General features: G+C 53.0%; 1 protein-coding gene and 1 long non-coding RNA gene across 3 annotated transcripts; one reads left to right on the top strand and one right to left on the bottom strand.

The window, feature by feature from the left end:
* Positions 1–55,883: 55,883 nt before the first annotated feature.
* On the top strand, positions 55,884–114,782 carry Runx3 (RUNX family transcription factor 3). 2 transcript variants are annotated; one of them, XM_087907033.1, is made up of 6 exons: positions 55,884–56,369; positions 89,529–89,788; positions 91,987–92,143; positions 99,641–99,745; positions 107,898–108,047; positions 112,255–114,782. In XM_087907033.1, the coding sequence occupies exons 1-6, from the start codon at positions 56,312–56,314 to the stop codon at positions 112,785–112,787; spliced, it is 1,263 nt and encodes a 420-aa protein (XP_087763159.1). In that variant the 5' UTR covers positions 55,884–56,311; the 3' UTR covers positions 112,788–114,782. The 2 variants fall into 2 exon arrangements, with proteins under 2 accessions (XP_087763159.1, XP_087763160.1); XM_087907034.1 differs by lacking the exon at positions 99,641–99,745.
* Positions 85,754–90,836, bottom strand: LOC148121667 (uncharacterized). Its single transcript, XR_015738059.1, has 2 exons — positions 90,368–90,836; positions 85,754–86,811 (listed from the first exon to the last, which is right to left on the bottom strand). It is a non-coding gene; the product is annotated as an uncharacterized LOC148121667 (long non-coding RNA).
* Positions 114,783–142,322: the final 27,540 nt, after the last annotated feature.

The raw sequence follows: 142,322 nt of genomic DNA, 5'->3' as shown, positions 1-142,322 counted from the left end.
AAGGAAGCTAAAACACAGCGTTAGCTCAGCCAAGACCACGAGTCAAGGGGATTGTGGGACGGTCTGAGGTTGTGCTGCCCAGGCTGGCTGAGGTTGGCATGGTGGGAGCGAACCTGTCTGTTCCCTCTGTCCAGTCCCCAGGGTCAGGCCTGGGAACTCCAGGGTTAGAGTAACTGTGGATTTATCCCGGCCTGGCCCACATGCGGACCCTCCCCTCTGGCCACAGAGAGCCCTGAGCATGCCCAGTCTGCTTTCCGGTGGTGGATGAGTCCTTATTTGATCATAGTCTCCCAGCTGCCCTTGCCACAGATCCCTGAACCAAACCCCATGCTGACTTGACTCCAGGGTGATCCTTGGTCCAACTCCAAACCTCAGGCCCAGCTGGATGCTGACCTTGGCCACAGGTAACCCCTGCTTCCTTGCCTGGGCAGTGGTCATTCTGTCACCGACGTTTGGTGACCACTCTCCCCTGCCGGTTGGCAAGAGGCACGAACTCTCTAAGAGGGAGAGTCCCTCCACTTCAAAGAGGACACATGAGATACCACCTCTGCAGTCCCACTATGGCTGGATGCATCAGCATTATGAGGTGTGTGTGTGTGCTCACATGTGCATGTGTGAGTGCGCGTGTGTGCCAGTGGTGACAGACCACAGAAGCTTCAGAATTCTCGGCTGCTCTTGAAACAGCCTGACTCAGGAGGCCAAAGCCTGGGGTTTGAATTAAACCCCGGCACTGACTCACAGTGAGGCCTTTCTGAGCTTTTGTTTCTCGCCTACGCAAGTTGAAAGGTCATCCCAGAGATGGGAGTCTGGGTGGGGTGTGAGCCACGGTGTTCTGTTGCTCTGTCATTTACATGACCCCCCCACCCATGACAGGCTAAGGGTTTCCCCTCCATGAAATGCTCTCGGCATCACCCAGTCACGGCCCCTGTCTTTTTCACTGACTATCTGCTCAGGGAACCGCTGGGCACAGTTAACAATTCCACCAGTCTTTAAAAATGGACTCTATTTCATTTCCTTATTCACCCTCCCACCCCCCACCCTCCCGCCAAAAGTCTCACCAATTGGCACACTGTAAATTGTGGTCATTTTGCTCATCATCAGAGGGGATGCTCCTGGAAGGAAATGGATCTTGTTTCTGAGAAGGTACAGCCACGCCCCCTTCCAGGAGCCTTCCAAGACCACCCCCCAGTCCATTGAGTGACACCATGCTCCTCAGAGCAAGACCCAGGCCACAGCAAGGTTCAGATGTCAGTGCCGACAATAGCAGAGTCTACTGACACTGCCAGTCATTGCCACTAGGGGGAGACCTGGCTATGTGCAGGTGTGAGGTATTGCCCAGGGTTAGTAACTTTTGCCACTGATTAGTCCAATTCCCTAGTTTATCCTGCTCTACCTTCCTGCTTTCTGTCTGGGTAAAGGAAAAAGCTGAGAAGACTTGAACTGTCAACTTGACTCTGCCACTTCCTGGCTGTGTGGTCTTGGGCAGGGACTTTGCCATCTCTGGTCCTGTTACCTCAGCAGGAAGAGAGCGTATCCGCCGTTGTGTTCCATCAGAGTCTGTTTGGATTTGTTTTGAGTCAATAACCGCCTTCACGCCCGCCACAAAGTGTTACCTCCACTTCCTCTTGATTCCTTCCTCTGGCTCCCAGGGAAAGCGCTTCGCCAGGTTTACACGCCGCCCTCTGTTGGCTGGAAGTAGAGCTACAGCGGCAGCCCCTGGCCTGGGTGGCTCAGGGGAAGAAGGGGCAGGAGTAGGGGAGGGGCTCCAGTAGTCACAATAAACCCGCTTCTGTTTATTGAGCTCCTGCTCTGTCTTAGGTGAAGACAGCTGACAGCGATTTCTCTGGGTGGCCACCACTTGAAGGTTGGGGGGCTGAACCCTTAGGTCTCCAATCTGTCAGCGCAGGGCAGTGGTCAGGAACAGGGACGTTGGTGCGAGGTTCATGGGTTCAGCTCTTTTCCTCGTCATTTGACACCTGGGCCTTTGGTTCCCCAAGGGCAATTCATGTAAAGAGAATACTGTGTCTTACTGCAGTTCAGGCCCGCATGTGAGGACATGGCCTGTTTGTTTATTCTCCAGTCGTTACAATTAGACTCTTCTGCCCCCTTCCTCCAAAAGCACGTGTGTTCATCTTGCAGCCTGCATTTTCCTTGCTGCAGCCACGCCAGGGTACTGAGGTTGGCTTTCAACACACACTGGGGCGAGCCTGTAGGTTGGGTTGGGGAAGGTTGGGGGGAACGCTGGGTTGGGGAAGGGAGTTCTTGTCCTGCAGTGACAACAGAGGCCAGGTGGCTGCATCCCTGGGCAAGGGAGTGGTGGTGCTGGCGGTGCTGGCGGTGCTGGCGGTGCTGGCGGTGCTGGCGGTGCTGGCGGTGTGGTATTGAGAGGGTGGTGATAGCAGCCTTGGTGGTGGAGGTTAAGGATGGCAGTGGCGATAGCGATCGTAGCAGACTGTGAGGGTGATGGGGAGGTGGTCAGAGTGGTGTGGGATGGGGTGGTGATGGTGTCTACAGTGGTAAGTGGTGCTGATGATGGTGAAGGTGACACTGGTGATGGCGGTGGTGGTGTTAAGTCGTGGTGGTGACAACACAGGCAGACCCAGCCTGACTGTCTCCTCCTCTGAGTGGGGCTGGGCCTTCAGCTCCAGCTGTCACCGGGCTCCTTTGAGCTTTCCAGAAAAAAGAACCGTATTGGAATGCCAAATGATCCTTCTTCTTCCTGCTTGCCAGAACCCCTCCATGCCTCAGTGTCCTCCCAGCAGACAGCTCCTATTATACTTTTTAGTTTTGCCTGTGAGAATTTGATAAAACCTGAGGTGTGGGCTCCCAGCTGTCCTCAGGCTCGTGGGCTCTGGGCCCGATGCAGACAGGCTGGTCTGTTACTCTCCTGTTGGCCCTGCAGTCAGGACTGCCGAGCCCACCCCTCCCCAAGTGTGGCACCCCAGAGACTCGGTGGAACCAGGCACAGAGATTGTGTCTCCCCCAAGGGAGGCAGGGACGGCAGGAGAGCTCCTCTTTCTGATGGCCAGTCTGGGGTTGAGAACTCTCTCCCACACCGGGAGGCCTAGGGCATGGCAGTAGACCCCAAACTGGCAAGATGGAGGCACTGACTCCCACACTGGAAGGCCCAGGCAAAGTAGTAGACTCTGCACCTACAAGTTGGAGGTCCTGGTTCAGTTCCACTAAGAGAGGCTTGGCACACCACATAGAACATTCCAGAGTGTCTCTGCACATATTGTTTTTGCTGGGTCCTGTGACGGCCCTGGATCTGAAGACCTGTTCCCTCACCATAGTGAAAGACCCAGAAAGGCTGGGGAAATGACCCAGAGGGTAAAGTGCTTGACATTCAAGCTCGAGACCCGAGTTCAATCCCCAGAACCCATGGAAAACTGGGTGTGGTTGTACACACTTGTAATCCCAGCTCTGGGGCCCAGGCGCGTGGTATCGCTAAGGGGACACAGCCTGCAGCTCCCCGGGGCTCGCCGGCCAATTGGCCTAGCCTAGCCTATTCATTCAGCTCCAGGCCAAGGAGAGACCCTGACTGAAAACAAAAACGAAATAAACAACTCCTCAGGAAGAACACGTGAGGCTGCCTCTGACCTTCACTTGGGTGTGCACACTTGTCTGCACCTGCACACACGTGTGTGTCTGAGTATGTGCGTGAGTATACAGAAAGAAAGGCCCAGAGCTGGTAGATGTGGCTGAAGTCCCCAATAGGCAGGAGCTGCAAGGGGCAAATCCTGCCTCCAGGTGGCCTCGCACCTGCCGAGCTTACACTTGGGGCTACCTCCTTCCCGTCCAGGCTGTGTCCCCTCTGTGAAAAGTCATGGGGACTTTCCAGCCCTGATCTTTCAGGATATTCTGTCCCCCGCAAGGTGGCAAATGAGGCTTTGCACCCCCACCGAACGCACCAGCAACAGGTCCAGTTGGGGAAGCAGGGCGGCTTGCGCTTTAACACCACGAAATGACAGAGCTGGGATGAGAACCCAGTTCCTAGACCCCCCAGCCACAATATGGGGGGCCTGCCTGGTGTGGGTTTCTAAGAATAAAGTCTCTCCCAGAGCGGGCAGGAAAAAGAGAGAGCAGGGACTTTCAGGCCTGCTATCTCCAAGGGTAAGCTCCAGCAGGCCTGGCTGGCCAGGGGTGGGAAGGGCTGACCACTTCCTGCTCAGGGCTGGCGGTCCCCCGTGAGGCGGTCATCAGAAGCCGACCACTTCCCGGTCTGAGCCGCCTTCCCCTTTCTAGCCAGGAGGGAGGGTGGAGGATGAGGTGGCCCTTTGCGTGCTGTGGCCTGGGTGATGTCTGGCCTCTTTTCACCCCCCCCCCCCATCACTGCATCCCTCTCCACAGCCACCAACGGTCGGAAGCTGTTCAGAGCTGCCCATCTGGTCCTCTGTCCCCGGCTAAGCCCCTCCCTCCAGAGGGGGGCTCCTTTTCTCAGGGGCTTGAGAGTGGCACCCTTTTCATTCCTGCTGGGGGTCTGCCCAAGGGACCCGGACGGAGGCATTATCCTGCCCAGAGAGGCTTCAGGCGGTCTAGTGTCTGCCTGGGGTTACATGCTTGCCCATAAGCAAGAGAACCACAGCTGAAGTTGAGTTGCGTCTTACCCTAAAATCTGAATCCTACACAGATAACATCTCTGGTGCCCCTCAAAGGGCATGTGTCCCAGACGAAGGGGCACAGACTGACCTGCCAGACCTGGAAAACATCAACAACAGGGATAGCATCTCTCCTCCCCTGACTCACCCCAGAACCAGCCCACACCACACACGGAGCAGGTTCTTGGGATACTTGTGCAAACATAAAGAGCAAATTGATTGCACACACGCAACCTTGTAAATGCTTGGGAGCACCTGTGGAGCATCAGAATCCTGACCAGCGTCTGCCTGAGAGGTCGGCCCATCTTTCTTGCCCAGGGTTGGAACTCATGATGGTTATTTATTTATCGTGGTGCTGGGGGATTGAAGCCAGGGCCTTGTACGTGTTATGTGTTCTACTGTGGAGTTATACCCTCAGGCCTCCTTTAACAGGGTCTCACTAAGCTGCCCAGGCTGACCTTGAACTCACTCTGGAGCCTAGGAAGGCCTTGAACTCATGATCCTCCCCTTTCAACCTCCCAAGTCGAAAGGGTCACAGACCCGTGGCATCAGACCTGACCGACTGACGGCGTTTAAACGCCTCCCTGAATTTTTCGGTCCATTCGCTGGAAAGCTGGAGATCTGAGGGGCCTCTCCACAGGAGGATGTGGGGTGCTGGGTAAAGAATGTGTCAGCTCACAGCCTGGGCTCCCAGGGAGCCTCTGTTCCACTGGGGGTGGCTTCAGAAACTGAGTACCAGGTAATCAGAGACCCGGCAGATGGTAGCCAGTGCCCTCAGATGGACTGCACCTCCCTTTCCAGGGCAAGGCAAACCCGGGAGGCTCCGTGCTGGTTGGCATCTCCTGGAGCTTCCAGGCTTCACTGAGCAAGTGAGGTTTGTGCCCAGATCCGTGGCTTCCAGACCAAAATGAGGCCGAGGGAAGAGTGGTCATGCCATCGAAAACGAAGCAAGAGCTGTGGAAGACCACAAAGGTGACATGGCAAAGGGAAAGGCCATGGAATAGGTGACAGGAAGGCAGACAGATGGCCGTCTGGGGGTAGCCCGGTGGTCGTAGTTGGCTCGTTCCACTTTCTATGGTTTCAGGTACCACTGTTCAAAGGTATTCACTGGAAGAATCTAGAAATCAGCAGTTCTTATGCTTTAACCCATGCTGCTCTGAGGCAGCTTTTAAGATCTCACGCAGATCTACTCCACCCTGCCCGCCTGAGCTGTCCCTTTGTCTGGTGTACTGGGCTTTGCACACTGCTCACCAGCCACCAAACGCCTGTCTTGTTACCAGAAAGTCTGTCACGGCCAGGACTTGGGTTTGAGAGAGCCTTATCATGCCCATTGATGTCCCCAGAGAACAGTGATTCTCTACCTTCCTAATGCTGCAGCACTTAACACAGTTCCTCATGTCGTGGCGACCCCAACCATAAAGTTGTTTTCATTGCTACTTTATAACTGTGATTCTGCTATGGTTATGAATCATAATGTAAATATCTGTGTTTTCTAATGACGACCCCATGTGAAAGGGTCATTAGACCCCGCCATTAAGGGGTTGTGACCCACAGGTTGAGAATCCACTGCTGTAGACTAAGCATGGCACGGTAAAGGGCAGAAAGCACAGAAGGCTGTGAACTCTAGTGCTGGGTGACAAGGGAGAAGCCTGTAGGAAAAACCATGAGCCTTATAGAGTTCAGGACATTCCTCTCTCGAGCATCCATGGGGACCACTGCAGCTAAAATCTACCCCTGTGTATTTACAATATACCTGGGGATATGAAAAAAAAAAAAACAAAGAAAGAGAACAAACTCTGAACGAGGGCTGGGCCCATGGCTTAGTCAGTGAAATATTTGCCGTGTGTGCATGAGGACCTGATTCTGATCCCTGGTCCACATCAAAGCCTGGGTGTGGGGGTGCTTGCTCATTGTCTCAGCACTGGGGAGGCAGAGACAGGAGGATCCCCTGTCAGTCAGGCTAAACCAGTCAACTTCAGGCGTGGTAAGAAATAAATAAATAAAAATAAGGCGGGGCTGGAGAGACGGTTCAGCGGTTAAGAGCACACACTGCTCTTCCAGAGGACCCGAGTTCAATGTCTAGAATCCGTGTGGGGCAGCTCACTGGAGCTCCATGGGCGTTTACATTCGCAGGTACATCCCCATGCACAGACACAGACACATAAGAACACATGCGTGTGTGTCTGTGTGCTTGTACACATACACACACCAAACACCTGAAGGCACCTGAACCAGGTCACCTCATAGGCCTGATTATGGCCACCACACTAAAATAACTCGACAGTACCATCAGTGCTGTTATTCAGGTACCTTTGACAGGAGAGAGAGAGAGAGAGAAAGAGAGAGAGAGAGAGAGAGAGAGAGAGAGAGAGAGAGAGGCAGGCACTTCCAGCAGAGTCCTGTCGCTGCCGAGACATCACTGGCTTTGCCTCAACCCATCACATGGTGAAAACTCCCGGGCTATTTTCAATACTGTCCAGTACACTTTTTATTTTGGATCAAACACTGACGTAGCATTTCCTAAGATTCCTTACTGTAAACATATTTTCTTTTCACTATCCTACCATTGGCCTTACCCTCACTGGTTAAGCGTTTTCTTCTATTAATAGTGCCTGTCTCCCAGGCAGATGCAGGGTAGGGAATAGGGTAAAGCGGACAAAGTGTTCGGCGCTGTGTATATAGCGCACCAGCCAGTGTAATTGTCATCAGGTTGGGTCCCTGTTTGGTAGAGAACGTGGGGGCGTGGAGGGGAGACTCAAGTTCTGAAAACAGCCGGCTCCAGAGGAGGGCCTCGGTTTGAGCTGTCTGAATGCCCACGCCCAGGACATTTCTATAGTTTACACGCCCCTCCCCCATCTCGGATTTTAGAACGACTGGGGACTGCAAGAGCAGTTAGGGGACAGGATAAGCTGTTTCCCACACCCCCCAGGACCACACCCGGGCCTCCCCTGGCCAGCTCCACTCTGGAGAGTCACAGGTACTCCCCTGAATCACCACACAAAGCATTGCGTTCATTGTCTCCATGGCATTTCTGGGTTCACCAACCCTGTGTGTTTTTATGCCTAGACTTTTGCTCATACCTGTAATCATTTGTTACTGTGTCTGTCCCCCTCAGTGATGAGGAGTCTCTGGGGAGCAGGCCTGATTCCTCTCAGACCCCCGAGCCCCAGCTGACACCAGGCGTAAAGAGAGCTGCGCGTGTATTTGGATTGAGTCAACTGAGCAAAGGAGGCGTCTATCAGGGAGAGCCTTTCCGTCCTTCTGATTTCGAAACTGGCCCAAAGTGTCTCCAGGCCTCCTAGACACCCGAGGCTCTGCTCCGGAGCCCTGTTTGCTCCTTTTACTCCACTTCTCCCGAGGACACCGAGGGGCTGTAGGAGGGCAGCCAGTCCTGAGAAACCTGGTCTGGGCTAGGTGAGCTCTTTACACATTGTGAACAGGGTGTGGCTCTGGGCTTTGTCTCCTCTGAGTCACCTCACTGAGGCTGACTCAGATAGAGAGACAGAAGGAGAGGCCTGCGTCCCTCTGTTTCCAGGGGTCCCTCTGTTGTTTTCAGGGTCCTGAGCCTCATTAGATGAATGGGGTGCAGAGGGAGGCCCTGGCTCAGGAAGTATTAAACCTGTGGTTCTCAGCCTTTCTAAGCCTGTGACCCTTTAACGCAGTTCCTCATATCGTGGTGACCCCCAACCATAAAATTATTTTCGTCATGCAGGAGGAGGAGACGGCGGAGTCTGGGCCCTGGAAGCAGCACCCATCGCCAGACCCTGTCTCGACAGCCTCTCCTGTCTGAGCCTTCTGATCAGCACCCCCAGCAAGGAGCTCAGACTCCAACCCCACAGTCAACTTGCAACCCAAGGTCCAAACGTCAAAGGTCACCGGGAATTGAGCAAAAAGCGTGATGACGAAGAGCCAGCGTCATGTGGCGCTTAGCGTGAGCTAGCATGGTAGACAGCTGACTGAGAAGGTCATGGCGACCTTCCAGCAGAGAGAATGCCACTGGATGGGCAATGACTTCTCTCTGCCATCATTAAGGCCACTGGGGCTCTACCCAGCAGTCCCCAGAGACCCAGCTGCCTCCGTGGCAAGAGACAGAAGGCTCAGAGAAAAGGGCACAGGAAATGGGGTGAGAAAGGACCTGTGTGCCCCGTGTTCCTGGATGTGGCCTGCCCACCATGGGTCACGCGCTTTCAGAATGCCCTCCAATCCACAGCCCTGAATGCTGGTGGCACCAAGTGATTGGGCGTGGGGGAGGTGGCAGAGGCTGGCGGAGTGTGACAATGGCTGGGCTGTGGGGCTCTGTGCTGAGCTCCGAGTGCAGGGCTTGTCTCAAATGGCCTTTGTCTCACACTGATCTTTGCCCTCTGGCAGGCAACGAAGACCATGGAACCGAGAGTCAGGTTGTCGGGGTAGCCCCCTCCCTCATCTCCCACCAGGAGAAGGCCTGGGCAGTGTCTGAGAGCCATCAATTGGCACAAGGTCTAGCAGAAACTGAAGAGGGAAATCGTGATTATTGGTATTATTGATGCAGGCATGAAGGTTCAGAGAGGTCAAGCTAGTTGCCCAAGATCACTCAGCAAACAAGTGGTAAAGCTAGAACTGGATCTTTATATCTATCTCTTTCGAAGCCCCACCTCTTCAGTCCACATGGCTCCCCCACAGCCTCTCTGGCGCCTCTTCTGGCCCTTCGTTAAACAAAGTGATTACTATCAGAGACCCCAGAGCTGGACGTGAACTTTGGTGACATTCATTTCAGAGGATGAGATAGAGGGGAAGTCAATGTCCTGGTCAGGACTGGACCCTCGGCAGAAGTCACTTGTGTCGAGCCCCTCCCTCCCCCCACAGCAGGGCCAGTCCCTTTGAGGCCCCCAGTCCCATTCTCACCCCTCACAGGAAGTGATGGCTACAACCCATTCCTAACCACAGGGGAAATTTTAGGTTCTGGGCCGGACTCGGATCCAGCCGGGGCCCCAGGTCAGACGTTCTGTCATGGGCAAGAGACACTTGCTTTCCACAGCTGTCTGGCACTGGGATTCCCCTCGGCTGGCTTGGATCTTCTGACCCTGTCAGGGTCCCCCAGACTCACTCGTGGGGACCGTCCTCATGTCACGAGTGAGCTTGATTAGAGCCGGGAGCTGCTGAGGGAGGCAGACTCAGGAGCGACTTCCTGCTCAAGCACCGCGTATCTCGGACAGGTCTCTCGCCCTTTCAGATGCTGCCTCTCATGGCTCCAGCATCCCTAGGAAAACGTCCTCTGGTATCTCGGGGAGGCTCCCCACATGTATCCCCGACCCCCCACAGCACCACACATGTTGAAAAAGATGCAAACACATCTACGGTGGGGTTTTCCTCCATAGAGCAGGTCCCTTGATCTCACTTCGGGCTCCAGGGAGGACGCTAGGCCATCTCCAAGGAAACAGCTTGGCTCCATCAACTGTCAAGTCTCGGGGATGAACTTCGATGGCTTGTTCGTCCGCAGAAATGTCTGGAGGAAAGGCTTTCTGCTCTGGCCTAACTCGGCTCCTACCTGAAACCTCCCAGCATTTCCTGGAGGCTGTTGGACGGAGGTGGCAAGCTGACCCAGGGACTCGGTTGTCACAGCAGGAAGCCATGCGGCTGGCAGATCTGCCACAGGCAGCTTGAACCAGTTCAGTTCTGTGTGGTGGCACTTGAAGGACCACAAGCGCTGTAGGGGCAGAACACTCAAATCTGTTGGAACCCGCACACTGCCACTGTGTGCCCCAGATGCTACACAGACTTAGAGCTTGGCCTTGCTGGCTTGGGGACTTGTGTGGCTTCCCCTCCCATTCCTCCCTTTTGGAAGGGAGTGTGTACTCATTGTATACTAGAAGTACGTAATTTAATTTTTTTTGTATTTAACTATTCTGCTTAGTGTTATTGTTTGGGGAGGGATACATGTCACTATAATATGAATTCTAATTGGTCTTAATAATAAAAACTTGGAGTCAGATATAGGGGTTAACGCTGAAGGTCAGAGAAGCAGAGGCCTGTCACTAGAGAGTTCTTACCTCTACCAATGCTCACACCAAAGGGGCCATCGTATCCTCAGACTGTATCCTCAGGCTGCCCTGCTTCTCAGACTGCACTGAGCTCCTGTCTCCTCCTGCCTTATATTCCTCTCTCTGCCCAGCCATATCACTCCTGTCTCCACCTTCCTGGTGCTGGAATTAAAGGCATCTGATTCCAAGTGCTGGGATCACCTTTGTGTGAGCTGTTTCTCTTATTCTAGATCAATTTTGTGTGAGCCAGAGTGGCCTTAAACTATTAGTCCCCTGAGTCTGTCCCCGAGTCCTGGGATTAAAGGTGTGTGCCACCACTGCCTGGCCTCTACTGGATTAGCTCTGCACTCTGATCTTCAGGCAAGCTTTATTTGTTAAAACACAAACAAAAATATCACTACATATCGTAGTGTGTGGGTGGTGGTCAGGTGACTTTATGGAGTTGGTCCTCTCCTTCAAACTTTACATGGGTTTGGGGAATCAAACTTAGGTTTCCAGGCAAGGGCAGTAGGCATCTTTACCTGTTGAGTCACCTTGCTGGCATATAACTTTTTTTGAAAAATTAGATATATTTATTTAATGTTATGTGCATGGGTGTTTTGCCTATAGATATATATGTATACCACATGTGTGCCTGGTGTCCACAGAGTTCAGAAGAGGATATCAGATTCCCTGGATCTTAACTGGAGTTACAGATGGCTGTGACCCACCATGTGGATGCTGGGAACTAAGCCCAGATCCTTTGCAAGAGTAACAAGTACTCTTAACCACTGAGCCATTTCTCCAGCCCCTATTAGTTGCTTCTTGATTTTGCAGGGGCTCACGGAGAAGTGTGCTTCTCAGAAGTGGTTTTAGACCTCGGTGGCCTTTCTGCCTCAGCCTCTCAGATGCTGGAGCGTATTGATCTGTGTGCCTCCAGCCTGTGGTCTTTTGAATGGTGTCGGGACTGCGAGCGACAGCCCTGAGGTGGTAGATGTTGGGCTGGGCGCGTTTTGCATTCTGAGAGCACCACAAGCCTCTGGGGTCAAGGGTGGGTTGTTTGCCTGTGCATGTGGAACGTCCCTCATGGAACATGTGGTGTTCTGCATCCACAGCTGGTGGTCCAGCCGTGACTGTCTGAGCTGGCAGCAACATTCCAGACACCTGCTGGCAATCTCTAGACACGCTGGTCCTCCCACAGAGACAGGTCAATGTCACTCTCCATCCGTCACTCAAAAGCCCAAGCTTCAGGAGGCCACCTCCACCCTGGAACCTCTCTCTGACTCTCCTGCCTCGCTGGGATGAGCACTGTCCTGCTCTGGTCCTGGTGACCTCTTGACCTCTTGAGCTCAGTATACCTTTCTCAGGGGACTCTGGCCATTGTCAATGACTGGCTGAACATAGCAGAGCCCAGGGTTCCCTCCCCACAATGCTCCCTGATGCTCTGGAGCTATAACATTTAGGGTCCAGAGAGCTATAACATTTAGGTTACCTGCTGTCCGGGGGAGCGGGTTCTCTGGGACTTTGCTGCAACCTTAGATCCTAACCAGTGTGCAGACCCAAGGTCCTGATTCCCTTGAAGGTGACCACAGGGATTTCTGTTTTGTGCCAATGAAGTTTCTATAAAATGTTTCTGGAGACTACTCTCTGATAGCAACCTGTTCAGCCTTGGGTACTTACTGTGGGCCTGATATTGTGTTTGCCCAGGGACGGGGCGTTGGGGGCCAGACTGGTTTCTACCCTGAAGACATTTCTGTCAGGACAGGGACACAGGCAGAAATGTGTGGCCCGCTGCCACCATAGCGGTATGTGCGCAGACAAGGGCAGGAACCCCCAAGAAGTGATTTCTTGAGGTGTCAAGATTAGGAGCAGGCAGGTGAGGAGGGGCAGAGACTGGGTGGAAGGAGTTTGTACGAGGCTCTGAGCTCAGAGCCATTCTTTCTCGCTCTTGGGGACCAATGTCGGCCACCATCACCAAACACTGAGGACAACCTAACAGCTGTGGTTGGTGGCACGGGGCCTTTAGACCACAAGTCCTGGGTTCGAGTCTTACTTTGATTGTTTGTTCCCACACCACCCCCTTTGCCTCAGTCTCGAAGATTGCTCCATGGAACCGTCAGGGGGTTTCAGTGGAACTCTTCATGGGCAGGAAGTTTGGGGGTGTTTTGTTTTGTTTTTTTGTGGTGCTGTGGATGGAACCCAAGGCTTATATACACTAACTAGGCAACTGGTCTACCGCTGAGCTTCCCCACAGCCCGTTAGTGGGATTTGTTCACGTGAAGAGTTTCACACAGAGTAAACACTCATTAAATCTCGCTTGCCTCTCTCACCCTGAAAGCATTTACTGAGCATCCCAGGCACTGGCAGCTGACCCACACCGCTGGACCCAATGCCGTGTCACTGGTGAGAAGACAGGGGACCAAGGGTTTAAACCAGAAAAGCAGAGATTGACTGAAGTCCTGGAGGGGTTGAGGGTGGCTTCCTGGAGGTGCCAGTAGCTGAGGAAGGTGATATCTGAGGATGCCTCCTCCGTAAGAGCCCGTGGTCCCAGCTTGGGCAGAACATTCAAGCCCTTGAGTACCAGGGGCTTTGGCTCCCAAGGAACAAAAGAGAACTCCCCAAGCCTGCCAGGAGTCCCAGCAGGGGAAGGCCCCGGAAGACTGGGTTCTCAGGCAGCAGAGCCTCCAGCAGGCATCAAACAAAAAGGCTTTTCTCACCATGAGTGAGTCACCAGCCTCGAGAGCAGCCCTTGCACTAGCTCGAGAAGACGAAACCACACATCTGAAGAAGTTTCCCACGGGCCACCACTGGCTTTAAATAGCTGCATCAAGCCTTGGAGGAGGTAGTGGGGAGGGGTGGAGGGCCAGGGCTTGTTGCCAGTCTGCCAGGATCCCCACTCCAGACTGGATCCTGACACATAACCCCAACTGAAGCTGTATGGACTGGTGCTCAACCTCCTGGGGACCCCACAGACATGCAGAAGCCTGGAGACAGCAGCTGGACACACAGACAGCTGGACAGATCTCCAGCCAGCAGCAGGAGTGGGGTGACGCCGGAAAGGGGGAAGTTGACCTCTCGGTGCACCCTAAGCAGCCTTCAGGCCTTGCTGGGCCTCCTGGCTGTCACCTGACCCCCCTGGTGCTCCGCTGCCCCCCTCACCCAGCCCATTCGTGACTGCTCCCGGGGCGGTTTCCGGAGGCAGGCTCAGAGCTGGGCTGCTGACGCACTTGCCGCCCCCCAGAAGGGTGTGAATGGAGCCCCCATCTCCCTTTCCCGTAAATGAGCTCACCCCAGATGCACAGGGTTCTAAGAAGTGGGAGATGAGCTCCCAGGTCCCTCATCCACAGTGCTGGGTGGAGTTTTTCTCCAGCTCCTCCCTCAATTCTGGCGGAGTGGGGGGGCAGGGGCCACCTCAGGCTGGCAAAGCCCTTCCCTGTGGGTGTGGACCCCGGCAGCTGGGGTCATTGCATCTCTGAGACCTGGGTCCGTCTCTCAGAGGACAAACAGACAGGCCCTCACATACATGGGGGAACAGCCTTGCGCCCTCCTCGGTCAGGGAGGTCACCTCCCTAAGTCCACAAAACCCTTAAAGATTGTCATCAGCTCACCAGTTCTAGGCTTTGGTGACCAGCTGAGTCAAGGCCTACGGTGAGCCACGGCTTGGCCAGTCATACAGCATGCCACTGTGTGATTCCACGTCCTGACCAGTCCAGAGATGTCAAACATTCACTCAACAAACACACTGAATCCCTCAGCAGATGACAGACTCTAGATTAATAAGACACCATCATACCCAAGAGATTAGTGTGTATGTGTGTATAAAAATATATAGCATATCAATATATTACATACATTAATATAGAAATCACATATTTAACATAATGTATACACCCATATTATAGTAAATATTTATAAACTTAATATATGATCACGTTCTATTATAATATATATTTAATATTATACTATTATGTTATATTATAATATATCATACATTAATTACATATAATTAATTATATAGTAATTATACTATTATGTTACTATATTATATTTAATATATAAAATTTTACATAATAGTCTATATAACATATTTATATGTTTATATTATATTAACATATAAATTAACATATAAATTATATGTTAATATAGGAATATATGTATAATGTTATGTATATTTCTCAGCTGAAACTAGGCTGAGGCCCAGGTTCTTGTACGGTTTGCCCTTCTGGCCTTCTAGATTTGGAGGAACAGTCTAAGTAGGAAGGGCCCAGGATCCTTTATCTTACAAGGTTTCTCAGGTCATCTGACAGCTCAGAGACTCCAGAATAGGCTCTGAGGAGGTGAGGTGGTAGCTAGTCAGCAGCTCAGGGACACTTGCTCTCCTGCTGGCCTCTGTCCCTCTGCTGGGCCTCCAGAGGTGGCGCACGGATGGGACTGATGAGGGATGGTGGATGTCCCAGGGGATGGGAGAGCAGTGGCCATCTGCTAGGCCCCCACTGAGCACTTGCAACACTGTGGCAACTCTCTGGTGCTCAGTACATTGAGTGGCGCACTGTGTAGCATCCCTGTGGTTTAGGCTGGGGGATCGGGGTCTGCACAGGCTACAGGACGTAAATAGGAAGCCTGATGATTGCAGGGGGGAGAGGAGGCATTCAAGTACTACAGCCTCCCAGGCTCCTTCTCTCTCTCTCTCTCTCTCTCTCTCTCTCTCTCTCTCTCTCTCTCTCTCTCTGTCTGTCTCTCTCTCTCTCAGCAGCACGGAGCTCAGAGGCTGGGCTGCCTGTGCACAGTGCAGTACCCAACTGAAGCAGGCTTTGGGGTCTCGCTGACAGATTGCCTGGTGCTTCAGGGTGCCAAACCCCTGACCTGGGCCTGGGTTGCACCCTCGGGCTCTGACTGGTGGCTATGGGGACACTGTCTTCGGAGATTTTGTGCAGACTTTTTATAAAGGGGCAGTGGATGCAGAGGGAGTGGCTGGCAGGAGGAATAGGGTGGGGGCTGGGCAGGGTCACAGTCAGCCAGTGGGAACAGCCCAGATTCTGGCATCTCCAGGGGAAGCACTTCCCTGGCCTGCTTGGGGGCCAAGAGGACAGCGGTTATTGTATAGGAGCAGAGAACCTGCTCCAGCCCCTGCAAGTGAACTGCTGTGCTCTAGTTTTGGGACGGTGAGCAGCATGCTCTGGCCTTCAAAAACCCATTCCTCAGATGCACAGGGACACCCAGACTCATAGTGGGGATGCCTGTGTGAGAAGGCACCATAATTTCAACAAGCACACTGTGACCTTCTCTCTGGGTTGGGAGCTTCAGGCTGGGGCCTGACAGTAAGTGTGTGTAGATCAACTGACGGGCTCAGGGTAAGCTATGATCCTGAGCTTGGGCTGGGAGGCCTCTGCATGTGTTCAGCATGCATGTCTGCATGTGTACATGCGTGTAGACATACATGCATATGCATACGTGTGAGGCTGTGTGGGTAGGCGTACGGACGCAGGTATGCGTGTGCAGGCGTGCGTGTGCAGGCATGGGTATGTGCCTGCATTCTGCATTTCCATGCCTTGCACTCTTGCTGTGGTCTGGCTGCTGTAGCAGTGTCTTTGGAGGGAGGCTCTCTGAGCCTGTTCTTTGCACAAGGCACTTACATGCACATATCAGCCAAGTGCAGGGACCTCTGTGTGCATGGGCCTGTGGAGAGGGCTGGGGGGCTGTGTGTGTGTGTGTGTGTGTGTGTGTGTGTGTGTGTGTGTGTGTGTGTGGGGGAAAGACCTGGGGAGAACCTTAGAGAGTCCCTTACGGGGACATCCAAGCCCCCTCCTTCCCGGGTGTGCCCCTCCATTCACTAAAACAGCCTGCCCCTTCCAAAATCCCACGCCTTCCACACCGGAGCTCCCCGGGTGCCAAGGAGCCATGACCTACACCCAGACTTCCCTGTCTTCTACCCCACCTTCTCAGCTTCCTCTCTCACATCATGCCTGGTGCCCCTCTTCCTTTCTGGGGCCCCTCTGCTCTGCACAGGTGTCAACAGTTGCTTTTGAAGTCTGTACCATGTCCCAGCACCTGACGCCCCACCTATCTTGTCGGCAGCAGACTTTTTAAAATTATTTTTGTATTTCTAATTGTGTGTTCATATATACAGGTATGTGTGCATGAGTGCAAATTCCCACAGAGGGCCAAAGAGTCATATCCCTCAAGAACTGGAGTTACAGGTGGGTGTGGGCCATCTGAGGTGGATGCTGGGAACTGAACTTGGGTCCTCTGGAAGAGCAACATACGCTTTTGACCACTGAGCCGTCTCCCCAGCTCCATCAGCAGGACTGGGCTCCTGCTCCCCTAACAGAGGGTCTTTAACTCAGCCTCATCAGTTGGAGACCTCTAAGCCTATGCCAGTTTGGCCTCCAGAAGTCCTAAGTGTCTCCATGGCCAGACATCCTCTGCCTGGTGACCCCACAGAGAGTAGACACTACTCCACATGTTTGTTACATTTTCCCCAGAACTTACTTCTGATTGGTGAGGGTATGTGCCGTGGGGACCGTGTGCCGTGGGGACCGTGTGCCGTGGGGACCGTGTGCAGTGGGGACTGTGTGCCGTGGGGACCGTGTGCAGTGGGGACTGTGTGCCATGGGGACCGTGTGCAGTGGAGATCATGTGCTGTGGGGACCGTGTGGCTTTCATTCCAGTTTCACCCTGGAAAAACAATGGTTTGGATTAAGAAAAAAAAAACAACAGTTGGTACAATGTCATGAGATGAATGGCGGGCGGAGGGGGGGGACCTTGTAAAAGCGGGCACCAACTTTCCACTCATATTCCAAAGCATTCTGGATGTCTCTCACCTCCTGCCATGGCATGGCTGCCCTCACCTCCTGCCTGGCATGGCTGCCCTCACCTCTTGCACCTCCTGCCATGGCATGGCTGTCCTCACCTCCTGCCTTGGCATAGCTGCCCTCACCTCCTGCCGTTGTATGGCTGTCCTCACCTCCTGCCGTGGCCTGGCTGCCTGCTCCTGCAGTCAGGAGACTGAGTCTGAGAGAGCTGGGACCTGCCCAAAGTTACCAGAGGTTCTAGAAGATTCTGTGAAGCATGTAAAGGAAGGGCAGAGGCTCCACAGCCTTCATTCAGCTTTCAGGGAACCGTGACCCCAGTTTCCCTGCGGAGAGAGGGGTAACAGGAAACAGTATTTTCAGTCACCCTAGAGCAGAGCCCAGGAAGTCTGTGGATGGTCCCCGAGGTTCATGCGGGGCCCTGGGACAAGAGCACCAACACACCATGGTCCTCATACCACAGACTGACAGCCCAAGGCTTGGTGTGGGAAACCACAAAGACCCCCGGCCTGGGAGTGCCATCTGGGTTGTCAGGCTGCTCCCACGGTGGGGGAGTCACTCTGAGCAGTTGGGGCCAAGGCAGCGGGAGCAGGAGCAATCCGGAAGCACACAGGTGGTGTTGAAAGGTGGGACAGTCCTGCCCCAGTGGAGCAGTGAACAGTACTAAGGTTCCCAGACTGGTCCAGGTCTGTCCACAGCCATGTCTCCTGAGGGTAAGGAGGGCTAGGTGATTTAAGTCTGTGGGGTGAACACCCTCTGCCTGCCTGCCCTCAGACTTTTCCACCTACATCGGCCTCCGTGTAGCTGTCCGTATCCAGAGTCAGGGATCCATGCGGTCAAGAATAAGGCTTGGGTTGTGGTCAGGGTCAAGGGGAAGGATTGAATGTAATGACTCAACCATAGAAAATGAAGAGCTTTCAATCTTCCAGATCAGTGCTGTTCTGTTGGTGCAGCAGTCTGGGTGGAGTGGGGGCCGCCTCCAGAGACGGAGGGAGTCTGCCTGACTCATGAACTCTCTTCAACACCTCCAGGTGTGTGGAGATATGTCAGCACCTGCCACCCTAGGTCCTGCACATAGGTCAACTCAGCAGGGCCATCACCAGCCTGGCTGATGGGAGACTCGAAACAAGACCAGCCGGCATGTCCCTGCCGCCCCATGCCGGTCATGAACAGAGGACTGTGGAAATGCTGGTTGGCCTGTGCCAATAGATTCGCGCAGGCAGACAAGCACCATTCTTGACTGTGTCTGCCCTGACCCTGTGGTCCTAAAACCATCACCGAAAACAAACAAACAAGCAAAAACCCCACCAACAATTGGACTGAAAGGGACCCCAGAAGTGATCTTCATTTTACAGGGAGCACTGGGGCCAAGGGTCATACTGGGCAGCGTCTCCAATGGGGGGACTCTAACCTGTCAAGCATGGTGATACCTGCCTCTCACAAGAACACTCGGAAGTGGGTAGCAGAAGAATTGGGGTTCCAGGCCAGCCTCAGCTACACAGTGAGTTTTAGGTTAGCATGGGCTAACTCCGGCTTGTCTTCAAAGCAGACGAACAGAAAACGAGAGCATTACAGGGACCCCTGTAGACTGTGTCCCCACCTGATCTTCTCAGCTAACCCAGTCAGGATCATTGGCACCCAGTCTGATGGGGATGGGGAGTTGTTACTGGGTGGGATTCAGGCCAGCTCACCCAACTTCACAGGGAAGATAGGATGACCCGAGCCAGCCAGGGTCAAGCAGACGGCCCCACCATGCCTCTCTCAGTCCAGCTCCGGCCAGATAGCCTCTGCCCCGAGGTCACTGCAGAATATCGGGGTCTCCTCAGTCTACAAGGACTCCAGCCCCCGCAGCTCAGGAGATGTGAGAGGAAGGCAAATCCACAGGCCCAGGTGAGGAAGTGCTACACCTGCCGCTGTTCCCCCGGTGGATTTCCCCTCAACCACCAAATACTGAAAAGCCAGCTAGGAGGGACCACGCTGGCGCTGGGCAGTGGGGGTGCGGTGGGGTGGGGTGGTGGGGATGTGGAGTCAGGATGGCAACATTTTTCTGGGTCAAATATTATTGGCTCCTTCAGTATTTACCTTGAAATGGGTCAGAGGTCAGATGCATGCCTACTGTAGGACCTTAAACAGTTGTCTTCTCTGAGTCGCTGCCGACACCCCATCTATAAAATGAGACATTTGGCTTTAGTAGCAAGTCCATCTACGGCTACCCTGGTGATCTCTCCAAATAAGTACTTAATATGCTACTTCCCTCAAATGTGCTAATCCTAGTCTCTCTTGTATGGGGTTATAAGAAGATGGTGGCCCAGGTCTGTGGACTCCTGACTCTGGCTGAGGAAGGATTCTGATGAGGAGTCTGTGGGGTGACAGAGTTGGTAACTGGTTGACCTCGGGGATGGCAGCCTAGGGCATCAGCTGGGTGACAGAGCTGGTAACTGGTTGACTTCGGGGATGGCAGCCTAGGGCATCAACTGGTACCGGGAAGCTGCAATTGGAGTGGCTTCCCTGCCAGGCAGGGGACATTGCCACAGCACCATGTACCGTGACTCCAGGAGCCAGTAGTGCCCCAAGGCAGCAATCTCCTGGGTCTGGGTGGATATCAGAGGCTGGGCCCCTCAGCAGGTGACTCCAGCAGACCTGTGGAATGGGGGGCAGGTGGGCAGAGGAGTTCCACACCGGACCACTGCTGTGACTCCGAATTCTGCGTTCCCAGAATCCCTCTGACCGTGTCCCTGTGACGGCCACAAGGCTGCAGAGGGTCCCCAGCTGACTCAGCCTCACTCTAATGGGACCACAGAGCCAGCTGACCAGGGCTCCCAGCCTTGTTCATCAAATGCCTGGAAGAGGACACTGCCTCTTTGTCTCAGTTTCCTTCTCCCCAAGCCGTGGTTCACAAGGCAGCATAAGGACTGCTGAGCCTGTTGTTCAGGTTCAGATCCCAGCTTTGCCGTTCAGAAGCTGTGCTACCTTCAGCAAAGTGCCCAGCCTTTCTGTGTGTTTCCGTTTCCTCAGTTCTGAAACGTGAGTACAACTCAAATGGCTTCCTTTAGAAGACATTCCTGTGATGAGGGCTGCTATGTAAGATGGCCTGGCCCCACGTCAGTCCCATAGAGGTATCCTAGACTCATAGTCACGTGACTTGCGTGGCTGGTAACAAGGATGGCAGAAGGAGACAGCAGGACGTGACTTTTGCCCTTGCTGGGCCTCAGCAGTGTTTTCTAGTTGGTGCTGACAGAATCTAGAAGCTCCCAGGAGACTTCTCCTGCCATGCTTGTGGGGGATTATCTTAATTGTGTTAATTGCTGTGGGAAAAGCCATCTTCACTGTGGGTGGGGCCGTTCTCTGATCATGGGATCCTGAGCTGTATGGAATACAGAAACCGAGCTGGGCACGTGCGCTGGCGTTCATCTGTTTCCTGGTTGTGGATGGGATGTGACCTGGATTACAGGTGTGTGTGTGTGTCCCATGTCCTATCCATGTGGTGCTGGATTCCAGGTGTGTGTGTCCCATGTCCTATCCATGTGGTGCTGGATTACAGGTGTGTGTGTGTGTGTCCCGTGTCCTATCCATGTGGTGCTGGATTACAAATGTGTGTGTGTGTGTCCCATGTCCTATCCATGTGGTGCTGGATTACAGGTGTGTGTGTGTCCCATGTCCTATCCATGTGGAGCTGGATTACAGTGTGTGTGTCCCACGCCCTATACATGTGGTGCTGGATTACAGGTATGCGTATCCCATGTCTTCTTGGTATGGTGCTGGGATTACAGGTGTGTGTCATATTTGTGTGTTGCTGGGATTACAGGTTTGCCCCATGTCCTACTCATGTGGTGCTGGGACTGAACCCAGGGCTTCGTGCGTGTTAGGCAAGCACTCTACCAACTGAGCCTTCTCCAGCCCATGTTTGAGGGAGAAAGCTTGGACTGAGGTGGGTAAGGCTGGGTGTGTGGAAGCCTCCCTTGACTGCAAATTGCCTTGTTGAGAGGAAACAGCATTTGTTAGTCTTGCGCGTTACCCAGGTCACAGTTCAGGGCTGCATGTGGCCAGGGAAACACTTGGCCCTGTACTTGGAGTGGCCCAAGAGGCCCTGCTCCCTTGAGCCTGGCAGCTTAACTGTGGACCTGCCATTTTGTGCCTCTCAACGCAACATCGTTTAGTCACTCAGCAAACTCAGGGTGGCCCTGCATCGCAGGCTCTGTGTGCCTGTGCCTTCTCATGCCCAGCACGAGTCCTGCATCCCAGGCTCTGTGTGCCTGTGTCTTGCCATGCCCAGCACGAGTCCTGGAGACAGAATGCAGGACAAGGCAGATGTGGGCCGTCACCTGGTGTACAGCAGAGAAGGCCCACACTGTCTATCCCAGCATTATTTTGGCTCTATGTCCCAAAGGCTTCAGTCCCTTGGGGTAAGGGTGTGTGGTGGGCAGCTCACATCGCGGGAGGAAGCAGTGGGTGAGAAACCCGCGTGCAGACCTTCTCCTCTCTCTCCTTCTTCCATCAGGTCCCTGGCCTATGGGACACTGTCCCTCCCCCCATTCAGGGTGGACCTTCTTACAAATGTCCCAGGCACTTCTCAACCCAGCTCAAGTTGACCAGGAGGAACCACACACAGACTTTCTACTGCACAGAAATCCGCATCCAAGCACACAACTTCTAGAAGCCTTTTAATGGCACACAGAGTCAAAGGGACAATCCCCTGGGCCAGTGCAGAAAGCAGGAACAAACCCAAGAGAATGCATGCGTACATTCACTATATGAGGCTTAATCTAATTGTCATCTTGATGCAATCTGGAATCATCTGCATGATGAGCCTCAGGGCACACCTGTGAGGGAATATCTTATTAGGTTAGCTAAAATAGGAAGATGCCCACTGTGGGTGGCTTCATTCCCTAGGCTGGGGTCCTGGACTGCACACGAAGGAGAAAGTGAGCTGAACTTCTTTTCTCTCTGCTTGCTAAGGATGCCATGGGACCAGCTACCCCACACTGCTGTAGCCATGGTTTGGTTTTGTTTTCCTTTTAGGCTCTTCCAGAAGACCCTCAGTGGCTTAAAACAGTGAACAATTACTGTGTTGCCTCTTCTGGAGGCTGGGACTTGGGAGCAGCTGAGTCAGTCACAGCTTGGGCTCTCTGAGATGGTGTGGGCCTGCAGTCAGCATGGTGACCAATCATCTAACGGTTTGACCCCAGATGCCAGAGGCTGGCTCCCAGGGGGCTCATTGGCAGGACTGGGGAATCTGTGTGGACTCTCGGGAGCCTTAGTCAAAAGGTCCCTGTGTGGGCTGCTTGACTGTGTAGTCGTAACGGCATCTGTCAGAGCAAGTGATAGGGCCCAGAAAGGATGCGAAGCAAGAGTAGTCTTGTTCTTAAGGATCCGGTCTCAGAAGTTGGCTCCCTCTCTCATTTTCTTTCTGGCAGGGTCTTACTTTGCAGCCCAGGCTGGCCTAGAACCCATGACCCTCCTGCATCAGCCTCCCGAGTGCTGGGAATACTGATGTACAGTAGCTATACTATCCTTTTTGTATTACTCAGTTGGTTAAATCAGCCATTCCCCATGGTGGGCTGGCCTTTCACAAGAGATGAATACCTGGCGGGGTGGGGTGGGGGGCCTTCACAGAGACTGGCTCCCAAAACTGGGCGCATCTGCTCCTTCCAGCCAGAGGCTGAGGTTGCAGCATGCCGCACATGGGAATGCCTTCAGGTGCCCCTTGAAAGTCATTCCTAGTCACCTGCTTGCGTCAGTTTCACAGTCGGAGGCCTGAGCAGGTGACTTTGCTTCCAAGCCTCGCTGGAGCAGACGTCCCAGGGCCTCCCTGCACCAGAAGCTCAGCTCAGAACCACGCTGCTCTTTGAGACAGTGAGACTGGTTAGCGTCGTATGAATTGCTTCGGAGCATAATCTAGTGGAGAGAGGGGCCAAGGTTGTAGGGAGCATAGACAAAGGGGAGCGTCTGGTAGTGGTCCCCAGTCGGGGGCAGCTGGAGAGGATTCCCCAGGCACAGCAGTGGGGTGACTCCCAGGGAGTGGGAGGATCCTGGGCGGGGAGTGACGTAAGGAGGTTGTCCCTAGGGAGAGTCCTGGAGGTGGGGATGGACCATAAACTAGGTGAGAGGCTGCAGAGAGGTCAGGTAGGTGGCTTAGCCCTGTTGCAACAAGCTAACCCCAACATTTCTGGGCCCTCCAACCCAACGCTTCCAGAAGGAGCGGCTGACAGGAAGAGTCTGGGGTCCAGCTCAGTCCTGGCTCTGACTTCTGCTGTACTGTGCTGAGATGCCAAGCTCACCTGGCCCGTCTGACTCTCAGCCAGGAGGCCACGCTCAGAGCCGGCTCCAGGGACATCCCTGAGGTTTGCCCAGCCAGTTGGACTGAGGCTTCCTTTCTCTTGCCCTGAGCTTCCTAAAAATCCTAGGAGGGCCACCCAGCAAAAGGTGTTGACCCGGGGCCCCTGACAGTCTGATGGCCAGCATGGCATCTGGGTGGGCAGCTTGGAGACAGGGGCTCGTCCAGCCTGTGAAATGTCCCAGAGACATTCATTTGAACAGGGAAGGGAGGACGCCTGCCAGTTTGGGGGGTAATTATTTTGCAAAACTTTACGAAGTTTCGGAAAATCTTGTTTCCCCCTTCATTGAAACCATTGTTTTTCAAGGGAAATTGAATTAGAAGGTGGTGGCGGTTGGAGGGGGCAGGAGAGGGAAGAGTGAGCCACATGTTTTTCTAACTAACTGGGCGTCTGTCCTGTGCCAACAACTCCCAAAGCTTCTTGCGCTCTGCGTCTGGGACCACCAGGGCTGTGGCCAGGGGCGGCAGAGAAGCCCCCAGGAGTTTCAGGGATGGTGACAAGACTGGATGTGTCCCCACCTTCTTCACTGGACTGAAGGGCGCTGATATTCAACTGAGAAGGGGTGTTGGGCCCTGGGTGCTGGTGCAGAAGCCTGGGAGGGGCTGGGCCTCAGTTTCCCTCCTTGGGGGACTGCAGCCAGCAATGGATGCCTGGAATGGTGAGCAGAATCCAGGCAAGTGGGTTATGTGCTCTTCTGTGTAGGGAAGAGGGCCATTGCCTTGATCATCACTTCCAATTGGCACCCTCCTCTAAGCCTGCGATATTTGATTGGTAGAGTCTGGAATGGGCAAGGGCAAGGATCAGCTAGTGATGTCTGCTGTAGACACACCTTTGGCAGGAATGGAAGGTACCAGACCAAGGATTTGCCAACTCTAATCTGTTCTTCCACTCTCCTGGTCTGGCAGCTGAGCTCTCAAGAGGTCAAGGGGCATTACATTTACCAAAGGGGCGTTGGCTTCATACATTCACTCACTCATGTGTCTGCACTCAAATGCTGTCAGTGGCTCTGCTGCCTATAAAGACCCGAAGTCTTTAGCTGCCCGCTGAGGCCACAGCCACATCACCTGCTGGCTTTGAGATGTGGCTCTCAAGCGCTTAGCACAGTGCCTGGTATGCAGGAATTGTCTAATTTCGATCATTATAAGATCTGTAAAAGCTTCCCAGAGAGTGTGTCCTCGTAGGCTCCCTGCAAGCACTAGAAACCATATACCAAGCATCCTTCCCAGATGTCATTTCTCCCCAGGATACAGTCTGGTCAAGCTGGACCACTTGCCTGCTCCACGCTCCCCACCTCCAGTGCCCACATCCCCTCCTGCTTTCCCCACAGTCCCGTTCCCATTTTACTTTCTACTGTGTTCCTATTTGTCCTACACACTCCCCTGCAGGACAGTCCTGTCGGGTCCCAGGGGAAGGATGCTGCCTCATGCTGGACTCCTGGCCCCTGACTCCATTAACAATACTCATTCCAGCACCCAGCTGTCCACTCTCGCCTACATCAAACCTTCCAGAGCCATTCATGTTGCCCTTTCCCCATATTCCCATTTTTCGGTGCACTTACAGAAGCATCGGGGGGAACCCTATTTCAGTTTGGCTCAGTTTGATCACTTTCTTGCTTTTGAGACTCAAGATGGAGGAAGCCATAACTGACCAACAACCTTGAAATGGGGGCTGCCCAACTTCTGGTTCAGCACACTCATCTCTTTTTGTGCTATCATCCACGGAGCCCCCCAAAAGCCAGTCAGGAGTGGAATGCAGTCTGGAGATCTATGTCACCCCCCACATTGAGTGGCCTTAAGAAGACCTTTGCCCGTTTTAGGACTCACCCAGGAAGTAAGAGGGTCCAGCCCCAGCAGAGGAGACTCAGCTGAGTGCCCAGGAGGGCACGGCACAGGTTGGGACTGTGTCTGGGTGCAGAACAGGGTTCCGCCTATACCCTGTTCCAAGGGACTTGTGAACCTCATGCTTAAGCCTGGACCTTGTGTCTCAGACAACCCGCAGAGCTTAGGTTGTACAATTCTGCTGTCACCGAAGTCTACCCAGGCCACAGCAACCAAGCCAGTCCTCTGCAGTGTGTTGTGCCAGCTGAAATACCTTTAAAGGGGACAGCTTCCTCTAAAGATGGTACCTCCTCCTTCTCTTTCCTTGCCCCTTCTCTCCTCTTCCCTTCCTCGCTGCCCTTTCTTCTCTCCATATCCGCCTCCTCCCCTCCTCCCTCTAGTGCTCCTTCCTCTTTCTCGCCCTCCCCACCTTCTCCTCCTCACCTTGCCTATGTGATGCTCCAGCACGGGAGGCAATGTCCTGCCTCTGCTCCTGCCTCTGCTCCATCAGCAGCATCCTCGCTTCTTCTGGGTCGTGACATCCCAGGAAGTGGGAGAAGGTGGCGAGGAAGCCGCAGTTCCGGGCTCACACAGTTCAGATCCCAGCACTATTTCCTCTCTGTCCTGCAGCTGATTTTGCCCCTGAGATCACAGTCGCATCACCCCCTGGCTTTGAGATGCAGTTCTTAAGCGTTTAACAAGATGCCTGGTATGCAGTAAATGCATAATTTCAATCATTGTGAGGTCTGTAAAAGCTTCCCAGACAGTGTGCCCCTGTAGGGTCCCTGCACATACTGGAAACCATATGTCTGTCCTATTCCTGGGATATGGGACAAAAGAGCTTAACCCCAGAATTTTTGAACAAATGAGCACCCAGCACGATTGCCTTGGGGTCTAGTTCATTGCAGAAGCATGAATTGAGCACCAACTGTATACCCTGGTTGAAAATGGTTGACTTCATCCATGTCCCTTTCCTGCCTCTGTGATGTCTCTCTCAGCAAGGTTGTAGTTGCCTCTCAGGCAAGGCACACAGCAGGCAAGGCATACACACATCAGTGGGGCCACTAGTGAGGAAGGGGAGTAGGAGCAGACGCTCATGGAAACTCATGGGAGCCCAGTCTCCTCACAGACTTCCCCCACAGTGGGTGCCAAACCATCCTGGACATTTGCAGATTGGGAACCACATGGTTGTGTCATGAATTGTCCTGGCTGCTATTGCTGCTGCCCAAGGACCCTGCAGCACCACAGCTGAAAGCCGCCATTCCCTCAGCAGAGCCACTGTGGTTGAGAACTGGAGAAAGGCAGGGGCGTGGCACCATGCTTCTTTTGCTTGGGGTCTCTTGTGCCGTTGTGGTCAGAGCCGGCTGGGCTGTGTCCATCTGGAGACCTGGACGGGCTGCAAGGCCATGCTGGCGCCTTGTGCCGGCTGGAGGCTAGGAGCTCAGCTGGACCAGCTGCTGGAGGGCCTGCATGTGCCTCTCGGGTGGTGGCCTCATGCGACAGCTGGCTTTTCAAGTGTGAGTGTCCCACATGCACCAGCCTTCAGTCACCCAGTCCTCTGTGACCTGCTATAGAGGCCACATGTGTCCTCACACGACAAGGGCCTCCCAGTCCCACTGGGAGGAGGTAAGGAGGCCTGCCGCTTGGTGAGGTCAGAGAATTGAAACCATTTTTAAAAACATTTCACACTAGTTCTTTTATGAATTGAACTAGTTTGACTTAAAATTCCTAAGGAAACTGTGCCTTCTGGACACATTTATAATCCCAGCAACTTGAGAGACTGAGGCAGAAGAATCAAAAGTTCAAGGCCAGCCTGGGCTACAGAGTGAGTACAAAGCCAGTCTATATGAAAAAGCTCCTCCTCTTGTTCTTTTGAGATTTATCTCATGTAGCCCAGGCTGACCTCAAACCTCCTATGGTGCTGAGGATAGCCCTTGAACTCCTGATCCTACTGTTCCTACCTCCCTAATACTGGTATTTCAGACGCATAATCACCACACCTGACTCTGATCGTCTCTCCTGGTGCTAAGCAGTGGCAATAAACTCAGCTCCTGGCTGACCCCACAGTCACAAGGGGCACACACCAGCTGTTCTGCCTGCACTGAGGTGAGATCTGGGTGCACCAGTGGGAATACACACCTGTGGGGGGGGGGCTGAGAGAGGGGGTGGGAGCAGGTCCCCTCTGAGCAGCCCCTTGTACTCAGAGAACCATTTACAGAAGAGAAACAGACTCTCAGCCCCTCCTGCCTCAGAAGGAAAGCAACCATGCCATCCACACCAACAGATTTCACAGCATGGGTGGACTGGGAGCCATGCCCCCATGAATAGGTTTGGGTGTCTTCTGGCTACTCGCACTGTGTCGACTGAGCTAACCACTTACCCCACTCCCGGGTCCCTTCTAAATGAGGTCAGTATCTGGAGTTGGTAGGAGAAGGGTGACAGTCTCTAGCTCATCTAACTGTCAGCAGGCTCCTAAAGGCCACCCAGACCCCCACTGTGTGACCATACACAGGCCATTTGTATTCCCCAAGACAACAGAGCACAGCCCCTGACCCCTCGCCTCCTTTTCTTGGGGTGAGGTCAGGCTGTGTATTATTAGTCACTATTGCTATGATGAAAGGCTTTCAGAAAAGCAGCTTGAGGGAGAAAGGGGTTGTTCTGACCTACAGTCTCAGGGTACCATCCATTACAGGGAGGACGTGAAGGTGGCGTGACCTTGAAGAGGCCAGACGTGTTGTGTCCACAGTCAGGAAGTCATGAACCCTGGTGCTCAGGTGGTTTTCTTCCTTTCATAGGCACCAGAACCCAGGCCTGGGAACGGTGCTGCCTGCAGTAGGTAGGTCTGCCCATCTCACTCAATCTAAATAAGATACCCCCCTCTCCCCGCCGCAGCATTCTCAGAAACCCATCTCCCAGACAATCCTACTGGGATGAGCCATTCCAACTCCACTCCTGGTCAAGTTGACACCCAAACGCATCATCTTAATCCTGTGGGCCTTCCGTCGCCCCCAAATTCTCATGCTTATCTCAGAATGCAAAATAAGATCGAAAGGCGCCACCAACTCGAACACTTTTAAAAGTCTCTGTGTCTCGTCTGAGACCTGTGGCGATCTCTAAGTGCAAAACAAGAAACCATTAAGATGGTGCTGCAGCTAAAGAGAACCCTGCACAAAGCCTGTGCTCGATCCCAGGAGCCTGGGTAAAGGAGGAGAGCCCAAAGTCACAAGGCTGTCCTCTGATCGCCACACATGGATAGCAGTGTGCACTCCGCTGTGCATCACACACATACAATAATAATAATTAATAATTAGCAAGTTACATCTTTCTAGTATATTGATGACATAGTAAACATTCCTAATTTCAAAAGAGAAGTATTAGCATGGTGGTGCATGCCTTAATCCCATCACTTGGGAGGCAGAGGTAGGCAGATTTCTGAGTTCGAGGCCAGCCTGGTCTACAAAGCTAGTTCCAAGACAGTCAGCTACATAGTGAGACCCTGTCTCAAAAAAAGGGGACGTGGTTTATAATAAGGATTTTTCAGACCGAAGTAAGGCAAATCCTGTAGTTCCTTATCTAGCATCTGGGGAGCCAAAATAAATTTGGTGGGACTCCAGAGGGCTTGGGTAACCCCATTCCTCCAGTTCTGCTGCGTGCAGCACACAGAGCCTCCCTCTTAGGCTGGCTCCACTGTATGCCTCCTCCTTTTCCTGATGGGCATCTCACAGCCATGGCTTCCTCAGTACCCTGGGGTCTCCGTTCTTAGGACCCTCCTTCATGGCTTTACATTGGCCTCTCGGGATCTCCTTGCAGGACCTCTGGCCTGTCACATATGGCCTGGTCCCAGCTCCTCTCCCATGATCACCTCAGTCTTGAGTCTTGCGTGTCTGCAAAACCAGTACCACAAAGATGACATTGCCAGACTCTGATGCCAGACAGAGATGTAGCCAGGCTCTCCCTAGACCACAGTGGTATCAGCTTCTGTGTGCTGACCCCGCAGGAGCACTTCCCTGGTTGGGGGGAGCACTTCCCTAGAATGATGCCTTTGAGTGACAGGGAACCCCTTGCTTTAGGCTTTCTTGATTTGAATGAATTTGGATATAAATAAGATAGAACTTCCCTTGGGTGGTATTTTTCCCTGAGGATGCCTATCCTGTCCCAGCGTGGTGCCAGGGGACTTGCTCTTCAGAGCTCGTGACCCCTGTAACAGTAGCACCAGCGGGAAAAGTCCTCCTCTCTCAAGTTTTCTTCTGCCAAAAACAAACAAACAAACAAATAAGTCAGCTACTTTTAAATTCAGCTTCGCTCAAGTTCTCCGGACATAGGCAGAGCAAAAGTCAGATTGTTGGCCAAAATATGACGAGAACATTCCCTTAGCCCAGTTTCTTGTAGACCCTTTCCCTCTCAAATTTCATGAGTTCATGCCTCCAGCACACATTCCTGCCTTATAAGCACCCATCAGAATGCCCCACTAACATCTGTTTCTAGCATTTTGGTGCTTTTTTTCAGCCCTAGGTTTCAGACTCTTCCACATTGACCCCACAAAACAGTTCCAAAGGTCTAAGAACCGCATGGTCGCAGGAATGACCAAACTTCTCAGGAACACCTTTTCTCTTCCTCCCCGTTCTGTTGCTGCAATAAAATACTCTGACAAAGCCAACCTGAAGCAAAGAGGATTCTTTCTGACTCACATTTCCAGGGAACAGTCTGTCATCTCAGAGAAGCCTGGCAGCAGGGATGTAGGGTAACTGGTTACAACCCATCCAGAGTCAAGAAGATGAGAGGAGCAGATGCTTGTGCTCAGCCCCCTTTCTTTTCGAACACTCTAGAATCCCAGCCCAGGGAATAGAGCCTCCCACGGTGGGCACACACACCTCAGTTAACCTCACCACCTGGGCTCACCCCCCAGGAGAATCTAGATCTCACCAAAGTGGCAATAGAGATTCATTATTGCCAATCATCAAGATAAACTTCTTTTGTATCCAAGGTTGCCTTTCCCAAGTCCTGTCCATGCCAGGGGTCAGGGGCCACATTTTGACCTGTCACGACCATTCTGAAATACCAGCTGGACTCTGTCATCTTCCCAAACCTGCAAGTGCAAACCTCATCTGCAGAAACCAGCCAGTGCGCTGGAGAGGAAGACACTAGCACCAGGGACCTCAGCCCTGATGCCCGGGGGTGGGAAAGGGCACCTCACCCCCTCTCAATGCCAGTCCCCACTGAGGCTGCTTGAGTTACCTCAGAGCCCAGCCCCTGGGAAGCTTGAAGTCAGAGACTCTCTGGGTATCTCTAGCAGCATTCTGAGGCTCTGGGCATCACTCTCTGCTCCGCTCCTTGTACTTACACAGCCTCAGGCCCAGGCTTTAGCATAGATGTTGCAACCACAAAGGCCTGGGTGGTATGTGTGGTTGTTATTAGCCGTAACTTCTAACTCTGCCGCTGAGGAAGCTACTCTGGGCAAGCATCAATGAGGACCTCTGGGTCCTCATAAAAGCAAGACAGTCAGAGCCCGGATCCCCATTAACTCTGTTGATCCTGAAGGTTCTAGTAGCTAGGGTGGCTCAGACAGGAATGGACTTTGCCACCTCAGAGCGTGGAGAGGCAGGGGGTTTGTGCATTTCCATAGAGGTTAATTGTCTTCCTAGGACAACGTGATGGATGGTCCACCCATGGCTCCTGCCTTGTTCATGGTTAATATGTTTTTGAGGACGAAGTCACAGCCAGCTGGGGTGTGGCTCAGCAGCAGAGTTCTTGCCTAGCATGTGGAAGGCGCTGGTTTTGATCCCTGGTACTGACGTAGTAAGTCAAACTTGTGATTATGAGAAATAAGAAATCCTAAAGTCAATTAATTGAGAAAAGATATTTTTCTATGCACAGCCTTGGCTGTTCTGGAACTCGCTATATAGACCAGGCTGGCCTCAAACTCATAGAGATCCACCTGCCTCTGTCTCCCAAGTACTGGAATTAAAGGTGTGCACCACCATTCTGGGCTTCTTTTGTTGTTGTTGTTTTTGTTTTGCAAGACTGGAACTAGCTCTTGTAGACCAGGCTGGTATTGAACTCATAGATCCACCTGCCTCTGCCTCCTGAGTGCTGGGATTAAAGGGGTTCGCCACCACCACCTGGCAAATCTGGGCTTCTTAAGTAAACCTTAAGAAATTAAATTCATTAAGTTGCCTCTAAGCCTGAAGACCTGAGTTTGATTCTGGGATTCGTGTGGTGGAAGCAAAGAACCAACTCCTGGGGTGGAGGGTGGGGTGGGGGAGGCTGTTCTTACTTCCACATACCATCCCCCACACTCCCGCAAAATAATATGAAAGAAAGAAATGATTTTAAAAGAAAAAACAGAACTTATTTCAGTAAAAAGAATGAATGCATTTGAAAACCATATTAAGAAATACATTCAAGATGAATTTAGGGTTAGAGACTCATAGAAGCTATTACTGGAATGACCAAAAATTTGGAAAGAAAACATTTTTGGGAGGCAAGTCCACCACAGAGCAGCCCTGATGCCCAAGACCATGGGGTGGGGCTCAATTTCTTCCTGAGTCATCAAGCCAAAGGCAGGGAGTTTAAGACAGGTCACTGGCCAGCCCCCACATGCCAGCCACGCTTGGGGGTCTGTGCCCAACTGTGGGCAGAGCAGTGGACACAGAACACAGCTGTGTGAGGCCCCAGCTGCTGCACAGCCTGGAGCCGCTGACCAGTGTGTAGTCTGCGGCCTCCCAGCTGGCCCAGAGGACATCCTGGCCTGAGCCAGTGGCCCGTGGATGCCAGTTCCCTGCTGAGGAAGAACCTGGGGGGCCCTGGAGCGCCTGGTTTTCTTTTCTGTGGCTAGGAAGCCTATGTGGAGGGAGCTTGTGGCAAGGGTGGAGAGGCCCAGGTGGGGTGGTTGAAAAGCACATCAGCCCAACATCAGGTCAGGGCAAACTCATCCAGAAAATAGGAACATGTATCGGGTGTTCTCAATACCGAGGGTGGCATCAGTGAGGAAGACCAAAACTGTTGTCTGATGGCATGATGGGCAGGGATCTACAAGGGGCACAGACTATCTGCTTGGGGGAACAGGGCATATGTTATAGAGGTGACATGGCTTCTTCTAGGGACCCACAGAGCCCATCCTGCTCCACCAACTACAAGTGCTCAAGCGCAGACTGTGATGGGAGACTCTCTCTGTGTTAACAGAAAGCCTGGGGCAAGGGAGCTGGGGCTGGGAGCGGGGTGGGAAAGAAAAGGGAGAGAGCTCACTGCTCCCACAGCTTCTGGAAGTGTATTTAACAAGCCACATGGCAGGGCACCCACTGAGTGCAGACTGTGAGGGGACCTTCCTGGTGCCACTCCATCAGATTCCCGGATTCCCCACTACCCAGACACCGAGACAGGGACTCAGAGGGCCTTGAAGCAGGTTCGGTGTCAGACGGCAGGGAAGTGGCATGTACCAGCTCCTGCCAACCCCAGTCACCGCTACCCTCAAGAGCCACTGCTCATTTCAAGCCATCAAAGGTCATGCTTCCTACGAATGCAGCTTTCTGGGGCATGTTCCCACCCACCTGCTATTCTAGTCGATGTGTTCACTTGGGGTCCCACAGCCCTCCCAACAATCTTAGACCTGGGTTGTTCAAAGCTTTGAGGTCTGAGTCAAAAACCAGTGCCGTGTGAGGCGTTGACAGCAAAGACGCAGCCTCTAGGGTTGTAGAGGGCTGAGGAGCCGCCTGGGAGGGTTGGATGGTTACCCAAGTGGGTGACTGCTCTTTCCACCTATGTGCCAGGCCAAAGCTGGGCATTGAGACCCAGATGCACACCCACTACAGCGCTGTACCTCACGGTGTCTCAGGCTCCAGCTAGTTCCAGGAGACTGACTAGAACTATTAGGAAGATGGCTTGGCCTCAGGAAATTCAAGGAGGGAGATGTCAGGCAGTCTGAGTGCCCGAGTCCAGACAGCATCCTGGGGGCGGTGGGGCTGACAACTTAAAGAGGAGGGCCAGGGGTAAAGGAGAAAATGCAGAGCCCACCAAGAAGGTACCCACTGGAGGGAAGTCCCTGAGAAGTGAGAGCCACGCTTGCAGTGTTGGCCAGACCTCGCGCGTACCGACTCTTGTCTAAGCTTATGACAGGCTGGGGAAGGTCCATTTGTCCCGTTCTGCAGAGAGAGCTGCTGTGCCTAACCGTCCTGGTTGGCATGGATGCCTCATGTCCCAAGAAGGTCCTCGGTCCCAAGCAAACTGGGAAGACTGGTCACTAAGGACACTGTGTCAGCCTGCCGACATCTGGGACCTGAGAAGCCCTAGTCTGGGGGCTCTCTTCCTCCTGCACTGTAGGTGTTCCTCTGTTCCAGGTGGCACCCAGGGAAGATTATTGCACTCCTGGGATGGTGCCAAGTGTCCCTCCAGATGGCAAAACTGCCCGGAGAGCCGGTGCCTTTGAGGGAATTGAGGCTGGGCGATTAAGATGTGTGCCCAAGACCTCACACGTACACATGGCAAGCTTGGGACTGGTCATCAGCAGGACTTCCACTGAGCCACGTGGCTGCTCACGGTCTAACCGTCAGAACATCTGGACAGAGAGGGCCCTTGAGTTCACCTCCAGCCTGCTGTCTCCCAGGCAGGACCCTCCTGACCCCACCCCTTCCCCATCCCTAAATTGCTGGCTTTAGTCTGACAGGCAGTATCTGCCTTCCCAGAGCCAGGGAGGGTCAGCTCTACTGGCATGGTGGGGAGGTGACATGTGGCCAGGCCCAGAGAGGCAAGGGAGCTGAGGGGAAGGGGAGCTGGGCCTCAAGGGCCCGCCCTGCTGTCTGGGCTTGGCCACCGTTGTGTTGCTGACCACAGCCATACCTCTTCCGGGCACAGTGGGCTCAGAGCTCCCCACAGCAGGAGCCTTCAAAGGAATACTGAACAAGACCGAGACAACCAGGAGTGGCTGGGGCACACTGCCCCTAAGATGCCTGTCTTTGTGGCTCTGGCTACCTCTCCCTCGGGTCCTTGTCTGTAGTGAGAGATCAAGAATGGTTTTGGCATGAAAGGAGGACCAATGTGTGGCTGGTCTCCACTCCAGCTGCAAGAGACCAAGGTCCAGCCTGTGGTCTAACCACCCCCGGCTATGTACCTGACTCTTATGCCCCCCCCGTCTCTCGTCACCCCTCCAGGCCTGGCATTGTAACTGCGCCAGGAGAGTCACAGGCCCCAGAAAGCTCTCCTAGCCAGGGTCAGTCCCTCTTCCCAGGTACAGAGCACCTGGACCCTGGGTAGGAGTTGCTGGGGGACCCGCTGACTCCTACAGAGGAGCCTCTGAGCCCCCAGCTCCCCCACTCTCCCGCCCCCCATACTGTGGTTAGCTACAGAGGAAGCAGAAGCCGGGCTGCACACAAGGCCCAGAGTCGTGTTCACTGGGGCTCTATGGAAAGTTACAGCCGCCGCCACCAAGGGCTTTGAAGACCAAACTGTTTGTGTTCCCCACAGCTATTTGTGGCCAAGGCGCCCACCACCCCCCACGGCCCTGGCTTAGAGGTGAGGACAGAGCAGAAGTTAGCACTGTGGCCGTCCTCAAAACGACCAGACCAGACCAGCTCATAACCCATCCCCAAGTCTTACAACCAGCTTGCCTAAGCCATGAAAGCTAAAAACTCAAGTGACCAACTTGTCCCACTGGTAATGAGAACTAACCAACCAACTAACTAACTAACCCTGCTCAAAAGAGCCCAAAGCCATCATCCAGCCTACTGACCTAGTCTGGATAATGTGCTCAAACGATCTAACCAAGCCTAACTCAGTCAACCAGCCCGCTCATACAGCCTAGGCCACCAATGCAGCCCCAGCCAAGCCTGCCACCCAGCTCAGTCAGCAGCGGGGTGGACAGATCGTTCCTGAAAACCATAGACCAGGCAGCCTCATCTCCAAAGAATCATTTCAACCTAGCAGTTAAGTAATTCTATTCAGTGAGCCCCACAACTCAACTTAACCAGTTTAGGCCAACCAGATCCTCAATCTGGAAAATCCACATTTTTACCACATAAGCCATTGTACCCCACCCACACAAACACCCCACCCCAGCACACCACCACCTGACCCCAACATGACCACCCTACTTCACAACACGGCCAACCTGTCCCACCCTATCATACCACACAACCGCTCAACTCCACTACCACAAACACCCCACCCTACCCCATAACCATCCTACCCCATTGACATGAGCACCCACTCCACCACATAACAACCCAAACCCAACACCACCTTACCCCACTCCACAATCACTTCACCCTACTCCAAGACCACCGACCCACCTTAGTCTCACCCACTAGTGAGCCCAGTGACATCCTCTCGTCCAGACGACCAAGCCTAATCTAGCCAGAGGCTGAGCCCTTCTAAGCCAACCTCAACCCACGGGTGTAGGGTCACCCTTCCCAATCCAGCCTGTTTCTGACAAGCTAGCCATGCCCTCCCTCCAGTGTCCCACCACCTTCTTTAGTATTGACTGCACCCCTCAGAAAAGCCATGAGAAAGTCCCAGGCCCTGGGAGGTGACACCAGCCTCCACAGACTCTCTGTCATGGGGCCACCTTGAGTCTGACTCAGACCAGCAGGGTGGGAAAGATAAAGTCAGGGCTGAGGGGACTCTGAAGGGGGACCCATGTCGTGAAGAATGACAAAAGGAAGGGTGGGAGGCACCCAGCACCAAGGCCTAGGGTTGCTCCCCCCCCCCCGCCCCGGCAATGGTGGCAGCTCACCAGGCTGAGAGCTGGGAGCCCAGAGGGAGAGGAGGGGTGCCAGCCAGACTGTCACTACTGTGACAAGATGGCTGGGAACTGGACTTAAAGCATGATTTGTTCTGATATATCAGAGGTCGCAGTCGTTGACCGGTTGGCCCCATGGCTTTTAGGCCTGTGGTGAAGCCAGGGGTGACTTTAGGGTGGAGACCATGGTGAAGGAAAGCTGCTCCCCTGTTCCCATGATAGCAGCCAGGAAGCAGAGAGAAGAAAGGACAGCAGACAGGTGTGCCCTGTAAAACCTGCCAGTGGCCCACTTCCTCCCATCCTTTCCCATAATGCCACTCAGGCAGAGCCTCTCAGAGACTAGACCCACCCTCAGCTTCCATGATGGGACCAAACCTTCCTCGCAAATGCCTCTTGAGGAGGTTTCATATCCACACCACAGCAGGATGGATGAGCAAGGACCCTGGCTGCTGCTTGGGAATGGATCCGAGTCCCGGGAAAATGAGTGAGATGCTGAGCAGGGGAGGATCTAAGTCAGGTGGCCATGGCTGCACCGGATAGACTGCAAGGGTATAAGCTCCGCCTGGCTCGGTGGGTCTTGCAGAGGTGGATACCAAAGGCTGGATATCAGATACGTCCAAGGCTCAGGACCAAGCCTGGCTTTCAGCCCACCGTTTCCATACTAGGGCACCTGCTCCAGGGACCCGGCCCCACTGCCAAAGCCAGAGCTCCAGTACTTCTGCATCTGACTCCATGGCTGGCTAAAGCCTTCTGGGGAGACAGGGCCCTGAGGCTGGGGAATGAAGGGGTTGGGAGAACTTGTAGAAGTGAGGAGGAATATGTAGAAAGGAGTAGATTGATATTCGGAGATAGCAGGGCCCAGGTGGTGAACGTAGAAGGGGCCGAGGGCTATCAGATCAGCACCGTCAGGTCACTCCTGGAGTCCAGGTCCAGAATCCGGAAGGTTCCGACGGCCCACACCTTTTCCCAGCAAGCTCTGCAGCCCACCTTGACAGCTGATCCTTGACTGAGAGCGTGCTGTCTGCTCTTTCAGGAGCTGAACTTCCGAGAATCAAAGGGCATTGCTTCCTGGTTCCGTTTGTCCCACCCCAGTCTGCAAGACTCTGTTCCATCCATTTCAGATTGGGAGAAAAACAGCTGCTTCCCACACCTGACAGCCTGGATGGACAGAAGTCAGCCCTGCCCTCACCGGGTCAGGCAGGCTCTGGAGTGGTCACTCTGTCCCGATCGCAGACCATCTGATCCTGCTTGCTCTGCCATCTGCCTCCCTGGTTAGAGGATGGAGCCCAGGAGATGTACACATACTGGCTCTGAAAATGAGGTGGTCTTGTGGAGGGGAAGGGGGCCACCAGGAGGTCTCCCTGGATGGAAAGAGCTGGAGACAACAGAAAGCATCTATTTAGAACTAGAGAAACTGAGGCCGGAAGAGAAGAAGCCAAGACCCACCCAGGGACGCATAAGAGTGAGGCCAGAGCCGGCATGAGACAGGGTCCCCTTCCCTCTGCTTAAAACCAGAATCAACCAGGAAGTGGACAAGGCCAGCCAGGATTCACCACCTTGGGGTTCAGGAAAGTGCCCCTGCTCAGCAGGGCGGTAATATTAGTAACACAGAGGTTCTGACAACACACCACAGCAGAATTCGCTGTGTGAACATTTTACCTGTTTTCCAACCTGTAAGATGATTCTAGAAGCAATTCTCTCAGAGGGAATGAGTACAGTTCCTGGACACTGGGCATATGACAAGTGTCTGTTGTTAGATGGGAGGCTTCCCCAAGGCAATAGTGTGTGTGTGTGTGTGTGTGTGTGTGTGTGAATGTGTGTTTGTGTGTGTAAAAGGGAGGGGGAGAGAGAGAGAGATAGAGAGAGAGAGAGAGAGAGAAACAGAGAGAGACAGACAGAAAGAGAGAGAGAGACGAGGGTGGGAGTGGGGAGATTACCAGTCACAGAACCAGGGCCTGAAGGCACATTTCTTATTTTAGGTCTACAGTAGGTGGAAACCAAGCTGTGACGATCCTGTTCATGCTGGTGGGGGGCCACATTGGGCATACACCGCTCCTGAACATGGCAGTCAGTAGGGGCCAAAGTCCTACTTTTACTGGCTCAGCTTGGGTCACATATCCAGGTGCAAGAGCCAATCCCGTCAGTGTGGCCAGGGTTCAGGAAGCCCTGAGTGGCAAGCCTGGGTTAGGTGCTGTCCAAATGGAAGCCTGGCTAAGTCTACCAGAGCTGGGGCAGAGTGGATCTGTGGGTGTGGCAGCCATCCCTACTGAGCCCCTCGCGAGATACACCTCCATTTTCTCTGAGTGGTGGTGTTTCTATGGGTGGTGTTGACAGTACCATGCTGTGTGGGCGTCATGGATGCAGAGGTCAGCGACACTGGGGGCCTGGATGACGAAGCCTCCAGAAGAAGGTGCTGTGGACTGTCCTACCAGAGGCCTGCCTGAAGTTAGTAATAAAACCATGTGTTCTGGTAAATGACTGTCGAGTGCCATCAAATTAATGGTAGCAGCGCTAGCACCTGTTGATAGTGCCACGGGACAGGTGGGGTTCTGAGCACTCTACTGGTATTATTCCTAAGCCCATGTCTCTGCTTTACAGATTGGGAAACTGAGGCACAATTAGCTTAAGTAAGTTGCTGAAGGCCGCCTCAGCTTATATTAGAAAATTTCCCTCCAGGGAGGCTCAGTGAGTCACTGGCCATCACCTACCCGAATAGACATCAACTAGTATTCATACCAGACTGGCCACTGATGTCACCTCCCCACCTCCCACCTGCCGGACATCCTGTGGGGTGTTCCGCAGGCAAGACAAATTAGACCCGAAGTCTACTCTGTCATCCCCACTTCCGAGATAAGGAACCTGAGGCTCCCCAAGTCAGAGCCAGGGATTCTCAGGTCACACACTGTGGAAAGAGGCCAGGGCTGGGTAGGGTCAGGGTGGCCTGTGGCGAAGGTCTCAATAAATGGGGCGCAACTGCGGTGTGTGAGGGAACATTCTGTGCCCAGGCAGAAAACCTGTCCCCAGGGAGGGCAGGAGCTGCCTGAGGCTCCATTCCAGGTGACTGTGGCCTCAGTTCCTTCAGGACCACAGCCTGGCCCTTGTTTTGCTCAGAAAGCCCACACAACACCTCACACAGGAAGCTTCACCCTGGCCGGCTCACGTCCTGTTCTCTAGAAGAGCAAGGAGGGGGGGAAAAGCCGTGTAGAGTCAGTGTGAGTTGTTTTTCACCCAGCTGTCTTTGAAAAGCTCCCTAAGACGGAGGGAGTATTCTAGAGAAAGGCCTGCAGGGAGAAGCAGAAGGGGACACGAAACACAATCCTGGGGACACAGAGAAGACCAAGAGGATTGGCCCCACAGAGATGTGGATCCACAGCCCAGAGTCCAGCAACATTTGTCTGCCCCTCACTTCCCCCAGGCTGTGCTGGGAGGCAGACCCGCTTCCCCTGGAGCTCCGGGTCCCTGTGTTGTTGCTACCCACTGTGGTTGAGCATTCTAAAGTGCTGCAGGCCTATTTGTTGTAGTTTGTAGATAGTTTTGGTGGGGATATTCACACCACAGAAATCGGCAGACATCTGTGCGCGCTCTCTCTCTCCCGTTTCTCTTAGTAAGAGCTGTGTAATCTTGCTCTTTCTACTTCACCTCTCTGAGCCCATTTACTCAGCTCTGTGATTAGACAAATAGTTATCGAGCTTTTGGAAAAATAAACTCAGAGTATGTCTGAGGCACCTGTACACACAGGCACCCCACGAATGTTCGCTCCTCCCTGGAGAACCCCAAAGTCTGTCTACCTATGTCCAGTGTTGCCCCTCTAGAGAGGAGCAGATCTGAACCTTGTCCTGGCGGGGGGGGGGGGGGGCTACGGCTGTTTCAGGTGGGGAGGCCACAGGTGTGTTTCGGAGGCCTTTAACCCTTTCACTCACGGTTCCTAAGCCTCCGGGGATCTCAAGCCAGAGAAAGGATGGGGACCGGGGAGGCAGAGGGAGCCGGGTGTGTTTCCTGGAATCAGAGAAGCAGAGGGTGAGGCAGGTGTGAAAACACAAATCTCATCTGGCATCGACTTGAGACTTGGGAGAGGCTTCCGGGGTGGGTAGCACATGAACTGGGTAAAACTGGGGGAGCTGCATTGTCCTCTAGAGTCAGGACACACACTATGGAGAGACATGGCTAGAGGCTAGAAGTGGGCCCCAGGCGGGGGGGGGGGTGCACAGAGTGTGCGTCCTGATTTGCAGCGTCTGCCAATTTCCATGATATAAATGCCCTCTCCCTCCTCCTCCATGCCCTCTCCCTCCTCCTCCGTCTTTTGTGGTGTTTTCGTTCAACATTTATTCATTCTCTTGGATCTCCCACCACCGGTGTAGACCGAAGGATGAGAACCCAGGAAGGCAGCAGGTACCTCACCCTCTAGGAGCTCCCAGGCAGGAGGATATACCCACAGAAACCTGGTCCATGCAGCGTGGTCCCCTGGCCGCAGCATGGTAGAAGGGAGGGCTTCCAGGAAGAACTGGTTTAGAAGCAAAGGCCCTGGGGCTGGAGTGGGCAACGCTGCCAGAGGGATAGCAGACAGGCATGGGGGCTGGAGGTTAGGCTGCAAAGCAAAATCTCAAGTACTTGGACTGGAACTCCGGGTCCCTGTGCTGTTGCTACCCACTGTGGTAGAGCACATGTCTGCTGATTTCTGTGGTGTGAATATCCCCATCAAAACTATCTACAAACTACAGCAAATAGGACGGACCATGGCACCTCGACCTTGAGCAAGAAAAGCTGGCTGAGAAGATGGCGAAAGCAGCCGAGATCAGAACCGAAGGACAGGCAGGTGGATTTCTGACGTCACCGGAACCCCTAGCTCCGTCCGTACCCAAGGCAGACCCTACTTCTAGACTTTGTGTCTCTTCAAACTGATACAGCATTTGCTACCATCGGTTTGACTTCTTCTACTTAAGGCATTTTGAGAGAGGGGTCACCAGTCACCACGTACCTTGACGGGACAGCACCCCAATACTTCACCAATTATCCTGTGTTTTTCACTCAGACCTGAACTCGGAGAAGTCACCTGGCCTTTCTGAGACTCAGTTTCCCCATGGCTGTGCCAGCTTTATTCACACACCCCCGACGCAGAGCTGCTGTTGACAGCCCCCGCGTCCCTAACCTGGATGATGTCCGAATCCCTGGAGGATCTCCATTTCCACGTTTGCTACCTATTTGTCCTTGACAGCGTCCAGGGCTGGTCACGAGTCAGACCGTGACACTCGGCTGCTCAAAGTCCCCCAGTGACTCTCAGTGCCCAGGAAGAGGAGACAAAACTCATCATGGGCTTTGGGTCCCACACTGTCTGGCCTGTTTCTCGCCTCTGCCCTGCTACCTCCCATGCTGACACTGGGTGTGCCAGTCTTTCTGATTCCAGAGTGTGGCGAGGCTGCTCCTACCCCATGGCCTTTGCATATGTTCTTCCTATGACAAAAAAAAAAAATGCATTCGGCTCATGGGCACTCATTTTGTTCAGTAAACAAGTCCCCTGGTCAAAGAGGTCGATTCTCATGCTCCAAATGACTCTCAGTCTCCTTGAATAGTGCTTCTTTTAAAAAATATTCTTTTTTTGTTTGTGTCTGTTAGTCCTCTGATCTACCTGTGGGGGCATTGCTCTGTGAAGGGGTGAGGGGAGGGAGGAGGGTGAGACCAAGGTCTTAGTTGGTCTATTTGGCTGCATTCCCAGCACCTAGGACAGTGCATAGGGTATCTGTAACTCAGGGGCAGCTAAGCCGGAGGGAGGCAGGCATGGTTAGCTAGGAGCAATCCTGGTCTCAAATCCCAGCTCAGCTCAGCTTACTGAGGTGCTTGGGCACATCACATAAAGTTTCTGGATCTCAGTTTCTTCCTCAGTTAGTGGAGATGACGGAGAGGGACCCTGAGGTGTTGTGGTGTCCAGTGTGTGTCTGCCATGACCATCTCTGGCCGTCATTTGGAGTAGGGTGCCAGTCTCATTCCCCTAAGTAAGTGAAACCTGAGCTTTGCACAGCCTGACTGTGTGACCTTGGTGGGGCTTATCTTACTCCTCTGAGCTCATAAAGGGCTATTGTAACCTGAAGTTTCTTTCCCGCCTGCCAGTTTCCGAATAACCACTCAGAGGCCTAATATTACCTATAAATGTTTGTTCAATAACTCAGGCTTATTACTAGCTAGCTCTTACATTTATATTAGCACATTTCTATTAATCTATGTATTGTCGTGTGACCCATGGCTTACAGGTGGTACTCTGGCATCTTGCTCCTTGGGTGGCTGCTGGCATCTCTCAGACTCTGCCCTTCTCTTATATCTCTGCTTAGATATCCCACCTGGCTCTATTCTGCCTTGCCATAGGTCAAAACAGCTTTATTTATCAACCATTGAGAGCAACACATATTCACGGCATACAGAAAGACATCCCCCAGCAGGCTATGGAGGCGCTCTTGGAGGGTGGTGGAGGCTGGCCTGCAGCTGTGGAGTGTCCATCACCAGAGAAGCATCCGGTTCACAGTGTGGTAGATGGGTCTGGATAAGATGTGCCAGTACGCTGACCTTGGTCTCATTCATTCAACAAACATGCCTTCACTAACGTGTACTAGGCACTGTTTGAGGTGCTAGGGATCAAAATAGGCAAATCCCATCTTTGTGGAACTTAGCCTGGGTGTGACAAGTGCCTGGGACACACACACACACACACACACACACACACATACACTGGACTGAGGTACAAGATGCCGTGGGAGATGGCTGGGCTAAGCTGTAGTGGATGGAGAACATCAGGTAGATAGCACCAGGAGACCCTGGGATTCTTGGTTGCCTTAACGAAGGTAGGTTTTCCTAGGAGAGGGGGAAAGGAATTTTCAGCTGGTGAGTACAGCACGCGCCAGCCTTTTCTGTAAGCAGATGGACCCGGGACCGACCACGGTTCCTGTTGCGGAGGCAGCGTCCTGACGGCCGCCTGCACGCCCTCCACTCCTCCACTTCTAGTCCATGCACTTCGGGTGGTAATGACAAGCTTCCCGTTCCAAGCCCACGAACCAGCCCCGGCCAAGCCAAGAGCCAGATCTTGAATACAGTTGGTGGTTTAAGAGGAGCCCAGACCCCAAGTTAAGACAAAACAAAGTCAGCCCTGGGTGTGTGGGAATGGAATAAACACCCTTCCTCTGGTGTCGGTGAACTTCTGATAAGTCAGGTTTCAGTTGCTGAAGGTGAGGCAGGTGAGGCCTGGTCAGGGGCATTGTGGAGACACGGAGACGGGGAGGACTGGTCAGGAATCTGCTCCTGCTTCCGGTTCTAGCCATGAAACTTCTGGATGTTCTGGATGTTCTATTCTACGAGCCAGGGTGAGGGGCTTTCCACGGCATGGGGCAGGAGAGTCCCGGCTGTTGCCGTCTGTCCTTCATTCCACTCGACAAAGCTGTCACCTACTGGGTCATGAACAGAAGGATTCTGGGAGAGCATGGGGGCAGGAGTAACAGAGCCACATCTAAGAGACAGCTAAAGACAGCACAGCCTGAAGCCACGGGCACCGGCCTTGGAATCAGGGAGGCCTCCTGTGTCGCCCTGGGTGTGACTGACTTCCAGTCCCAAGGCCCCATCCCCTCCCTTGTGAAGTGGATGCCATGATATCACCACCTCAGAGAGGAAGCTGTGGGGTCCCCATGAGTCATGTGCCACCCCAGCACTAACCCAGAAGCCTGAGGATCACAGTATGGCCAGAGAGGAGAGGAAAGAGGATGGGGAGAGGGGGCAGACTCAGGACTGGGGGCTGGGGCTTGCTGAAGCAGGCACAGCTCCCTGGGAGGAGACTTTCTATCAGTGAGCAAGCTGAGAGCTGCACAGGCTGCCTGAACCGGCTTGAGCTCTCACTGCAGGAGGTGCGTGCCTCTCAGGGGGAGTTCGATGGAGAGCTACAGACACCAATCAGAGGTGGGAACCGATAGACCTCTGCAGGGTGGGGTTGACAGGCAGCTAGTTCCTGGGAGACTTTGGGTTCTACCACCTGCTCCCATCCCCCACTCCCATGAGTCCCCGGGTTCCACCCCCACTGAAATGCTCTCTCTCTCTTGAGACCCACCCTTCCCCTTTTTTAGCAGACTCTAGGACTCGAACCCCGGGAGCCACAGTGGCACAAGTACCCCAGTAGTATGGAGGGCACTTGCCCTTGGCTGGTCTCAGAACAGCAGGTTTCCAGTCACCCCACACACTAGGTGAGGTCAGGGAGGGTTGCCCCCCAAGCTTTCAGGGGAACTGTTTGAGCCCTGACCGTCACAAGGCATACTCAGCCAAAGCCATGAGTCAGACTCCTGGTGGCCTAATCCCCACACCATGAAGACCCCGCTCAGGAAGTGGACACACAGCTCAGTAGACCCACAGAGGAACTTCTGCAGAACCGGCTACCTCTCTTGCGGAGGCTGAACCTATATCTGCAACAGGCTTCAGGATGGAGAGCCTGGGAGGCGCTGACATTACTGCGCGTGTACCTGGGCTGTTGGTAAGCAGAAGTCACAGTTGTGTCCCCCCCCACACACACCTCTTGGGCCTTTAATTTGTTGAGGACCATCCACACAATGGAGGGCTCGCCCGTCTACTCAGCCTGTGTTGGTTTGGTGCTCCTCTCATCTGAGAATGCCTTCCCAGCAGCCTCCAGTCATGCATCCGACTGACACCCAGGCTTGGGCTCCCAGGCTTAGCTCTGATGACACTTTAGTCACCCATCAGAGTTGGGTGCTGTTACTTAGAATTGCCAGTAGGGTTCTAACTAATTAGGTCAGCTGCCTTGAGGCAGGGATGGGCAGGTCACCTTTCTGCCTTCCCCAGCTCGGGTTCTATCTGGGGCTGAAACAACAGGGAAAGCCTGCCGGATGTAAGAATCAAACCTGAGCTCAATTTCTTCTTCTTGTTGTCTTATAAGAGAAGACATAGGGGCTGGCAAGGGAGCTTAGTGGGTAGAGGCGCTTGCCACCAGACCACTGGAGAGTGACTCCCCGGACCCTTACAGTGGAAGGAGAGAACCGTCTCTCGTTAGTTGTTCTTTGACCTTGACATGTGTGCTGTGGCACATACACACCAAATAAATGTAATATATATATATATAACATTTATTTATATATATATAAATAAATATTTAATTATCATTTATTTAATTAAATATATTAATTAAATATTTAATTAAATTTATTTAATTAAATATATATACACACACACACACACTTTTTAAAGTAAGTAAAGAGAAGAAAGTTAACAGAAATCAAAACCAGCCTGAACCCGTTTGAAAGAAGAGTCCCAGAGCATCCATTGGGGAAGGACAACAGGGGTCAAGAAGACCCAAGTCTCAGCTCTGGAATGGTCCAATTGATTCTGACACTTCCTGTCTGTGTGACTAAGGGAAGTCCCTTGACCTCTCTGTGCTTGAGACACTAAATGTGGAGAATGGAAATGGAGCACCGTCATTAGCATAGCATTATGAAGTCTTAACAAGTTGAGTTTACCCAAGTTAAACACAAAGAGGGAAGAGCCTTAAAAACCAGAAAGGCCTTGAACGCAAGACTGAGGGCTGTGAAGGTGATGCTCTGGGTCCCGGGAGCCATTTGAGACTTAGATGGGGAGAAGACCCAGCATTTTGCAAACTCCTGGGGCTTCTGATTCCAGGACCAGTATTGCTGGGACTTGTGATTCCATTGAGTTCAGGCTCCATGAATGAGCGGGCTCTGCTCACACCTTCCCTGGCCTTCCCAGAGGAGGCCAGGCTGAGCAGTGAGAACTCTTGAGAGAGGCAGCCAGCAACCAGCCCGTCTGACACCTTAACCACATACAAGAGAGGAAGCTTATCTAGTCACCTTTGGGTGCAGGCTGCAGAGCAGGCAAGAAAGGTGTCTTGATTTTTTCTTGCTTTTGGCTGCTTTGCCTAGGAATGGCCTCTGTAGCCTTGGTGGGGCTAGGAGAGATGTCACCCAACTATATTTCCAGGCCACCAAGAATGACAAGGTCTCAGAGTCATATGGGGGAGGCTTTTAGCACCATTGCAGCCGCAGAATGAGCATGCAATGCTGGATGGACCTGTCTGCCCCCTCTGCTCCCACACATGACACCCCCCAGCACAGCTGCCTCCCTGGCCTTAGGCCTGCTGGGTCCACGTTCCTGCTATGGGTGGGACTGGCGGCTCTGCGGTCTATCTGCTTGATAAGAAAGCCACTGTTGTTGATCTGCAAACAGACTTGGGGGGTATGGGGGAGACAGGTGGGGCCCTGGGACAGCTGAAGCCTAGAGATTCTGGGGTGCTGGGGCTGGATGTTTGTGTCATATGCACAAAGCTCTGGTTCAATCCCTAGCACCGTGTAAACTGTTGTGGCGGGGCACACCTATAGTTCTAACACTGGGAAGGTCGGGGCTGTAAGATCAGGAGTTCAAGGTCATCCTTGACTATATAGCAAGTTTCCCCCATTATACTGTCAGTCCTGTTTGGGGAATGCTGTGCTGTTTGCTATTTCTGCACCCCACCAGAGAGCCTGAGCCCTCACACAGCCCTGCAGCAGCAAAGAAATGAACAGTGAGCCTCTTTGTTGGGGTTGCAGTAAAGCAAGATGCTCATTAGATCCCCTTCTTTGGTCATTCAATTATATATTCATTCAACAAACCTCTGCGCATGCCTACTTTGTACAAACTCTGTGCAGGGAGTTAGGGACACACTTTTGGTTCTCAGAAAACCCACAGATTGGTTAAGAAAGTGAGATACAGGAATTAGAGAAACTGGAAAATATGGAAGCCCAGAGAAAGAAATGTTTCTGAAGCCGGGAAGCGGTGGCGCACACCTTTAATTCCAGCACTGGGGAGGCAGAGGCAGGTGGATCTCTGTGAGTTCAAGGCCAGCCTGATCTACAGACAGAGTTCCAGGACAGGTTTCAAAGCTTCACAGAGAAACCCGTTCTCAAAAAAACCAAAAAAGAAAAAGAAAGTTTTCTGAGAGCCACTGACCTCTCCATAGACAGAGAGCAGATGTCAGGTAGTGGCAGGTCAATAGAGATGACCACAGGGGCGGGGCCATACTGTTGAACCAGTCTAGAGCATGGCATGCCGCATACTGTCTGGGCCTGGAGCAAGCTGTGCCAGGAAGGGAAGTCCAGGCTTTTCCACAGAAACCAGGGTTTTGTAAAAATGGAGGCTGGCTCTGACGGACTCTGCCTAGCTGACAGAGAGGCAAAGAATGAATTGCTCACATTGTGGGTAAGAGGTGGTGTGAGAATGGGGTGTGACCCCGTAATAGAGTGCGTGCTTAGCATGCTCCAGGCCCTGGGTGCCTGCCCCAGCACGGAAAACAAGTGATTTGGAAGGTGTCACCAGCAAGGAACAGGGAGTGGCAGGAGAGCTGGGACCTGACTTGGGGACCTGACAGGAGACAATGAGTAGAGGCATTTGGGGAGCTGAGGCTTCCTCTTGCATAAGAGACAGCTGAAGGATCTGGCATTTCCACAAATCCTGGCTATTCCTCATCCAGCCTCTCAAGACAGAAGAATCAGAATGTCTCCAGACTCACCACCACCACAGAGTGGTGAAGAAGACAGAGTGGGCAGTGGAGAAATGCCTCCAAGCACAAAGAAAGGAAAACCAACTTCAATCATTATTTCTATACCCAGCTAAACTAGGGAAGACTATGTAAATCTAGCTCCTTTGTACTGTTTCTAAGAAATACTCTAGAACACACACACACACACACACACACACACAGAGTGCCCTAGAGTCCACAATATCCAGGATCACTATTCGTAAGCCAGACTGTCTTGCAAATTGAACTGGAGAATCTCAGGCACTGTACCCAGCAGTTTTTGCTTGTTTGTTTGTTTTTTTAAAAAAACAGGGTCTCATCATGTAGCATTATGTAGCCATGGCTGGCCTGGGACTTACTATGTAAACCAGGCTGGCCTTAAACTCAGAGATTTGCTTGCTTTTACCTCCCAAGTGTTGAGATTAAAGGAGTGAGCCACCACACCCAGAACTGGACCCAGTAGTGAGGGAGGCTCTTCTCCCTGAAGTGCACCATTACATGGCTTCCCCGACAGTGTGGCAGTTGGAAGGGTGATGGAAGGACACCGACGAAGGCACATGTGATGTGAATTCCTGCTCACCCACATGGAGGCACCCTGGCTTGTCCTGAGGACGTTGTCAGACTGTGTACCTGATCCCCAGAGAATACAACAAGAGCGGCCTGAGAACAAACATTTCCAGAGCGATGCTTACTGATAACACCGGGAAACGGTGGGGACACGCACCACTCCCTTGCCACCAGGGAGTTGCTCTGTGTTGGGTTCCATAAGCTCCCCACCTGGCTGAGTTCCAGGTGGCAGAGTCACCTGCCTTCCCTGGTCTGTGTCCCTCCCCATTTCCTCCCTCCTCCCTCCGCTGCTACCTGAGTTACCTCCCAGACATATTCCTTATATCTTACTTCTGAGACTCAAGGTCTGCCTTTATAGGGATCCAAACTAAGGCAATGGCCCTGCTCCTGAGTGAGTGCATCAAGCAAGTCACATGTGGGTCATAGCTTTAGCCATGTGGGCCTAGGGAAAATTCTACTCTGTTCTGTGCTGGGCTTCCCTAAATGTCGGCCATACCTGTAGCCTCACTGGCCAGGCTCCCTGGTACCACAGAGCTGCCTTTTCCTCACAGAGGTTCCAAGCTTCCAAGTGAATGAGCATACATAAGAATAGGGAAGCCACAGGCCTGGCTGGGAGCGGATCCTCTCATGTAGTACCGCTGGGATTCCTGGGACGCTAGCTCAGTGGCATTCGTGATGCCCTGCCATTCCCCAACCACATAATGATAGCCCCTCTCCTTTTGCCTGGGTCAGCAAATTTGCTGGCCAGCGCACCCCCCTGCAAACCAGGCTATTACGAATGAAAGGAAACGAGGGGGAGGGCAAAAGAAAGCTTCTCCTTAGGCCCAGGCCCTCAAGTGGAAAGGCAGTTGGGGCTGGGAGCTGGGAATGGAGCTTCCTGAAAGTTGGGTGTGTGGGGAGGGGGTGGCCAAGGTTCCGATACTGACATCACCGCCTCCAGCTGTGTGATAGAACCCACCAGTTTCTTTGCGTCTCTGAGCTTTGCATCCTTCCTAGTAAAACGGGAGAGAGGGTAGTAACACCCACCACGTATGCATTTCATAGAATTAGCTGCAGTTAACAGCACCCTGAAGTACCCATAGTCACAGGGGTCCTAGGACACGCCCATGGATCTGAATGCCCACTCCTTATCCAACTATACAGAATTAATTTGCCAGCTTCCCTGGCCCTTTTTCCTCCACTGTCAAATAAGTCAGATAGCAGTCCTGAGGATTCTCTGGACTCAGATGCTGGACATGTGACTTAGTTGCTTGTGTGTGGCAGGGATGCTATGAGATCTAGGGAGTTGATTTCTGTGGGCCCTTAGAAGCCCAGCAGGCTCGTGGAAAATCTGATTCAAGTGCAAGGTCATGATTCATGTTTGTTCTTACTTTAGCTTCATGGTAAGAACATATCCCAGCTCCAAACCAAAGTTCAGGGAGAGAGCCTGGCCAGAAACTCCAGCCCGGAGCCTGTAGGATAGGCCCCTCATGAAGGCGGGCCCTTCCCTCTTGCCACTCCTGAGATTAGGGGTACCTTATTTGCCCCCTTCCAAACAAGTGTGACCTCCTTAAGAGGCATCCCTCAGCAGGTGAAGGCCTCCAGCACAATGCAATGATGCTAAAAATACATTGTTCTACCCAAATATTCAGAGGAAGGCCGGGTTACAAGCAAAGAGAACTGATGTTTGAGGTTTGTTTCTTCCTTCCAGAGTATTTAATGAGAAAGAGGGCTCTGCGCTGGCCTCTCAGGCCTTGGATGAGTGCAGGAGAAGGTTCTCGCTGACCAGAGTCTCAGGGATGAAGCCCTGAGCCCGAGCTGGCCCCCTCTAGCACCCAGATGTTCCTGGAGCAGCCTCTGGAGCCTAGAGGTGTTTAGGGATTGTGAGCACAGGGACTTAAGGAGCTGTGGGAAAGAGAAACCTGCCGAGGAGTCTGCCCTCCCACCTCCCCTTGCTTTACATCTGTGCACAGATGTACGCGCCCATAGCTCTCCGACCATTCCTGAGCAAGGGCCAGCCTGGCCCAGCACCCACAATGTTCTCTTATGAGAGTGCTTCACCTCCCCAGCCTTCAAGACCGAGCAGAGACATTTACTGTCTGCCTGGGGAAAGACACTAGCCTCACAGCCTTCCCTACAGCTGCCGCATGGGCAGAACGCTCTTCTGACACAGACCAGAGTCCTCGGTCTTTTTGTGGGGACTTTTGGGAAAGAAGACAAACCGAGTCTTCTTGGAGTCACTTGGGGACATGGCAGGGGGTAAAGGCCGTAGACTGTGGTTGAGCCCCTGTCCCTGGCTATTCACAGAGCTCTTACCTCTGTAAGCTTCCGTTTACTCCCTGTATGTGGGGTGGCAGCCTGGCACTGCCAGCCTGTGCTAGATGGAACAGGTGACTGAATGGTCATGTCAGGGACCTGGGTTGGGATGTGGGAGACAGCACTCAGCACCCACAATAGCAAGGGATATACCCTTGCCTGGCTATGGAGGACCAATGTGGCTCAGCCTATGCTGGTCCCTGGCTGTCTGTCTGTTCAGAGAACACTGTGCCTACCCCTGTTGGATCGGGGCTTTTTGCTGAGACCTGTGACAGGAAGGCCTTCAGGGTGAGAGAGGCCGTTGATTGAGAAATACGTCGAAGTTTGTCCTCGCTGCCATGCTCTGAGCTGTCACGGGCGACAACTGGCTCCCCTGGGATGCCAGTGAAGGGTCTCTCAAGGCAGGAAGGTGGGGGAGGGGAGGGCTTGGCTTTGAGGGGGCAGCACAGACAGCTTCTCAGAACAACAGGAAAGAGAGGTAAGGGTGGGGAGCGAAAACCCAGAATGCGGGTGGTGCTCTCCAGGGTGGGATCCTGCAACCTTCACCTGCAAGATGGATGACCTTTGACATTGCCCTTCACCTCTGGCTCTCCCTGGAAAGCAGCAGTAAAGACAAATGACAAAAAAAAAGCCTCTCGGTGTGGGAAGGTAAGTGTTCTCAGGATCCCTTTCAGAGATTCTACAAGAAAAGTCTGTAGCTGTACACTGCACACGGCATGGGGTCCTCGACTCCCTGTACCTCAGCCAGGCCTGTCTACTCCGGTCCCCAGGAGGGCTACACGCTGCAAGGGACCTCACCAGCCAGCTCGGGAGAAGGCACGGCTCTGCCCTGGACACTAACAGCTTCCTGTTCCCTGCAGGCCTCTTGGGGCAGAGCCCTCTGACCAGTCAGATATCAAACACCACTCAGCCCCTTCCTCCCTGGCACATGGCTTTCTGGTGGCAACAGAATCTGAACTCAGTTCCAGGGCTCAGCTCAGATCTGTGACTGTCTGGCTCCAGCGACTATACAAAGGACAGGAGGCCAAGACGTAGCGTCAGTTTCTCTGATTCCTCTTTTTCGGCCTGAAAGTGAGGCCAGATGCAGCTGTGGGGTGGGGGGATGGGGAGGAGGGAAGGGCTGTCTTTGAGAACTACTGTCAATACTCCTGAGTGACAGGACTACCTAGTGCCAGCAGCCCATGGTCAAGGTCGTGGTCCCAGCTCTGCTCGTGGTTAAGGACCAACTTCATTTCCAGCCTCTGGTACCTGGGAAGCACCTGCACTTTCTTGTTACCCTGTAGGGCACCACCCTCACTCCCACTCACCACTGCATGTGAGGCACGTGTATCTAACACCATGGTGACAGAACATCACCAGCTAAGGTGCAGGTCCCACTCCAGCTGGTCCTCTGGCCAAGCTTTCTGCCCTGTGTTCTTTGCCGCAAGAGACATCTCCAGAGTGGCCAAGTCACGCCATGGTGGGTGTCATTGTCCATGTGGCCCTCCCCATCCTGTCTTTCCCATCAGTCCTAAGTCCACCACAGTCCTGGTTCCCGCGGAATCACCTCCCATGAGCATCTTTCTGATCTCCATAGTGCCGCCGTCCTGCCTGGCTCTTCCCTGATGATCCAGGTGACGGCCCTCTCCCTTCCCAGTCTCTTCTTTCCCTGAACTGGACTCTAAGGGAATGCTATGAATCCCCATGGTTTGATGTCTAACACTAGACTCTGATTTTAGGAAAATTAGATGGAATATTTCAAAAGCTAGGTGAAGGTAAATTGCTAAGAAAACAATTGAAACTGGGCCTGGTGATCCAGGCGTGGACTCCCAGTTACTCAGGAGAACTGTTGAAGCAGGAGAGTTGTAGATTTAAGACCAACCTGACCCAACCAGTGAAACTTTTGTCTCAAAAACAAATCTAGACAATACAAAACAGAACAAAGATAAGTAAATAAACTGATGAAGTTAAAGGCTTTAAGATACTATTTTATAATTGCCTTTTATTTGTAGAAAACATTTTATGTTTCTCCTTACTTTTATTATTGAGTTTCTCCAGTCATTTTTAGCACACTGTAAGAGAAGACCAGGCTGTGCCACACGTGCCAGGAGAATGACCGTCAGAGATGGCTTGGTCGGTAGCGTTTGCCTCAAGAGAATGAGGGCCTGAATTCAATTCCTAGAACCCATGTTAAGAAAATTAAAACCTGGGTGTGGTGGCACTCATTTGCAATCCTAGGGCTGGGGAGGTGCAGACAGGAGAATCCCTGGGGTCCACTAGCCAGCCAGCCTAGATTACTTGATGAGCTCCAGGCCCACAGAAACAGCTCCTGGGGTAACCTCTGTCCTCTACGTGCGCATGAGCACACAGACATAACATACGTACGTGCACACAAACGTATGCACAGACCTACATACATACAAAGATGCACAATGGAAAAAAGGAAGGAAGGAAGAAAGGAAAGGAAAGAAGAAGGAAGGAAGGAAGGAAGGAAGGAAGGAAGGAAGGAAGGAAGGAAGGAAGGAAAGAAAGAAAGAGAAAGGGGGCTGAGAACTCAGCTCTAACAGTGAGTCAACTCCAGTCCTGGTTACTTTCTCAGTGACTCCTCTATGATCTGGGGTAAGTACAAGTGGCCTTGGAGTTCAATAAAATGGGCTCAGGAAAGCCGGGCGGTGGTGGCACACGCCTTTAAGCCCAGCACTTGGAAGGCAGAGGCAGGCAGATTTCTGAGTTTGAGGCCAACCTGGTCTACAAGAGCTAGTTCCAGACAGGCTCAAAGCTACAGAGAAACCCTGTCTTAAAAAACAAAACAAAAAAACCCAACAGACTCAGGAGAGGGAGGCCTGTACAATCTCACGGCAACTTAGAACTGAAGTCAGGCTTCAGGCATGGCTGGTTCCAGCCTCTGTATTTCCCCCATGCCCGAAGCAGCCTGCACATGGAAATGGTAAGTCTCTCAGGGGAAAGGAGGGTGAGGACCCTACCTGGCGTTCACTGGTAACTGTTGCCTTGCATGAGACCACCAGCTCAGGACCCGGGGTCAGGACGTGCCCCTAGGCCCCTCCATAAGCCTCTTGGGCTTCCCTCCAGTTCCTGGGCCTAGACTCAGTTTCTAGAAAGGGAGAGCCCTTCAGGGTGAGCAAGTGACAGGAGCTTAGGGGGGCACTCGTAGGTGTGGAAAAACCCGCGAGGTGCAGTGGGAAGTTAGAAAGTGGAGGGGGTGGTGTCGGCCCGGTGGAAAACAGCCTCTGGCTGGGAGCAGGGCAGTGGGTCCCACTGACTCACCGGGGGTGCTTGGATGAGTCCGCCCACCTGGGGGTGGGGGTGGGGCTCAGTTTCCATTTCTAGAAAAGAAGGAGTTCTTCCTACTGCATCATTTCTGCAGTATTTCTCATTGCAGCTCCAAAGGCTCCCCCCCGAAATCCCCGCCAGGTGGTCGTCAGCTCCATCACTGGTCCCCCCAGGTGGTCGCCGGCTCCGCCACTGCCCACCCCCCCCACCGCCCAGGTCAGGCCAGCTGATAAATTCGGAGCTAGTATGAGGGGTGTGTTCTCCCTACACAGTTGTGTGGCTTCCCTGCCCAGCTTACTCATAACGGAGCCCTGTTACGTCATGGAAACTGCCAAGGAAACCAGTGTGTGCCAGGCCCTCACCCAGCAAGATTCCTCCAACCAAGGTGTCATCCCCGTTTCACAGGAATACAAACTGAGGCCCAGGGAAGGGAAACAGAAGGCCCCAGTGTCTAGCAGTTTCGGGACCCAAATGTGTCTCCAGAGCCCTCCAGCCAGTCCTTTATCACCACCCGCTGGAGCCCCAGTCCCCTCCAACTTCGGCAGCACTCAGCTTCCCTGTGGGGCAGAGGATTGTAGCTGAGGTTCAGATGGGACACGTTTAGGGTTGTCACCCTGACTGAAGGTCCAGTCTAGCCAGGAGACAGGAAGGTCCACAGCCTTAGATAATCGCCTCCTCCCTAACGTTAGACCTTAGTCAAGGCTGGTACTGGGGCCTAGCCCCTGGCCTGGACTCTGGTGTGAGCTGGCATGGTGCCCTGTCTGAAGAGAGCTCAAAGGACAGCTGACACTCCTGTGTTGTCAACCGGGGCCTGGGTAGGAGAGCTGAAGGTGGAGGTTCTAATCCCGTTCTAAAAGGCTGTGAGATCTTAGGCATGATGCTATTGTGGTCCCGGGCCTCCATGATGGGGCGGTGAGCTGCAAGAGAAGAGCTCTTAAGATAAATAGAAAAAGCCACACTCCCTATAACCCATACCTGACAGACTCCTTAATAGAAGATAAATAGAGAATCTCTGTCTTTTGAGCCTTTTCAAGTCTTGGCATAGGAAAGGTTAAAAAAGGGTCGCCAGAGAGCCTGTCTGTGCTAAGGCCCTGAGGCAGGAAGCTCTCAGTCTCTCTGGCTGCAACACCCCAAGGGCATGGCAAAGGCCCCAGACCAGTGAGCTCAGGCTGCGGGCTCCAGCAGAGAGCAGGGGCGGTCCCGGCACAGCCATGCCACAGCTTTCCCAAGCAAGGCCTTTCTTGGTGGGCAGGCCACAGCAGCCGGCTCATGTGTTTCCCATTTGTACATAAATCCCAGCTCCCATAAAACCCCCTGAAGTGCCACCAGCCACATATGTGGACGCCTCTGCCTGGCAGTGTGGTGACGGACATGGCAGGGTGTCAGCCGCAGCCCAGGGCAGTGACAGCCATCGTGAGGGGTCCTTCGCCCTCTCCTGGGGAGGAGCAGCCAGGCCTCCAATGTTCTCCTAGGCCACTGTGAACCACAGCCAGCTGCCCACTCGGTGGCTCCCAGCTCGCTTTCCTGGGTTGTCTGATGAGACCAGACCCACAAACAGGAACCCTACCTTTTTTCTCTCTTTTTATTCTTTTCTTTCAGCCTCCAAAGAAGCGCTTGGGTGGGGGGGGGGGGGTAGCCACAAGATCTTCTAAGGGGCTGTGACATCACGGCCCAGGTGACAGTGCCCTAGCCAATGGGCCTAGGCCGCGAGCTGGCTTCTAGCATCCTGTGATGTGAGGTTGGTTGACACTGGGAAGGCCTGGTCCCTCAACCACAGAACCACAAGGCCAGGCCCTCACCGCCTCCAGGGCCCTGCGAGGAGCTGGTTGGCTCCTGGCGTCCCCACCCCCTGGCCATCCTGGCCCCCACCACAGCCTGGGCTCCGTGGAGGGTGAGCCTCGTTCATTCATTCATTCATTCCTGCTGCTGAGTCTTGCCTCACTGCTGCAGCCCCGGGCTCCTCCGCCCTGGCTGCCCAGAGCCCCTTCCCACTGTTTAATGATACTCTCTGCACATGGTGCTGTTGAAAATTTGTGGCTAGACATTCCTGTGGGACCGGGAAGCCAAATTCTTGGGTACAAACCGAAACTTTCTTTCCTTGGAGATTTTCTTCTCTCTCGCCCACAGATACTCTCGCGTTCTTTCCTTTTCCTTTTTTTTTTTCTTTTTTCTTTTTCGTAGCAGCAGGGGGAGAAAAAAGAAACAAAACCAAAAAAACCAACGAAAAGGCAACACCTCCCCCCTTTTATTTTCAAAAGCAACTTGAAAAAAAAATATAACAAAACAGCAGCCAACCAAGTGGGTCCGAACCCAACCCCCTGAGGCCGAGTCCTTGCCTCTGTCAGCGTGGGGTATGGCCTCCAACAGCATCTTCGACTCCTTCCCCAACTACACACCGACCTTCATACGGGGTGAGTACCAGTGATGGGGCTCTGCTTGGGTCTCCCGGATGGGGAGTTGTAACGGCCTCAGACCGTGACCCCCCCAGTCCACTGCTCTAGCCACCTCAATGGCTCGCCTCTGAGACGCTAAGTGGAGAGAGGGATCGGTGGCCTCCGTGGTCTCCTGGCATGAACATTGCTGTGTGACTTTGATTCTCTGCTGGTAGAGTGTGTAGCGGGGGCCATGGCTCACGATAGACTTCAGAGACTAAATCTCAGAGGGTCCTGGGATGGGGAGAACAAGGTAAGACTATGGTCCTTTGCTTTCTGCCTCTCCCACAGGGCACTGGGGCCTGTCTGCCCAGGCCAGGGCTCGAATGGACTGAGGTCAGGTGTGTCCAGGAGGGCCATGGGAGGCAAGCAGGGCCAGGGTTGTGCCTGGACTCACAGATCTTGAGGACCATCTTGGCATCCTCTGTGGACTCTGAACAGTGGGGTCCAAGGGAGGAGAAAGGAACAAGAGGCTTCTATGAGAATCTGTTCAACACTGGTGGATACTATGGGAGACCCTGTCCCCAGAGGGCTTAAAAGCTTGGTCACAGAAGAAGGTGTTTCAGGGGTGGCTTCCGTCTCTATTCGTGGTCCGGAAGGACTCACAGTTCTGGGGTGTATCCCTCAGCAAGGATAGGGGCCAGGATAGCTGACGGGGAGCCTCTGACTTAGGCTAAACCCCAGGAGGACGTGCCCTGCTTCTGGTCTTTGAGGTACCCTGACTTTACATACTTGGGCCACTTTCCTGCTCCTTTGCGGGAGCCCATGGGGCTGAAGCACCTGAGATCAGGAGACTGCAGTCCCCAGACTTCAGCCCCAGGCTGTGCCAACCTCGATGAGGGGCCTGATATGGGTCACTTAACCTCTCCGCTCCCGATGGTGTTCTTTCTCTCTAGCTGTGGCATTCTGTTATCTGAGCTGGGCATGAGGCAATACTTCTGGGCTGCTTCGAGAACTAGCTTCTCTGCAGAAAAGGGGGCAGAATGTTCTGGAATTCTAGGGTTGAAGGACATTGCCTCTTTCGAGTTAAGGTGGCCAAATGAGACACAGCGGTCTGCCTGCCTGGCTCTGGCTATCTGTGACCACAACCAGTGCCCAGCATTTGGCTCTAGAGGGCCTGGACACCTGTGGGTCTGTGTGATAAGAATTCGCCTTTCCTGGTGACCTGGGGAGGTCGAGGAAGGTTGTGTGCTCGGATGGCTATTGAGTCACTGGAGAAGGGACACTCCCTCCAAACCTGGCCGTGACTGGTAAAATGGTGGACCCAGGTCCTGTCCCTTGAGGCCCCTGCTGTTGTACTGTGCACCCGTTATAATCTCCAGTGTTAATTAAAGGCAGTTCCTGGTCAAGAAGATACGAATTTATAAAAACAAGTTGCTGGATCTTTGTAGTCCGTATTTCTCCCTCCCTGAGCAATATGGAAATGTTGGGCTTAAGACAAAGAAACTTTAGAAGACAGGGCTAGCACCGGCTGCCTTAGGTGGACTCCTGACACAAAGCCCTGGATGTGGCAGTTGGAGGCAAGGGGACAGAGAGGGGATTGCAGCAGCTCTAGCCTAACCCCATGGGGAGAAAGGAAAGAGGTAACTGAGCTGAGTGACTGGTCCCTGGTCAGCAGGGTGGAAGGTGTCGGAGTCACCGGGCAGCCTGGAGAAACCAAGAAGGTATCCTGCCCTTGTCTCATCTCCTTTAAACCTGCCCACTTGGGCTCAGCACCCCAATTCAGAGCCCCCACAGCTCCAGTCTCTGGGTCCCCTCGCATTCACACACCGTCCTAGACCCTCAGGAAGCCTGTGACTTCCCAAATCCCACTACTAAAGCCATACAACAAAATCAAAAGGATTTTTGGAGGGCTCCGGAGCAAGGGAAACAGTTTCCAATATATAAAGGCCCGTTTGTAGACTGTGACCTCGGGCCTCTGGAGACTCTTGAATGACAGTGGCCCTCCCTGCGGGTCCAAAACCCAGCGTCACTCTGAGGTGACGAGGGCTGATGGTAGATAGGAAAGGGTCATCTGCTATAACCTTCCTGAGATCGAAAACAATCTGTGGTTTCCGTTGGTGACACCATCATGGTGGAAAAAGATGCTAAATTTTGCCTCATGGTTGCTAATGGAGGGAAAACTCATTATTTCCAGCGTGGTTCATGGAGCCCCTGGATTTCTGCTGAGGTCAAGAACCCTAGCACCATTGCGTTCTCACACTTTGTCCCCCAGGATCCGCCTGTGGGGGTTTCGCAGAAGGGAGCCCCTATCTTTGTTCTCCGACAGCATCCATCCGTTTCCCCTGCCTTCCCCGACCGCTAACCCTCCTCACTGCCTTAGCAAGACCCTCCGTCACTCTCCTAGAGAGTCTGAAAATGCCGTGTTCCAGATTCCCGACTCAGACTGTGGAATCAGTGTGTGTCAAGTCTGGGTTTAGAAATGCTTGCAAGCTGACTTTGGCAGTGCTGGCAGAAGGCCCAGTCCGTCGCCGACCTCCAATGTCCATGTGCTGTGTGACTGCATGCAAGCTGCTTGACATCTCTGAGTGCCATTGGTAGAAGGGGACGTGTGAGTTAGACTCACCGCTCCTCAGGCTGTCTCCAACCCTTGCCTGTTCCTGCCCCAGCCCAGGGTGGGTCCTCTGCATTGTCGTGAAACTCTGCCGACTCAGAGTCCCCATAGACCAGAAGAGAATAGCTTCGTCTGTTTTCACTGGCCTCTGTTTCCGTGCCTTGCCTCTGGGCATCAGTCCTCAACACACATCTGGGGCCTCTGGAAGCAACAGGGGACAGACGATTGGGCCTCTTTAGTCAGGGCTTGAGTAGAACCTTCCAGAAGCTGCCTAGCCTGCCTGTCATGCTTCCTCAGTCCTGCCCTTAAACCCGGTCCTTCACTGGGCCCGGAATATCCTTAGCTTTTCCTGGAAGGAAAGGGAGCAGAGAAAGGACCCTACCCAGTAACAAAGGCCAAGGAGAGGATGGAGGAACCAATAGGGCATCTTTAGCTCTGTTGGGGGCTGGCCAACATCACCCCAAGTCTACCTGAAGCCCTTCTTGGCACCGAGGCACCTCCCACCAGCAGGTCCCCCACTCCCAGGAGCATCCAACATTGTTTCTTCAACTGCAGAATATCACTCCCAAAGACACAGAGCGGGAGAGGTCTTTGGGGGGGGGGCCATCTGAGGAAGTGGGTTGTACTACCTGCATGCAGATTTAGGGGTACCCTGTACGGAGATAGCTTTAACCTGCTAATTCAGCCATTCCACAAAAGCCCACCAGGCTCGGACTCCGGAGGTGGATGCTAATTCGTGCCTGAGTGCTGTCTGTTCCTAGCTAACGCAGGCAGGTCTCTTCGCCACTGTGTGCCTCAGCTTCCACTTCTGCAGGAGATGGTAGCAGCTCTAACCTTCTGGGGCTGTAGACAATTTCAGATGAACAGAGGACCCACCTCAGAGCAACTGTTCTACCCTCGTCACAGGCTGGCCTCCTGCCAGGAGCTGGTTCAAGAGAGTGGGGTGAGGGTCTCTATCCTGGGAACATGTGCTGGTAGAGTAAGACATGGGCAGGGGTGTGATGTGTGGTAAAGTTGGGGACTGTGGGAGCTGACAGTACCAAGTCTTACAGGGTAAGGAGGTGGCAAAGGGAAAAATAACAGAATAAGATCCGGAGACTTAAGTTCTCAAGGGCAAGGATGGCAGGATGATGCCTTGTGTGGTCCTGGGAATGGTCATACGCACAGGACCCTCTATGTAGGTTTCACTTCTGCTCTCTTAGCAGAAGCTGGGGGCGGCAGGCAGTGCAGACTCTACCCCTAGACTTCTGGGAGAAATGGGAACTGGGCTCTCAGGCACGGGCGTACCTGTTAATGACTGGGAGCTGACAACATGGCTCCGGGTATGTCTAGCCTACCTGACTCGGATGTCACTGGATAGGGAGGAGGCAGGAGAGACGTCTGTGTCCTTTCCTAAGCTTCAGGATGTGGCTAGCAGCAGGGAGCCCTCTCCACCCCAGTCACAGGCCGCCCTGGCGGTTGATCACCCTTAGTATATGACCCATGGCCTCCTCCTCCACTGACCCTGGCGGGAGATGAGTGACCGTCTGTCTTTCCCCACCCATTATGGCGCCTTGTCTACTAGGCCTCTTTGATGGTGGCTGCTGAGGCCACCCTGCAAACACCAACTCTTCAAACCGCCTGGTCTGTCTCCCCCCAGACTGGGAAGCAGCCCCCCACTGCCCACAGGGTCTGGGTGGGTGTGAGCCAGCCCCACACAGTGGTAATGTGTGTTCAGGCCTCATCCGTACCCACTACAGCCAACCGGCGGCCCCTGGTGGCCTTGCAGGTCAGATAGTGGGCCCATTGATGGCAGCGCCCTAAGGTGGCCACATCAAAGTTGAGGCTTGCTTGGTTACCTGAAGGGGAGGGGCCTGAAAATATGACCTTCCAGAAGACTCTGTGAGAGAAGAAGAAAGCCATGATGGAAAAGAAAGTCCAACGTCTAGCAGACGCGGGCTGGTGAGAGGTGGGGAGACTGCCCTGAAATTGGGGCTCAGTACAGCATCCAAAGCACTGTCTAATCCCATCTCCCAGGGACCTGCCATGTGCAGGCTCTCTCTTTTAACTTTCAAAAAATTTAAAAGTTTCTTAAATTAATTTTTTTTAAAGTTGATGAACGAACATATTATATGGGGAGCATACTCCTCTCGTCCCTCTACCCTCCCTTTGCTAGTCCCTCCCCCTCCATTTAGTCCTCTCTATCCCATTAGCAGTTCCATCTCTACTGTCTTGTCGCGTGTGCATACATGATTTTAGGTACCTATAGAAAATCTAGGACCCGCAAACGAGGGAAAACACGTCGTTTGAAGCTGACTTAATGTATTCAATGTGATTGCCTGTGGCTGCTCTATTTTCCTGCATGTGACATGGCTTCATTATTTATGAATGAAAAAAGTTCCACCATAGATAGATAGATAGATAGATAGACAGACAGACAGATAGATAGTAGATCCACCACACACACACACACACACACACACACACACACATCTTCCTTACAAAGTCCACTATTGTTGAGCTGGGAGCCCTTTGAGAGATTGCCCAGAAGTAATATAACTGGGTCATGTGGAAATTCTACTTTTAGGGTTGTTTGTTTGTTTGTTGTTTGAGACAAGGGTCTATTTGTGCAGCCATGGCTGACCTGGAATTCGTTAGGTAGACAGGGCTGGCCTCGAACTGAAGATATCTGCTGGCCTCTGCCTCCCAAGTGCTCGGAGTGAAGGTGCGAGCCACCACACCCAGCCGTTTCTAGTTTCTTAAGAAAGCTCTAGCTGACTTCCACTGAGGCAGGATCAGCTCCCACCCCCACTAGCAGCGCAGCAGGGCTGCTTCTGCCTCGCCAGCGTCTGCTCTTATTTTCTTGAGGACCCTAATCTGACTGGGATGAGAGGGACCCCCCAGTGTGGGTTTTGATTCTCTTGTGCTGGGAAAGCTGGCTTTTCAACGGTCTATTGTCCATTTGTATTTCATCTTTGGAGAACTGTCTGTTCATCTCTAGTCTGTTTATTGATTGGGTCATTTGAGTTCTCGCTGTTGGATTTTTTCCAAGTTCCTTGTGTATTCCAGACACTAGTCTGTCAGGTGCATAGAAAGAAAAGGATTTCTGCCACTCTGTAAGCTGTTGCTCCGACTGATCTAATTCCATGAGCTCCTATTTGTCAGTTGTTGGCCTGAACTGCATAAATGAGAATCCTACTTGGGAAGGCTTCCGTGTATCTGTTTATGGAAGGGTTTTCCTTGCTTTTTTTCCCAACATTGTCAGAGCCTCAGACCTGACATTAAGGTCTTTGGCCCAAAGCTGGAGAGATGGCTCAGAAGTTAACAGCACTGTCTGTTCTTCCCGAGGATACAGGTTCAATTCCCATCACTTACATGGTGGCTCAGAATCATCTAAAACTCCAATTCCAGAGCACTGCACACCTGTGGTACACATACATACATGCAGACAAACGTGCACACACATAAAATAAAAACAAATAAATGCTAAAAAATTTACCTTTGATCTTTCTGGAGTTCTTTTCCTGAAGGATGGGAGGAAAGCATCTTTCTTTGTCCTTCATCTTGTGGGTACCCAGCCTTCCTATTGTTGAAAATACTGTCTTTACTGCAATGTACATTTTTGGCATCTTCGTCAAAAATCAGGTGGCCATAGCTGTGTAGATTACATATGCTCCACTATTTTGATTGATCTACATGTCTGGTTCTGTACCATCTACATACCTGTAGCTACCATGGATGGGTGAGTCAAACCGTGTGTGTGTGTGTGTGTGTGTGTGTGTGTGTGTGTGTGTGTGTGTGTTACAGGGGATCAAGTCCAGAGCCCGCGGCATTCTAGGTAAGTGTGCTACTATTGAGCTACAAGCCCAGCCCAGCCTACATCTCCATCACCCAGACAGGCAGGAGTCACTCCAAGACCATCTACAGCAGACAGGGAACTTTGAGCTCTGAGCAACAGTTCCCAGAGCAGCTTCAGGACTTCCTAAGTCCTTTCCAGAGAAGGAGGGAGGAAAAAAGAAAAAAAAAAGAAGGAAGGACTTCAGTGCCTGGATGCTGTATTTGGGCCCCATAGCAGGCCTTGAAACAGCAGCTCTGGATGGAGAGGGGTCCTGGGCACTCCTCTTAGTGGAGGGAGGAGTTGAGGGCAGAACCGACTTGGTCTCACTTGCAGAAGTCAGGACAAGGACGCGGAACATCAATAACAAGTCATTCCAGAAAAAGGTGGAGTAGGCAAGAAGAGACTGCCCCTCTGATTCAGTTCCAGGGGAAAGAGTCTGGCTTTCTCGACAGTCAGGGAGTCACTGGCCACCCTGCCCTACAGGGCTCAGGTGTGAAGCTACTTAGCAGCTGGTGTCGGGCATGTTCATCTGTTGGCACCTTTGAACCGCAATTGTGTAAATGGGGCCGGGACTGGGGATGTGGCTCGATTGGAAGAGAGCTTTGTGTTAATGAGGCCTTGAGTCTGATCTCAGCACAGCAGAAAGCAGAGTGTACCTGTGATTCTTAGCGATGAGGAGATGGAGGCAGGAGCATGAGACACTGAAGGATGATGGGACGTCAAAGTCATCCTTCCTCTTTCTGCATCGTTTCAAAGTCAGCCTGGGATACTTAATAAAAATATAATACACACACACGGGGGAGGGGGGGAGACCAGCAAGAGGAATTCCAAAGAGGAAACACACAGGCTAGCCGTGTATGCCACACAGGTTGGCCTCCTGTCTGGAAGCCTCCAGCTTGCTCACACGCACCAGGATGTGGCTCCCTCTTTCCCAGTGCAGAGAGAACTATGCCAGGAGCTCGGGAAGACTAGAAAAACCTTTGTACATGGAGCCCTGTGGAGGGGAACACAGCACAAAGTTCCGCCATGTTTACCCAAGCTATAGCCAGGCCCTACCACTTCTCTGCTGTGCATCCTGGAAAGAAGCAGCTAGCCTCTCTGGTTCTCCCCTCTGTAAAATGGGAGCCATTAACAGTGTCCACCACCGGCTGTTTGGATGACCGAGGGATAGGATGAGGCCAATACAGGGCCTGACACAATCAAGCCCTCCGCCAACGTCAGAAAGAATTATGAATAGATACTCTTCCTCTTCCAGTAAATGGAAAAGGAAAAAAAAGACAAACAAACCATGACTCTGGGTTGATCGAAAGTAGGAGCCCTGCCTCTCGTCAAGACCGAGCTTCAAGGCCACCCCCTTTCAAGAGTCTCTTTTCCCAGGAATTGGGGTGCCTGCTGTTGTCACCCCTCACTCTTGAAGCATTCAAATAGATATTCAAGTAGTGGGTGTGGGCTCCCTAGTGACGTTCAGTGTCCCTTGCTACAAAGTTGGGGGTGGGGGAGAAACCCTGATGGGTGGTTATTGATGGGGGGGGTGAACGGCTCTGCTGTTATGTACAGGTTTCCGTGCCCCCCTCACTTCCCCTAGGCTGGCTGGTTTTTCTCTGAACGCCAAACCAAAGCTCTCCCAGCCTATGGTCGCTGGCAGCTCAGAGGTTTAGGTTCCTCTTTGGGGTTTTCTTTTAAGTCTGGGAAAGGCATTTTTGGCACAAGGCTCAGACTTACATGTGGGCGGAGAGGGTAGATTCGTATAAGTTACGATTTTCGAGATTGCCATGATCAGCCCCACCCACCCAGACACCTTCCAGTGGAAAATCAGAGAGACCCCGGGAATCTTGACCCCTGCTGGGGTGCCACCGCCATGGGACTGTAAGTGGGCTCCTTCTTGTCTCCCAACTACACATCTGTGGGTCATCTGGCCCCTTCGCTTCTGTTGAGAAGAGGGGAGTGGCTAGTGTTGGGTCAGCAGGTGTTGGGGGCCCTTGGAGACCCTGAAGAGGAAGAAGGAGGTGAAGGGAGGGGGCAGAGGAGAGGAGCGTATCCTTAGTGTCACGCATTTGCCCCAAACCCACATCACAAGGGGAAGAGGGTGTGTAGGTAGCTGCCCCAAAACTGCCCCTCTGAGGACCTCTTCCAGGGCTCCCTCAGGTGCTGGCCTTGCCCACCCAGCCCTGGAGGTCTTGCGACCTGCTGAGTTGCTACCAGTGCCCCAGATCCTGGGTGTCTTAGCGCTCCGGCCACTGGGAGTGAGTGGAGCCAGAGGGGCTCAGAGGCTTCATGGGAAATTCTCTTAGCGGTTGCACTTTTTAGGCCTCTCAGCATGGAGCCTGGGGTACTTATAGATGTAGGAAGAAAAAAACCTGTTTTGTCTTTTTAAAGAAAGAAAGCAGAAGAGGGGTTTTGCCCTCCCTCTCGGGAGCAAGGGTTGAAGGACACCCACCCTCTGGGCTTCTCATATCTCCTTGTCTGTCTTTACCACCTCGGCTCTGGCCTGTTGGGTAGTGGAGACAGGATCTCCCTTGGTTTTAGGTGGAGCTTTGCATACAGCAGACCCTCAGGCCATACTTGCGTCTGAGGCCCTGCTTGCGTCTGAGGCCCGGCTTGCCTCTCAGGCCATGCTTGCCTCTCAGGCCATGCTTGCCTCTGAGGCATGGGTCCTGTAGCTCCCTGGGAGAGGCAGCCTGGTTTCCCAGCATCTCTCTCTCCTCTACTGTGCGTACTACTGACCCCTCTGGTGCACATTAGTTGAACACCTACTGCAGCGGTTCTCAAGCTTCCCAGTGCTGCGACCCTTTAATACAGCTCCTCACATTGTGGTGACCCCAACCATAAAATTATTCATTGCTACATCATAACTAGTTTTGCTACTGTTATGAATTGTAACATAAATATACTCAGGATATCTGACATAAGACTCCTATAGGGGCTGTGACCCCCAGGTTGAGAACCACTGACCTACTGTATGTCATACAAGAGTGAACCCAGCAGGTGACTGTACTTGCCCTCCTGGACCTATTATTCAGCCCTCCCCATGCATATGCACCCAGTTTATAGACAGGAGAAGTGAGGCCCAGAATGGAGGCAGCTAAGGAGTTCTGGGGTCCTAAGAGCTGCTTCAGCCCCACTTGGGCCACCTACATCGCTGAATCCGCCTCCCGGGGCCTCTATAGATGTTTTTGAGCACACTGAGTCCACACTGCCATGGAGGGGGCATCACGAGCTCCTCTGCAGAAGTGAAAATGCATCCAGACTCAGGGAGTCTGAAGAAGAGAGTGAAGGTGATGGATGTTGCCTGTGTTGGCAGCTTGTCGCCTGCCAAGCAGTCGGCAACATTGTTGCGACTGTCGCCATTTTACAGTTGACAAACTGAGGCCCAGCAAGAGGTCTGTGCCTAGTGAAGGTCAAGGTTATGAGCTATCAGAGTCACCTCCTGTCTGGAGCGTGTCTCCTCTTCCTCAAGGCTCAAATGCACCACCTCCTCAGAATTCTCCCTGAATGTCGTGAGCCCTGTTCCAAGAATTCCCGAATGTTTCTGAGGAAGGTGGAGTCTGAACTGGAACCACCATAGGCAGCTCTGGGGGCTGGAAAATGCTGGTGGCTCCCATGGAGTTGGCCGAATGAAAAGGATCATGCAGAGGAATTCCTAAAGATGGGGGCTTGTGTGTCCTGTGGAGGGGACAGCCAGACACGAGAGCTGGGCATGACTTCTAGGTAGTGGAGTCCAGGCCGAGCACAGGCTGGGCAGTGATGGCTGCCCCACATCCCGTGACACACAGGCAGCTCTGCGAAATAGGCCAGCGCGGATGCTTGCGCGTATGTGCGTGTGTGCATGAGTGTGGTGAGACCACAGGCCTCCCGAGCCACTTGTAGCCCTATTTTTATCCCTCTCTAGGCACACAAACATATAACCAGAGCGTACTGCCTCTCTGACACAAAGACTGTGCCTGCCAGAGATGTCCGAGTCTGTTCCGTCCAGGACAAGGGCAGAGACTCAGATCAGTCAAAGTGAGACCTGTCCCAGGGACACCCCAGGGACCTGAGCAGGTGGTGGTATTTTCAGGGCGCAGTGCTGCAGGACATGTGTTCAGAGTTGTATGTATTTTGGGATAGCGATAGGGAGATAGCCCAGTAACAGAGTCCCTGCTACAGACGCTCACGTGAGGATCTGAGTTCGGATCCCCAGAATCCACAAAGCCAGGTGCACTTGTACACATCTGTAAGGCCAGAACCTCTACAGCACGAGGGGAGGTGGAGAGAAGAGGATACTAGAGCTCACAGCTAGCTAGCCTGGTCTGCACAGCAGAACAAGGACCTTGTCTCAAACTAAGCGGCTGAAGACCAACACCCTACCCACTCTATACACACACACAATGTGATACACACATACACTGTGACAAACACACACACATGCACATATGACACACACTGTGACACACAATGTAACATACACACACCCTCACACACACACACACACACACACACACACACACACACATCCTTCTCAAATGAATTTTAAATAAAAAGCAAACAACAAAGTTCGGAACAGACACCATCAGAGCATGAAGCCAGGCCCGGAGCCCTTCTTTTCAAGGGACCATGGGCCTGAAAACAAACCTGGCTACTTTCACTTCCCTGCTACAGATAGTCATCCGGCCGCACAGTCCCTGCTGTCCCCAACTGAAGAATGAATGGGGCTGGGAGGACACTTGGTTGGTAAAAGACCTGTTGCGCAAGCATGAGAACCTAAGTCTGGATTCCCAGGCCCCGCAGAAAAGCTGGGTGTGGCAGTGCACACCTGGCATCCTAGCAATGGGGAGGATGACACATGGGCACTTCCGGGACAGTCTAATCCAACTGACGAGCTCCAGATTCACTGGGAGACCCTGTCTCAGAAACAAGGTAGTTTACTGCCCCATACCGCCCTGGACTCACCCCATCTTATCTGATCCCAGAAGTTAAACAAGGTCAGGCCTGGTTAGTACTTGGATGGGAGAAACTAAGGTAATTGAAAACACACAGTGTTGGCTTTTGGCCTCCACACACAGGCACACACAAGCGTATACGTATACACATAAACGTGCCCCCTACACACACACAAGAACGAAGCTGTGGTGAGAATAAGCCCTGAAGATTTCAGAGTCTGTGAGAGCACCCCAGAAATATCCAGCTGACCCCTGACCCCGTACCAGTTAAGGTTACAAAACACCTTCAGAATCCACGGAATTTAAAAGCAAGCTGGAGGCCCCCACCCCTAGACAAAACCACCATTATTCGGTGTATTTCCTTCTAGAACGCTCCGTGGTGTGGTTTCCTGCTCTGTCTGAGGCCACACGGAGAGTATCCCAGAACCTCAGGACAATTGTCTGTAGTCAGCATGCCTACGCTGTGAGGAGAATCCCGTCTCAAGGGACTTGTCATGATGGAGGAAGCGTTCTGTGTCCAGGCATCCCATCCAGTGACCACTGTCACATGCAAACTCAGTAGATAGCCTTGTGTAATGAAGACACTGGATTGTCTAATCTTTAATTTATTCGTTTGTTGATGCGGAGCTGAGGATTGAACCCAGTGCCTCAGAGATGCTGGACCGGCGTGCTACCATTGAGCCACAGCCTCGTCCCCCTTTTTTACTTTTTCACTTTGAAACAGGGTCTTATTAAGTTGCCCAGGCTGGCCTTGGGAAGTCAGTCTGTATATATAGCCCAGGCTGTCCTTTGAAATTGTGATTCTTCTTCCCCGCTCTGCTGAGTATCCAGGATGCCTGGGCCACGAGGCCAGACTGTTAAGCTCTTTGTAAAGATATACTTTTACCATTTATTTTAGTTGTGTGTAGGTGTGTGAATCTGAGTGTGTGCACAGGTGTGTGACTGAGTCTGTGTGTGAAAGTGTGTACCCACGATTGCAGGTGTTCTTGGAAGCCAGAGGTCAGATCCCCTGGAGCTGGGTCCAGGCAGCTCTGAGGTGCCTGGTATAGGGCTGGGAACAGAGTTTGGCTCTCTGGAAGAGCAGCAAGTGCTTTTAACCACTGAGCCATCTCTCCAGGCTCCTATTAATTTCAATTATTCTTCTAAAAGCACGCCCAGCTGTTTCCCGCATTCTCTCTCAAACCACGGGAGGTCTCAGGCATGGCGCTTTTACAGTTTGGAAGACGACTCCTGATGACCTTGTTTTTAAAGCATCAGGCATTGCAGGAAGGAAAAACACCTAAGATGTTCAGCAGTGTCTCATGGGGTTGGGGCGCTGGCTGATGCAGAGATGAGTCAGACAGTAGAGGAGGGATGGGAGGACTCTGGATGATGTTTGTGAGTGGGGACCACTCTTCCCTCATCACGAGCTGCTGTAGCTCTAAGTACTAACTCCTCACCTGCTTCCTAAAGACCAAGAAATGGTGGGATGTCCCTGTGTGTGCTCAGCAGAGGCATCAGGTGATGTACAGAGCAACAGAAGGCGCAAGGTCAACAACTGGGGTGTCACACAAGGTTGTGCTGCAGGCTTTGAGGGCCTTTGCTGGGGAACACGGCCTTTAGAAGCCTCACCGGAGCCCACTTCAGACTAGGCTGTTGCAGGGAAAGCGGCCATGTCTCCACCTGCCACCAGCACCACCGGGTCAGGGAGCGATATAACCATAAGGAAATCTTACAGGAGCACGTTAGAGGGGAAAGCACAAAGGTTCAGAAATCCACGCTGTGGTCCTGGAGTTGTTAGGGTCAAAGCCTGGGCCCTGGCAGCTCTAACAAGCCAGGCTTGGCCCGTTAAAGAGAAGGGTAAAATAGGGGTGGGTGGCCCCAAAAGTCCATCTTCAGGTCCTGACATGAGGTTTAGGTTTAAATAGAGAACAAGAGGTGGACGGCTCAGCAGTCCTGGTCAAGTGTCTGTCCTGCCCATTGCCCACCCATCACAGTCTGGGTCCCGCCCATCACGGTCTGGGTCCCGCCCATCATCACCCACCCATCACGGTCTGGGTCCCAGCCAACACCCACCCGTCAAGGTCTGGCTTCCAGTCTCTCTCACAGGAAGATCTGACATTGGAAATCTGACTGATGTGGGACCTCTTCTCTCTGGCACCGGGCTTCGGCCTTTTACTCCTCTCAGCCCAAGACTCCTGGGGACGTTCCAGTTCCTTGGAAACCATTGGTCCTGAAAGAGGCACAGGTGTTTCTTTAGCACACCTTCATTCCTGCCAGGCGCAAACTGACTCTCTAGAAAACATGAATGACTTTTAAATAGTCACAGGATTCACGCACTGGGTGTTTCCACGCCTTTGCTCAGCGAGCCCTATAGATACTAGTAAGGAACCCATTTAATAAATGAAAATGCTATGGCCCAAAGAGGTTGGTCCACATGCCTGAGATCACCCCTCCTGGTTCAAACCAAGGCAGCCTGCATGAGAGCTACAACAGGGCAGCTACCCAGAAGTCTGGGTTTCCCTACATGGAGGAATGCTCTATGGCTCCACTGCCTCCCTTCCATCATGCAACTATGAGCCCAGGTCATGTGATCCCAAACAGTTCTAGAAAGGAGGGGGAATACAGGGTAGGAGGCAGAACGGACTCTGTGCTTTCCTGCAGAGATCCTTAGTAATGACTCTGGTTCAGTTTTGTCACCAGAGGAATGGGTCTGGGGGCCCAGAGGATGAGGCGGTGGAAGCTGACTGTGGACCCTCAGAAGGTACCGGGCCATCATCTTCACAAGGGCAGAAGCGAGAAACCGAGAGCCAAAGCTGAAGGGCCTGCAGAATCCTTCAGACCTTGGTTCAACCCCAGGTCCACACCATTCCTGCCTGGGGTGCCAGCAGGAAAGAGAGCGGAGTGTGCGCATATGGGAACTTGGGAGCCTGTGGTCAGTACCCTAAGCCGACCGTGCAGACCAGTCATAGACATCCCGAGCTCTGAGTGTGGCCCCCATAGCCTTCTCAGACTGGCCAGGCCCAAGGCCACCCGGAGCCCCAGAGACTTGGCCTAGAGTAGCAGACCTGGGGTAGCAGGAGCTGCCACATCCTTCTTGCCATGCCTGTGTGGACAGTGGGCTGGTGGTAAAGCCTTGCGCTCTTGATTTAGAGACAATTCTAAGAGACCCTGATGAACAAGAGTATTGGGACTGCAGCTCAGTCAGAGGCCAGAGCTAGGGCTGAGGACTGCAGCCCCTGGGCAAGGAACCCAGCTAAGATTATGGTTGGTGCCTGGTTTGTGACATCTGGGGTTTCATGTCCTGGACCTGAGTGTCTTGTTCACGGTACATACCACAAAGGGTGGGACCCGTGAGCAGTTCTGCCCGTGACCCAGCTGGGCTCCCCCTTAGGACCTCAGGTGGAATCGCTTTCAAGGTCACCAAGCCCAGTGTCCAGATTCCATCTCGGTTCTGCCACCTCCACCCAGGAGGGTGGCACCCAATCTTCTTTGACTCAGTTTTGATCTCTGCACCAGGGGAGAACAGCGGCCACCCCCAGGTTGTCAGTATCAAGAACCCTGAGTGCCACTGGGGACCCTGCAAAGGGCACAGAGTCTGGTGACTAGCGGTGCCACTGTCGAGCATAGCCTTGCCTTGTCCCTGGGACGCCCTCCTGCCCTGCCCCCACCACACACACACACCACACACACACATACACACACACCACACACACACATACACACACACCATACACACACACACCACACACATACCACACACACACCACACACACACCATACACACAGCACACAAACACACACACATACACACTGTCCCTGGAATGCCCCCTTACCCTGCCCCCACCACACACACACATACACACACACCACACACATACATACACACACACTGTCCCTGGAACGCCCCCTACCCTGCCCCATTACACACACACACCACACCACACACACACACACACACATACACACACACTGTCCCTGGAGTGCCCCCTTACCCTGCCCCCACCACACACACCACACCACACACACACACCACACATACACACACCACACACATACATACACACACACATACACACACACTGTCCCTGGAACGCCCCCTACCCTGCCCCATTACACACACCACACACACACACACACACACACACACACACACACTGTCCCTGGAATGCCCCCTTACCCTGCCCCCACCACACACACCACACCACACACACACACCACACATACACACACCACACACATACATACACACACACATACACACACACTGTCCCTGGAACGCCCCCTACCCTGCCCCATTACACACACACCACACACACACACACACACACACACACACTGTTCTCTCCAATGACAAGGTCTCCAGCTTTGACATTTTTTGCTTATTTTTCTCTGCTTCCCAGTTTCTCACTGTACTCTTGCAATTTGTGTCCCAGGGTGGGTAGGATGGCTGCTCGATTAACGCTCTGTATTAGCCCCATTGTTTAAAGAGACAATGAATAAGAGAGGCCAAGCAAGGCAATTCCCCCAGCAGGCATCCCCCAGCTCCAGCTGCCCCAGACCCTGACAGCACAAAACCCAGCCATTCCCATCCTCCATACAGCCCCCAAGGTGTGCCCCCCTCCTTTGTGGAAGTGGTCCTCCCCAAACCCTCCCACCTGTGCCCTCCTTTGTACTAGACCAACATAACAGTCAAACTGGACCCCATAGCTTCCTCATGCCCTACGTGCTGAGCCCTGGGCCTTGCGCTTTGGGCCGTCCACCTGCCCACAGTGTGGTGTATAGGCACACAGCCTTATACAGGCACACCACCTCAGCAGTCAGGTGCACCATCATAGGAACCCCCACCTGGGGTTTCCACAGACGCTGTGGGGGCAGGGCAGCACTGGACCTGCTTTTCTAACCGGGAAATATCTCACACTCTTGGAGGCCCCAGCTTGTGCTTGATGTGACTGCAGGGGGCCACTCAGAAAGGCAAGGGGGCTACAAAGAAGCTGGTGACACCCTTCTGGGCTTTGAGCTCTTCAGCCCTCACACAGGGGGCCGTCAGGGACCTTCCCATTGCCACGGTCCCCTGTGCCAGAGCTGGGAAGCCTCTCAGGATGGTGAATCCACAGGGCTGTCAGGGTGGTGGGGAAAGACATGCAAATAGGAAGTGTCCCCAGGGCCCTGGGCAACCCCAGAGCTCATTTCTGGCCCCTTCTTCCTGTGAGGCAGCCTAAAAAAGAACCCATCTATCACCAGGCTTGGTGAGCGCTCCATCTGGGGGTGTTAGGCCCTCCTAACACAGCAGGAATGAGGCCTGGTGCAGGCAAGCTGACTCCAGGAAGGTGGCCCTTTGAAAGGTTTCCGTGTTAGCAGCTACTCTGCAATGGAGACAGGGCAGTGGAAGAATCTTCCAGGGCACACGAGAAGGGGATTCCAGGCAGGATCTGGCTACCTCATTGTCAGGCCAAAGTTTCACCTCGCAAGGATAGGACTGTGGCCACAGACCACAAGGCCTGGGTCCCTCAGCTCCCTGTGGCCGCACAGGCAGCCTGGAGTGAAGAATCAGCTAATTTACTGTGGGTGAGGCTCAGCCACAGGCTTTCTCGGGCCTTCTGTCTGTCTTCTCTTCAGTGGGGCAGTAGACAACACACTCACCTCCAAGAATAGAGAGCTCCAGAATCTGCTGCCTGAACAGCTTGCGGGTTAATAAAAGTATGGGGTGTGCCGAGGCTGAGGCCATGGCACCCCAAGACTGAGGTGACCTATGATGGTCCACTTAGAATCAAGCAACTCAGAGACCGATGACAGGGCATGGCTTGGATGGAGCTCCGGATAGTGGGTGTTCTTACCCTTGGCTGTAACCTGGAGGCCTTGGATGTGGACGGCTTTCCTTGGGAAGAGAAGGGACTGTCTTCAGAGCTTTCTGCCTAGCGGGGACTTTGAGGTTCTGCAGGGGACGCCGGAGAAACAGCTGGAGGGCCAGTGTGCAGGGCTCAGCCACCCCTGCCCCACAATTTGTCCTAAGGGTGGTGGGATCAGGGATGTGACAGGCTCCATTGAAGGGGTGTCCCTCACAATGACACCCTAGGCCGCTGGGCTGTTGGCCTGAGGGAACGTGATGGTGGTCCAGCCTGGGGTCCCCAGCTCAGCAGCTTCCGGTTGTTGTCATCATGGTGGGGACTCAGTGACACCAGGGACACCCATAATATGTCGGGTTGTTTCAACAGTGTGTGCTGTGTGTTCTCAGCGTTCTACGAAGATGCAAAGAAGGGGAGGGGAAGAAAGGCTGCCCAGGAGGAAGAGTAGCCACCAATGGGCAGACGCCAGCAACAGTTCTGGGTGGCAGGCGAGGGGTGGTTTTAATTTTCTTCTTCATAATTCTATTATTTTCCAATTTTTCCTTAATGAATAGGTATTATTTTCATGCCCAGAAAAATATGTGTTTTGTTTTAGAGAAGAGAGAATGAAGGGTTCTCTTCCCCCCTCTTGTGGACTCTGGACTCTAAAACCAAGGGCCAGAGTGGGACAGGCAGACTTCACTTATTTGCCCATTCCACACAGCTCCAGGACCCCTCTGTTCCCTGGCCAGAGAGCTGGAAGTGACCCGTGTCTGTCCTCAGGACCTCACAGTCCTGGGAAGGAAAGGGCCACCAGAAAGTCCTTATAGTACATCAGGACAGGAAGCCAGGGGAGATGGGTCCTTGGTGTATGAGTAGGAGTTTGACAGCGAGAAAATGAAGACACCCCTGGGCTAATAGACAAAGATCCAGTGTGAGAAGAGGGTGAGGAAGGAGACAAAACTGGACAGCCTGCTCCTCCGAGCACTTGGCATTGCCTGGCTCCAGCACTCTGGCTAAGTCACCTCCTGGACCTTGGTTTTGTCCTCTAAAAAATGGGTTAATGACATCACCATGTTAGTGGAGCATTAGAGAGAGCTCAGAACTGCTCCTGGCATAGGGGGAAGGGTGGTTTTTCTTTTGTTTCCCGATACAGGGTCTTTCTATGTAGCCCTGACTGGTCTAGAATTCACCTTGTAGAGTAGGTTGCCCTCAAACTTGCAACAATCCTCCTTCCTCGGTCTCCCCAGTACCGGGCTACTTGCTTCCAACACACTTTATCTCGCCAGTGGTCTGGAAGTCAGCGCGATCTCAACCCATCTGGTGGGCACGTGCTGAGCTCCGGGTGTGTAACGAGGACTTGCCTCAGCTAAGGGGATGGAACGGAGGGGCACCCAGGATACCTGGCTTTCGGGTAAACAAGGAAAACATAGCTGTACTGGGTCCAGGTTTATAGATTTTTCCATCTGTTCTGTCTGGGAGACTCCAGGACACAAGGGCCACCACAGCTGAGGCCCTGGTGTCTGCAGGGGAGCCAGGACCCAGGGAGGTCCTTCCCGCTATCCACAAGCCCCGTGAGACCTCTGGAATCCCAAGTGAGAATCAGGGCAGGGCAGAGCTGCACTCTGATGCCCTGGAACATCATCACTGGGTCCTGGTCTGCTACTGGCCCCTGGTACCCATGTCTCTGGCTCCTGGTCTTCATCCATCTTGCCATTCAGTGCTGATGGGCCAGCTTCTCTGATGTCCCCACAGTTCTCTAGCCTATTCCCTACATCTCTCTGATTCTCTCATGGCCCCTCCGTACCCACCTTGCAGCCCAGGAAAGTCTCCATGCCTTTACCTTCATGGAATCCAGCCAAGTCCCCATTGCCCTATAAGATGGGTTATCTCTAGATCTTGGGATAAGGACATGGATGTCCCGGGACTATGATTCTGCCTACATCAGGGGCTCAGAGAAGGAGGAAGTACCAGGCGGAGTTGAGCTGACTAGTACAGACAGACAGAAGGACAGGCAGAGGCGCTGCGGCAGGGGGCAGAAGAGACTTCTGTGGATGAACTGGGGCCATGGAGGGACAGACAGGAGACAAAGACAGAGCTACAGAAGGGTGCAAGCCACACAGGATCCCATCGATGCCAGTCAGAAGGGAGCAGACAGTAAATGATGCTCCCACCCCTCCTTGTCCTCCACTGCCTCAATCCTGTCCCCAGGAGCACCCCATTCCGCTCAGTCACAATGCACTCTGAGAGCATTTACTTCACAGGTTAAAGCAAGCTGCAGCATCCACCTCAGTGGCAGACAGGGCACAGAGCATTTAGAAAAGGCCGCATTCTCCCCAGCCACAGCACCAGGGAGCCAGCAGTGCTTACTGTCACCAAGGGCCAGACTTATTAAAGCTAGTCCCAGATAAGAGAGAATTCCCTGAAGCATGAGAAACCTGAGTTAGAAGTTAAACAAACAGACAAACAAACACTGGGGTGGGCAAAATGGCTCAGTGAGCAAAGGCGCTTGCTGCCAAGTTTGATGACCTTAGTTTGATTCCCCATGACCCACATAGTAGAAGACGAGAACCAACTCCCACAAGTTGTCCTCTGACCTATACACGCATGCCAAAGCATGTGCACAAATAAGTAAATGCAATAAGTTTTGTTTCAAGTAGAAGACCTTTCCATGCGCCAGAAGGGAACTGCCCATGAAGATTAGTAGCATCCCATAGCCCTCCGTGGTCTCCTAGGTGGCCACTCAACATCCTGTCACTTCAGCACACCCTGTACAAACCCCTCCTGCTTTGTGAATCAACTGAGAGTCTCACATCTAAAACCTGACCCTGGAAATATTGGGTTCTTTTGTGTTTGAGGGAATGTCTCTGATAGCTAAGAATGGCATTGAGCAGCTGATCCTACGGCTCCACCTCCCTGTGCTGAGACTATAGGTCTGTGTCATCTCCAATTTATTGGGTGCTGCGGAGAGTTGAGACCAGGGCTTCCTGGTGCTAAGCGTTGTCTTCACCAGCTGAGCTACAATCTCAGTCCAGATCCAGGACAAAGAACCTCTGACTTGGTCAGATCCCTTAACTTTGAAGGGCGGCAGTGTCCCCATGTGTAAGTGTGGGGAGGGGTCCCAAACCTATGTGCCACACAGAGGGAATAGAAAGACAGCAAGAGGACACAATGTCCCACAGCCTCCCATTCCTGGAATCCCCTCGGTCCCTGTCTCCTGACCTTCTCCAGGGTGTGGCACTGGCTGGCTGTGGGTCTCCAGCCTCCAGACCCCTCTCCCCACTGCCAGCGTAACCCCCGACTCTCCGGGCTCCTCCACGTGCTGGGTGGCAAGGCTTTGCCACAACCACATGAAAAGCCATTTCCCCGGGGTGTCCCCACACCTGGGAAAGCCGGCAGGGCGCCCAGCGCGGGCCCCGCCCCGCGGCTGGAACACCGGGCGAGATCAATGCGGCCGGCGGGGCGTCGCCACCTTGTTCCAATCAGGGCCGGGCGCCTTCCGCTGGGGACCGTGCCCAGCGCCAGCCCTGGTCCTTTCAGGCGCAGCCTGTGACCCGCAGGAGAGCCGCAGTCACAGTGCTAGGGCCACAAGTCGTACCCTGGCAGCGCCACCTGAATCCCTCCACCTCTCCAGCCTCAGTTTCCTCAGCTTTCAGGAGCCTGAATCTGCCTCCATTTCTCAGGGCTAGTGTGGGAAAGCAGAAGGGATGAAAGACAGCGGACACCCAGAGAGAGGATGGCAGGGGCAGGAGCCTGTGAGGAAGGAAGGCGGTGTCCTGGGTGAGCCTTGCTATCCGCAGTTGGCTCTTTAATCCTCCCCAACCCTCAGGGCGTAGCCCACAGTCACCTCCCCTGGGAGGCCCTTCCTGGCTGCCCTAAGGCATCGGTGGCCGGTCCACAGCACCGATCTCTCTTCCCATCTGTTTCAGCAATGTCTCCGGTCTTCCCTACCTCATCCATGTCCCCAACACTCGTGGCATATTGCGTGTCCTGGATGTAACAAGAAATAGAATTTGGTACCTCCCACCTCATCTCTTTATCTCCACCTTCCCTTAGAAGTACACAACTCCTGAGCCCAGGAGTTGTGGCTCTGGGAACCAGGTTGAGGTGAGGACAGAGCATGTTTCTAAGCTAAAGGCTTTGTCTGATTGTGGTACTGAGATTGGCTGGGAGAGAAACGCTGGGCCCGAGGACGTTTGCGAGCCTGTGAAAGCCAACTCTGGGCATGCCACACTCATCAGTGAGAAACTCTCACAAATGACAAAGAGAACCCCTGTCTGAGCCTGTTGCCAAGATGGTGGGGCAGGGTTTTATGAACCCACTCCAGCCCAGGGTCAGCTGCCCACATCCTCAACGTCTCCCTCCCCAAGGGCCACAGACACGCTGAGAAGGAAGGGACAGCCAGCTGCTCAGTGCACAGGGCTGCTCAGCTGATAAACAGTCTTCCCAAGCAGTCCTTGCCATTCCCACTGCTGGCCCTTGATCCCTAGCGCCCACTGTAGAGTCAGGGCCACAGGTCTGTCCTGCTTCCTGGAGTCTGCTTCGCTCTGACCCTATAAGGTTTGTTGTGAACTTGGACCAGCTGCCAGTTTTCCCTCAGTTTCCTCCTATGAGAAGGGGGTGATGATTGGAGGGGGCCCAATGTCTAAGGCAGCTAAGCCAAGTACATGAATTCATCTGCAAAACATATCTGGTTTATATTGTTAAGAACGAGGGTCCGTGGGTAGACGTGGGGTGCGGCTGCTGCACAAAACAGCACAGTGCCAACACCCAGAGTCCCGCCCGCCCAAGCTGAATCCCCAGGCCGAACCCACTCTCACCTGTGAAGTGAACCATGCAGGGACCTAGAGGGTTGTTAGTATTAGAGGAGGCCACAGAGAGCATGCTCAGTGGGCACTGGGTGCCTGCTGGGTACCAGGAGATGCCAATGAGTGAGCCCGCTGCCATGAGATGGCGCCAAGAACAACCAGGCAATTGGGTCGAGAGCTGGGTGGTAGAATGGTGATGTATTTGAAACAGTGATTTGGAAAACATAAATCTAAAACGAACAAAACTGGGGCTGGGGTCAGTGAAACAGCGCTTGTCTGGAATACGGGAAGCCCTGTGTTCAATTCCCAGTACCAGAATAAATTCAGAAGCGAAAACTGAAAGGATCAGCAGTCCCAGGTCAGAAGCACTGTAGACAGTCACACAGCAACGCAAATGCAAGCTTTGCTGGCTTTGGGTTTTGTTGCTGTTCTTCTTGTTCTTGTTTTTGAGACAGGTTCTAACTAGGTAGACCCAGCTGGTCTGGACCTCACTCTGGACACCAACTTACAGAGTTCTGTAAGTTCTGGCCTCGAACTTACAGAGATTTGCTTGCCTCTGCCTCCCAAATACTGAGATTAAAGGTGTGTACCTACCTAAATGTAAGGTTTTTTAAAATCTGTATTTTCTCCCTCCCCCAGAGGTTTGAAAGACAGAGAACCTTTTAAGACTTTTTCTATATATTTATTTATTGACATAACCCAGACTGGCCTCAAACTCCCTGTGTAGCAGAGAATAGCCTTAAACTCCCGATCTTCCTGCCACACCTTTCAAGTGCTAGAATTTCAGCCACACATCACTATACTTTGACTTTAAAATAATTTTTTGAGACAAGATCTATTATGTAGCTCTGGCCATCCTGAACTTTACTATGTAGATCAGCTGTTCTGGAACTCACTTTATAGACCAGGCTGGCCTCGAACTCACAGTGGTTCTCCTGCCTCTGTCTCCAGAGTGCTGGGATTAAAGGCAGACTCCACTCAACCCAGTTGGCTTAATTTTTTGTATATATTTTGCATACCTTTAAAATATTTTACTGTAAACTGGGCAGTGGTGACACGTGCCTAGGGCTACACAGAGAAACCCTGTCTCAAAAAATTTAAAAAAAAGGAAAAGAAAAGAAAGAAAAAGAACAGTGACAAAGCAGTCTCTGCGTCCATCTTGGACTTAGATGGCCAAAGTGAGACTAGGCCCCTCCCCACCACCACACCCCTCCTTGCATCTTCCATTATGAAGGTAGGGATCACCCTCTGGCCCCTGTGCGTCCTTTCTAAATTAATTTTTACTGTACTTATTTACTTATGGGGGAAGGTACACTTGTGCCACAGCACACATTTGGGGATCAGAGGACAACTTGCAGGAATTGGCTCTCTCTTTCTACCATGTGGCTCCCCAGAGATGAAACTCAGACCACGAAGGCTTAGCAGCCTCTTTGCCGGCTGAGCCATTTCACCAGCCTGGCTGTGTGTGTAGGCTTGTGAGAATAGATCTTGGTAAACGTGTAGACCCACCCTAGGGCTCCTGAGTTGTGAGGCTGAGGGGGTCCTGAGGGTGGTTTTGTCTCCCCATAAAATGGGGCATCAATTAGTCCCAGGGAACTCCTGTCTCACAATCTGAGGCAGAGATGGGGTTGCAAGGTCTGAACTCAATGTAGCCCAGGAGCTTCTCTCCATTTGTTTAATAATCCTTTTCTATTAGCTGACCCTGTCCTGGCTTAGCCCCCTGCCGTATCTGACAACTGAGCTCACTGTCTAATGTTCTGCTCTCAACTTGGATACCTCCCCAGGCAGGGCAGCCCTGAAGCTCTCTTTGGAGAACATTCCCAGAACTTCCTTTGTTTGTGTGGAGCCCAGCACTCACTGTCCCTGGTTCCTCCTCAGCATCATGTGGCCACTGCCACAGGGGGTTCTTCATAGATCCAAAGTGAGCCAGGCATGGTGGTACATACATGTGATCCCATGATTTAGGAGGCAGAGGCAGGAAGATAAGGTGTCCAAGGTTGTCCTCAGCTACACAGTGAGCTTGAGGCCAGATTGGGATATTTGAGACCTTGTCTCAGTATTACTGCTAATGATGATGATGATGATGGTGATGATGATGATGATGATGATGATGATGGTGATGATGGTGATGATGGTGGTGGTGATGATGGTGATGGTGATGATGATGATGGTGATGATGACAAACAGCGGTCAAGGCTGAGGAGACAACTTAGTGAAGTGTTTTCTGTGCAAGCATGAGGATTTGAGTTCGATCCCTCAGAACCATGTTTTAAAAAGCAAGTGTGATAGCATGTGTGCCTGCAATCTCAGTGTTGGGGGAGTAGAGACAGGAGGATGCCTAAGACTTCCTGGCCAACCAGATTTAGCACCATCAGTGATCTCCAGGCCAACGAGAGATCCTACCTCACAAAATCAAGTGGAAAGAAACTGAGGAAGGCATTAATCTCTGACCTCCATTACTGAACAGGAGTTCTGACTCAGGGTGCCCCCCTGCCCAAACAAAGTCCCCAGTGGCCACAACAGGGTGTCATGTGACATGGCTTCTGTATCTTCCCCACACCAGGTCCCTGGGGTGTCACAGGGCCTTGACCAAAGGGTCCAGTGATTACTTTTCAAGGGAGCACCAGCTATAGCCACTGTGTGAGCCCCCGTGTGCCAGAACCTCACACTCCACTTTGGGCACTGGAATGTTCCCCACTTCCAGGTGAGGTTGATGAAGCAGAGTGGGGAATGTGTTGATCTAAGCAGGAACCCAGGGTCCAGCCCCGGCTAATGCTCTGCTCTCCAGGTCTGGAGGTGTGGGGTGGGGTGGGGTGGGGGTTCTGCTACCGGCCAAAGTCATCCTTCTTTGAACCAGGTGGATGGTATCCTGTCCACCCTGGGACAGTGGGGGAGGAGTGAAGCTCAGAGGCAGGGCAAGGATGGCTTCCCACACCACCTGCCCAGCCGGTCCACCATCTGCTCTTCCCTCCAGCTACCCAGTGGCAGTCCAGCCCTGAGAAGGAGCTCTTCCTCTGGAAGCACATGCTGCTGGATGTTGGTGGGGAAGGAGGTGTAGAATGCCGCCTGAGCCCGGGTCATAGTTCTCCGACTCCATAAAGAGCAACTCCAAGACCCTGCAGAGCTGGTGCAGCGAGCATTGCCCTGCTTCCAAGATGGCACCTGTCCCTGTGTTCTCCAGAACAGCCTCAGCTGCTTCCCACCCCTTTATAAGATGCCAGTCTGCCGGCCACTGATGCACACAGCTCTCTTGGTGTAAACCCTTCCCAGAGACCTTACCTCAATCCTAAGGCAGTGCGAGGAAGTCTCTGCAGTGAGCTGGGGCCATGCTGACCACAGTGGGGGATCATTAACACCTGTCAGGAAGTGTGGCTGTGACTTCTGTGCTTGGCACTTAAGGTCCCTGACAGGCCAGTGTGGCTAGGGATATGGGATGAAAGCAAATGGAGCCGCTACTGGCAGTCAGTGCCCAGAGCCAGAGGCAGGGTCCTGCCAGCACCCTGAGCAACCTGGGCAATTGAGTGCCCTTTCCTGGCTTTCAGTTTCTCCAGCCACGGGATGGAAAATAGGCAGACCTACTGTAGGTGAGTAAATTCTAGGTCTCTTAAGGGTGAGGCCGGAGCCAAGCCACTGTGTCCCTGAAAGAGAGTGCGAGGCCCAGGGAAGAAAGGGACTGCCCTGACTCACCTTCTGACACCAGGGCTATGAGTCTCAGACTCAAGTCAGGCCATAGGACCTGATGGCTGTTGGCTCTGTTCTACATCCCAGGCTCAGGCCAATGACCCACGCAGGGGTTAATAAATGACACAAAGGGCATAGAACCTACTCCTCAGCCCAGCTCTGTGGACACAGGCCAGGGCCACCCGAACCAGACTCCCCTCATTGTTTATGCTGTGCTTTCTATTGCTCGGTAGTAACAGCGAAGAAGCCTGACCGTGCATGCCCATCTTGCCCGGCAAATAAGGAAGACTGCAGAATAATGCAGAGCGGTCGGGAACACTTGCTTTGGGGCTGAGGACCTGAGTTCAGATCCCGAGCATTCATGGAAATGCTGGGTGAGTGTGACAGTCAGAGGCAGGGGGTCCCCAGAGCAAACTGGCCAGCCAGACAAGTTGTATCATCCCATGAGCTCTGGCTTCAGTTGAGAGACACTGCCTCAGTGAATAAGGTAGCAAGTAACCAAGGAAGATTCCTGATGGCAATCTTGGGTCTCTGCGTGTGCACATGTGTGTTCTAACACACAAAGAAACACACACACACACACACACACACACACACACACACACACATACACACACACCTTGTCTTGAAGTCTGGGAGAACTGAATTCAAATCTTGATTTCCTTGGCATGCGATCCCTCTGTTCATGCCACAAGTTGTTTTGAAATTCACCTAAGTTACTCTAAGCAAAAGAAGCAATGCGTACCCAGTACACCCTTCCACCCTACACGCCAAGCCGTTGGCATGGGGTGGGTACCTAGCCTATGGGAGATCTACGACCAGGAATGGCCACACGATTTGGGGGACCCCATGGAAAATAAAAACACAGATCCTTATTCAGCAGGTACTAAAAGTTTCAGAGGTCCTGTGGCAGAGCATGTGCCCAACATAGTGCATGCCCTTCCTAGAGCAGGGCCCTGTGACACCACACAGGTCACACCCTAGGGAGCTGGCACCACCTCAGAGACAGTCAGGGAGAGCTTAGACCCAGCCCAGGTGGAGAAGCTGAGGCCTTTTCTAGCAGCTAAAGGCCTTACACTGGGGCCAACCCTGTTCCCTGTGCTGCCTGCGGCCGAGAGGGTGACCGCCGGCCCCTGCCACTGTCGGTGGTCATGGAGGAGGCATAAAAGCCTGACTGTTCTCCACCTCGGAACGCCTGTTTTTATCTCACACCATGCATACAGTACATAGCTGCTTTCTTTCCGCAGAGGGCTGCACTTTTTTTTTTCTTTTCCAAGGGCGATGCTGGAAAGCCATGTGGCTTTTATTGCTGGCAGGAATGTCGGCAGCGTTCCTCCCCACCACATAAATGGAGCCGTCATCTTCAGCCTTGTAAGGCCAAGGCTGCTCCCCTTCAAGCCATCAGCCTCTGAGATTAATTAAAGTTTCACAAGGACTGACAGGCATTAAGACCTTTTTAGAGAGGTGGAAAATCCCTAATAGGACCCTGTGGCCTGGGTACTGCTGGGTGGGCTTCAGGGACAAGGGGGCCTACAACTGACAGAAGATCGGGGACCCAGCCAGCAAGAGGTGGCAGCAGGAGATGCCCAGGCTTTACCTTAGTCTAGGCTGTGATCTTAGCACAGCCCCTTCCCTCCCTAGGTCTTGGTTCTTGCATTTGACAAAGTAGGGGTCTTGAATTTGATGTCTTAGTGTTGGGGACTGTGGACCCTCAGACCCTGAATTTTCTATGACCCCTTGCCTGCCGGAGTAAACAACTTGTTTCCCTGTGCTTGCAGCTGCTCTGAGCACGAGACCCTCATGAGTTCATGATGGTGGGAGGGGGGTTCTGGTGGGCTTGCAGCTGGAAAATCCCGAGAGCTAGGGCGAGGCCATTAGTCAAGAAAAGCCCTATATAAGCTGCCCTGGAACGCAATAAAATGGGCATTCTTGTTTCAAGGATGACCCATGTCTCTCTCTCTGTGTTTCAATCTCCAGCCCTTTGCCTGACTCACCAACCGTCCCATGGTACAGTCGTTACACTACATCTTTAGGGGCTTCATTTTTGACACTCGTATTCTGAAGCCAACCCAGGACACCTCTGCCAGGATTCTAATTCTGTCCCGTGGCTGTCACTTCTCCAAACCGATTCTTCCCCATGAAACAAGAAAAGTGGTCAGGAACATGAGCTCTGGGGTCATGCAGCCTAGATGGAATCCCAGTTCTGTGGTTTCCCAGCTGTGTAACCTTGTGTAAGTTTCTTTCTTTTTTAAAAAAAAAATTTTATTCATTTATTATGCATACAATATCTGCCTACATGTGTGCCTGCAGGCCAGAGAGGGCACCAGATCTCATTACAGATGGTTGTGAGCCACGATATGGTTGCTGGGAATTGAACTCAGGACCTTTGGAAAAGCAGGCAATGCTCTTAACCGCTGAGCCATCTCTCCAGCCCCTTGTGTAAGTTTCTTAACCATTCTGTGCTTCTGATTTTCTCACTTGTAAAATAGACATGATGACAGGGGTCCCCCAAAATGCTTTAAGGAAGCATAAGTGAGCAGGAAGTGTAGAGGTGACCGCCACTTATAGGGAGGAGCTCTTCCTGTCCCTGCCTACTGCAGCAGTCGCCCCCCCCCCTGCTGTGTGGACATGATAGGCTCGAGCTGGCGGGTAAATGACAGATTTTTTTGTCAGAATCCCCTTGGGCTCCAGGTGCAAAGTGGGGGGTCCCTGCTGTGGTGCTGGCGGGGAGTCAGTGAGACTGTTGATCTGGTGCCAGGGAAGAGCCTTCTTCTGGAAGCCCAAGTCGTCCTGGAAACCCAGAGAATGAAACCTCTGCCCTGCAGGGGCACGGGGAGACTGAGCGAGGGAGTGAGCGAGCATGCGCAACAGAGGGCCTGAGAACCCGGGCTACCAAGCTGGACCAACTCCCTCCAGATGTGGAGACTAAAGTGGGCTTCCTCCGCACCCCCGAAACCCAATGACCTCCCTCGGGATTGATCTGCATCCAGATAGTACAGATAGGAGGGAGGAAGTCCCCATCCTATAAAAGGCAATTGTGTTCTGGGAGTGCGGGGATGGCTCACGAGTTCTGGTCACCGATAAAACCTGTCTGGTGTCCCCGGGGTTGGAGAGTCAGCTGGAACCAAGGACTACTTAGGAAGCGCACTCTCCTTGTTCAGATGGGAACCTGAAGGCAAAGGGCAATGGACCAACTCTGGTCCTCCCGCTTTCTGCTGGGGGCTGGGATCGCATCCTCCCTCCCTCCAGCTTAAGGCAGCCTGGCCCCTGCTTTGCACACGGAAGCACTGCGCTCCCTTTCGGTCTGCAGTCTGCGCTCAGCCCTGGCTGCACCTCCCCGCTTCCTCCGCCTTTCTGAGGTATTTTCTAGGTCTTCTGGGTTTGAAGGGGCTGCTGGAGCCACATTCCCGTTACAATGAATGGCACTGAGCGCTGCTTTAGAGGCTGGAATCATCTCAAAGCCAGCACCCGGCCTGGTTCTTGGTCAGGCCTCAGCCAAGGGAGGACTGGTTTTCCAGCCTGGTTTTCCAGCCTGGTTCCATTTGAGGACCAGACTCCCCCAGAGCTAGGAATGGTGTCCCTCGCTCCCCTGCCTTCCTCTAAGTCTGACTATCCCTTCTGCAATTGAAAGTCACACCCGTCCTCCCACCCATTCCGGATCCTTCCCTCAAGTCACCCAAGTCACCCAAGAGAGGTGAGGCAGAGTTGAAACCTCTGAGGTAGGGGTCCCCGCCTTTCAGGAATTTAGCTGTATTACCATGTTCCATGCGCACAGCCAGGTTACATGACATCTTTTTTATTTCGATATTTTATACCGTGTACCTGAAAATGGGACGCAGCTCTCCCTTTATTAACAGCTCTTTCTGGCTTTTTCTTTCTCTGCCTTTAGGGGAGGTTCACCGCTCCCCCCCTCCCAGCAGGAACCGCTTAGCCTCCTCCCAATCAAATCGTGTCCGGTGTCCAATAGAAGTGAAGTTCCTTCTGGGACAGGAAAGTCCCCTGAGAGTTCCAGGGACTAGGCAGGAGGCAGGATCCACACTGGGTCCCTCGCACGTGGGTGCCAGGACCAGAATGGAGAAATTCAGTTTCTAAAGGGAACAGACACCTGCGGGGGCGGTGGGAGCTAAGGTGTGCTGTTGGTGGTGATGTTCACTTGCTGTTTAGGTCGGGGCTGCTTGCGGAAGGGAGATAGTGAGAGTCTGGGAGCCTGGAAAGCAAGAAAGCCCTTGAAGGTCGCCTCCTCCAGGGCTAGCTCTGTTTAAAGGCAGGCACCAGACAGTCTTTAGGTCCCAGGTAGCCCCTCTGGCCAGCCTAGGAGGAAGGAGGGGCAAGATGGCCATGGCCTTAGCCTGGACTCTGAGTCCTGGCAAGCTGTGTGGAAACTACAACCTGATGGGTGTTTCACCGCTGAGGGTGTGGCACTTGCCAGAGACAGACGGCATGACAGAGCATCCCTCTGTGCTAGGCCCGTGTCAAACATTTTACACATTACTGCCAGCGCAGCTGTTACCCCTTGTACAGATGAAAGGAAGGCTCAAGGATATTTAATGCAGGGTTCTTGGACCAGAGTGATGAAGGAAGACAGACTTAGTAATAAACCAGAGCATAGCTCAGAAACAGGTTCTCCAAAGCCCGCCCTCCCCAGGCTCCAGACTCCCAAGGAATCAGACCTACTCAGTCCTTCTGGAGACAGGGGCAGCACCGCACTGCCAAGAACCCTCTCTTAGGTGGAGGTCCCTCTCAGGAGAGGGGCTGCTGTAGATGACCCAGGCTGGTCCAGTTTACCCAGCAACGTATAGGCAGGTGAGAGGGGAGCTCCGACCGCCGGCTTCCTGGCCCTGCAGAGGACACTCCGAGGTGCTCTTTAGTGGGGGCATTTTAGAGACAGCAGAATAGTGTCTTTCAGTAGGACAGAAAAGGAGATGGAGCATATGGGAGGGGGGAGGGCGTGATGGGTCCTAGTTGGTGGCAGGAGCTCTCTGAAAACTGACAATACCGAAATAGGTCTCGGCTTGTCAGTACAGAGCAGCAGAAAGAAGCTGACGGATCTAAGGATGAAAGTTTGAGCCTTCTGTCCTAGCCTCAGAATGGGTCTCAGAAGTAGAAACGGTGCTTTTCTGTTGGAGAGAGTTCTGCTGGTCACAGGCCCTTCGGGTGTCCGAAACTCCGGATGAGGGCACCTATCCATTAGAGCCAGGACAAGCCCTAGAACTAACACCACGCCTTTCGTTGTCCGAAACGTGGCCGCAGACACAGTGAGGCGAACGAGCACTCTGTCCAGAAAGCTGTTCTTTCCCGGCTCCCGGGAAAACCTAGGCACTGCAGCTGGCGCACATCTGTGCGCTGAGTCTGGCGGGGCGACTCAGCAGCCAGCAAGGCGCCAGCGCCAACTAGTGGAAGGTTCCGGTCACTGCTTCAGCCCTAATGTCCCTGCGCCCGAGAAGTCCGGCTGCTTACAGTTCCCCAATCCTTGGTTCTGGTGCCCGCAGGTGCCTTCCAAGGGTTGAGTACGGATTTGGGGTCAGACACAGGGTTACCCCAGAACCTCATTTTCTGGAAACCCGTTTGTTAACTCGCTGTAGGGACAGAAAGAGAAATCCTGCGGAGGAGCTAATAAACGGGGCAGATGCAAACGGGAAACGACTGGAGAAATCGAATTTACACGCCATTGAGTCTCACAAGTCATAGTCATGGCCCACAGTCATTCGAGGGCAAAGTAGGTGGCTCGTCGTGGGTATGAACCCTACCTGGTGGCAAGCAGTGGTCCCTTTCCAGGGGAGGCCCCTGAGGGCACATGTACCATAGCCAGGCTCCCACGATTTCCTCTGGAACTGAGGTCGTTGCTGGAGCTTCTGACTGTGCAAGGACTTCGGTCTAGTGATGGGCGACTCGAAGTCACTAGTTCACTAAAATGTCCAGCAAGGGACCCTCACTATCCCTTGCTTTCTTGATGGCTCGGGGCGCTAGCTTGAGGCCCATAGAGCAGTGCAGGACAATTCTCCTGGTGTTCCTCAGATTAGGGGACAGAACTCATCCGCACTGTCATGCACCTAGGGCCTCATTTCGTTTTTAACAAAATGGATTGTGCTAGGCTGAGCTCCAGGATGAAGTCTTGATGCCGCCGTTGAATCCTAGGTAGTGTTGCTCTTGGGGCTCGGAATTGGTCGTTAGAGACAGGTCCAGTCCACCGCCACTGGCAACGAAAATGCAGTCGAATTTCCAAAGAACCGAGAGAAACTCAGGCGTTCGTTCCGCAGTCCCTGGGGTGCACCTGAAGAGAGGGCAGCACCCAGTGACTGTAGGCTTCGTTAGGCTCTCCTCCCCTCTGTAGCCCTATAGTTGTGGGTCTGTGCACCCATGCCAGGCCTAGGAGCTGAGGAGAAGGAAACGTTGCTGGTACTGTACCCCAGGAATGGCTGGGCCACCAGGCATGAGCAACAGTGCAGACTTTGAGACCAATTTCCTACAGGGTCCCTGACAGTACTGTAGAACACAGCACACCCGGGCCAAGAAGACGATGGCTTTGCCCTAGGAAGACCCCTTTCCACCCACAGGGAGAAATCAGTCCGGCCCCTCTCCAAGTCACTGACAGCCTTCTTCCTGCCACAGACTCGTGTCCCTTTCCACGACACGGGAAGGTGCATGCATAAGGGGGGTGACACCAAAAAGCACACGTGATGCGGGCCCTGCTGTATTTTTCAAAGAGCCACGGGCCGCCACGACGGAAAGGCCTATGAGATCCTGAAACTAGTTTTGCTTAGACAGAAGCAAAGTGGTTGACCCCAACCCACTGTTGTTCAGTGTGGGAGCCCCCATTCTGTGTTCTCCGAAGGTTGACACAGAGGCTATAGAGGGCCAAGGCCGCGCGGAGCTGGGGAACGTGCAATCCCGCGTGGGGTGGAAGCTCTCAGGTCAAAATCGTTGTGGGGTAGAGGGAGTGAGGAACCAGCCTTGGGTGTCACCGCAGCGACCAGCTGAGGGTGCAGGTTCCGGGCTGCGGTGGCCAGAGCTGGAGCAGCCAGGCTGCGACCCGGGGGGGGGGGGGGACCGAGACGCAGCCAGGACGCTGGAAACCGATTTCTGCCCAGGTTGCAGCGACTGCTCCCGACTCCGGGGAACCGCGGCTCCCGCGCGGCTGCAGGGACGCCGGTGTCTAGACCTTTCGGGGCGGGGCCTGGCCCCTGCAAGGCCCGCGCGGGCCCCAGACGCCCGGTCCTGCCTGGCGAACCCCGAGCCTGGGGGCTGCGATTGGCTGCGCCCCGCGTCGCTCGCGCGGCCCCGCCCCGCGGCCCCGGGTACTAACCCCGCGCGGGCGGCCGCGGCGCCGCCACTTGATTCTCTAGAATCCGGGCTGGGGCCGCGGCCGCAAAGTCCGTGGGGCGGCCGCGCGCGCGGGATGCGGGACTAGCGGGCGCGCGGCCGACCGTCGGGGCGTCCCCCCCTCCGGCGCCGCCCCCCGCGCTGGCCGGGCCCCGCGCCGCCGCCTTCCCGCCTCCTGCTTCCCGCGGCTGCGGCCGCCCGCGCCCTGACGGCTGCGGTATGCGTATTCCCGTAGACCCGAGCACCAGCCGCCGCTTCACTCCCCCCTCCACGGCCTTCCCCTGCGGCGGCGGAAAGATGGGCGAGAACAGCGGCGCGCTGAGCGCGCAGGCTGCCGCGGGCCCCGGCGGCCGCACCCGGCCCGAGGTGCGCTCGATGGTGGACGTGCTGGCCGACCACGCGGGAGAGCTCGTGCGCACCGACAGCCCTAACTTCCTCTGCTCCGTTCTGCCTTCGCACTGGCGCTGCAACAAGACCCTGCCGGTCGCCTTCAAGGTGAGTGCGGGGGGCCGGACCGGGAGGACATGGAGGAACCTGGGCGCCCCGATTGTAGGAACCCAGGTTGGAGAGGGCATGGGGAGCATTGGGCTGGGAGGACACGGAGGGAGATGACAGCTGGCAGGACACGGGGGTGCCCGGGCGCCCCTGCTGCAGGGCCCCAGGTCCGGAAGGGTTCCGCTGGACCCCAGATGCTCCCGCTATAAGAGTCCAGACCCCAGAGAACTTGGGGACACCAGGTTGGGAGGAAAGGGGAGCATCCAGACAGTAGGACGCAGGAGTGCCTGGTCACCCACGCTGCAGGAACCCAGGCCAGGAAGGACGTGGAGGGAACCTGGGTGTCCCTCTGCAAGAGCCCGGGTCCAGAAAAATATGGTTTACCTAAGTCAGGGACGATACAGGAGGGCGGCCAGGAGAACTGGGCGGGGGAGTCCTCCCGCCGCTCCTGCTGCAGTAGCCAGTTGCCGTTACCGGGTACCCCGCGTTGAGATCGGTGCACCGCGGCCTCACGGCCACAGAACGCGAGGATTTGGGGAGCTCCCTCACGGATGCACCGACAGCTTGGAGGGGCAATACCTTTCCACCTGGCCTTTGCAGGGCCCTGCGTAGTATGGCGACGTGGAAACGAGATGATTGGGGCTTCCAGATTCCTCCGGGCACAGCCTAACCCGTAACCGGGAAGAGGATCACCAGAGCTGGGCAAGGACCAGGGAGGAGTGGGGTGCAGAGGGCGAGGAGGGCCTGGCCTACCCCGAGGCGCCGCGCCTCCTGCGCTGCCGCAGAAACACTTCCTTCCCACACTCTCCACCTCGGGCGGCTGAAATATTGCACGGGGCGACCATAGGCCGATCCTGGAGCGCGGTTCCCTAAAGGGCTGCCTCCCTCAGAAGTCTGCATCCCGAATGACAGGCTTGGGACTCCATCCTAGTAGCCCTGAGTCGTTCAGAGAGGTTTTTTTTTTTTTTTTTTCCAACTATGCCAGGGATAGGCAAGTGTTTCATTTTCTTCTCTTCTCTTTCTTTCTCTTTCTTTCGTTGTATTTTTTTAAAGGGGGGCAGCCAGATGAAACGAAAACGCCTTGGTTTTCCCCTAAACCTTTCACAGCTGCCGCGAGAAAGGGCAGGGCAGGAAGGGCCAGCGGCTGGGGAGGTAGTGGTGCCCGAGGTGGCTGGAAAGCCGGCTGCTGGCAGCTGAGGCCCTCCTTGCTCCCATTAAGACTTCAAATTGGAGAGAGAGGGAGGGAGGAAGGAAGGGAGAGAGAGAGAGAGAGAGAGAGAGAGAGAGAGAGAGAGAGAGAGAGAGAGAGAGAGAGAGAGAGAGAGAGAAAGAAGACTAGAGACTCTTTGAGGTCTCCCGGGTGACATCTTAAAATACCAGTGGGGGAAATCTCCCGGGGAGGAGGGGGAGGAGGCCCGTGTGACTGTAATCGTCAGATCGTCAGATCGGAGGTTTTACTGTCACTTGGAGCTTAAAAGGAATCTTTGAAATTAAAAGAAGACAGGATGTTGACAGGAAATCTGGCCTTTTTAATCAGACCCCAAACATTTTCTCCTTGAAATCTTTACCATCTGGATCCCCAGTCGCTGCACACGGCAGCCACGTTTAAATGGCTGTGACTCTGTTTAAAGTCTGGTTCAAAAGGCATCTGCCTCTTGGTGTGCCTTGGGTGGGGAGGAGGGGCAGCTCCACCCACCCATCCAGCAGTTCCCAGCAGGTACGCGCGCGCGCGCGCGCGCGCGCCGTAGCCATCAAAACGGGGGTTTTCTGGATAAGCTTGCAAAGCAGCAGTTTTGTTTTACATTTTGCCTTTTCTCTACATAACGAATCCAGACTCCGCTGAGGCTATTTAACTGGGCCTTGGCCGCATGGCCGGGCCAAATTTTGTACCCCAAAGGGCGATGCATGAACTGAGAGCAAGGAGTATCCCCGTTGTTACCATTGCTGATTCTTTTGCTAGGAGCTATAGTCTTCTTTAGCGCCCCGCCCTTAGCAGTGACCTTGCTGATTGACAGCTCTAGCTTAGACTAAATTTAATAAAAAGGGATGGTTTCCTGGGGCTCACATTAGCCATTGGACCCAGGATTTAGGTACGGAGGGTAGAGAGTTCATCCATCCATACTGGAGGAGCTACACCATTTGGCCTGTTCTACCTCTTGGCCTTTCTCAGCTGTCCTCTTTCCTGCCGGTTTCCTCAGGTGGTGGCGCTGGGGGATGTGCCTGATGGGACGGTGGTGACAGTGATGGCGGGCAATGACGAGAATTACTCCGCGGAGCTGCGCAACGCTTCCGCCGTCATGAAAAACCAAGTGGCCAGGTTCAACGACCTTCGCTTCGTGGGCCGGAGCGGGCGAGGTGAGTTGGAGGGACCCTGGGATGACAAAGGTGGGGACAGGAATTGAGGGAGAATTCTGGGTCTCAGCAGGACCCCCGGGCGTAGATCTGCAAGCCCAGTGCTGTCAGGATAGCGCTTCTTCTCCGTTTCACTGCCCTTTTATGTGGATATATTTATGGTCTCTTATTAGTAGAGTTTTCTCCCAGGTTCCAGGGTTTAGCAACTCCTAAAAGCCTCTAGTGCTGCTGCCTTGTCCCATTAGCATCCCTGATCTCACAAAAGATGCTGGAAGAAGGTCCTGTGAGCACAAGTCCAAACAGGGTGTGGATGTCTTTTGGTTGGGGCCTAGGCACCCCAGCCACACGCCCCAGGGGCAGGAGTCCCCGTGGTCTCCGGAGAAGAAGGGGAGAATTCAGAGTGGACCGGTGAATGTTGGAAAGAGAAGTTTGGAGGCTACCATTCCAGCTCGGGGATCACGCTAGTGGCTACCCTGTCAGTCTCACCCCCCCCCCCCCCCCCCCGTAGTGGCAAGAAGGCAGGACCAGACGCCACAGTGGCTGTCGCCAGGGGCTGTTGAGTGGGAGGCGCTGGGACCCGAAACCCGTCATCAAGTAACTCTGGGGTGGAGGAGCCCTTCTGGTTCCCATGCCCTGAGGATAGGAGGATCTGCGGCTTTAAGGCCAGCCTGCTGAGAAGTGGCTGAGCCTTGAAGTGGCTAGGCAGTCACCTTCCTCCGAAGCTCTGCAAGCCCTCCAGGGTTAGGAAGTGAGTTGGCTCCTGGCTGCCAAGGCTGGGGCAAAATGGTACTTTTCAACACCAATAAACAAGACCTTCTCAAGGCTGGAGTTCCCTGGGAGCCGGCAGCCTGCTCCCACTGGGCATCTGGGCACCATTTTGCCCTCTGCCGCCGTGCGGTATATACATACAAATGTCAAACATATTTTTTGACTTTTCGGCATTAATTAAAACCAGAGCGTTATTTGCATGTAATAACTGTTTACTTGTTACTTTTTATGAAACTGAAATAGTTTACATTCTTTCGAACATTTCCTGTTCCTGTTGGCTCCCTTCCCCGTGCACAGATTTCTTTCAAACGTAGCCCTTAACTGGCTGCAGGTTGATGGATGGAAAATGTTTGCTTTTATGAATTAAGCTCTCATTGCTGCTCCTAATTAGTCTCCAAGCCCCTTTTGTCATCCCCAGTCCCTGAACCCTTTGCAACTTAATCGAAGCCCTGTCCCTGAGTGGACCATCCCTGGTACAGGGCCCAGGTGAGGGGCACTTAGAGCGCCTGTGCCTAGACAAGTTGGTAGAAAGTGAAGCATTCTGGGAGCCCCACAAGGCACTAAGCACTCTGGGCTCCCTCTCCTGGGAAGTGACAGGAAAATTAAAGGGTGATGTTTCTCTGATGTACTGTGGCCTCTCTACCTATTAAGAAGTATTTTTTGCCTTATTTTGAGACAGTCTCACGGCACAGTATAGGCTGCCCTGGAACCTGTTACGTAGTTCACATTAACGGCAGGTTTTCAGCACTGCCTCAGCCTCCTGAGTGCTAGGATCGCGAGTGTATGCTGCCACACCTAGTCCACGGAAGATTTCTTAGTGAATTGTACCACCCCCAGACCCCCAAAGGTCCCTCGGGGAGAGAGATGTTTCTAGGGTGCCACTGATTTGCATGATCTGGGATCTTTTGAGGCTGGGTCTGGGGTAGAAGTTCATTGTCTTCTTGCCGGCCTCAGAGGTTCCGGAAGGAAGGAGGAAGCCCCATAGACATCCCAATGCCAGTAGAACTCTGGACCGAGTGCTCTTGGCTCCTGCTCTTCCAGCCTGCGTTCCAAACCAGCTAAGGACTTCCTGGATAGCATTAGGGAATTGACTTAACCTCTCTGTGCCTCCGTTTCCTTATCTGTGAAATGGGTGGGTGATAATGGCACATTTTAATGAGCTATGGGGTGGATGAAGGAGTTCTCGGGTCCCGAGAGTTGGGTACATGGTAGAGATTTTGCTCTTTAGATGGTTGGCACTGGGAGAGCCTTTGAGGTCCCTTTGAGCACTGCCACACTCTCTGATTCTCTGATTGCAGTGTGGTTTGGCCGGGGGTGGGGGAAACCCAGAAGGTGAGCACTGCGGAGTGGGAGAAATGGAGGCACTGATGTGAGGAAGGGCTGTGTGGAGGTCCAGGGTGCAGGTGGCCACGCCTCTGTCATGCCTGTCCCAACAACTGGGAAATTCCCTCTTGAGAACATTCCTCTGACACGGAGAGCCTGGGCCACTTTAGGTCAGGAGAGAGAACCCAAGAGTCTTCCCTCGCCCTTTGATGTCTGCCAGAACTAAGAATCCTAGATAAAAAGTTCTGTGCATTTTGGCTTTTTTTTTAATTCCTGATTTTGTCTGAATCCCAGAAAGGTCACTTTCCATAAAAGCCAGGCATGCACTAGCACCCTGCATGCATCGGCACCCTGGCACCCTCACCATGCTGCAGGTGTGGACCGTGGACCGAATGGGGAGCAAGCCAGACAGGACCCCCACAAGCTGCAGCCCCCCTCCCTGCCCTAAATGCTTTGTAATCTGCACTTTAGCTTCCTTCAGGGGCCGTTCAGACAGTCTCTGCCACTCCACAGCTGCGAGAAAAGAAAATAAAAATCATTCGCGGCAGATACAGATTTGAATATGTAAATGCCCAGTGAGACCACTTAAACTTGGGTAGTTCATCCTTCAAAGAAGCCCCTGACATGGGGGTGACAGGACTCAAAGTGTGACCGTGGCCTAGCTGTCAGCCTGTGCCAGGACTTGCTGAAGATGGGAAGATTCTCTGTACAGTGTTTTGTTTTGTTTTGCTTTTGCGGGGAGGGGGGGTGTTGTTTTGTGTTTGCTAGGTATCAAAGCCTGACTCTAACTTGTGCCAGCTAAATGATCTTACACTGAGCCCCATCCACAGTCCCCAGATAAAAACAAAACAAGACCCCATCCTCTGAAAAATTCAGTAGTTATTAAAAGAATCCCCAAATTTGCTTTAATTTAGGTAAAACTGACGTAGGTTCATGGCTCAGGGAGTAGGTTTTTTTTTAACACATTTTTTTTCCTTCCTAGGAAAAATTAATTCTTTGTGGTCCTATACAGTACTGGGCTTGTGTGTGCTCACACACGCACACACGCACACACACACACACACACACACACACACACACACACACACACACTTACTCACTCACCAGTCCACATGTACACGAACTCTAGTGTACAGGCGTCCACCTCTAGGACTGGTGCCCTCTTAGCCCATCGCCATGGCCAGTCCCCAGCTTGTCTTCTAGGAGGCAAAGTAACCACTGGCCTAGGGACCTGTCATTGACTGGCTAAGAAGCAGCCTAGGAATGATGAGTAGGTGCAGGCTGATGGGACCAGTAGACGAGGTGGTGTCTCGCGGAAGCTGAGAGGCTGCAGAGCTGAGGCGCGGTCCCCAGAGTCCAGGCAGCTCCTGTGGGCGGAGTTTGTCCCACTCGTGCTTCCTGACCCACTTGCAATGGTTGATTGTGAGGGCTGCAGAAAGCGACGCGTGTTTCATGCACCCGGAACAGTCCAGCCGTCGTCTGCTCTCCAGCTAGGGCCAGCTCTCCAGTTCCTGGACTGCAAATCCTGGCCTTGTGGCCTGGCCCCATTGCGTGGTTACTGGGCTCCTGCACAGCCACCCACCTCCTCCATCTTCCTCTCAGCTTCCTGTTCCGAAAGAGAGATGCTCGCACCGCACCGAGCACCACCAGGGGGAGAATTGGGTTCTGGGGGCAGCTGGCCCCACCCATGCTTCTCGAGGTTTCTCAGGCTCCTAGACCCCAACCCGATGTCCTGATTCCCTTTCCTCTCTGTGGGTAGCTGAGAAGGCAAGGAACTAACTGTTGAGGTCTGTTGGTGACCTCAGGGGTGGCCTGTGGTTTGCTCCCTGCGGGCAGGACGGGAGGGGAGTGGCGGGTGTTTGCGGGGCAAGGAGTGGGAGGTGGGGGAGTGGGGGTGGAGCAGCTGCAGCAGATTCTGGGTCCCGCTTGGATACTGTGCGAGCTGACTGACCATGGCCCCTCTGTGAGCCTTCAGTCTTTGCATCTGGGAAACTGCTGCATTTAAAATAGTTAATGCAGTCTCTACCACACACCTGGTGGTGTGCTGGGGACTGGGGGCAATAGTGTAACACTTCTGGTTACCGTGAGCTTAGCACTTAGGAGAGGGAGAAGCAGTAGGCTCGAACATGGATCCTGAAGGGAACTTTGCAAGGGTTACCTCAGTCGGGGTTTCAGGGCAGGAGGTGCATGGGGCTACAGAGGGGAATAGCTGTTAGGGAGGGGGTCGCGGTGCGTTGCCACTCTGTGGAACAGATTCCATAGTAAGTTCTAGGCACGGGTCTGATGATGACCATAATACTGACTTTATGATGAGCGGGGGGGGGGGGGTGTTCGGAAAAATCTGTAAGGACTGTCGCGTGATCTCTGAATGTCTGTGTAGCTTGTTGGTGGCAAGGTCAAGGTACCGCTCATTAAACTTGTGTGGCTTGTGGCTTGCACTCTGGCTTGAGAGAGGCTCTTCCAGTTAGGGGTTGGGGACAATACTATTGCAAATTTTCTATCCCAGATCCCTGGCCCGATCTATGCTAAGAAGGGTCAACCACAAAGGCCAAACTGAAAATGTCCACTTTGTTTGTTTGGGGTTTTGGGCCCTGGGGATGGAACTCAGGGCCTGAAGCATTCTAGACAAACCTTCTACCACCGAGTCACACCCCCTGGCCTCTGAAATGTCACCTTTAAATAAAGTGGCCAGGGAAAGCCCTCGTTGAGAAGGTGACTCTCCAATACAGATTTAATCCTCTGAGTCAGGAGTCCTGGCAACTAGGGCTCCAGGTATCAGCCCACCCCACCTTCACTGTGACCCCAGAAGCAATGAGGTCAAAGAGCCAGACAGACCTGCTTCCCCTTAGTACCCCCTTGGTTGGGAAGAGGAGTTTAGGAGAGAAATGGCAGAGAGAGGAGTGTCCCCCAGGCAAGTGGAAAGGAATCTGTGGCCACCTGCCCCGGGTTTCCCTAGACTGCAGTTTCTCTTTCCAGAAAAGAAGCAAATGGCTTCTGACCTGAGGGTGAGAGCCAAGCTGGCTTTCCTAATCAAACATCCAAGGATGGATGCTTTGGCGTTTGCTTCCTGACCTCTGCTGCTGGCCTGGGGACCCTCTTCCAGTGAGGGAGCCATTTCTCAGGGTGCTCCGGCTGTATTCTCCCGAATCCCAGAAGCACTTGGGTTCGGAGGCTCAGCTGGCTGGCCTGCCTGCCTTAGCCGTGCTCAGGCGTCTCCTGTTTCCAGGGCTAGAATTTTCCCTTGAGCAAAGAGAGCATTAAGATGGCTTCTGTCCTCTTGCACAGCAGGGCTGTGGAAACTAACCCACTCCTTAGGGCACCATTAGCGAGACCTGTCTCCAGCAGGCCGCTGGGGGCCACTGGGGGGCCACTCCGAAGAAGCACAAATGCCTGGACTTGGGCTGCCCACGGGGAGTTCCCGAGCTTCTAACTCGGGTTGACAGTTAGATCCAGAGAAGCAAAGCAGGTCAAGGGGAAGTCGGGCTTGGGTATCTGTGGAGTTCCCCCCACTTCACCCCAGTCTCATCTTAAACAGTAACGGTGCTGGCCTAGACCTTGGAGAGACACGCAAAGGCACAAAGCTCTGGACACAGCCCAGTATACGAAGTGGCAGAATGACTAAGTTGCTTTAAAAAAAAAATAGGCTTGCCCTTTGACACCCCCTCACCTTAGACCTTGCGGTGGGCCGGACAGAGCCTTCATGGCAGAATACCTTGCAAATACACCTTCATCTGTTTCCTGCCTGGGAAGACCTGTCTAACACCGAGAAAGAGAACGCAGGGTGAGAACGGGCTGAATCTAGAAATCGGAGTGTGGTGGCCATCACCCAGACAGTCCATAGCTATGGACAACCGTCAGATGGAGGGGCTGTCAAAGGTCCTCAGGCCCCAGTGGGAAAGTCTCAAGAGTAGGAGGCGGTGATGTGTGCCAGATTCTGGTGATGGATAGTGGCCAGAGACAAAGTTTCAGTCTCAGTAATAAAGGAAAGGCCAACAAAATCGAGAGCAATTCGAGATCTTCCATCACGATAGACACGAGCCAGTGGCACTTGGGTGACGTATGGCCTCACATCACTCATGATGAGGTATGTGTCCCCAGAGAGCCAAGATTGGTCCCCACAGCTCACCCCCTGAAGTGGTGTACTCGCTCAACACTTCTTGCGACTCTCTGGGAAGAAGGCAGAGATGCTGACAGAGATTTTGACACATGGAAGGTCACTTCCATTTTATTTTAAATGGTAAAGATTAAAAAAAAACAGAAAAGTATTATTTTAAAAGATTTTTCCCCTCTCAGGAATTTTGAATGGAGACGTTGGAGCCAAATGTCTATCTAAAAATAGAACAGGGTTCTGGAAATAACAGTTATGTCTACAGCTCTCAGGTCGGTCCTCCTGGAGCTCTGGCTGCACACAGCAGCGAGAAATGAACAACGACATCAGGAGGTGAACCAATCAGAGCAGAGACTTCCACCAGGGGAATAGTTAGCAGCCATTAAAAATTGAAGTTTATGGGGAACTTGTAATGCTGTCGCAGGGGAAGAAAACAAGACAGGGCTGGAGAGATTGCTCAGCAGTTAGAGCACTGGCTGGTCTTGCAGAGGACCTGGGTTCAATTCCCAGCACCTACGTGATGGTTCACGACAGTCCATAAATATGGTTCCCAGAGATCTGATACCCTGTTCTGGCCTCTGTGAGTGCATATACATACATACATGCAGGCAGGCAAAACACTCAGACAAATAAAATAAACAATTTTTAATTAAAAAAAAAACAAGATAGGTCCCAGTACAGTGCTTAGGAGGCAGATACAGGAGGATCTTTGTGAGTTAGAGGCCAGCCTGCTCTACACATCGAGCTCCAAGACAGCCAGAGTTACATAAAGAAACCCTGCCTCAAAAACAAACAAACAAAAGATAAAAAGGAAAAAAAAAAAGCTATCGATTTTAGTGCCACAGCAACTGTGTAAATATGCGTGCCCACACCCAGGGGGTGGAAGAGAAAACCCCAAATGATGCTGGCGGTTATCTCCGCTAGTGGAACTGGGGGCGGGGTTTCTTCTTCTCTTTCAAATATGTTTTGTGTTCTCATCTTTTTCTATAAAGATCACTAATTCTTTTCAGGGAAACACACACACCCGTTTGTGATTTTTACCTCAAAATGATATGAGTCCCTAAACAGAAAGATTATCAAAAAATATAGTCACACAGAAGGGAGAGAAGCCAGGAGGGCGGTGTATGGTAGGACACGGGGGCCACACCTCCTGAGGCCTGAAATGACAGGCCCACAGCTTGAACTGTGCTCTCCCTTCCCTCTCTTCGTGCCAAGTCAGGGACTGTGGCAGCAGAATGCAGGTGGGAGTCTGGGGGGCAGCGAACGTGTCTGGCCTCAAACTCCTACCTTGATTTTTCCAGGGAAAAGTTTCACGCTCACAATCACCGTGTTCACCAACCCTACCCAAGTGGCCACCTACCACCGAGCCATCAAGGTCACCGTGGATGGACCCCGGGAGCCCCGACGTAAGTGCCACCAAGCCCTGGCCAGGGCAAAGGGTCCAGGGGAGAAGGGCAGCAGGGGTTGGATTGGAACTTTGTGTCCCACTCAGAGCTGTCTTTAACTGGCTCAGCCCAGGCTCTGGAGGGTCAGCAAGGAGGCCAAGAGAGCAGAGCTCTCTAAGGACAGCCTGGAAGAGGGATGGAACAATGGGGGTGCATTTGGGATGGGGATTAGTTGACTCTGCACTGATGAGGGATATAGGGGAACAGCCACCAAGATTGAAGCTGGTCCCCTGTGACACCGTGAAGCCACCCCGCTTCTGAAACCGCTGGATCTTCAGGGCCCAGTCACACTGACTCTGGGATCCACTGAGACAAGAATAGGAGTGCTCTTGGAGTTTGCAGTATATACTGAGCCCCGACTGCATCCAGGGAGTCTCGGTCCATCAGAGTCGTGTCTGCAGCGGGAGGTGGAATTTGCAGTTTAGGGAGGTGGAATTTGCAGTTTCTTTAGGGGCTCCTCATGACACCAGAGACAAAGGGTGTCCCTGTGCCAGGGAGGTGGTGGCCCAGACCTGATGCTGGGTGTTCGTGGGGACCTTGACCTATGCCAGTGGGGTTCTGCTTCTGCCTCAGGCTTCCCCTCAGGCTGGTAGGGCTTGTAATAGAAGGGCAGGTCCTGGGACCTCTGCTTGGTGCCCAGGAGACTCAAACGAGTGTGGCTTGCATTCACATTGGTGAGTGCCATTCAAGCCTTGGAGGCAAGCTTGACTTCCCTCAGGTAGCTCTTGGGAGGGGCCCAGAAATGGACCAGTGACCTTCGGGAAGTCTCTTTGCCTCAGGGTCACCTCCTCCCATGCCCTTAACTGTAGGTCTTAGACAGGCCACTCCCAGCCTCGTTTTTCTTGTCTGAAGAATGGGTTTGCACAAATAGACTGTGTGGCCAGGAGGCAGGCACTGAGCACCTTCTCTGTTAAGGGAGCTAATCTACACTCCCCCTCCCAGCAAGCCTGCAGCTCAGTGGCGGTGTGTACATAGCAGAGGGCTTTGGAGCATAGAAAGGCTTCATGCTCCCCCGCCCCCATGTCTGGTCCTTCCCCTTGCACTCCTACCACCACCATTGGGAGCAGCAGGGTAGCAGGGTAGCTGCTGGAGCCTCGTTAAAGGGGCCATCGCTCTGTATACTCTCCCCAGAGTGGGCTCAGCATGAAGATGCAGCACTTAGGGCCACCAGTGGGTCTGGGAGTTAGGGGCAGGATGGAGAGGTCCCAAGTGTCCCCAGAGCCCCCCCTGTTCATCTGCTAGCCTAGTGCTTTCAGAGGCCTGTGGATGAGGATGTGGCTCAGCCTGCCCAGGGGTCCTGTGAGTCCTCTGCCTACCTTCTCCTGGTTCCCCAACTCCACACCTTAGCTGGCCCTTTCTGTAATAAAGTGGCTGGGAGGGGGACAAAATAGGAAGAGGTAGTTGGAGTCAGAGGCTGGGATTGCTGTGTGGCCTCGATTGCTGTGTGTACTATCCCTCTCTGGGCCTTCTTAATAGCTCCTTTTGCCACAGAGCAGAGGGGAGTGGCCATTCACCAGGATACCCCATCTTCGAGACATGCTTACTCCTGCCCATGGTCTACCTGACCCAGAAATCAGGTCTGCAATACCCAGCCTCTAGTCTCAATATGTTCATCCTTCCTCTATGCTGGACTCAGTTTCCCTATGTAGGAGAGGGAAGACCCCCACACAGACACACACACACAGCTGCTGGCCACCAAGTGATCCTCTTTCATAGCCCCCCTGCAGTCTTTGCATGAGCCAACCCTCTGCAACATTCCTCACCCTGGGGAGGTAGCACCACTGCCTAAGGTGACCACAGCATCTCCAGACTCTGAGTGGGCCCCCCCACCCCGAGGCCCAGGAGGCCCAGGTTGAGTGGGATTTACAGGGATTATGCAGTTCCTGACTTTTCAGTGTTGACCCACGGGAAATGTCACAACTCTCTGAGACCTGACCAGCCTCCTAACTCTCAGATTTCTGTACTTTCCCCCTGCTCAGCTGGCTCCGGGACCCCCGTGAGGTCAAAGCCTCTGTGGGTAGGTGGGGCTGGCCCCGAGTCCAGGAGTCTGCATCCCTGAGGCCCAGCTGTGGTTTCTGTGGCCAGGCCGTTCCCCTCTGGTGCCTTGCAGAGCGTGCCCAGCCTGCAGCCGGGTGGCCAGCTGGGGCTGAGGCTGGCTCAGTGGCTTCCTGCCTGTGTGGCCTCGGTTTGTGATGCATCCCTCTCAGTCACTGGGGACTGGTTCAAATGCAGGTTGCTGAACTGGATTCAGCATCGGGAATGGGAGGTGATGCAGGGCCTGACCATACTGGCGGTGACCACAGTTTGGGAACATCTAGCCTCATCTGCCAGGCTCAGCAGGTGCTGGTACCTACAGTGTGGGACCCAGCTTCCTCACCTTTCCAGAAGCTGCGGGCATGGCCTGGAAGTGTCTCTTCCCCTAAATGCACACAAAGCAACTCCCACAAATAGTTTCCCGGGCACCTGACATCCCTCCAGCACTGTTCCATGTGCAGGGGACACCACCCTGAACCCCACCTGCTCGTTCCCACCCTCCTGGGTCTCACATTCCAGAGAGAAGGGGAAACAGGTTTTACAGTGACCGTGGCCATGGCCAAATCTGTGGAGACTCTGCCTTCCTCTCCTGCACCCTCTTCCCCAACTCACGCCACTCCAGCTGCTGGTCTCTGCCAGGCGCACTCCTGCCTCAGGGCCTTTGCACAGCTGTTTCCATGCCAGAGTTGTGCCTGCACACCGGTCTGCACGGTCCACCGTGCCAGGGCTCTTTTCTTGTGCTTGTCAATCACTTGCCCCTGGCCCTGAGGATACCCACACAAACATTTAGTCAGTCAGGAATAAGCTAAGCAAATGGGGTGTTCATTTCAGCAAAGCTGAGAGGAGGCTGGAGTGGGCAGAGGGTGGGCAGTTGCAGGAGGCAGTAGGGGTGGGGGGAGTCTCCTGGTGAGGTCCAGTCCTGAAGGAAATGGACCAATAGTAGTGTGGCCTCTTAGGACCTGGTTTGGGCAGGGAGAATGACCCAGTGTCACACGTGGGCCTTGGAGAAGACTGAAGTGTGGTGTCACCCTGGGCTCCAGGTGTGGGGAAGCTGAGAGACAGCCACACCTGGTCATTCAGTACCCCCGGTCCCCCAGAGCCTGGGAGCACTCACTAAAGTCTGGCAGATCCTTGAGAACCCGCCCAGTGGAAGAGAAAGGGTTAACCTCAGACCTCCCAGCTCCCCTAATCAGGCCCAGGCCTGGAAGCCCCAGTTGCAGCCCTGGGCGGGAGCTACCTCCCTGCCACTGGCCCTCAGCCAGGCGGCTTCCCTGCCCCGCCACCGCTGGTTTTCATCTGCTCACAGGGGGCCAATTCACAGCAGACCACCCAGGTCCGGCACCCGCCTGCCATCCCAGCGGCTGATCCGAGTCCGGTGTAAATCTCCCCACAGGCCGCAGAGCAAGCTCGGCAGCAGGCGCACAGTGGCTGCTGTGTGTGGGGTTGCGGAGTAGCAGGCTGCAGGGCGGCTGTTGGGAAGCGCTGAGCCAGCGCAGGGCCTGGCGGCTGGGGCTCACCTTGTTCCCGGGCCCTGCCCGACTATGCCTCTCTCTGCATCCTACCTCCTGCCTCACTGAGGCCAGACATGGAGCTGGCCTCCTGCCAGCCGGAGCCCCCGCTCGCTCTCCTCTGTCAGAGGAGCTCTGTGGGCTAGGCAGCTCATTCCAGGTTTTCTATCACCTTGTGACCTTGGCCTGGTGCCTTCTCCTTTTCCACTGTGAAGCTGGGGGTGGGGTGGGGGCAAGGGAGCCTCCCAGAATGCTGTGGCCTTGAAGTTGTATGTGTGGTCCACCAGGCCTAGGAACCCCAGCCTCCTGCCCCACTGGCTGGAGGCTGGGGCTAACCCTGGCAGATCCACCAGGAATCTGGCAGGTGGAGGAACCCATGCTGGCCTGGTTGGGGACAGTAAGGGAGTCCCAGCTGGACTACACAGTGTGTCCCTGGGGAGTCTCCCAGTCCAGGGGCTTTGATCTGGGTCACCTGCCTGTGAGGTTGGCTAATGGCTTGGCTCTGTTGCATGGGAGTTGGTGACCTAGGAGTGGGAGTCAGGTCAAAGCAGGGCTGATGCCTCCCCTGAAGATCAGAGCCTTTGGGTGTGTTCTCAGACCCGACTTCCACCAAGGGTATAGGGAGGTTCTAAGCTTTCGTCCCCATTTTACAGAAGAAACCATGGAGGCCCAACATCAGCCAACTTCCCAGAGTCACCATTGGATGATGGCTGCCTACAGTGGGCCTGGGGCTACTGGCCCTGGGTTGGGCTAGCTGAGATCTGTCCTCCCACAGACAGGGTCCTGGGCTCTCACTGTGATTCAAAGACCCCAGCAGCAGGCTGACAGGCAGTGAAAGCCAGACCCACAAGTCAGGGGGCCCTTCCCCCAGTACCCTCCTCCCCATGAGGACTCTACTTTCACCACGCCTGTCTACCTACCCCTAGGGTAGGATGACAACCACTTTACAGATGTGGAAACTGAGGCCCCGAGGAAAGCAACTTGGGGCTGCGGTAGCTGAGACTGGCAGTCAACCCTGAGTTTCAAAACAAGGCAGAACCCATCAGGGCTCCACTGAGACCTAGTTAGGATTTTTGTTGCTGTAATGTAACATCCCAGCCACAAGCAAGGGGTTACAGGTGATGTCATCTTCCAGCTCCCAGGTCACACTTCCTCACTGAGGGAAGTCAGGGCAGGAATTCAGCACAGGAACCTGAAAGCAGGAGCTGACTCAGAGGGCGGCGGAGGAGCGCTGCTTCCTGGCTTGTTCCTCGGTGATGGAAGATGACGGAAACCCGTTCCTCCCCAAGCTGCTTTTGGTCTTAGTGTTTTATCTCAGAAACAGAAAAGTAACCAAGACACCTGTCACGTCCCTCTGCTCATGTCCCTCCCCACAGAGTGCAGTCTGGGCTGGGTCCTAACACCATGTCACACCCTGAGTGTCACAGCCTTGCCCCTTCCTGAGATGGGCTCCGGGGATAAGAGGTGACCAGTTGTCTCCTGTGAGCTGTCTGCCTGTCAGTGACTCTTCCCAGCCTTCCGTTCCCCACCTGCACAGTGGGGGCATGCCTCCTAAGCCTGCTGTGGAGAAAGCTCCCTGGGCCCAACAGGCTCCAATTTCTTCTGCTCTTAACTGTTACGGGGCTGTTCACAGGGCTCTTAGGTTGAACCCAAAGGGTAGGGAGCCTTTCCAGTAGAGGCTGTCATGCACTCAGGATAGAGGGTATGAGAGAGGACAAGCTAGTAGCAGCAGGAGGCCAGAGCTGTTCAGGGGCTGCCTCTCTTTCTACTGGCAGCTTGAAGCCAGTATGACCAATGCTAACTTCTTGCTTTTTTAAGTTAGTAACTCTGCAAAGGAAGGGACTTAGGTGAACAGGCTGTGCCGTGGGTGTCGGGGGAGACAGTGACTGAGGCACCGAAGGGCAAGACCCAGGTGACTGAGGGAACCAGACAGCTCCATGCTCCCACTGTGGGAAAAGGAATGAAAGGGTTTTTCTGTGGTCCTCCTCTCCGGGCACAGGCCAGGCACTTCCGTTCAGTTCTGTTCCCAGCATGAGGGCCTCAGCCTCACGGCTCTGAGACTTTCTGGCGCCCTAGCCACGTGGGGTCACCAGGCTCCCCTCTGCCTCTTCCCTGGCAGTGGCTTTAGTACTGCGCAGCCCCAGGAAGCAGTCCTGTACCATCCTGTCTTCCAGGGAGCTTTCCCTGGGCAAGCCACTGGGTCCCAGCCGGCTGTGAAGCCTCAGTGTCCCCACTGACCCGTGGGAGCTCCAAGGGGAAATAGTAGAGAAGGAACAAGGGGTCTTGAGTTAGGGAACTGGGCTGTCTTCTGGTTACCACCCTGGCCTCAGTGTCCTGCTGTGCCACCGGCCTTCCCGTGGTCACTGTGATAGCGACACTGTAGCCCACGGGGAGGGAGGTGTGATGGGTGAGGCACCTGTTTAGGTCCATCCTTGAACCCAGACTGTCCCCAAGCCCCCTCTCCTTCCGCTGGTCACAGGAACAACTGCAGACACACAGTACACTGTGACTCAGAACCAGGGACCTCTGCTCACCAATGACGACAATGGCAGGCCTGAGGTTTTGCACTAGCATTTGTGTGGCCCCATTGGCTGCCTTGGAGCTTGTGGTTGACTGACACTCCCATTTTATCGCACCCAAGCTGCCATCTGGCCAACCCACAACCTCCCATCTATCCGGTGGGCTTCCTGCCTGTTGAGATGTCTTGGAATTCAGTGTCCCCAACTCATCCTCACATCCCTGCCATCTCCAATAGCCTCAGAGCTGGGTTTGGGCACTTCTACTGAGCAAGAAACCACATCGTGGCACCATGATGCCAGTCGGTCGTCCTCAGTGAGTCAGGAGCCTTCTGTCCAGTCTGCAGCCACCCACCTGTCTCATCACAGGCTTGCCCAGGCCCCCAAGTCCCCAGGCCCTCAGGGCACGCTCTCCTCTTCATTTCCTAGAGCCTTGGGATTGCGACACCTGCTGCCAAGTGTCCCGCTGGCCTCGGCTGGCGGCTGGCGCTTTATGAGAGGACAGCAGGGTTCCCTGGCTATGGCGGCCTGGACCCCCTGCTCAGGTCCTGAGGCTCTCCCGAGTCCAGTTGGACCTGTGGCAGGCATGTGTGGGAGCGCTGAGATCCATGAGACCCAGCACCTTTATGCTTCACTTTCAAAGTCAGGAATCAGGTTCTTTTCACAGCTTCCTCAGGTCCCTCATCCCAGCAGGGGTCATCAGTCATTGCCAAAGCCCTGGACTCACTTGTCCAGCCTCAGGTAGAACATTGAAAGGCCCTATCGCACCACTCAGCTTTATGTCAATCAAGAAAAGTCCTTGTCAGTCCAGACACAAAGATTCAGGTAAACTTCTCATGATAAACACCCTTCTTCTTACAATTTCATAGCTTAGGAAACCCCGCCATGTCACCGTGTGACCTCAGACAAGCCTCCACACCTCTGAGCCATAGTCCCCATTTGTACAGAGAAAGCCTGGGAGACAGAATGAGCTAGTGAGTGGACAGTAGGCAGAGATGCCTGACAGGAGAAGAGCATCCAGTGATGTGGCTTCTTCTTGTCATATTCACGAGCTCTCTAGAGTGGCAGGGAGGACATTCGGAGAGGCTGGTCACGGTCCTCTCTTCATAGATGAGGAAAGTGAGCTCCCAGGGCTATCACTCTAAGAGAAAGCGATAGAATAACACACCCAGGCTGAGAACATTCTAGAAAGTTCCAAGGGAGTCTTTCTCCTCCATTTTCCCAAGCACATAACCCCCAAAAAAGGCTGAGAAGAGAAATTTGAGAGTTGGTGAGAACAGACGCTTGCTATCAAGGGGCCTCGGGGGCCGGGGCTCACCTGACATTTTTATTTTAGGAACTCAGTGTGTTGTTTGAGAAAGGAAAGATGGGTGACTGACAAGTGTGTGGCACTAGGTGTCACCCCCAGATGTCCCTCAGCCATCGACGGGTGCACAGCCAGCCAGTGGCTCTGCAGAGGTGGCAGGGAGGACTGGCCGTTTCCTAAACATGACACTCCACCAGATGCATCGGTCCCTTGGCCTTGTGTCTGGGCAGGGGCTGGAAGCCTGTGTACCCTCAATGACCATGCCCCGCCCTCCTTCCTGAGGCCCCAAGGGGAAGCAGGTTTGAGGGTGGTTAGGTCAGCCAGAACTAAGTGATCAGCACTCACTTCCATGACCTCATGGCCTCACAGGGGTGTGTAGTGTATGGGGATCTGCATGGTCGGGGTGAGGGGCGTATCGCACCTCCTCCTGACTCCTTGGCAATGCCTGCCCAAGCCATTCTTCTAGGCCTGTTGCTGCCTGGGTATTCTTTTCTGTCAGACCATGCTGGGGAGGATTAGGTAGTTCAGAGCTTACCACCACAGCATGCTGGCCCAGTCAGAGCTCCTGGGAGTGATGTAAAAATAACCATTCTGAGGTGAGATCAGACAGCCTGAGGAGGCACGTAGCCCCAGTCTCTGTTTTGTTCAGAAAATCAGAGAGTTCCATAGAGGCCCAAATTAGACTCCAGGGAGAACTTCCCAACAGGGCACGGTGTTGCAGTGTCTAATGGGCTCGCCATGCTCCACAGGGCACCGGCAGAAGATAGAAGATCAGACCAAGGCCTTCCCCGACCGCTTCGGAGACCTGCGCATGCGTGTGACGCCCGGCACCCCCAGCCCCCGGAGCTCTCTCAACACCACGAGCCACTTCAGCAGTCAAGCCCAGACCCCAATCCAAGGTATGGTGCTCTGTGGGGATCAGGCCGAGCTGTGGAAAGGGAGCCAGGATGTGGTCCACTTACCCCTCGCGAAGTCCCTGGGGAAGATAGCTCCCCACTGTTTCTTGGTGGACAGCTGGGGCAGTTTGCAGTTTGTACCACCAGGTCGACTCGTGCACAGTGCCTGGCCCTGGGATGAGCATGAGATGAGGTGACCATTCCTCCCTCTGAAACTCTCTATTCCCTGGAGACATGAGGGTAATCCCATGGTGGGCATAGAGCCATAGCCACCGGGTCCCCACTTTGCACACACTCCCACTAACTCAATCTTCTCGTGGTGAGGGGAAATACCGTGGGGATATCTCATTTCCTTCTTCCCTTGAGACAGGGCTTCTTTGTATAGCCCTGGCTATCCAGAACTACCTCTGTAGACCAGACTGGCTTCGAACTCACAGAGATCCGTCTGCCTCTGCCTCCCGAGTGCTGGGATTAAAGGTGTGCACCACCATCACCCAGCAGGTTGGGGATATCACTTCCTGGCCCTGGGTGCTATTCACACCTGAAACTGTGGCATGAGGTGCCAGCACCGCCTCACCCGGTCTCTCCACCCCTAGACACGCGAATAGAGAACAGTAGGGCTGGGCTCTGTCCCCACGACCTAGCTGAGGCGGCTAGGCTGCAAGCAGATCTCCCTGAGATCTGTCAGCTCAAGGCAGGTGTTCGGCCAGCCCCGCGGCAGGCATTGGACTTCTGTTAGAAGTCAGAGAGAGGAGGTTAAATGTAGCTGGCTGGGGCAGACAGTAACAGATGTCAAGCCACCGAGGTCTGAGAGCTGGCTGCTGCCCTGTGCGGTACCTGTCCCTTCATCTTAACCAGCGTTGGCTCAGGGTCAATGTGGCAGATGGGTGAATTGAAACTAAAGAGGATTGGTGCCACCCTTGGGCCATGTAGCCTTCTGGTGACTTAAGTTCAATGTCTCCTGTGGCCTGTCCCTAGGTTAGGACTTCTGAGGCCTGAGAAGGGATTGGACATGATGGCCAGAGTAGGCTGCATGCTGGCTCCTCTCTGCCCTACCTTATGCCCTTCTCCACGTTGGTCTTTCCATGAGGACATTAACCCCGTGTCCTAGGCATGAGATAGTATCAGGGGCATGGCACCATCCCTCGGTGTGCCAGGAAGCTGACTCAAGGTAAGGAAAGGCCTTACCCCCAGCTTGCCGAAGCCCATGGACTTGTGACTTTGAGATTCAGCTCTTGAGCCCTGGGCCTTTGAGGTTCATTTCTGACCTCAGTAAGTGCCCTGCATCTACCCCATGCCCAGCCCTGTCCAGGCGCTTGTCCTTGCCCCAACTCCACAGGCCAGCACCTACAGAATCTGGCCTGAAAGAGATGGATGGAGTCCAGCCAGGAACACCCCGAGTCCAATAGTGCTGGACAGTGCCTCCTGTCCACCAGTTCCTGTGAGGGACGAGCACATGGTTGCCCTGCCACAGGGAGAGGGTATGGTCTTTGGACTCTGCTCCCTGGAGCCAGACTCAGCCTCTCAACAGCCCTGGGCCTCACCTAGCCAGTGTGGCAGGGATGGCCAGTCCTTCTCTTGCTGCATCCTGATATAGGACTCCTCAGCCCCATGTTAGCGCCAACTGGCCTGTTGGGGTTCAGGAGAGGGTCCCGGATACCCACCGCAGGAAAGAAGCATGGACTTCATTATCAGGTCCACCTGAGCAGCTCCAGCTCCGCGTTGCCTTGGCTGTGTGATCTTAGGCCAGTCACCTGACTTCTCTGAGCCTCAGTCTGCCCATCCATAAAGTGAAAAGTGGTCTCCATCAGAGCTGCTTTGGCAGGCTCAGGTATGAAGAGTCACAGTTTCTGGGCCTCCGTCCTGGTGGGACCAAGTCCCAGAAATCCTCCAGAATACCTCACCACTTTCCTTGGTGCTGGTTAATCGCTTTGACCCTAGCTTTGGTTACTGCAGGCAATGCCAAGATGGGGGGGTGGGGGTGGGGAGGGCTTGCCGCAGACGCCCACAATGGGGGCTTCTCACGGCTCAAAGGGCTCATTCAGCTGCACGCAGCAGCTGGGGCAATTTGGAGAAAAATGAACCTTTCCTCCCGCTGCTGGGTTGGCTGTCTGACAGTGGTCCCGGCAGCTCAGATTTCCGGGGGCTGTGAGGCTGAGGCTGAGGATCTGAGGGGGGACCTAGGGCAGGTACTTCCCCACCACTCTGGAGGAGAAGCGGGAGCAACAAGGAGAGAGGAAGGAGGGGTCAGTGGCCTCTCCGCGCATCCCAGTCCCTCTGCTGCAGGGCCGCGTCCCACTGCCCCATCACGAGTCTTGTTCGGTCTGCTTGGAGAAGTGAGGTCCCTGAGAGCAGGCGTCAGTGTGTGGAGTCCTGTCGTCTTAGAATGTCCCCTCCACGAGACTCCTGCGTGTAGACGGGCATCAGGCACCTCGACCTCCCAGACCTCAAGGCAGACTAAGCAGCCAGAGAGCCCTCGGTTTTCACGTCAGAAAGCCTCAGCTGCCTGACCCTTGTCCAGTCTCCCCACCTGGAGCCAGGGGCAGCCCTCTGTGGTGCTCCACAGCCAGAGACGCTGATGCACGGAGACCCAAGGGGTAGCAGATACCTGAGGTCACCTAACGCCTTTGGCAGAACCCAGGAAGCAGGAGCCCTTGAGCCTGCATCCCCAGACACAGCTGCTCATGGCCAGGGGGTCCACCCAGAGTGGGCACAAATCCTGCTGGCCCGGAGATAGGCCTCCCCTGGTCTTCCATCCATGATGGAGGAGACAACAGGCTGAGGCTTGGCAGGCCAAGGTTCTGGGGACTGTTCCCTGTCAGGGTATGAGGAGGGTCCCAGGTCAGGGTTTCACTTTATAGGGGACCTAAGCCAGCCACTCTGGGTACCCACAGCAAGAGGTGTGATGGCGGCTGCCTCAGTCAGAAAGAGCAGCACGGGCTGCCGGACCTGGCTCAGTTCTCAGCGTTTTAAGTGGATTAACAAATTTGATCCAGGTCCTAAGGAAATTGATGCGCGAAGAGGTTAAGTGATTTGACAGAGGACACACAGGGAATGAGAATCAAAGCCAGGAAGAGTGAATGGCTCCAGAGGCCCTATGGAAAGACCTGCTGCCTCCACAAAGAGGCAGTGCCCAGCAGGCAATGTTGGGGCTCAGGACAGTGCGCTGTGTGATCCGCATGCCTCTCCCTTGCTGGGTCCCTGTTTTCCCACCAATGGCATTAGGTTTGTTCCCAAAACCCACGGGAATGCTGGGATCGGGGACCCGTGATTATAGATGTAGGTAGACAGTTGCCACATCCCCTCTGAGAACCCACTGAGAAATCCAGACCCCTGGCATTGCTGTGCGGGCTCATACCACATACTAACTAGACTGGGGTCAGGACCTGCAAGTGTTTCTCTTTGCAATGGAGGTGGTGAGGGTTTCATGCTTGTAGTTGTGTGACTAACAGGTAGCTTCAGCCCGCAGGGCAGCCTTAGAAGACATAGGCTCAGGAAGTGGGGGTGAGGACCAGCAGAGCCCGCCCCTCCAGCCAGGACCCCAGTCTACAGGTGTGCCCATTCAGAAGGCACGGGGAAGCCTGTGTGCTGCCGCCCAGTCTCTGTTACTTAGCCCATGGTTTCTCCCAAGATCAGAAGTGACATGGCTGTCTCACTGTCCTGCTGAGAGCTGTCCTGACCTTTATCTGATGCCTTGACCCTCTTGACTGTGTAGTTTACAGGCAGGAGCTGTTGTTTATCATGCATACATGCATACACGCATGCATGCGCGTGCACACACACACACATACACATACCGTAGCCCCAACGGAGAAGAGACCTTCTGGAGCATTCCAGTACTTTCTGTGCATGAGGGGGACAATCAGCCTTCCTCTGTCTCTGCCTTAGTTTCCTCCTCTTCCAGCTTCCTGTCTGCTGGGTCCCTGAAGACCCTATTCACATTCTTGGTCTTGCCAGCTCTCCAGATTGAGCTTGTGGGGAGCCCTATCTAGTGCGCGTCCTAGCAGGCTGGTAAGGACACATAGGACGAAGAAGGGCTGTCCCCTTTGTCCCCTCTGCTTTGGCCTTGAATTCCCAGAGCAGGGCCCTGTACAACCCAGGCCAGGCAAAGGAAAGGGTCCCCAGGAGGGTCACCCCACAGTGGCAGAGGACCCACGGTGATCCTGGCCTGCACTCTTGACCGTCCCCCCCCCCCCTTTGCTGTTCCCAGGCTCCTCAGACCTGAACCCCTTCTCGGACCCACGCCAGTTTGACCGCTCATTCTCTACGCTGCAAAGCCTCACAGAGAGCCGCTTCCCGGACCCTAGGATGCACTACCCCGGCGCCATGTCTGCTGCCTTCCCCTACAGCGCCACGCCGTCGGGCACCAGCCTGGGAAGCCTGAGCGTGGCGGGCATGCCGGCCAGCAGCCGCTTCCACCACACCTACCTCCCACCGCCCTACCCCGGGGCCCCGCAGAGCCAGAGCGGGCCCTTCCAGGCCAACCCCGCGCCCTACCACCTCTTTTACGGCGCCTCCTCCGGCTCCTACCAGTTTTCCATGGCGGCTGCGGGCGGTGGCGAGCGCTCTCCCACCCGCATGCTGACCTCCTGCCCCAGCGGCGCCTCGGTGTCCGCGGGCAACCTCATGAACCCCAGCCTGGGCCAGGCTGATGGCGTGGAGGCCGACGGCAGCCACAGCAACTCGCCCACGGCCCTGAGCACGCCGGGCCGTATGGACGAGGCCGTGTGGCGGCCCTACTGAGCACCCTGGGGACTCGCGGGCCACCCGGACCTGCCCTCCAGCTCCAAGCTACAGGAAGAAACAGACTTTGGCCTGGTCCCTGGGGCCAGAGCTAGCAATGGCTCCCAGAGCTCTGTCCAGCAACAAGTTTGAACAGAGAATGTGGGGACCTCCCCCAGGACACTGCCCCAGCCCAGACCCACCTCTGTTGTCTCCAGCCATGCCTAGGATTATCTCCTGAGCCAGAGGCTACCCCTGCCCTTGAGGAAGGAGGCCTTTGCTGGCAAGAGAAGCCCAGGCTCAGAGATATCCAAACTTCCTCTCTCTCACCCTGCACCCGGGGACCAGCCCTCACTCTGCATCCGTACCCATCAAGTCAACTGGAAACCCCAACCCCTGAGATGAAGGACCCAGGACACACCCACACCAATCTCAGACTTGACTTCCCCATTACCCTAGGCAAGCGATCCTTGGCCAGTTCTAGCTTCCCCAAAGAGATCAGTCTCCAGAGTAGACTCATCGCTGATGGCAGGTCCCTAAAGTGAGGATGGGCTCAACACCTCCAAGCACATTCCAACCTGAAGGGACAGCTTGGTTCTCAGGGGCAGAGAGGTCCTGGCAGAAAGGCTTACCGTGGGAAGCAATGGGATGGCCAACATCCCTGCTCAGTAGGCTCCCTCGGTCCAGCCGAGCTGTGTCCCAGGCCTTGATTCCCAACCCTACATGTTTATACCTAGAAGAAAACAACCTAGAAGCCAAAGAAAAAGTGACTTGTCACACATTTTAAAACAAGGTCTGTGAGAGCTGAGGCTCTATGTATCTGAAAGCCCCGCCTCTACTGGTGTGATGGCAGCAGGATCCTGCCACTCTCGGACCCCACATTCCTCATAGGAGGGGACCAGGGGCTCCAGGAGACCTTTTGGGGTCTCTGCTGAGGTGTGCGGTGGCAGATCAGTGTCTGAGCAGAGGTCAGACGGGAAGGGAGGGCTTGGCCTAGGGCTTGGATCATAGGGACTGTGAGAGACTGTCAGTGGGCTAGGTTAGAAAGCTTTACCAGAGCTGGTCCACAAACTGAGTGAGCCACTTCCTGTGTGGCCTTGGAGCTCTCCTCTAAAAGGCTCCTTCGTGATGGTCTCTGTGGTAGGGCTTGGCCTTCCCCATGGCCCACACCTGTAAACACTCCTGCAGGTCAGAGGATCCTGATAATCCCCTGCAGACACCTCTTGTTTGTTACAGTTTCTTTTGTCCCACCCTGCTGGGGGGCGGGACCAAAACATTTTCTATCTCTTGGAAGTAGCAGAGTTAGCCTTCCAGCTCCTGCACCCAGAGGGGCCTCCTCACCTCTTCTCAGGAAGCAGCTATAGCCCATTGCCCTCCTACCCGCCTCACTACTGCTCCATGGTGTAGGCTGGCCCAGGCTACCAAGGAAGACACCTCCAGGGTCCTAGCACCCAACATTGTGCGAAACACCCCAGACAACGGCCCTTCCTGATATCCAGACGCAGGTGGAGATGGGAAAGCACAGACACACACACACACACACACACACACACACACACACACACACCATTACTTCTCTTTCCCATCTCCGACTAACAGTGACAGTGAGGGCTGGGTCTGTTGTTGGTCCTAGGTCAGTACAGGCAGTGGGGGCTGGTAAAGATGGGTCCTTACTCTCAAGGCTGCTTTAAAGTGCTACCTGAAAGCACTGGCTAGAAGCACAAGGAGGCTGAAGGGGTTGATACAATGTCACTGTGTGGGGGTAGGTGCTGATCCTTGGTGACATTGTTCCCCTGAAATACCCTACCTGCTGTGAGCAGGTCTTCCTGGAGGGGGCTCAAAGTCCAGGGGGAGGGGAGGGCCTGCTTTGCACTATAGGCTGCTTTGTGTGTCTTTTTTTCTTTTTTTTTTTTTTTAATGCACAATCTGCTTGTACAGTCAACTGCCCATCTTGGGTACTATTTAACTGTAAAATGAAAGTTGTATTTGTTACAATAATATAACAGATGCCTTGAAGGACCTGTGTGGGTCTTCTAGAGTTGCCATGGTGGGTGGGACTTCCTGCTCCTGGGCAAGAGACAGGGAATTATAGGACATGGCTGAGCTGGCTGTGTGGGAGATACCCCCGTGCTGGGAAGTCGTCCATCCAGCTCTATCGGGTTAGCTCCAGAGACCTGGCCCAAGGACCTCTGAAAGGCCACCTTCCTGGTTGGGCTAGCACCCCCAAACATCAGATAGGCCCTCAAGATTACACTAGCCCGTTTTCCCTCTGCTGGCCATATCAATCACAGAGACAGATGCTCCTCCACAGTCCTGTCTGACACAGATCAGATTTGAGGAGGGACAGGTTGAAGGAGCAGCCAGACACCCCGATGTGGAACCTTCCGGGTGGGTACCCTGGGACGGGTGTGGCAGAGGCCCCTCAGGAGTGATAAACTGTCTTAGGTGAAGACCTTTCCAGAGTGAGGGACTCTAGGAAATAGGGATCCCTTTGGGGAGCCCCTCTGAAGTAGAAGTGTCCCTCACCCCCGCCAGGGTAGGCTTGCTGAGACACAGGGCTGCAAAGCGGTCATTTGGAGATGAGGTAGCTGAGTAACCAAGAGCTGTCATGAGTTCCATGGCTCCCTGTAGCTGGTAGTTGCCAAGCTGAGACCACACCCTGAAAACGGGGGCTGTGGATGACAGTGGGAGCCGAGCCTGATAATCCCTTTTTACCCTTCCATTGGGGAGGTTCAGAACCCTGTCCCAGCCTGTGCCTGACCAGGTGGGACAGACAGACAGAGATTTTCGTAGGACAGACAAAGTTCTGTGGTTCCCACCTCAAACATCTAAGGTCCTGCCCTGTTGTGTTAGCCTGCCTAAGATCAGCCCCCAACAGGAAGTTCCTGTTTTCCTACCGAGCAGCACCTCTGCCCACAGAATCCTGGCCACCACTACCATAGAACCTGCTCCCCCCCCCCCCCGGGTACACCCTGAGTGGGACCCCAGCAGGACCTCTCCTTGGGTTAGAAGCAACATCTTCACAGTTCCACATTCTTTTAATTGGTTTATCTGAGGGTGGACCTGTAAGGCTGCCCCTATAACTTAAGAACAAAAGCCCTGACTTTATCTCCTGTCAACTGCACCCTGCATGTCAAAAGGTAGCAGACCAAGAGAGGAGAAGTCCTGGCCTAACCAGAGACAGGGCCCCCAGGAAGCCACGCAGTTACCTCTGTGGCCTGTGGGTGGCGGCAGGAGTGGCTCCCAGATAGCAGGGAGTCCCTCTCTACCCACCCCCAAACCCCTGCTTTGGAGGGAAATGTGGACCTACGTTTAGGAAGAACTCCTCAGCATCAGGAGAGTTGCTCTGGCCCTGCCCGGGTTTCCTCACCCGGCAGTGGTCGTGACAGTAGCAGCTTCCTGTCTCTGCCCTTCAGAGCCACTCTCCTGGTCACATGTCCATATGTTAGCACAGTTGCGGACCCTGAGCTCCCAGGTCCCACCGGGGAAGACAGGGACTGGAGGAGAATGGAATTCTGAGTAGGAAGGCTCCTCTGCTCAGCGGCCCCAGGCTGGAGAGCTTTCCAGAATCAAAGGATCTGGCACCGCCAGCCTGAAAGCCCCGAGGTCCTCCTGTCTCATCTGAAGAGTCAAGGAATCCGCTGACTTAATGATCTGTGACTGGCTTAGTGGCTGACTAAGAGGCAGTTCCCAGAAAGGACCCAAGCCTGTGACATCAGGCCTGAGATAGCCTAGACTCTTGTCCTGAGAAGTGCCCATCTTGTCTGGGCCACAGGAAAATAAGTCTGGGCTGCTGTGTGACATGGGGACAGGACCTGACACAGACCCTATCTGCCTCCCTTCTTAACCAGTACCCTTCCCTGCCCCAGACTGCCCGGCCACAAGCCACCAGACCCCCAGCACGGCCCCGGGAAAGGGCCGTTCTCCACCGCACCCCACATCCCAGCTAAGAGCACTTCAGTGGCTCCGTTCATCTCAGGGTCATAAATGAAACGAGCTGTCAGAAGAGCCGAGTGTAAGAACAAGCCTCTCTGGCAGGAACCCAGACCTCCCCTAACTCCTCCCCATGGGGGCTGTACAGAGTGAGGGCCCATGTCCCCCCAATATCCGCCGCTACACCTGTGTGGTCCTGGCCAGGGAGTCTGGGAAGCCGGATTCCAAGTTTCCTATTTTTAGTTTGCGACCAAGAGTGGGCTGTTTGTTTTATATATTTATATCCAGCACAGAGGGCCTGCAGAGCCGGTCAGAATGCAGAGGGGTGGGTGGCCCTGCTGTCGATGCCACTTCCCCACTGTGCCCCAATGCTGGAAACGGCCAAGACTCCTTAGTGTTAATGGGTGGCTGCCTTTGGTCACATAACCCTGCTCTACTCCTGGGGACAGTATCTTCAAGGCTTTGGTCACCGCTCGCTCACTCAGTCACTCCCCAAGTGCCATCTGCAGATGAGCAAGTCACAGCAAGGTGCTCCTCTTGGGACAGATGGGGGACTGCAGGTCAGAACAAGCACACGGCTCCTCGGAGGAGGCATCTCTTCCCCTCAGACAAGATAGAAAGACAGTAGAACATAGGGCAGACAGGACAGCGTTCTCCATCCACAGAGTCTTGTGTGTAAAGTCTGGGGAGAGGAGGCTGAGGAAGAGGGGCTGGCCTTGGTCATCCAAGACCAGAGATGGGGGGGAAGTGGGATAAACAATGTTCTGAGCACAGGAAGCAGAAGCTGTGGGCATCGGAGGAGGAAGAGCTAGACAATGTCGTGGGTACCTCTAGCTCTGAGGTCACAAGAAGGGCTCCATGTCCGAACCATTGTCGAGTTTTGGACAAGCTAGCGTTGTGCAGTCCTGGATGTCCTGGAACTTGCTACGTAGATCAGGCTGACCTCGAACTCACAGAGATCCGCCTGCCTCTGTCTCTGCCTCCAGAATGCTTGGATCAAAGGTGTGCACCGCCATGCCTGGCCAGGGTGAATGGTGATTAAGAGAATTGTTGGGACAAAGTCTTAGGAGCAGTCATTGCGGCCACTCAGCTCTCTTGGGATCTTCCCATCACCGTCCTGGTTTCCTCATCACAGGCCTCTGACCACGCCAAGGTCCTGTAGAGGTCAGTCTGGTTCAGCCATCCACTCCCTTCTGGAGTGTGAGGATGTGGAGATTATGAGAGGAAAGCCCCAGGTTCCTGTGTTTGTGTATTACATCTTAAATATATATTTTTTAAGAGATAGGGTCTCTTGTAGCCCAGACTGACTTCGAACTTCTGATCCTCTTGCCTCTGCCTCCCAAATTTTGAGATTACAGGTATGAACCACACCTGGCTAAATAATGCTTCTTAAAGTGACATTAGATAATCCTTGATCATGGAAGGAAAAAAAGTTCTAAAAGGAACTCTAGAAAATTTACTGACAATTTCAGTGTCTCCAAAAGTGACTAGTGTGAGCATTTTGAGTTTTCCCACATTCAGACCTTTGTCTTGTATTAACTATATTAATGCTTTTTAGAAAGAAACATCTTTCTAGTCATTTTCACTGTGCATAGTTTATCAACTTTGTTTGCTTGCTTTTTTTTTTTTTTTTTTTTGACTTTTCAAGACAGAGTTTCTCTGTGTAACCACCCTGGCTGTCTTAGAACTATCAAAGTAGTTTTAAAAGTAGATAAAGAGCCAGGCATAGTGGCTCATGCATCCAGCACTCAGAAGGCAGGGACAGGTAGATAGATCTCTGTGGGTTTGTAGCCAGTCTGATCTACATAGAGAGTTCCAGTTTCCCATATGGTGAGGCCTCCAAGTCAGAAGGAAGTCCCTCAAGGGTCTAACGCCAGCCCTGAGGGGAAACAAGATCATTCTCATTCTCCTGCGTTGTGCCTTTCATGACATAATTTTGCTATAAAAACCATCATGGGGGTGGGGGAGGGAGAAGTAGGAGTGAAAAAACATCCTTGCTTAAAAGCAGAAGCGAGAGGAACTTGAGTCTGGGGATGAGGCTTCACAGAGAACTTCTCCAGCATGCTTGGGGCCTGGGCTCCATCCCCAGCCCTGTGCAAACCAGGCATGGGTACTTAGGCTTGTAATTTCAATACCTGGGGTGGGGAGCAGAAGCAGGAGGCTCAGGAGTTCAAGGTCAGCCTCAGCTACATAGTGGGTTTGAAACCAGCCTGGGCTACATGAGACCCTATCTCTAAAAAGAAAGTAAAGAAGAAAGAGAAAAGATAAAGAGATAGAAGATGGATGGATGGATGGATGGATGCATGAATGCATGGATGGATATGCAGAAAGACTGTCTACAGTCCCTTCTCCACTTTAGAAAACAAGTTGTCTTTCTCTGTTGCACAAAGCATGAAGTTGGAAGTGAATTCACTCTCCCCCATCTCCCTGGTAACCCCCAGCTGTTCTTTCTAACACTTTGGCCTGAGTCTAGACCTCTTCCCACGGGGAGTCTCTGCCAAGATGGCTGCCTTTTTCAGCCTCAGATAAGTTTTCTTTCTTTCTCCATGAGAACAACTCAGTCCTAAATCACCTATACCCAACATTTAAAAACAACAGCAACAACACAGCAACAGCAGAACAAGGCCCATCTCATCATCCAACTGCCTGGTGGGAACTGAACTCAAGTCCCCGTGGTTGGCCAGCAAATGCTGTGAACTACAGAGCAATCTGGGGTTAGGGTGAGGGGTTAGGACTAGGGGTTAGGGTTAGAGGTTACGGTCAGGGCTAGGGATTAGGGGATAGGTATTGGGATTAGGGGTTAGTGTTTGGGATTAAGATTAGGGGTTAGGGTTAGGAGTCAGCGATTAGGATTAGAAGTTAAGGTAAAGGCTAGGGATTAGTTATTTGGATTAGGGATTAGGACTAAGGGTCAGGTTTAGGGTTAGGACTATGGGTTAAGGTTAGGGGTTAGGATTAGTTTTTAGGATTAGTAGTTAGTATTAGTGGTTAGGGTTAGGTCTAGGGGTTAGGGTTAGGGTTTATGGTTAGTATTAGAGGTTATATTTGGGGTTAGGTGTTAGGGTTAGGGCCAGGGTTAGGGTTTGGAGTAGGGGTTTGGTTTAAGGTTTTGGAGTTAGGGTTATAGTTAGAGTTGGGGTTCTATTTTTCAGCCTCACCGTTCCCCTTTTGTCCTGTTTTGTTAGGAATAAATATTTGTGCATAACTGTCATCCCATGTGGTATTTGAATCCTCTGTGAACAACATTCTTAACAGTTCAAGCACGTGGCACTGCTGAGCAGCCATAGATCCACCAGTGGGATAAGATTCATGAACCGATTCAGACAGTTTGTAGTGTAAGTTATACTTCGGGGTTCATTGCCTCCCTAGTGCTGGTGAGCTTGTTCCACAGCACTGCGGACAAATCATTGGTACAATGCATGCTAGGATGGTCCCAGATGTCACAATAATCCAGGTACTTCTAGTTGTGTATGTGTGTGTGCATGTGTTGTAAGGGATGCATGAGCATGCATGCATGTGCTTGTGTGTATGCACCAAAGTATGTGTGCCTCTATTTAAATATGCCTATATGTGTTGTATATATGTGTATGCCCATTTGTATACATGTGTGTATTCATGTACATGTGTGTGCCTGTGTATCTGAGGTGTCAGCTGAACCCTCCACCTGGCTACGCATTTGGCGCTGTCTTGTGTACTCCATCATACCTCTCAAAATCTGTGTTGTGGGAACCTCAGAAAGTGTCCTGTCTTGGACACAGGGTCATGGCTGATGCCTTTAGCCAAGGTGAGGTACACTGAGCTAGATCAGGAGTTGTCCAGATGAAAGAGTCTGCATCAGTACTGTCATTTGCAGTGCTGGGAACCAAAGCCATCAGACATGTCATGACACATCAGCCATCCATGCACACCAGACAAGCACACTACAGACACACATGAAGCCAACGCTCAGATACAGCAGATGTATGCCTTTTAAAATGACTGAAGTTCTTTTTTTTTTTTTGCTTTTTATTTTGCTTGCCTGTTTTATAAGTGAAGAGGAAGCTGGAGATGGTACAGTGGTTAAGAGCATTCCAGAAGACCCATCTTTGGCTCACAGCACTCAAGTCAGGTGGCTCATAGCTGCCTGTAACTCCAGGTCTGGGGGATCTAACGTCCTCTTCTGGCCTCCATGGGCACTGCACACAAATCATGCACATACATTCAGGCAGGCAAACACATAAAATTAAAATAGCCAATTTTTTATAAGATGATGTCAATTTTTTCTAACTATAGATTCAATGCAATCTCAGTCAAAATGCTGTAAAAATAGTATATTATTGTGGGTGTCATAAACTGATTCTGATGTTTACATAGCATCGCAAAAGGCCTAAAATAATCAGTACAGTATCCACAGGGAAGAGCAAAGTTGGAGCGCACAGAGATTGTTTAAAGTAATTTTATCCACTCTTCTAAAATAAATGTTAATTCAGTGATTTTTAAAGAACAGTTTTAGGTTGATAGGAAAACTGAAAGGAATAAACAAAACACACACATGCACGCATGTACATACACACACAAAGACGCATGTGCACGCACACACACACAGACACACACACACACGGCTATGCCCCTTAGCAGCATTCACACACAGACACACACATGCTCACACAGAGAGAGAGACACACACACAGATACACACACACACGTGTACACACACAGAGACAGACACACACACATGGCGATGGCCCTAGCAGCACCTCCCACAGAGACATGACACTGTCTCTGCTGAGAACCCCAGGAGGACACAGTCATTCCACTCCTAGTCCATGGCTGTCCTTGGAGTTTGTTCTTGTTTGGCCCTTCTGTGGGTTTGCACGGTGCACAATGACATGTTGCATCTCTGCCTTCGGGACTCACCTCTTGCCCCAACCCTGACCCCTGACCTCACTCACTTTGAGAATAATTTTCCTCTCCTAGAATGTCGGATGGTCATATTTCTTAGCCTTCCTAGTAATATGGATTTAAGTGTTCCCATTTTAAATTGTCCCCACCCTTCTCTCTCTCTTTCTCTCTCTCTCTCTCTCTCTCTCTCTCTCTCTCTCTCTCTCTCTCTCTCTCTTTGTGTGTGTGTGTGTGTGTGTGTGTGTGTGTGTGTGTGAGAGAGAGAGAGAGAGAGAGAGAGAGAGAGAGACAGGCTTGTGAAGGTTCAAATTCCAATGGGGGGCAATGAAGATGTTCTGCAACTACTGGTGATGGTTGGATAACCTTTTAGTTAATAAATAAATACTGTCAATTAGCGCACATATCAAACCCAGGACCGTGGGCATGACAGTGAGCGCTGTACCACTGAGACGCATTTCTAGCCACTAATTACTGCATAGGTTAATTGGGGGCTGGAGATGTAGCCAGCCCTCACTGGTAGAGTGTTTGCCTGGTCTGCATGAAGGCCTGGGTCTGATGCCCAACAGTGCATATGGTAGGCATGGTTGTCTGCATCTGCAGTCCTAGTCCTTGGGAGGCAGAGGCAGGAGAATGAGGAGTTTGAAGCCAACCTGGTCTACATAGATGGTCAGTCTGAGCTACATGAGACCCTGTCCTCCCACCAAATACTACTACTACTACTACTACTACTACTACTACTACTACTACTAATAATAATAATAATAATAATAATTAATGGTCTGGAGAGATGACTCGGTGATTAAGAGTGCTTAATGCTGAGTTTGGTTTCCAGCACTTATTCCAGATGGCTCACAACTACCGGATATGATGCCTCTAAAGACACCAATACATACATTCTCATGCATGCCACACACACACACACACACACACACACTCACACATACACACACATACACACACACGCACACCACACACACATGCACACACACACATACACACTCACTCACACACATGCACACCACACACACACTCACACACACACATGCACACCACACACACACTCACACATACACAGACTCATACACACACACACGCACAACACACACACACACACACACACACACACACACACACACACACACACCAAAAGATAAAATCACATTATCTTGAAATCAGAAGCTGAGGTCCCGTGGGGATGGCAGACACGTTTTCTCCATGTGATGACTGTCCTTGCATCACAGGGCTGTCAACAGAGTCGTGAGCTAACCGCCCACTCTCAGGTCACAGGCTTCCTTAGATGCTCCAAGAGTGTGTGCTAAAACATGAGCCATCTCTGGGATGCTCCTGACTCAGCCAGTGCAGTCTGGGAATTTGCATTCTGGTGATTTCCCCAGTGCTGACATTTGCGTATATCCACTTGCAGACAACACTCTAAGTCTGACTCGGGGAGGCCTCAGCGTCCTGTGAATGCACTGCCCTGAGCCCGACAGCCAAACACTCCTGTGTGCTTTCGTCTTAGTGTTCTAGTTAGGGAAACTGAGGCTCAGAGAAGACATTGGCTACTGGTAGTTGGGAGGAGGGCAGGATGTGGCAGAGCTGAGGCACAAGTCCATATCTCCTGACTCTGGCTTGAAGACATGCCCCAGGATTGGGGGAGGGAGAGTACCAACCCTCTGGCCTCATTCCACCCTCCATCTCCCCACCCCTTCAACTCAGTCTGGCTCAGGCTATGTTTTCCTCTTCTCTGCCACTCCCCGCTCCCTGCACTCTCTCTGGAGCAGAGATACCCCCACTCGTTCCCACAGGTATCCCCCAACTCTATGATCCTTAGCTTTGTCGGCTTGCCACATCATAGAATCACCTGCCAAGAGCCTCAGCGAGGGACTGCCTACATTGTCCTGTCTGTCTTGTCTTGCCTTGGGGGATTGTGGGCATGTCTGTGGGGAATTGTCTTAATTAAAATGATTGACTTAGAGAAAGACCCAGCTCACTGTGGGTGGCACCATTCTCTAGTCAGGAGGTCCGAACTGTAAGAGTGAGGAATTCAGAGGGAGCACCGGGCAGCAAGTGACCTTGCCTGCATTCATTACTCTGGGCTCCTGACTAGATGTGTCCAGCTGTTTAACATTCATCATGGGCAGAGCCTGGGATTGTAAACAGAAATAGACCTGTTCTTCCCGAAGCTGCTTTTTGTCAGGACATCTTGTTACAGCCACAGAAGTGGAACAAGGGTACCACTCAACCTGGGAGTCTGGCCTGCATCCTGGCAGAGGGACTCAAGATAGGACAGTCTGAACCAAGTCACAGAAGAGCTGGTTGTGAGGTCTCCCAAAGGGTCATTTAGAAACAGTCGGAGCTGGGTATGATGGCCTACACCCATAACTGAAGTCCTAGGAAGGTTCAGGATCACGAATTTAAGACTTACCTGGGTAACATGAACAGACCCTGTCTCAAATATTAAAAGCAACGAAAGATTCTCATAGTGAGTTCCGTGGAACTTGTTCGAGGTCATATTACATCAATGGCTTCTAGTTGCTGTCATGAGTACAGAAAGTGGCCTCCCAAGCCAGCCTTGCACAGCAAACGCGTGTGTTCCTGGCTTCAAATATTGCCTGGCTCTTGGCCTGTTTGGGACATACTTGACTTTGGGAATACAATTTGGAGTTGAAACCCAGTTGTATGGGCTCCCAGGTGATGAAGGTACCTCTGGACTGCAACCATCATTGCAAACGGTGTCGAGGCCATATTCCAAGACCCCTGTGCACAGAAGGCACAGCACAGACCACACTGCCTGCAGCAGCCTGATGCAGCGGGGCGGGGGGAGGAATCTGAATTGTCCCTGTCTTCTCGCTGTGAACCAAGATGGTAGCAAAGACAGGTCCAGCTCAGCTGGTGGAAGGGAGGAGAGCAGGGAAGGCGCTAGCCAGGAGGGCCTGGGCCTGGCCACTTCGTAAGGCTCAACCTTCAAAATGTATTGCTTCTCAAAGGCCCCATTCCCTGTATGATAAACACAATGTTCAATGGTGAGACACTGTGTTTGGGTATCTCTGAGAGACTGGGTTTGTCCTGTTTTAGTATTTCTGGAATTGGGGTGTGCCCCACCGCAGCTCTGGCGGGGCTCTCTCGTTGCCTGCCGATACTGAACATCACAACTTGTAGGGGACTCTGTGGCTTGGGGGAACACTCAGAGACAATGGGGGAGTGTTCTTTCAAGTCCTAGGAACCAAACCATTGTGGACGCAGGGTGGAGGAGGTGGCGAAACAGGCGGGCTCAGCGGCATTCCTCACCGGGGAGTCGCAGACACTGGCCACACAATGGCTCAGCTTGTGCCAGCGGCTCTCTGCCATCTGAGGACTCGGTGAAAAACACCACGTCCAAAACACCACGTCCAAGTTTAGTTTGGTGATCTATCCCCGCAATCCCGGCACTCTGAGCAGGAGAATCAGGTGTTCAAGCCCGGCCTCAGTTACATATGGAGTTTGAGGTCAACCTGAGCTACATAAGACTACCTCTCAAAAAACAGGACAAACCAAAGCTTCCTAAGTAGAGATGGGCTGTGGAGCAGCGTCTGTCAGCTGTGAGCCGACAACTCTCTCCTGACATGATCAGAGTTACACTCCTTGGTGAACTGATTAACTGGTAAGCTGGACAACAAAGCCCCTCAATTGTGATGTTTGCTAATTCCCATGGTGCAAACACCACACACACACACACACACACACACACACACACACACACACACTGCTTATAAACCTCAAAGAACTCTTACGAGTAGGATAAAAAGTTCTAAGTTATAAAGAATTATCATTTTATTGACAGCATTTTTACTTCCTAGGGCGTGTAACGTAGAAGTCTATCTACTTTGGTGGGAGGACGTTGAGACAGGGTTTCTCTCTGTAACTTAGAGCTTGTCCTGGAACTAGCTCTGGTAGACCAGGCTGGCCTCAAACTTACAGAGATCCTCCTGCCTCTTCCTCCCAAGTGCTGGGATTAAAGGCGTGCGCCACCACTGCCCACCTGAGGTCTGTCTACTTTGAATGTCATAGACCTATTCAAATAGAACGATAAACCCCTTTAAAGTGCTTTTTGTTTTGTTTTTGTTTTATTTTTACTCTCAAGATCTGGGTAGAACACTGGGCCAAGAGGTAAAACTATGAGATGGATTCCAGGTGTGTAGTGCTGTGTGACACTAAGCAAGTCAGTTACCCTCTCTGAACATCAGTTTCTCTACTTCCAAAATAGGGGCAGCACTATCCTCTGCCCTACAGGGCTTTGGTAAAGGTTCTGTGAGACCCCAACGGTTGGTCGTATGTCGTTGTCATGGCCCCTGCCCCCCTTCCAAGCACCACACAAATGAAAAAGTGCTCCACCAGTATAGAAAGATCACGAGACACAGACGCAGAAGGGACAACCAGACAGCGACTGGACATGTCACCCGCAGCCGAGGTAGGAGACACCCTGAGAACAGTGTGGCAGGCTCGAGCCCACTTCCACATGTGGGAACATCTGCCCTGTGGTCAGACCCTGCCATCCTGCCCTGGCGTCTTGCTCACTCAGAATGGAGAAGTGGCTGTGGAAATGATTTCTGTCTGCAGTGGGCTGACGTAGACCCTGGGACCTGGGAACCAGGCTCCAGCAGCCGAACTGGAAAGGGCTTCTGGGGGCTCACCCTGCTGCGCAGCTGGGTGGGAGGAAGAGCCTGTGGTTGAGCCTGTGATTAAGCAAACATGACTTTCCAGGCAAACCCCGACCTGAGCTCTGCACGCTGCCTCGCCACGCTGACTAGCCACGCTGACTCGCCACACTGCCTCGGCAAGCTCGCCTTCAGCCATTGGGCTCCGGAGAATTCCAGCAGACGTGGCTTACGCAGTACTCAGCAGCCCCCACACTGTGGGTGCCTGCACTGATGCAAATGTGTGGCGGCAGAGTCGAGTTCCCTAAACGCCACACCCGACACGATGGACCCGGAAACTCACACGAATGCGGCACAGGTGCTCAGTAAAGACGGAAGCCTGGTGCTGGGAAAGAGTGTCGGACACTGTGGCTCAGCACGGGGTGCTTCCTGGGAGCACCCATCTCCTTTGTTGGGGTGAAGATTAGCAGAGTGTAGGAGAATGGGGCTATTGCTGACTCCAAAAGCATGCTCGGCTTTAGGTTGGGGACTGCATAGAGGTTCACGCATGCCCACCACGGTAGCCAAATCCTCCTGCTCTGCTGACCTAGTCTGTATTAGATGAACCCTGGCTGCTGCCTTTAGAGTCAGGAGAGTGAGCTTCCCTGTGCCCAAAGCTTAACTGCCAATTACCGTGACAGCCCTGGACTCACTGGCGCTCCTCCAGTGCCACAGGGGACTGACTGCAAGTTGCCTTTCCTGGGCTTGCTTTCAGCTGCATGAAGAGAAAATCTGGAGTGCCCTGCCTCAGCAGGTCCCCAGAAGCAGCTGTGCCTCCTCTGTGTCCCAAGTCCCACCAAACAAGCTTCCAATGACCCCAGTAGTCAGGACTCTGGCTCTGCTAACCCCATCACCTCTCCTGGCCCTTCCATCCTCAGGATGGTGGCCATTCCCCTCTGGGTTCTGTCTCAAGGTCCACTCATCCTCTCCTGGTTTCATTGGCTTACGTTCCCCTAAAGCCTGTGTAACTAGCTCTCTGCATTAAGTCCCTTTGTCTATTCAGAGACAAGAGTGCTTCTGACTATGTAGTGGTGGCACACACCTTTAATCTCAGCACTCAGGAGGCAGAGGCAGGTGGATCTCTAAGTTTAAGGCCAGCTTGGTCTACAGAGTAAGTTCCAGGACAACAAGGACTGTTAGGCTAGGGAAACCCTGTCTCAGAAAGAAAGATAAACAAGCAAAAGGAGAGCTTCTATTTCCTTGCTCGGATTCAGAAGAACACCAGCCCCTCCTGATGCTGTGGACAGACAGCTGATCTGAAATATCCTTTGCAAGCCTGAGTCTCTGGGCTTAACCTTAGGTAAGGGCATCGGTATGCCCGCCTATGTAAATGCCAACTTCCGGGAGATGGCCATCAGATACACCAGCTCTGCCCAGACTGGCAAAGGTCAGCAGCAGAAACTGCCTCCTCCAAAAGAGGGAAGAGCCTCAGAGGAGCCCCGGCAAGAAGAACTAACTCTCCAGAGTGCTGGGGACAGTCCCTTGTCCTACAGTTTTGCAGACTGATTTCCACATGCAAGCCCGGCAAGGCCTCCAGAAGCCCTGGGGGCAGACGACTGCCATCACCACCCCCATTTAAGAGCGAGGAAATTGAAGGAAGGAACGTCCCCACAGACAGTCAACCGGAGAGGGGCACAGATGGTCTGGGGCTTCCAGTCTTCCAGCTCCCCACTGGGACTCTGTCCCCCGGGGACACTCAGAAATGGGGCACTCAGTGCTTAGTGAGGCTGGTCAAGATGGGCCTCTACAGGATGTCTTGGCAAAGGCCAGCAAACCTACACTCAGGCAGTGAAGGCCTAGTGAGCCCACACTGGGGGAGTCACCATTTAACAATGTTCCCATAGAGTCAAGGTTACTAATACGCACAGTGGCCTCCTTGAAAGGGAAGCCCGAAAGAAATCTATGCCTCTCAACAGGCTGTTGTGTGGGAAGCAGGGAGCATCCAGCCTAGTGCTCATGGGCAGCTGGTGGGCCAGTCTGCCATGGCCACAGCAGGTGCATGCAGAAAACTTCCACAGTTGTGGTGGTTTGGACGAGCGTGCTCCCATAGGCTCAGATGCTTGAACACTGGATTTCCAGTTAGTGGCATTGTTTAGGGGGAAGTTCAGATGGTGTGGTCTTGTTGGAGGGTGTAGGTCACTGAAGGCGGATTTTGAGGTTTAGAAGCCCTAAGCCAGCCCCAGTGCATGCTCTCTGCTTCCTGCTGCAGATGGCATCGGCAGCTTTGAAGGGTAGGGGATGCGGTGCCCACTAGGGCAGATCAAGCAGGGGAAGGACACTGCCCAGCAGGGATGAGGTGGACATGGGGTGGATCAGAGGACATGCAGGTGGATTCTTTGATCTCTAAGGGTCCCTTTCACCTGAGTTTATAACCCATTCCCAAAGGACTCAGGACAAGGACTTTTCTATTGCTATGATAAAACATGATGACCAAAGCAATTCATAAATTGGGTCTTGCATGTCCAGTTCATGCAGCATACCATAAAGCAGTCCAGACAAGAGCAATTTCTTACCCAAATGGCTAGCCTTGTCATATTGAAGGCAAATTCCATAATGAGTTTCTTCAATGCCCTGCAACCTCTCTGAAGTAATTGGTGCTGCCAGGAACAGACATGCCTCATTATTGAGAGAAGTCTAAGTTCTTAAAATCTTCTAAATGCCATATTCTGTTGATCTTTGAAGCACTGAAGAATACCTATCCATCTGAAATATATCTCTATGTATCTAGAAAACCTAACTATTATGACTAAAGCTTGGATTATTACAAATGACTATCTATTTACCTTTATTTCTTAATTATATATTACATTTTAAAATGAGCTTTACAAACATAATACCTTAAACAAGAGTAGAAATATATACACAGTGTAACATAGTCAACATTAAATTTATATCAATAAACCAAGATCCATATCCATGCAAAGTATTCATTTCTATATCATATTTCCCTTTAAATGAAAACAAACATTTATAAACAATCATTTTGGGAATTTGAACATAGTTTTCTCCAAACTGCTTCCTGCTGCTTGTTGGGTGAAGTATTTTTAGGGTTAATGGAGACTTTTTGGGGGGTCTTGTTTCATTAAACCACACTAGCCTGGAAGGAATCCATAGGTTCTCATCTTCTGTGGAAACAAAAGTAGAACCTCTTTTCCATAGCAACATATCCTTAGACCCAAATTTTGAAGTCAAGATACCTTTATGTTGGTTTAGCTTAGCAGCCTCCAGAATCAAATATCTCTCTGCAGTAAAAAAAAATTTAAAGAAAACACAATAATATACGTAATTCAGACTCTCTGTGTATTTTCCATCTTTACATGGCTTATATTTTACTCTGTTACTTTTTAGTATTTATTTTATTATCTTTACTCCTTTAATCTGACTGACTAATGTACTAATGTACTAAGCCCATGTACATTTATCCAGCACTGTGACCCATTCAGAGGTCTTTTTTTTTTTTTGGTCTGAATTTGTCTTTATTGCATATCTGTAATTATTTTCTGACCAGGAGTGTTTTTAAAATGGTAAGCATCTTGGTCGAGCAGCCCTGGATGCTGGCTCTGCCTCTCTTGGCCTTTCAGTATAGCGAAGGTATGTCTACCACCAGCTCTGGGACTCCTGGGTGGGAGCTGTGCTCACATCTTAATGCTGGGAAGCACCATGCAGCACACAAACCCTTTTTGTCTGAGCATAAGCTAAATCTGTGATTCAGCGTGCTGCACAACCTAGAAATGTCTCCATGTATGGCACCAGGAATCCACCATGCTTTCCTGCCTGTGCACGCCAAGCAGACCCGATCAGCTGCTTGCCCAGGTGGGAGTGCTGAGCAGCAGGCATGCTCTCAGATACTTTCCTCCTAACCCTGAGTGGGCATACAAGCACCTGGACCTGAAGTGCTGCGGGAGTACCTTCCGCTGCTTCAGCCAATAGCCGCTGAAATACCAGCCCACTGGGGCGTAGTATATTTCTCTTTAAAAGAAGAGCGGCAAGCTCGGCTCGGCCTCTTGGTTCCCGCACTTGGTTCCGGCTCCTGCTCCCGGCTCCTGCTCCAGCAACTAGGCTCTCTTCCTGACGGTTTATGGTGTATGTAAGTTTTACCCCCCAAAATAAATACCCCTTGAAAACCTAACTGGTGTGGGATTGATTCGCCATTACTGAAGTGTGTGACTGGCCATGCAGGTTAACCCCAAACATATGGACATCATTTTGTAAAACAGAGACTGCGCATCCCTTTCTTGGCCCCCCAGACCCGAATAATCACAGAGAAACTATATTAACTACAACACTGCTTGGCCAATAGCTTACATATATTCCTGGCTAACTCTTATATCTTAAATTAATCCATTTCTATTAATCTGTGTATTGTCATGAGGTTGTGGCCTATAGGTAAAGGTTCTGGGCATCTTCCTCCTTCAGCAGCTACATGGTGTCTTTCTGACTCTGCCTACTCTCTCTCTACCTCTTCCATCCTGGATATATTCTGCCCTGTCATAGGCCAAAGCAGCTTCTTTATTAACCAATGGTAATAAAACATATTCACAGCATACAGAGAGGAATCCCACATCAGTCCCTGGCACCTCGCAACCTCAGCTACAAGGTCTCAGTCACACTGTAGTGTGGGCCGTTGGTCCTCACAGCCTCCAGGATCATCAGCCTAAGACACCTTCTGTGTAAGCTACCCAGCCTGTAACCCTCAGTCACAGTCAGGACAGTCACCCCATCAGGTCTTTCAATGCCTCTGCTACACGTTTTAGCATTCTGTTCTGTTCTGGTCAAAGAAAATTAAGTCCTGCCTCACTCGGGTGGCACACACCTTTAATCCCAGCACTTTGGGAGGCAGAGGTAGGTGGATCTCTAAGTTTGAGGCCAGGCTAGTCTACACAGAGAGTTTCTGGACAGCTGGAGCTATGTAGAGAGACCCTGTCTCCAAAACAAACAATAGTAATAACTAAACCTCGAGAGCAGTATGTCAAGGAAAGCAGTTGAGCCCAGGCTCCTTGCCCTGGCTTCTCCATCAGTTAGCACGCAGCCCCTGGCTCTCCCTACACATCCGCATGATGCTCGCTGCGCCCCAGGAGGAGTGTCAACCTGATGGACTGTGCTGGCTCTTGAGTCCCTGTCAGCGTAGCCTCATGAGACAAGGACCTTGTCCCATACATTCTGGAGCCACAGTCACCATGCGAAGATTGAACATGGGCAAGAGACTGCTCCCACCCCACCAACAGCCCAACACTGTCTCCACATCCCTTCTGCTTTCATTGATGGCTTTGCACTGAGTCCTCAAACACCTGCCTTCTTCTTCTACCCACCTGTGTTTCCTGGTCCCCGCTCTGCCCGGCGGTGAGTGAGCGACCTGAACACTGCATATCACGTGTTTTCTGCCACACTGGAGGCTGGGACAGACCCCACACCGTGTGTCCAGGCCAGGAAACAGGCCCACTTGACATGTGACATGTCGGCACTGCTGGCCCAGAGCAGCTCCTGTGTGGGGGACGGGGGCGCGCGGGGAGGGCAGTGCAGAGAATGGAGTCATTGCCTGTTAGAAAGCTGAGGGTGGACTCAGAAACACACTGACTATTTTACAGTTTAGAGTAGCGTGCAGAGCAATGGGTGAGAACGCTTCACACGTGTATGTTGCTATCCTTGTTCTCATTCCGTCCCCTTCCGCGCATCCCTCTCCCTGCCTCTGAACCTCCAGCTAGTTCCCTTCCTTTCCCGATGGTCCTCTCTTCTTCACCATTCCTGCTGCTCCAGTCCTCTCTTTCCCTCCCTGAAGACCTCTTTCTCCTCCTACCAGGGTCCCCTTTTTAACTCCATGGCCTACACACACACACACACACACACACACCTATATGTGCACACACATGTAACTTGAAGCCTAGGCTGCACACGTGAGAGAATCATATGACATTTATCTGTGTGTGTCTTATTTCACTTGTGACACACAATTCCAGTTCCAAGCAGCTCCCTGCAAAGGCTTCGTTTCCATTCCGGATTTCACTTCCTTCACAGCTGCACAGATGTCCGTGGTGTGTCTGGACAGACGGCTCAGTTGATGAAGTGCTCGCTGCATAAGCATGAGGAGGCCCAGTGACCCCATAAAAAGCTGGGCATGGTGGTGCGTGTCTGTAACTTTGGCCCTGGGGATCCCCAAAGCTCACCAGTGTTGCCTATCAGTGAGCTCCAGAATCAGTGAGAAACTCTGTCTCAAAGCCCAGTGTGGCATGCCAGTGGGGTGGCACAGAGGGAAGATGCTAGCTGCCAATCCTGATGACCCAAGTGCAGTCCTGGGACCCACAGAGTGGGTTGTCTTCTGACCTCCTGTGGCACATGTCATCTGCAAGCTGTACCCACCCACATCCACAAACATAAGATAAATAATAGATTTGAGGGGGGCTGGAGAGATGGCTCAGTGGTTAAGAGCATTGCCTGCTCTTCCAAAGAGGTCCTGAGTTCAATTCCCGGCAACCACATGGTGGCTCACAACCATCTGTAATGAGATCTGGTGCCCTCTTCTGTCCTGTACGCATACATGGAGGTTGAATACTGTGCACATAATAAATAATAAATAAATCTTTTAAAAAATAATAATAATAATAGATGTAAGGACTAAAAACAAACACAATTTAATGTGAAAGATGTCCCGTGTCAACCTCTGACTTCCACATGCACACTCACCAAGTGCACACCCGTACACACCCACACGCACACAACAATACGCACACGCACACAACACATACATAGAGTACACCACAGCATCATCCCTCCTTCCTTCTGCTCAGACCTGCACAGACGTGGATGCTTGCTGGACACATGAGAAGTCCATTTCTCAGATGGAAAACTGGGAACTTCCCCAAAACAAATGACATCTGCCCAGAGGAAAGAGGCCACTCTCGAAATCTGCACTTCCCATCTCTGGGGTGTCCGAGGATACCTTTGGGAACTGAGGAATCAACGTCCCCCCCCCCCCCCGGGGAAGGCTGCTCAATGCAGCTTCGCTGTCCTTCCCACTTGGCACCTTAGCAGATGGAAGACTGACATGATGTGCACCCAGACAGAGAAAAACAGCTAAGCTGGCCTCTGCAGCGTGCAGGGGACGAGGTTAGCTGAGGGCTTGACAGGAAGGGCTTGCCTTCTCTCTCTCTCTCTCTCTCTCTCTCTCTCTCTCTTTCTCTCTTTCTCTCTCTCCGCCCTCGTCTCTCTCTCAGATTTATTGATCTTTATTTATGCTTAGATGTGTTTGCCTGATTGAGTCAATATGTGTGCAGGGGCCAGAAGAGGGTGCCAGATCCCCTAGAAGTAGAATTATAGATAATTGTGAGGTGCCTAGTGTGGGTGCCGGGAACTGAACCCCGGTTCTCTGCTGGAACAGCAAATGTTCTTTACCGCTGGGCTATCCCTCCAGCCCTGAGGAAGGGCCTTATTGCTACACAGTCGGTAGCTTGGAAAACAAACATACATTTATTTTTTTTAACTCCAAAAAGGAATAAAATAAAACAAAACAAAGCAAAGCAAAGAAACAAGTCCAGAGGAGTCTATGGAAGTTAAAAAAGGGGGGGCGGGCTGTGGATAGGAGAAGCAGGTGGCGTCAGATTCCGTCCCAGGGCCCCAGATACCAGGTCCTAGGTGAAGCAACACAATAAACAGAGGAAGCTTGGATCCCTCGCTGGCACTCAGAGTTCTACCGCCAAGCCAGAGGCCGCTTCCTTCCCCTGTGGCGAGTGTGTTCTACATCTGGCCACACACAAGGAACACACCCACGGTATGGAGCGGAGGATCTGGGAGGGGCCAGGGAAGACAGAAAATGAGGTAAAGAGGGCAGTTTACAGCCGGCAACACTGAACCGCACCACGCACTGAGCCCCACGAGGTTCCTGACGAGGACGACACAGGAGTGGCTGGGATTCAAGAAGATGGAGAAGTGGGATTGGCCAGATGCACACACCTGCACAGAGAGGCCCTCTTCAGCCTTGGGGACAGGGGCATGCCCAGCAGTGGTGCTCAGAGCCATGCCCCAGAGTCCCGTGTCCTGTTCACCTGCAAGGAGTTCCCGCTGCACCCTCCCTTGGGTCCTGAGCGTTCACCTGGCACAAGACACATTTCCTCTCACACTTAACACACTCACACGCGCGGACTCGTACAGCTCCTGCACACATATTCACACATGCACACCACCTTAATTTCTTCTTTCTCCGCTGGGACATCTTGAGCAACCATACCAAGGTTGCCTGTGACCTTGTCTTCTCTGGTGGCTAGAGTCACCCTGGCTGAGTGACAGCTGTATAAGCCAAGAGCAGTGCCCCTGGCCCACCCCCTCCAGACTGCATTCTCTCTGCCCTGCACCTGACTGTTAGCTGCCACACCAGCCAGGCTCCCAGCAGCGCTTCCGTGATTTGCTGCTGATCTATGTGTAGCATGAATTCTAATTGCTCTTAATAAGAACTCGGAGTCGGCTCTCAGGGGGTGAAAGCTGAGGTATCAGAGGAGCAAGCAGCCAACCACTAGAGAGTTCTCACTTCTACCAGTGCTCAGACAAAAAGGGCGCTCCTGTCCCTACGAGTCCTCAGACTCCATCCTCAGACAGCATCTGTTCTCTATGAATTCTCAGACTGCCCTGAGCTCCTGTCTCCTCCCACCTTGTATTCCTCTCTGTACCCAGTCATAATGCTCCTGTCTCGACCTCCCTAGTGCTGGGATTTAAGGTGTGTCATCTCAAGTACTGGGATCAAAAGTGTGATCTCTGTTTCTTTTTTAGACAGATTCAATCTCGTGTAGCCCAGGGTGGCCTTGAACCCACAGAGATCCCTCTACCTCTGTCTCCCGAGTGTGGGATTAAAGGTGTGTGCCACCACCGCCCGGCTCTGTGACTGACTAGTGGTTCAGCTCCGCACTCTGATCTTCAGACAGGCTTTATTTGTTAGATGACAGACAAAATGTCACTACCCCTATGCTCAGCTACTGCTTTGGAGAAGGCCAGCTGCCAACTCCGGGTGCCCTGTGATGGGCCACCAGCACTACAGTGCCCCCCCAGCAGGACTCTGCATGGGGTCACTGCACTTGAGGGAAGGCTGGAAGATTCCTGGCGCTCTACTCAAAGGAGATTACTGCTGGGCTGGGCTGGGCTGGAGCAGGAGAAACCTTCCGTTTTCACGCCAGACACCTACCTACATTCTTTCTGGAATCTGTTCAGAGTACCCTATTGTGACTCCCTGAGCATGGCACAGTGTGCTGCTAGTAAGAAACCTACTGTGCACACAGCACCTACTGTGCACCAGGGGCTTCTCTATGGGCTCCATTCTTGTGGACTCACTTCATAGAATATTCTCCAAAGGTCCTTGTTCTAGAGAACACAGCACAGAGGAAGGGAGAGGGACTAGAAAATGTAAGGGTGGGGTCTGGAGGAAGGTTTTGAAGGGGACTGTGGGACCCCAACATCTTCCTCTTTGTTGTCATCCCAGCCCTGAGGTAAATAGTTGTACCCTGTGCTGCGGCTGCCACCATTGCGTGCCGTCATGATGAATAGGTCCCAGAGCATCATGGTTAGTGGGTCACAGGCTCAACCCTGCAAATGCACAGGAGGAAGCCATGTGTTTAGAAGGCCCTTGTCCCAGGCAACTGTTGCAGTGGGGACGCTGACTCAGAGATGAGGAGCTGCGTGAGAGGCTCCCCGCCCCAGCAGGCCCATGTTCACTCAGCTGGTACCAAAGAGATGGCAGGAGGCTTGTTTTCCCATCTTCTCAGAGGAAGGAACACAGATGTATGCTCACACAGACCCAGCAAGTCCCCAAGCTTTCCCCCTGCCACGATTACTCCACACCACACATTAGCCCTGGTCATGGAAGCCCAGAGGCAGTCAGGGCCACGAGTCTGTTTCAGCTTGGGCAGCGACTTGTAGAGCTGGGGAGGATGAAGGACAGTTCCGTCCCCTCCAGCCTGTGACTCGCTTCTGCAGCGAAGTTGAGTCTTGAAATCCTATCTGCTTCTACATCTGCCACAGAAAGCACGCTCTCCCCCGCCCCATCCTTCCTAGCGTTGGGCCCCAGAATCGTCAGCCTGCCCTGGAGTCACATCTTAGAATTCTCAAAATAAGACCTGGCCCAACACCCTGGAGGGGACACACCCACATGTGAACAGTGGCAGATCTGGGGCGTGAAATCGCGGGTAATTTTGATTTCCTTCTCCGTACTTTCCCACAGCTTCCAGATTTTTCTACAGTGAATATGCATTGCTGTTATAATTAGAGAAAGAGAGGGGAAAAAAAAAAGACACCGTGATGGGTTTTCTCTTTCCCTCCCAGGAGACACAGCGTCGGAAGCCTTCCAGCCATTGAGTGTCAGAGGCGCCAAGCTTGTTAACCCAGAAAGGAAATGGGCAAACGAGAGGGGACCACCCTCACTGGTGCCTGCCATAGGGCAGATGTGGTGGCACAGACACCGCATCCATTGTCTCAACTACTCAAGAGTGCTGTTCTGGTCCCTGATTCACCAGTGGGGATATTGAGGCATGCAGGTGGGGCACCTTTCTCACGTTCACTTAGCTGGTACTTGGTGGAGCGAAAATTGAACCCAAAACTGTCTTGTTCTCTCTACCTCTGATAGGACATTCGATTTCAGAACATGCAGTGGACCAGTCATGCAGGCACTCTGGAGAAGAAGGTCCAGTTCCTCATGACAGGGACACCCTGCCCCATCCATCAGCCAACAAGAGACCATAATCCAGAATGGTTGTATGTCACTTGTCTTTCTCATTTCGTTTTTAAAGATTTATTTGATGTGTATGTGAGAGAGAGAGAGAGACAGAGACAGAGAGAGATGGAGAGACAGAGACAGAGACAGAGAAACCAGATTCCTTCAGAAACCAGAAGAGGTCACTGGATCCCCTGGAGCTGGAGTTACAGGCAGTTGTGAGCCACTAGTGTGGGTGCTGGGAACCAAACTCAGGTCTCTGGCAAAAGCAGTGCACCTGTTTACTGAGCCACCTGTCTTGCCGTCATTTGCATTTTTCTTTAGGACCGAGGCTTGACTTGTGTTCTGGACACATGGGCTAGACTGGCAACATTGGTGTCGAATACAAAGCCGCAGTAGATATGGCCACTATTGGCTTTCCTCTCTTGGAAATAATAACCATAAATATGGCAAGATTCGTTGACGCAGGGAGTCCATTGGCAAAGAATGGGTTGTTTAGAAGAATCCAGAAAGCAGAAGCCATGTGCATAAATATATCTGTGTCAGGGTCAACCAGTGCAGCAAGGAATTGTCATTTCAAATAGCCCAATGGGGAAGGCTATAAAAGTATTGACAATGGATCAATAATGGTACCAACTTCTGCAAGGCTGCTGGTGGTGCCATCTCCTGATGAAGCCCTTCTCATCCCGAATGGGGCTAATCCAGTGGTCCAGAGGATGTGGAAGTGCCCTCATGTAACTTTCAAGGTGAGGTCATGCAAGGTGTCGCAACTTCTGTCTTGGTCTCCATAGCTCCCTCTGCGGAAGTCAGCTGCTAGATCACCAAAATTCTTGAGGTACACTGTGAAGAGGCCCAAGTGCAGGGGAGCAGAGGTTCCTGCCCCGGCAAACTCAGCAGTGGGATGGAACAGACATAAAGTGAGGCAAGAGATGCAGATGCCAGAGAGGACATGGTTTATGATTTCATGGATGCAAAGATCAAAAACTGTCAAAATTCTGAAGTCACAGAGATGGCTCAGTGAGTGAAGTGCTTGTCACACAAACGTAGGATGTGAACTTGGAGTCCCAGCACCCACACAGAGGGCAGAGCACGGACGGGGTGCACCCTGTAATTCCGTGCTAGAGAAGGGGATTCCCAGCACCCACAAAGAAGGCAGAGCATGGGGTGCATCTGTAATCCAGCGCTAGGGAAGCAGAGACAGGAGGAACCCGGCCAGTCTAGCTGAGTCAGTGAGAGACCATGTCTCAAAAATCCGGCCAAAAAAAAAAAAAAAATCCGGCCAAGTGTGTGGCGGCACAAGCCTTTAACTCCAGCACCCTGGAGGCAGAGGCAGGTGGATCTCTGTGAGCTCAAGTGTTCCAGGCCTGTCAGAGCTACGTACTGAGACCTTGTCTCAAAATAAAATAGAATAAAATAAGAACGAGAAGAACGTGGAAAGTGGTTGAGCAAGTCATGTGACACTGACCTCTGGCCTCCAGCACACACATGTATGCAGGGGGTGTGACACCACCCCCCCAAACATGTACACACACATATAAACACAAAATAGCCAAAGTTCACTTGTGCTTTATAAACGCGGGATATCGGCTACCTTTGCTTAGCGGCAGGGTAAGTCTGGAGGGCCCCTCCCCACAAGAGCTGCTGGCACCCTTTTTCTCCCATGTGTGCGTGTTTTGCATGTTTCTATGTTTGTGCACCACACGCATGCAGTGCCCTCAGAAGCCAGAGAGAGACTGGAGTTACAGATGGTTGTGAGGCACTGGGTAGGTGATGGGAATTGAACCAGGTCCTCTGGAAGAACAACCAATGCTCCCAACTGCAGCACCACATCCTTTAGCTTTCCAAACCCCACCAGCACACTGTGACCATGCAAGCTGCCCTGCGGACAACGGTGGAGCTCAATAGAAATGTTTAAAATGATTAAAGATTGTCTATTTCACTAAAAATGTGAGGGTCCATTTTTTAAAATGTTTTAAAGTTATTATTCTCCACCCACTGTGTAAAATGTAGATACATAAGACCAGGCTATGGCCAGGGAAGAGGGAAGCTGCTTAAGAGAACATGTCCTCGTGACTTGCAGCCCTGTAAACACACACACACACACACACACACACACACATACACACGAGAGAGAGAGAGAGAGAGAGAGAGAGAGAGAAACAGAGACAGAGACAGAGAGAAAGACAGAGAGAGAGGATTAAAATGAGCAAAACTAAAAACAAAAACAAGCTGAGAATGTGTTCACAGCAGGGATCACAAAGAGAACATGAGGCCATTAGAATTGGGGCTGGTGATGTCAGGCCACTTGTGACACGGTCCTGAAGACCTAAGTTTGCACGCATGCACACACACACTACTGACAATAAATACAAATCTTTCATGTCATTAACCTGTAAAGATCACATATAAATTAGTTGAAAAGACCAAGGTGCCAGTGGAGAAGATACAAGTCCTTAAGCAATGGACAGTAAATAAAAATGGCTGGGACTGTAATATCGCTCAGCCGCTAGGGGGCGTGGGTTGCACTGAAGCGGAGAGCAAGTGGCACCACCCCCACCCCACCCCCATAACACCACGCCAAAGTTTTCCAACAGTTCCTTTTCGTTCACATTTTCAAATCCGTTTCCGAAGGCCCTGTCTGGGAGCTACACTGGTGGGAGACCTCCCCACCCTTCCCTGCCCTCCCCTCTCCCTCCCCACTCCTTCAAATGTTCACGCTTTCATTTCCCATTTCTGATTCTTTCTTCTGAACCCCATACTCCGGGTACAGCCCCAGATGTGTGCTCGAGGCTGTCTGCTGTGACTAAATGTGTCACCGTGAGAGCTGAAAACAACCGAATTCTGCTCATCGTGGGATAGACGGCCGTGAGGGGACCTGACCAAAATCTAGAGTCGCAGATGATGTGGAGATGTTTGCGACATAGTCTGTTGGTGACAGAACCCTAAAACTCTCAAAGGAAAAAGAAATCCCTAGTCAACAGGCCGTCCCTGAGTGTCACCCTGAGTGACAGCTCCGTGGGGGAAGTGGGAGAGGAGTTGCTTCCAAGTTCTCCTTCCTTTCTTCTCTCAGGGAGCAGAATAGGCTTTGGTCATCACCTAAACGATTTGAAGGGGAAAAAAAAAAGCAGTACCCGCCGCCATCCCTTGTCATTTTCTTAGAGAAAGTTTCTTCCTAAGTCCGCTATTCGCTGGGTAAAGGCTCGGGAGGGGCCGTGCCCGGTGCTTTCATGATCAGTCCTGCTCTTGGCTTGTGTTGCCCAGCCATTTCTAGTAGACCATCTCTCCTTTGTCATTCCGGAAGCTTCTAAAAGGCAGAAGCCCAGTTTCTCTGCTTTATTCATATCTAGCCACACCACCAACACTGGAAGATCATAGGGCTGCCCCACGCACGTGTGTTTTAACCCGAGATGGACACGGTGTCGAAGATTGCCTGTGGGCTGGAGTGGAGCCGTGGCACCAGAGTAGGGGAGGGAGCCCCTGAAAACCAAAAGGAGAGGCTGGAGACACAGGTGTGGTGGCATCTCTCTCCTGCTGACCCTTGAGGATTTGTGTCCCGTCCGCACTGACCCACTCCAGCCCCAGCTCGGCAAGGAGCTTGGCCCTCCACTCCTCGCCACTCGGCCTTGGCGTTCCTTGGTCACACAGAAGCTGGAGGGAATCCAGCTTCCTGCCGTAACAACTTATTTCTACAAGGCATCAGACAAGGAAAGCAGGTGTAGAATGTCAAGTTGAGAAGGAACTCCAGAGCCCTGCAGGATTTTTCCCTTCAAAAAACAAGGCTGCCAGTAAACGAACCAACGTCATTTATGTTCGTTTACATTTTTCTGATCAGAAATGCAAAGCAGGCAGCCTCCATGTTCCTGCAGAGCCCTTGAGTTCCAGAAGGAGCTGTAGAAATTGGGAGCAATTTCTGAAACTGTTAGAGAGGAGGCAAAATATTTTTCTTGTAGCATATGTATGTGGTGTGTGTGCGTGCATATGTGCGCATTCACATATGTATGGGTGGACATGTGTGGGCATGTCTGTGAAGCCCCAACGTTGATAGATCTGTCTCCATTGCCTTGTTCAGGAAGGTAGGCAGGGTCTGTCAATTAAACCCTGGGCTTGATGATTTGGGGCTAGTCTCATCTAACCAGCATGCCCAGAGCCCCCTCCTGCTGGGATCACAGGTAGATGCCATGTCCACACGGCATATGTGGGCTCTGGGCATCAGAACTTAGATTCTCTTGTTTGTGAAGCAAGAGCTTTATCCGCTGTGCCATCTCCCCAGCCTGCGGTGGAACTGTGTGGAGGCTTTGACAAAAGTGTTTCCAAAGAAAGAAAGGTGAGAGGGAGCCCTGGCCTTCCACCTGCCCCACCTCTGATGAGCCAACAGAGGCTGACTCCAGTTCTTGATCCTCTTGTCCCCACATCTCAAGCCCTGGGATTCCAGAAGCTATCCGCCAAACCTTCACTGACCACCCCCACCTCCCATCGGACCAAACAGGACCTGTCTCTTCCACAATGAAGGCTGGGCCCATGCACCTGGCTAGGTGGCACCATAGCCACTGGGCTCTCTTAGCATGCCCTGGTGAGCCTGTTCAACATCCCACAGAAAAACCCTCTTGGTAAGCTCTGGGCTGCCCCATTACCGGGCCAAGAAGTCAAACCGGGCTAGACCCCCTGCTAGCCTTCAACCCAGTGCTAAGGGAGGAAGGGAGGGAGAAAAAGAGAAAAGAGAAAAGAGAGGGAGGGAAAGAGGGAGGGAGAGAATGAGGGAGAGAAGGAGGGAGGGAGGGAGCTTAGCATTACAGCTGGTTGAATGAAAATAGTTCGCTCTTATTTGGGGAGAGGATCAGAGAGCAAGAGGACTCTTGAGGAAACGGGGGCTTGTCGTTTTCTTATTTTACGACATGGGATCAGAATGAAGCAGCAGTTTTTCCTTTTGTCCTAGGTACACCAAGTCACGCCCCTCCCACTCCCCTCTGAGGGCAGACTTAGGGACTTGTTCCTTTGGCGCCTAAGATGCATCTTGTGGAGAAAGTGTCACCAATCTTTGGAGATCTTTCATGCACCGTCACCTCTACCATAGACCAAGTGGCCTGGCTTTCATTTAGGTGGCACCCACTGCTCCGTGTAGCTCAGACCACAGCCAAGCAAATGCACGTGCTGGGGGTTCGAGGCCCCTGGAGAGATGGCAGAGCGGCCTCGCGCCGCCTCGACCCAACTACCACCCAGACCTGGCAGTCTGCCGGGCACAGGCCGAGAAGAGGGTGCAGAGGCGCGAAAGGCCCATTCGTGAACAGACTTCGGGGCAGGTGTCACCCCTCCTCCTGCCCCGCCCGGCCCCGGGGTGCGAAGTGTCGCTCACTAGCTGGTTGCGTCCGTTCGCCACAGGAAGGAGGG

This window comes from Myodes glareolus, chromosome 6 (genome assembly GCF_982192425.1).
Source record: "Myodes glareolus chromosome 6, mMyoGla1.1, whole genome shotgun sequence".
NCBI classification, from domain to species: domain Eukaryota; kingdom Metazoa; phylum Chordata; class Mammalia; order Rodentia; family Cricetidae; genus Myodes; species Myodes glareolus.
The sequence above is the reverse complement of the archived record's forward strand: the minus strand, read 5'-3'. Positions and strand labels throughout refer to the sequence as shown.

What these genes read in the sequence shown, in the direction of transcription:
- Runx3 (XM_087907033.1), top strand. Translation starts at nt 56,312, where the DNA reads ATGGCCTCCAACAGCATCTTCGACTCCTTCCCCAACTACACACCGACC. An exon ending in CCCTGCCGGTCGCCTTCAAG is followed by an intron (nt 89,789 to 91,986) that starts GTGAGTGCGGGG and finishes CGGTTTCCTCAG; the next exon opens with GTGGTGGCGCTGGGGGATGT. An exon ending in CGTGGGCCGGAGCGGGCGAG is followed by an intron (nt 92,144 to 99,640) that starts GTGAGTTGGAGG and finishes TGATTTTTCCAG; the next exon opens with GGAAAAGTTTCACGCTCACA.